Source organism: Diplotaxodon limnothrissa, linkage group LG7, assembly GCF_057381915.1.
Source record: "Diplotaxodon limnothrissa isolate DT_005_m linkage group LG7, D_limnothrissa_male_GT1.1, whole genome shotgun sequence".
Lineage (NCBI taxonomy): Eukaryota > Metazoa > Chordata > Actinopteri > Cichliformes > Cichlidae > Diplotaxodon > Diplotaxodon limnothrissa.
In genome coordinates, this window is record NC_140602.1 from 65,595,435 (window position 1) to 65,702,762 (window position 107,328).

The 107,328-nt window shown below is 40.8% G+C and overlaps 5 protein-coding genes and 1 pseudogene across 7 annotated transcripts; 1 reads left to right on the forward strand and 5 right to left on the reverse strand.

Annotated features, from left to right (window-relative positions):
* Positions 1 to 8,151: 8,151 nt before the first annotated feature.
* On the reverse strand, positions 8,152 to 19,645 carry poglut3 (protein O-glucosyltransferase 3). The gene is made up of 6 exons (XM_085358714.1): positions 19,371 to 19,645; positions 18,929 to 19,126; positions 17,694 to 17,977; positions 17,398 to 17,602; positions 8,864 to 9,060; positions 8,152 to 8,683 (listed from the first exon to the last, which is right to left on the reverse strand). Exons 1-6 carry the CDS (start codon positions 19,606 to 19,608, stop codon positions 8,243 to 8,245), a joined length of 1,563 nt encoding a protein of 520 aa, XP_085214840.1. The 5' UTR covers positions 19,609 to 19,645; the 3' UTR covers positions 8,152 to 8,242.
* A 4,831-nt stretch (positions 19,646 to 24,476) lies between these two features.
* cyb5r2 (cytochrome b5 reductase 2) lies at positions 24,477 to 31,500 on the reverse strand. Of its 2 annotated transcripts, XM_085358716.1 has the most exons (9): positions 31,393 to 31,500; positions 31,107 to 31,253; positions 30,439 to 30,511; positions 29,956 to 30,062; positions 28,867 to 28,996; positions 28,661 to 28,744; positions 28,205 to 28,290; positions 27,999 to 28,098; positions 24,477 to 24,814 (listed from the first exon to the last, which is right to left on the reverse strand). In XM_085358716.1, the coding sequence occupies exons 1-9, from the start codon at positions 31,405 to 31,407 to the stop codon at positions 24,642 to 24,644; spliced, it is 915 nt and encodes a 304-aa protein (XP_085214842.1). In that variant the 5' UTR covers positions 31,408 to 31,500; the 3' UTR covers positions 24,477 to 24,641. The 2 variants fall into 2 exon arrangements, with proteins under 2 accessions (XP_085214842.1, XP_085214841.1); XM_085358715.1 differs by lacking the exon at positions 31,393 to 31,500 and having other exon boundaries at positions 31,107 to 31,289.
* A 1,753-nt stretch (positions 31,501 to 33,253) lies between these two features.
* On the reverse strand, positions 33,254 to 46,773 carry ovch2 (ovochymase 2). The gene is made up of 16 exons (XM_085358717.1): positions 46,674 to 46,773; positions 46,459 to 46,556; positions 45,483 to 45,580; positions 45,209 to 45,381; positions 44,148 to 44,243; positions 43,885 to 44,063; positions 43,522 to 43,723; positions 42,013 to 42,045; positions 41,832 to 41,922; positions 41,207 to 41,340; positions 39,595 to 39,738; positions 39,106 to 39,230; positions 38,922 to 39,015; positions 38,712 to 38,843; positions 37,329 to 37,388; positions 33,254 to 33,396 (listed from the first exon to the last, which is right to left on the reverse strand). Exons 1-16 carry the CDS (start codon positions 46,771 to 46,773, stop codon positions 33,254 to 33,256), a joined length of 1,902 nt encoding a protein of 633 aa, XP_085214843.1.
* A 6,412-nt stretch (positions 46,774 to 53,185) lies between these two features.
* Positions 53,186 to 80,620, reverse strand: far1 (fatty acyl CoA reductase 1). Of its 2 annotated transcripts, none has more exons than XM_085360138.1 (13): positions 80,530 to 80,620; positions 69,110 to 69,211; positions 67,836 to 67,952; positions 67,014 to 67,189; positions 65,134 to 65,313; positions 63,281 to 63,458; positions 62,895 to 62,939; positions 62,470 to 62,597; positions 62,312 to 62,379; positions 59,626 to 59,797; positions 57,219 to 57,348; positions 55,876 to 56,003; positions 53,186 to 55,118 (listed from the first exon to the last, which is right to left on the reverse strand). In XM_085360138.1, the coding sequence occupies exons 2-13, from the start codon at positions 69,179 to 69,181 to the stop codon at positions 54,959 to 54,961; spliced, it is 1,554 nt and encodes a 517-aa protein (XP_085216264.1). In that variant the 5' UTR covers positions 69,182 to 69,211; positions 80,530 to 80,620; the 3' UTR covers positions 53,186 to 54,958. The 2 variants fall into 2 exon arrangements, with proteins under 2 accessions (XP_085216264.1, XP_085216263.1); XM_085360137.1 differs by lacking the exon at positions 59,626 to 59,797 and adding an exon at positions 60,311 to 60,482.
* Positions 80,621 to 86,754: 6,134 nt separating this feature from the next.
* On the reverse strand, positions 86,755 to 88,584 carry LOC146629569 (E3 ubiquitin-protein ligase CBL pseudogene; annotated as a pseudogene).
* A 5,546-nt stretch (positions 88,585 to 94,130) lies between these two features.
* dkk3b (dickkopf WNT signaling pathway inhibitor 3b) lies at positions 94,131 to 101,262 on the forward strand. Its single transcript, XM_085358718.1, has 7 exons — positions 94,131 to 94,330; positions 94,932 to 95,057; positions 95,214 to 95,294; positions 98,610 to 98,702; positions 100,381 to 100,525; positions 100,813 to 100,963; positions 101,060 to 101,262. The coding sequence occupies exons 1-7, from the start codon at positions 94,136 to 94,138 to the stop codon at positions 101,079 to 101,081; spliced, it is 813 nt and encodes a 270-aa protein (XP_085214844.1). The 5' UTR covers positions 94,131 to 94,135; the 3' UTR covers positions 101,082 to 101,262.
* The last annotated feature ends 6,066 nt before the right edge of the window (positions 101,263 to 107,328 follow it).

Here is a 107,328-nt window from a genome sequence, read left to right on the forward strand (position 1 = left end):
TCCCTGTCCTGTTTAACCAGAAACGCTCTCGTCTTTTAACATTAAACTCATAACTTTCCTTTTTGATCAGTCTTACAGCTACAGCTGGATCAGCTGACCCTGTCCCATCCTTTAGTTATGCTGTTATAGGCCACAACTGCTCATTAACTTCCCATCATGCACTGAGCACTTCTGTCTTTTACTCTCAGTGTGTTAATATATCACTACTGCGTGTCAGTAACGTTGGTCCTTTTCCTCCCATCATGTGTGATCCTCCACTTCTTTTAAGTGTCTCCCAGCGCAATTCTTACCATATTTTGGTTCCTGCAACTGGTCTGTCGGGTTATTGTCTCCCCAGAAACACTTTCCTTGTGCTTTTGGAAATCTATTTTTTCCTATTTCTGTTTTGTTTTTCCTATTTCCGCTGTGTTTTGTGTGCTTTTGCAGGGTTTTTCTTATTGCTGGTGTTTTCTTAAGTTGCAGTCCGTTCGGCCTCTCAGGGCCACCGCAGTACAGTCCCCCCCAATTTTTTTAAATTTAACCCAACAACATAGTTGGTTAAATTATACAAAAAAAAAATCATATGTGCCCATAAAAGAGGTCAAAATCACAGAACTCTACTCAAAGTTAACAACAACCAATACTGATACCTCAAACAAACTGACCTCACTAAAGAAGACAAAGGGGGAAACTTAAATAGTGGCTGATCAGCCCACAAAAATCACAAAAAGGGGTAAAACACACAAAAACCTAACTGAGACCAAAACCAGTTATTTATTATCCTGTAAATTAAACCTTATATTTAAGGAAAGACCAATGTGGATGCAGTGTTGTGTGTAAGCCTCTACACTGATATTACCACTGTGTGGCTGTAACTGCAGCCATCACACCGCCTGACCACGTTAAGGTGGTAATCTCTCAGGGGGAAAACAGAAAAACAAAACAACAAAAAATAAAATAAAATAATGCTCATCAGATTCTAACAATTCAAAACATGACATTTACCTTAACTGGATGACCTATATAATAAATATTATCGAACCCAACAATAGTACTTCACACTATTGCCAATATTAACAAAACCAAAAAGGGTAAGCCAAGTTATTTAAAAAAAGACAATTCACAAAGTCTTGAAAAATAGAAATAAAGAATAAAAATCTTCAATCCACTCTATAACAGCAGTCTCCTGCTTCCCTGCAGATCAACACGTTCTCACTCCTAACTCGTCATATGTGCGACGCCCATACAGCATGTATCACTTCTCAGTTATTTATTGCACTTCTTGCTCGTCAGTGAGGCACTTTTAGTGCTTTATCTATGTTTGTGTGGGGACTTGTTATAAATCAGTCTTCAACCTTTAATCTCTCTCTGAAAATGACTGGGATTAAATGCAGTATAATAAACTTTCCTGAACGTGTGTCTTGTCATGATCTCCAGTGCTGCCATTTCATAGGATCTCCTGTCCAGGGCTTCTCAGACGTTGGTTGTTTTTATAACTCCTCTCACCTTCTGCTCTTGTGTCTGCTGTGATAAGCCTTTTATACTCCATCCATCCATCCATCCATTCGCTTCCGCTTCTCCTTTTCAGGGTCGCGGGGGGCGCTGGAGCCTATCCCAGCTGTCATAGGGCGAGAGGCAGGGTACACCCTGGACAGGTCGCCAGTCTGTCGCAGGGCCAACACACAGGGACAGACAACCATTCGCACTCACATTCATACCTAGTGACAATTTGGATTATCCAATTAACCTATCCCCACAAGCTGCATGTCTTTGGACGGTGGGAGGAAGCCGGAGTACCCGGAGAGAACCCACGCAAACACGGGGAGAACATGCAAACTCCACACAGAAAGACCCTGGCCTGATGGTGGAATTGAACTCAGGACCTTCTTGCTGTGCGGCGCCTTTTATACTCACCTATTTTATTTCCATTTCTGTTTCTCACTATTTTTCTTAACAAGATTAAACCAGAATCAAGGTATGACTCAAGTATGTGAGGAAATTCTACACTAATTGGTACCCGCGGTCTTTCTTATGTTACATACCACACCCCAAAGAAAGGGCACACATAATGCAGACACATTTTCAGTGACCCAAATAACATTCAAACACGCTCCGTATCATAACCTCCTTTTTGTTTGTGTTTATTTTAAGCAGTTGATTTAACATAAGGATTAAAATAGAAAGAACAATCCTTGAAATAACACATGTGTGTGAAATACATAATACAAAACATAAAATAAATAAATATGTCAAATCCCCTTAGATCCAGCCTCACAATCACTTGTTCTATGATGACTAAAGGAAGTTTATTTACGTCACAGACCCAGTGACGCCCATTCAGTTTCATTATCCAGGAAGTAACAGCTGATGCTCACTTCTGTTTAAGACACAGTCCAATCTTAGGTTCCTCATCCTGAGTGGAACAATGGGTCTATGTGAGTACAGCTGCCTTTTTCACATCATCTTGTTACGGCCCTAGCAGGGCCTCCTCCTGAAGGTGCCTGTGTGGGCGTGTCCCACCACCTCTTCTGCCTGAGGTGCCACCTTTCCCTGTTACACAGCTGACTCACATCAGTAATTAAAAGTATTTAAGCCCAGGGAAAGGTGAGCTCTGGGCCAGAGTGCCAGTAGTGTGGTTACAGCTTGTGAGCTGAGTGGTTGTTGTGTTTGCAGCTAGTGAGCTGTGTTTTTGGTGGTTTTCAGCTAGTGAGCTGCTCTTTCTTTTTGGCTTACGTTTTACTTTATTGACCAACGCCTGAGTTTTGTTTGTTTTCTTAAATGGTAATAGCGGCTTGTCCGTCTCTTTTAGTTAGTATAAATTGAAACTTTAATAAAACTCTTTAATTTAACCCCTTTGCCTCCTTGACTCCTTTTTCTGACCCGGTCCCTTTTGTTACTTCCCCCTCCCCGCCTAGACCCCTCAGGGGAACGTAACAATCTCTACATTATATGAGTTGATGATTCTAGCATTACAGAAAATGTCTTAATATTTCCAGACTGAGCTGTGGTGAGATCTTTAGTTTTCTTTCTTGTGTTTCAGTGACAGCCTTAGCCATCACAAACCTATTTGCTTATTTATTTATTTTTATCTCTAAAACTCATAGGTAAATACATATCAATACATGTATTCATCGTGAAGCATCCTGATGATCAATAACCAAGTGTTTCTTCCTGAAACAATTACATGTAACCAGTGTTGGGGAGTAACGGAATACATGTACCGCCGTTACGTATTTAAAATACAAAATATGAGTAACTGTATTCCGTTACAGTTACCGTTTAAAAAGGTGGTATTCAGAATACAGTTACTTTGTTGAAATAAATGGATTACACTGCGGTACTTTGTAGCCACAGCTGCCCTGAGGCAGACTGACAGAAGCGAGGCTGCCATATCACGCCATCAGGCCTCCACTAGTAGGCAGTAGGTGAAGTGTCTTGCCCAAGGACACAACGACCAAGACTGTCCGAGCCGCGGCTTGAACCGGCAACCTTCCAATTACAAGACAAACTGTCAACTCTTGAGCCACGATCTAATGGACGGATGCAAGGTTATCGATGGTTACATCCTCGTGCAATAAAGAGGTTGAATGTTGTATCACACAATGCCTGATCAATTTGTTTCACTAACTCATCTAAATAAGGAATTTTGTAGCAGAAACAGTAATTATAGCAGTTTGTTGTGGAACAGTAATGTCCATATCAACAACTTTTTTCTTGTGGCTCTAATACTCCATCGTAACATAAAGCCTCCCCGTCTTCTCTGTAGCTCAGTTACTTGATCTAAATCCTTGATCAGCTGTGTGCTGAGCTATGGCCCAGTTAGATGTTAATGTGTGTTCTTATGTTGTGTTATAGTGACAGCTGTGTGTACTGCTGCAGGAGCAAGTAAGCAGTTTATTTATCTTTAACTAATTTGAATCAAAGCCCGATCCATGTCTGATACATGTCTTGTCTTCCTGCAGTAGGTGCTGTAGTCACTGCTCCTGCTCTTCTGGGAGCTGCAGGTTTCAATTCAGCTGGAATAGCTGCAGGCTCCTGCGCTGCAGGCATGATGTCGTCTGCTGCAGCTTCTAATGGAGGAGAAGTGACAGCCGGAGGTGTGGTGGCTGTTTTGCAGTCAGCAGGTAAATAAATAATTAGACGTTTTATTAGGATTTTAACTTACAACAACATGCAAAAAGAAGAAGTTCATGGCTTTGGGCCTTGGATTCCAGGCCGGAGTTGTGTCCTCAGCCTGTAGTCTGACTTGGAGGAAGAAAACTAAATCTTGTGGACCCCATTGCAGTGTGAGTGTGGTGGTTTCTTACTGGTCAATAGTAGACCTTACAATGTTCTTGTACGGGAGTCATTGTGAACCATACGTAACATTTGACGTTTGTTGACAGGATTTTTGACCAGCATACAAAACCACCTGCCTTAGACTGATCAATATGGCTGATGAACCATCTGAAACCGTTAATATGGTGTCACCATTTTTTATTGGTGGACCCTGTGTACCAGAATTTTGTGGCTTAACACGAATTATGAAGACCGGGAGAGCCAGATTAGTGCAATGCTCCATGCTCAAAAGTGGTCTATAGAGCAGCAGTGTGATTTTGTGCTGAGTGCATTAGGAGAGCAAGTGGAGCGGGATACGCCAGATAAGATCTTTCTTCAATTTAAAGAACTGTACGGGGACAAAACAGCTGTGGGTACCTTGCGTGCCATGTTTTATGACTGCAGACAAAGGCCAGAAGAGCCTATTAGAAAGTTCACTTTACATTTAAGGGAGATCTGTAATTTATTACTTTGGTTTGATTTTTCAGTTTTTCTTTACAGGAAAAGATGGATAAGCTTGGTGTTAGTCCTTTCCATCAAGTTTCCTTTGTTAAAGCTGTTTTCTGCTTACAGTATGTGAATATCAAATAAAGTCTTATGAATCAAATTATGTCAGTCCTTCATCACATGTATCACTTGTTTTTTTGGAGTGTTTTTTTTTCTTTGTTTTTTAATTTTGTTATCCCACATGAAAAATTCCAAAACTGCAGATTTTAGACACTTTAGACCTAAAATGTATATTCATTAGGGGAAAAAAACATTCATTTGTGATAGTAAACGTAAAACAACCTGAAAGACTTCATGTGACAGTCAGAACATTGAGCTTATCAAATTTGCGGACCCCCATCACGGTTATGACTGTTCTTCCCATCCCATGCAAGGCCACCTGGGTTGGCTGGAAGACTGTTTACTTAGCCTGTCGGGGCGAAGGACACTGTCTCAGCTGAACTCTGGATACACACACACACACACACACACACACACACACAGATATGTGTAATACACTATCAATACACTACCAACATTCAAACAATATGTGGACTGTCCCACCAGGGGAGAGAAAATTTTAGACTTACTGTATGCTAACGTCAAGGATGCATACAGCTCCTCCTCCCTCCCCCCACTTGGTAGGTCAGATCATAACTTGATTCACCTCACCCCCCGCTATGTGCCAATTGTGAGGAGGGAACCTGTGACCACCAGGACTGTCAGGAGGTGGTCAGAGGAGGCAATAGCGGAACTACAGGGCTGTTTCGAGGTGACCGACTGGGAAACACTCTGTGAGCCTCACGCCGAGGACATCAATGGGCTTACTGAGTGTATCACAGGCTACATAACTTTCTGCACCGACTCCATTGTTCCAGCTCAGACTGTTCATTGTTACCCAAATAACAAGCCGTGGGTGACTAAGGACATCAAAGCCCTCCTCAACAACAAGAAGAGGGCTTTCAGAGGGGGCAACAAAGAGGAGGTGAGGAAGGTCCAGGTGTTACTAAAGGACAAGATCAGAGAGGCTAAGGACAATTACAGGAGGAAGCTGAAGTGGAAACTCCAGCAGAACAGCATGAGAGAGGTGTGGAGGGGCATGAAGACCATCACTGGATTCAGGCCAACCAACAGCAGGGGAGCTGAGGGAGGTGAGAATAGAGCCAATGAGTTGAATCTGTTTTTCAATAGATTCGACACCACAGTGTCTGCTCCCACCCCCACAACCTCACCTGTAGTCAGCCTGGAATCCAGAACCACACCACTGTGCCAGCCTCTCTCTTCACATGTTGCCTCCTGTGAGATTCCTGACACCCCTCCCCCACCCATCACCTTCACTCAATACCAGGTTGAGATGCAAATGAGGAAACTTCACTCAGGCAAGTCTGCTGGACCAGACGGAGTGAGTCCCCTCGTCCTCAAGACCTGTGCCCCCCAGCTGTGTGGAGTCTTTCATAAACTGTTTATGCTGAGTCTGAGTCTGCAGAGGGTCCCGGTGATGTGGAAGACATCATGCCTCGTCCCTGTACCAAAGACGCCTCGTCCCAGTGGCCCCCAGGATTACTGACCTCCCACATCACGAAGACCCTGGAAAGGCCCATCCTGGACCAGCTGCGACCCATAGTAAGACCACATCTGGATCCCCTTCAGTTCGCTTATCAGCCTCGTCTCGGAACTGAGGACGCCATCATCTACCTGCTCAATCGTGTCTACACCCATCTGGACCAGCCGGCGAGCACTGTGAGGGTCATGTTTTTGACTTTTCCAGTGCTTTCAACACCATCAGGCCGACCCTCCTGGGTGATAAGTTAGCAGCGATGCAGGTGGATGCTTCTCTGGTGTCCTGGATTGTTGATTACCTGACAGGAAGACCACAATTTGTACGTCTCCCACAGTGTGTGTCTGACAAGGTGATCAGCAACACAGGGGCACCACAGGCACTACAGATAGAAACACCCCAAAAGAGGGTCTGCATTCTATAAATATATCAGACTCTTATATATGATATATAAAAAGAATTATATCATAAACATATAAGAAATTGAAACCTAATCCATTTGTAACAATATAAAAGGTATTCGAGCTGAACAGAAATACTCAGACCAGCCCTTCTGACACCAACAACTACGCCGCTCTTCCCCATTCTGATGCTCGGTTTGAACTTCAACAGGTCGTCTTCACCATGTCTACATGCCTTACAGCAATCAGCTGCTGCCATGTGATTGGCTGATTAGATATTTGTCTTAGCAAGCAGTTAACAGGTGTACCCAACAAAGTGGCCAATGGGTAACTGTATGTTTGCCGTTTGGAACAACCTGCCTGAGGAACTCCACTTAGCGCTTCCTGAAAATCTGTTTCACTTCTTTGGTGGTGCTTTCTGCATGTGGTTCTACTTTTTCCCCCTCATGTTACCTCTTTTCTCTTAATTCTATTATTTAATTCATTATTGTTTGGAGTTCTATCTTTTCATTTCATTTTAACTTTTACCTTTTTAATACTGTTTTTGGAAAGCATTTTCTAACGCTGATTTTGATACGTACATGCAAATAAACTCCTATTAGGTATTACAACAACTTCAGAGTCATGTTTTCAATCCTGGTGTTAGAGCTTAGTACAGCTTGACCAGTGGTTAAGCTACAGAAAGGGGCGGACACAGTAGATGTACTTACCCACTCAAAATGTCATCAAAGGAGACCACTAACATGTTCCACACATCCATTTATTCTCTTCCCCTCATCCAGTTATGGGTTGCAGTGCAGCTGGAGCCCATTCCAGTGGTCACAGGGTGAGAGGCAGCCAACCAGTCACAACTACAGCCAATTAAGAATCACCAATTATCATAACATGCAGGTCTTTGGACTATGGGAACAAGCTGGAGCACCCAGAGAGAATCACAGGGCCTTAGCTGGCCGGTAGATTCAAACCCAGACCTCCTCACTGTGTGGCGATGGTGTTAACCACCGCACCACCACGCTGCCCACTCAATTACTAATGTAGCTTAGTGATTCAACAGAGTAATAACTACTCGAAACTGCAGTGAAAGCTGTATGCACAACAATATAAAAAAATCTGCACTTGTTAAATATTTTAAGACAAAGTTTTTAGTTTAGATAAAGCACACAAGTATCCAATTTAAAGGTACATTTACACTCATCCAAGTTCCTCCATTACTAAACAGGTATAAAAAAAAAAAAACTCCCACAACAACAACATAAAACACATTTTAAAACATTAATGCTCACATGATCACAGATTGTTTTTGAGCTCGATCTCAAAATTTCTGACAGCTATGGTTTTATCATAAAATCCCTCTACTGTCCAAAATTAAAGTGGAATGCTGAACATTCATATGCCCTTAGGCATCAGGAACATTACGTTATCAACTTCACTCTTTAGATATCAGGAATGTTTTCACACAGAAAAAGAGACTCGAGTGCTTAAAGACTAAAGCCGGAGCCCGTCATAGTTCATCCTTCACGTCCGTTTCTTCTTTGTAGCTTTTACGCTCACATTTGCAGGCAGCAGTGTGGTCATCCAGCTGAGGCACCAGCTCCATGTCTGCGTGTTGTGTCGGCTGTCCCGTCTGTCGCTCTGAATACATGTGCAGCACTTTGTAGTAGTAACAGTACAGCCTGCTGGGCTGCAGCAGCTCTCTGGCTGCTGCCTGGCCCGCTCTGGCGAGCTCTTGTGCTTCAGCGTCGTTCTCTTTAGCCCATCTGATCTTCTCCAGAAGGTCCGACAGGTTTCTCTTCACAGGAATGTAATGTGTTCCTGCCTTCAGGTGGCTGTAGAAATGTTCATAGTACTGAGAGTCTTGTTTCAGAACCAGACTGTTCCCGAGCATCAGGTAAGGAAACCGGTACGCTGCCACTGTTCCATCAATGTTCACCTGATATTTGTACTGCAAGATGAAGACAAGGTGGCACGAGTTGCATACACACGTTATGGATGTATTAAATCTATTCATAAAGACGAGGCATCAAGGAGCTAAACTAAATCATTGTAGTGAAGTGAGTAACGTATGGATGTATATATTTATAATTATATTTATTAAAGAGAAGACTATTTTACGCTTCCTTACCTTAAAGAAGTCAAAGAATCCAACAAGTGATGCTTTGCCAACGTGTTTCTCCTGGTCTCTAAAGAAGAACCACGCAGTGATGCCGGCATCAAGGAGCTCTGGGTTTTTTTTGGACAGTGATACAAGCTGAAGACGCTCCTCTCGACTGTCCCGACCCCGGAAAAACGCCCGCTCAGTTTTATTCACCCACGGAGGCCCTGATGGAAGTATATATTACTGAGTGGGAAGAATTGTCTACATTTACATACAAATTCACAGATCATAACCATATTTCTCCTAAAGGTGTTGACTGCTTCTCATCTATCTATCTATCTATCTATCTATCTATCTATCTGACCTGCTTTCCACAGATTCCCTTAACCACACTTCCAATTTCTCATGCCACCACACCTCCTTCATTTTGCCTTTCTCTGTCCTCCCTCCGAGTCTGTTCCCGGACCTGCTAATTCAAAGACCAAGCGGCACCTCATATGTGCGATCAGTCGGGTTTAACCAAACTCCCTTAGCCTGTCGACACATCCCAAGTTCAAAGAAGACAAAAGGAAGAGTGGCTGTGGGAAGAGTCAACCCCCTCCCTTTCAACTCCCATAAATCTTTTAATCATCACACTGACAGGAAGTGTTTTTTCCCCTTCCATCTCCCTTGATATGCCAGTATTTTCTGTACTCCTTCTCTTTCTTCTTTTGTCTCCAACATCTCCCGTGCTCTCTCTCCTCGCCTCTCCTCTAAGCCATCTTACCAAATAGCCAATCCTTCTTTTTCTCTCCCTCTCCATTTGACAGCACTCTCCCTCCATCCCACCCACCCCCTCGTTGTCTGCCTACCGTGGAGGCTTTAATGAGTACACTGGCAAGGTCTGTAAATTATTCAATAACTGGGAGAAGAATCTCTGATTCCTCCCCTCCCCCCTTGTTATTCTAAAAATAGATTTCCTTATGTTGGGACTGACTCTGAGCTATTAGAAATTAAGACGCTCATTGTTGTCTCCTGGTGGGGTGGAGATTTGACACCGTATTTTGAAATAATAGTTAAGCTGTGATTTCATTACTTTAGATTTATCATTGGCTATGAAACTGTGAAATCAGGTTAAAAACAATTTGAATGAAAACAACGGAATTTGAATGAAAACAACGGAATTTGAATGAAAACAACGGAATTTGAATGAAAACAACGGAATTTGAATGAAAACAACGGAATTTGAATGAAAACAACGGAATTTGAATGAAAACAACGGAATTTGAATGAAAACAACGGAATTTGAATGAAAACAACGGAATTTGAATGAAAACAACGGAATTTGAATGAAAACAACGGAATTTGAATGAAAACAACGGAATTTGAATGAAAACAACGGAATTTGAATGAAAACAACGGAATTTGAATGAAAACAACGGAATTTGAATGAAAACAACGGAATTTGAATGAAAACAACGGAATTTGAATGAAAACAACGGAATTTGAATGAAAACAACGGAATTTGAATGAAAACAACGGAATTTGAATGAAAACAACGGAATTTGAATGAAAACAACGGAATTTGAATGAAAACAACGGAATTTGAATGAAAACAACGGAATTTGAATGAAAACAACGGAATTTGAATGAAAACAACGGAATTTGAATGAAAACAACGGAATTTGAATGAAAACAACGGAATTTGAATGAAAACAACGGAATTTGAATGAAAACAACGGAATTTGAATGAAAACAACGGAATTTGAATGAAAACAACGGAATTTGAATGAAAACAACGGAATTTGAATGAAAACAACGGAATTTGAATGAAAACAACGGAATTTGAATGAAAACAACGGAATTTGAATGAAAACAACGGAATTTGAATGAAAACAACGGAATTTGAATGAAAACAACGGAATTTGAATGAAAACAACGGAATTTGAATGAAAACAACGGAATTTGAATGAAAACAACGGAATTTGAATGAAAACAACGGAATTTGAATGAAAACAACGGAATTTGAATGAAAACAACGGAATTTGAATGAAAACAACGGAATTTGAATGAAAACAACGGAATTTGAATGAAAACAACGGAATTTGAATGAAAACAACGGAATTTGAATGAAAACAACGGAATTTGAATGAAAACAACGGAATTTGAATGAAAACAACGGAATTTGAATGAAAACAACGGAATTTGAATGAAAACAACGGAATTTGAATGAAAACAACGGAATTTGAATGAAAACAACGGAATTTGAATGAAAACAACGGAATTTGAATGAAAACAACGGAATTTGAATGAAAACAACGGAATTTGAATGAAAACAACGGAATTTGAATGAAAACAACGGAATTTGAATGAAAACAACGGAATTTGAATGAAAACAACGGAATTTGAATGAAAACAACGGAATTTGAATGAAAACAACGGAATTTGAATGAAAACAACGGAATTTGAATGAAAACAACGGAATTTGAATGAAAACAACGGAATTTGAATGAAAACAACGGAATTTGAATGAAAACAACGGAATTTGAATGAAAACAACGGAATTTGAATGAAAACAACGGAATTTGAATGAAAACAACGGAATTTGAATGAAAACAACGGAATTTGAATGAAAACAACGGAATTTGAATGAAAACAACGGAATTTGAATGAAAACAACGGAATTTGAATGAAAACAACGGAATTTGAATGAAAACAACGGAATTTGAATGAAAACAACGGAATTTGAATGAAAACAACGGAATTTGAATGAAAACAACGGAATTTGAATGAAAACAACGGAATTTGAATGAAAACAACGGAATTTGAATGAAAACAACGGAATTTGAATGAAAACAACGGAATTTGAATGAAAACAACGGAATTTGAATGAAAACAACGGAATTTGAATGAAAACAACGGAATTTGAATGAAAACAACGGAATTTGAATGAAAACAACGGAATTTGAATGAAAACAACGGAATTTGAATGAAAACAACGGAATTTGAATGAAAACAACGGAATTTGAATGAAAACAACGGAATTTGAATGAAAACAACGGAATTTGAATGAAAACAACGGAATTTGAATGAAAACAACGGAATTTGAATGAAAACAACGGAATTTGAATGAAAACAACGGAATTTGAATGAAAACAACGGAATTTGAATGAAAACAACGGAATTTGAATGAAAACAACGGAATTTGAATGAAAACAACGGAATTTGAATGAAAACAACGGAATTTGAATGAAAACAACGGAATTTGAATGAAAACAACGGAATTTGAATGAAAACAACGGAATTTGAATGAAAACAACGGAATTTGAATGAAAACAACGGAATTTGAATGAAAACAACGGAATTTGAATGAAAACAACGGAATTTGAATGAAAACAACGGAATTTGAATGAAAACAACGGAATTTGAATGAAAACAACGGAATTTGAATGAAAACAACGGAATTTGAATGAAAACAACGGAATTTGAATGAAAACAACGGAATTTGAATGAAAACAACGGAATTTGAATGAAAACAACGGAATTTGAATGAAAACAACGGAATTTGAATGAAAACAACGGAATTTGAATGAAAACAACGGAATTTGAATGAAAACAACGGAATTTGAATGAAAACAACGGAATTTGAATGAAAACAACGGAATTTGAATGAAAACAACGGAATTTGAATGAAAACAACGGAATTTGAATGAAAACAACGGAATTTGAATGAAAACAACGGAATTTGAATGAAAACAACGGAATTTGAATGAAAACAACGGAATTTGAATGAAAACAACGGAATTTGAATGAAAACAACGGAATTTGAATGAAAACAACGGAATTTGAATGAAAACAACGGAATTTGAGATAGATAGATAGATAGATAGATAGATAGATAGATAGATAGATAGATAGATAGATAGATAGATAGATAGATAGATAGATAGATAGATAGATAGATAGATAGATAGATAGATAGATAGATAGATAGATAGATAGATAGATAGATAGATACTGTATCCAGTAAGGGTCCTAAGGCTAGACCCCCTATGCTAGGCAAGCCTACCGCAGACATGAGCGAGACAGATAAATATGAAGGCATGCCGGCTCGGACGTCGCCCGGATCAACAAGGTCCGCGTCAGGTGTTGAGGAACCAGGGCACCCTGACGAGAAGTGGGCTACTGGAACAAGAAGGCATGGGTGGGCAAGACACAAAAACAGGGCGTTGTTGGAATGCTACTACGCAAGTAACCCCGGCGGAAGGGGCTACATGAATAGGATGCGGGACCTATGGATTCTTCCATATCCAACATCCACAATGACGGCGAAACAACTAGTAGCTCAGTGTTCCAACATTCGAAAGAAGAGACTGCTCTCACAGCTACAGATTGACGAGGTACAACACAAATGCTATGGCAAGGAGGAGTCAGGACGCCAGGTCAGGGGGGAGATATCATCACCCCCACCCGAGATTGGGTACATAGCCCCAAGTGCTATAGGAGAAGGATCGTTGAGTGCGAGAGGAACTGACCTGAAAAATAGGATCATGGCCAAGCTTGAAACCTGTATCCCCCATAGTCGGTTACCAAGATTACGTGAAGTACCCTCAGAAGGTCTGCTAGATGATGTTAATGCAGCACTATGGGCAATACCTACAACCACGATTACCGACACTAACAAGCTGATCTACAATATGGCAGCAGTGATCAGTGAGATGCTTGGCTACAAGTTGAACAGCGACAAGGGGCAGTACCCTCCATGGAGAAGGAGGCTAGAGGGCAAGATCAAAGTAGCACGGAGGGAGGTTAGCCAACTAACGGAGTTGCAGAAAGGTGCGACAAAGAAGGTGCATAAGAAATACAGCAAGCTGTCCATACCTGAGGCCTTGGAAACTGCCAAGCAAAGACTCACAGCCTTGGCCAGCCGCTTGAGGAGGTACACCAGAGAGATAGAAGGCAGGAGAATAAACCAGCTGTTCTCCACAGAACCAGCAAAGGTGTACTCTCAGTGGCAAGGGAACAATAAGAGAACAGCACCACCAAGGCTGGAGACGGAGCAATACTGGAAGAGCATATGGGAGAAGGACGCAACCCATAACGGCAATGCTCAGTGGCTAGTGGATCTGAGGGCTGACCACAGCGACCTCCCTGAACAGGGTCCAGTAACCATCACAGTGGCAGATATCCAAGAAAGGGTCTCCAGTATGAAGAGTTGGACAGCACCAGGGCCCGACATGGTTCACGCCTACTGGCTAAAGAAGCTGACTGCACTCCACGAGCGTCTGGCAGCACAAATGAAGCAGCTGCTAGTTAACGAGAGACACCCGGAATGGCTAACCGAAGGTCGGACGGTCCTGATCCCCAAGGACCCCAAGAAGGGACCGGTCCCCTCCAACTACCGACCAATAACCTGCCTCAGTACTACATGGAAGCTCCTGTCAGGCATCATATCGGCTAAGATGAACAGGCACATGGGTCAATACATGAGCGGGACACAGAAAGGAATTGGCAAGAATACCAGAGGCGCAAAACACCAGCTACTGGTAGACAGAACAGTCAGCCGAGACTGCAAGACCAGACTGACCAACCTGTGCACTGCCTGGATTGATTTACAAGAAGGCCTATGACTCAATGCCCCACAGCTGGATACTGGAATGCTTAGAATTGTACAAGATCAATGGGACCCTAAGAGCCTTCATCAGGAACTCAATGGGGATGTGGCGTACAACACTAGAGGCCAACTCCAAGCCCATAGCACAAGTCACCATCAAGTGCGGGATCTACCAAGGAGATGCTCTGTCCCCACTGCTGTTCTGCATAGGCCTGAACCCCCTCAGTGAGATCATTAACAAGACTGGCTACGGATACCGACTACGGAACGGAGCAGTTGTCAGCCACCTCCTGTACATGGATGACATGAAGCTGTATGCCAAGAGTGAACGAGACATCGATTCACTGATCCACACTACCAGGCTATACAGCAATGACATTGGAATGTCATTCGGACTGGAGAAGTGTAGTCGGATGGTAACAAAGAGAGGGAAGGTATGAATGGTAAGAACAAGATCCGGGCCATCAACACGTACGCCCTGCCCGTGATCAGGTACCCTGCTGGGGTAATAGGCTGGCCAAAGGAGGAGATAGAAGCCACTGACATAAAGACAAGAAAGCTCCTTACCATGCATGGAGGGTTTCACCCCAAGTCCAGCACCCTGAGGCTGTACGCTAAGCGGAAGGAAGGGGGCCGGGGACTGGTGAGTGTCAGCACCACAGTCCAGGATGAGACAACGAACATCCAAGAATACATTGGGAAGATGGCCCCAACTGACCGAGTGCTCAATGAATACCTCAGGCAGCAGAAACCCAAGAAAGAGGAGGGAGACGAGGAACCATCATGGAAGAACAGGCCCCTGCACGGTATGTACCACCGGCAGATAGAGGAGGTGGCTGTTATCCAGAAATCCTACCAGTGGCTGGACAAAGCTGGACTGAAAGACAGCACAGAGGCACTAATCATGGCAGCACAAGAACAAGCTCTGAGCACAAGATCCATAGAGGCTGGGGTCTATCACACCAGGCAAGACCCCAGGTGCAGGCTGTGTAAAGATGCCCCAGAGACAATCCAGCACATAACAGCAGGGTGCAAGATGCTAGCAGGCAAGGCATACATGGAACGCCATAACCAAGTGGCCGGCATAGTGTACAGGAACATCTGTGCCGAGTATAACCTGGAAGTCCCGAGGTCAAAATGGGAGATGCCCCCAAGGGTGGTGGAGAATGACCGAGCTAAGATCCTGTGGGACTTCCAGATACAGACGGACAAAATGGTGGTGGCTAACCAACCGGACATAGTGGTGGTAGACAAACAGAAGAAGACGGCCGTAGTGATCGATGTAGCGGTTCCGAATGACAGCAATATCAGGAAGAAGGAACACGAGAAGCTGGAGAAATACCAAGGGCTCAGAGAAGAGCTCGAGAGGATGTGGAGGGTGAAGGTAACGGTGGTCCCCGTGGTAATCGGAGCACTAGGTGCGGTGACTCCCAAGCTAGGAGAGTGGCTCCAGCAGATCCTGGGAATAACATCGGAGATCTCTGTCCAGAAGAGCGCAGTCCTGGGAACAGCTAAGATACTGCGCAGGACCCTCAAGCTCCCAGGCCTCTGGTAGAGGACCCGAGCTTGAAGGATAAACTGCCTGCAGGGGCGTGCTGGGTGTTTTTATATATATATATATATATATATATATATATATATATATATATATATATATATATATATATATATATATATACTCAGATTTCCTGAAAGTTACATCTGAGTCAATATATGTATGAAATCCATTAAAAAAACCACTTCCTTGTCATTTCTATCTTTAAAATGTTAACAAACAACAGCAGAATGTGTAATTTAGAAAAAACAGTGACTTTAGATGAAAACTGCTTCTGACTCCAAAAATCTAACATGTCGGCCGACATTGGGAATGTTGTGCGCAGAAAGAAGTGCCATCTTATATCTATCATTCATCACATGGACAAACGTATTGGCTCACACCTCTTAATCTTTGAATTCATCTGTTTTCAGTCCCACTGCAACAGGCTTATGATATTTTTACAAACAAGTGTTGCAAACTCAAAAACTCCACAGTCCCAAACCGCCTCTGGAATCAACATCAAAACAGAAAGTGTGCTCTGGGAGGTTGATGACATGGCTCAGCAGCTCCTGTAGGTGTAATGTGTAGGTTTTGTTCATATAGTGTATAGAGCAGGGGTAGGCAACTCCAGGCCTCAAGTGCCAAGTGTCCTGCAGGTTTTAGACGTGTCCTTGATCCAATACTGCAGATTCAAATTGCTAAAAGACCTCCTCAACATGTCTTGAAGTTCTCCAAAGTCCTGGTAATGACTTTTGATTCAGCTGTGTTGACTCAGGGTGATATCTAAAACCTGAAGGACACCTGCACTCGAGGTCTGCAGTTGCCTTCCCCTGGTATAGAGTCTATGGACTGTGGTGCCCTCTGGTGGACAGTTACAAAAACAAACCAAAGGAGAAACTGCCTTCATAACGTGACATCACCCTCACAGATGGATTCTTTGGTTGGGATCTTTTGGATCTTCGTTAAACTAGCTGCAGCTAAACATACAGCTTCTACAACAAGTTCAACCTCTATACTGCCTGAAGAAGAACAGCCCACTAAGTTGGATTATGTAGTTCAGGAAACCTTGCACACTGTAGATTTTTTAAAAAAGGTAGTGCTTTATGGCTCTTGAGAACATTTTGGGAAAATACAGCAGAGGCAGCACTTTCTTTCTTTTTTATTTTATTTTTGCTGAACGCTGGCAAGTTCAAAGCAATAAAAGGTCTTAAACTGCTGCACAGTATTAAAAGCAATAAATCAATAAAAAGTACACCTCTGTGTAGAAGTACATCCCAACATAATTTACTCCTGCCAGTTGCAGTTTAAGTGCAATTTCCTTCAAACTCAGATACTCAATAAGAAGTTTTAACAACTTGTAGCACAGACAGAAATATACGAATGATGATAACATAAACTGAGGGCTGTTTTGCTCAGGAGTATCAAAGTTACCTGTATTCCCTTGGACAGATAGGAGGTCATTAGTGACCCCTCTCAGTGTCTCCAGGGTGGAGTGTGTGACCTCATAGGTAGGGAGGACGATATCCCGTGTGTCTGTGGAGCCACACCACGATAAGATCGGAACAGCAGCCGACGTCTTTGTCTCTAGCGGCCAGTCACCCACATTGATGTAAAACTCCACATCAGGCACCCTCACCTGCAACAGAACATCGCTGTGTGACTGTAAAGACTTTATATATATATATATGCAACAGCACAGCATGGAAAAAACAGCAGAACAACTCTACCTTCCTCGTCAATGATAGCAAAATTTCATCAGAGAACATCTTGAAGTCGGTGTATTTTCCCAGCGTGCGCCGGTACACGTGGTTGTTGATGATGGCGTAGTGAATGAGCCCTCCTCTGTTGGAGAATCTGTGAGGCACTTCCTGCCTGAGATGCTGCAGGTCGATGGTGGGAAAAGACTTAAAGTCAGCTAGAATCTGTCGGTCATCGGCAGGACACTGCATGACGCTCTGCCAGACGGAGGCATCGGGCTCAGGACAGTCACAGTATTCATGATGCACTGGACCTGAGCATGGGAATGAGCCATCAGGGTTAGATACACGTATAAATGCAATGTGGAAGATGAGGAGTCACTGTCAACTTACTGAAAAAAACAAACCCCAAAATATCTGGAACAGTCGATGAAGTCAGTCAATGTTGATAAATCCCAAAAAACACAAGTTACTGGATGTAAAGCTGTGTTAAATCTAGCGTATGTATGTGCACTCACCCCCAAATGTGACTACAAAGCAGCACAAAGACAACACTTCTTTATGCCAATGCTATAGTTAGTGTTCTTCTGCTCTATACATATGAGCTGGCTGTAATGAGGAGGTGGAGCAGGTTATCTAAGGTTGGTGGTGAAACATCTGGTTACTTGAGTCTGCATGTCAAAGTATAATTGGGCAACATACCAAACCCAAAGCTGCTCTCCAGCGTGTTCATCGCAGTGTGAGTGTTAAATAAAAAGCACTTACGTGTAGAGAAAAGTAATTGCATGAACCAGTCTATGTAACATTTACTGCATTCTTTTTAAAATAATTTTAATAGCTCTGACAGTCACTCTGCTCTTAAGTCTTTACTCCTTCCTGTGCTTCAGTAAACATCAGTCTTCCAGTAGTACAACATGAAGTGGACAGTGTGACTCGTGATGGAAGAGTTTAAGTATAAATGCTGCAGTTCTAGGATGAGTATTTTGAGGTCCCTTTCATATCTATCTTCATCATTCATTGTGTGGGTTACCCATGGAGTGGTGAGACTTTAGTTTGTGGCCACTCTTGGCTCTGTTATCAATCCTGACTTTATTTTTTGTGCAAAACACTGGCATCATAATTAAGAGCAATGCACTCTGGAGATAAACTTTGCATGTAAAAGCAATTCGTCATTTTTATCCCGATTTCTCACCATTAAATTGATTTTTCACCTTCGTATAAAGGGTCTGAGGACAGAAGGTGATGCAACAGGTTTTCTGACTAACCTTGGATGGTGTAGGGTGAGCTAGCCACAGCAGCATCTCTGTAAGAGACCTGGATCTTCAGACCCTTGTGAGCAGTGCTGTAGAGCCGATACCTCAACAGGAAGGAGCCGTCTCCTCTGTCCAGAGGTGGAGGGACGTGGATACGGAGGTACTCATTCTTATCCAGTGAGCCGATCTTCACTTTAAACGTGTCTTTTCCTGAGCACCACATTCAAAAAGCATTTCAATGAACAGTTTGAGTGCTAACGCAAGTAACAGTTATGCATATTCGGCCGCTCGTGCACGTTTTCGTTAACATTAGCCCCCCAAAAACTTTAAACGTAGCTTGCTAGCCACCGGGTTGTAATAACAAAAGAATGCTGCAAAAACAGTTTAAGGTTAGCTTAAAAATACTGCAACAGGACTTTAGTGAGCTAATAATGTCGCGTTGGTGGTCATTTACCTGGAGACAGAGTCAGGTTTTCTCCTTTTGAATTCACTGCCTGAATAAAGAAGTAGCGGACTGGTAACACGGTGTCCGGGTTTAGCCCCGGACCCCATATCAGACACCTCTCTGGACTGATTCCTTCAGAGTCACAAACCGGGAAGCTTGTACTTTGAAATACTAGTAAAATTACAAATCGGCTAATTAAACCACTCGGAAACGGCTCGACTACATCTACGTTCCGGTAACACGCCATACTCCAGCAGCTGGCACCAAGTAAACGTGTACAGTCACTAAATTTTAAGTGCAAAGTTTTGATAGAAACTCCTACTCCGACATGTTGGTGAAGACAACACGCCCACTGGTGATTGCCAGTGACGCCTTCACGGGAAGTTGGAAATTTTGGGGGTATACATATTGTGAACGCCCCCTACAGACATAAATACTCCACATTACTGATAAAAAAAAAAAGATCTTAACACTAATTAACCACTCCTTTGTTGTTGTTCTTGTTTTTTAACCAACTTTGCAAAATACTGCAGATAACAGCACCAGGATTAGTTATTGTCAGGGGTAAAGGAAGTCTTCAGATTTACTACATCAGAAACTTATATTATTGCATCTCATTTACAGGTAAAAGTTCAAGTTCTACTTGAGCAAAAGTACACAAGTACCGTCAGGCCAATATATGTGGCTGACCTGTGCTGCGTTCATTTCACAAATCCCTTTACTGTTGTAGCTGGTGGGGTACTGTTATTTATTTATTTATTTATTTATTTGTATTGTTATTGTGTAGCAGCGCAGCTCTGTTTGCATAATATAAACAGTGAAGGTGAAAGCTGAACGCTAACCTTTTTCCACTCCATATGTTTTTTTTGTTTTTTGTTTTTAATTTTACCAGTATGTCTCAAATTTTATTCCAATGGGAAAGTGCAACCATCCATTGTATCAGGAACAGAAATGGAGAAGAATACAGTACAAGTAGTGTAAGCAGAGCACTTGTCTTATTTTACATCAGGTGTGGTTGCTTCAGTGTGCTTTAAGCTTTGTTCTTTGTTTTAAATGTTAACTTTGTGAGGCAGGATGTTGAATCCATCAATCATGGAAGGAATGAAAAACAGGATGGACAAAAAGTGAAATAAAGGACTCCCATTTTGTGGTTAAGTTAGTTTCCAACTTTTGCTTCATGCCTTCATCTAAAACTTAATTTAGTTTATCTGGCTCCTCTTAAAGAGGATGTGTCAGGGAACTGTTTCCAATAACATTAACCTTTGGTACAGGAAAAACACATCCCCTTTTCACTGTACTAGTGTCAATAAATTCAAGCCAAGTAGAGTAACATATTTTTGCTTATTAAGAAGCTTGTAGTGCTAATTTCAAGATTGTACAATTCAAACTTTTAGTACAAAGCAGCGTCTTTAAAATAATACACACAATATTTAAATAAGTACAACCACCGTGATAAATATTAAATATTGTAGTGGTTAAAATGTAAGATGACACGCTTCTGCACAGGCCAGGTATCTATGTGTGTGATTGCATTAGCTGTTTTAGTGCTTCTCAGAATAAAAGGGTGTTTTCAGTCTTTTCAAAATTTGCCAGCTGTGCACAAGCGTGTCTGGGAAAACATGTAAAAACACTCAAGTGGTAATAAAAAGGTGCAAGTACAAAGGTTTGCATATTTAAAAAAAGAGCCGAGTCTGAGGCCTCAGGAGAAGAGCAGTTTCTGGAGCCCTGAGGATGTTATCAAAGCTAGAAGTTCAGAGTGGACAGCCACATCTACGCTGAAAATCACTTTCCTCTATTCCTCTAAGCTTTCAACAACTTACTCTGGTTTTTGTGCTACTACTACACCTGACATTCATTGCTCCTACAAATGTACTCTAAAACTCGAAAGAGACATTCAAAAACACATCTAAAGCTGCCACTTCTATCCATTCTAGCTCTGCACATCTCCTCAGGCCAAATGTAGAATGTGGAGAAGCTGGCAACCAGAGAGAGGCGAGCGCAGCTCCTCTGGCAGTACTGTGTAATGTACTATAGGTGTAGCGGACTGGAGAGAATTGTATGAGTGGTTGTGTGTGAGGGTGGGTGGGGTTTGCAACATCATGCATTGGCCAGTTCCTCAGCTTCATCTCTGTTTTCATTGATCTCAGCCAGCGTCCTGACGAAGCGGGTCCACTCATCCGCTTTGGGAACACAGATTTGCTCGCCAACATCATAGACCTGAACCTGTCCCTCTGAGTCCCCAGTGGCAATCTCCTTTCCAGTGTGAGACCATCTGACACGGTTCAGTGCCGGAGCCCCATCCACATACACACTAGCAGTTGGAACTTCGGTATCATTGTTGAGGTTCCACAAGTCCAGACGTCCAGCTAAGTCCACACAAGCAAACAGGGCAGGGTGTTTTGGAGACCACATCGCATCGTAGACGTAGTCACAACTGTCCTCAAAAGAGTATAGTGGACAGGTACTCTTAGTGCTCCAGAGTTTGACGGTTCAGTCAAACGAGGACGAGATGAAGAGGTGAGAGAAATCAACAGGTCCTCCAGCACTGTGGCAGCTCAGTCCAGTAACCGGACCATGGTGGCCTTCAAACACTTCAGTGATGCCTGCCTTTCCACTCCATAAGTTAATGTGAGGGTTCCTGATGGTTAGGGACAAATGCAAATGCACTGCAGGGTGCTGTAAACGGCCCAAACCTCAGTCAGGAGAACAACTGAGAGAATCCATCCACAATACCAGGTTAGTCATTAATATACTGCTGCATGTAGTTACATTGTAAAACTGAACTTTAAAATGAATAGTGTTAATTATAAACAAGAGAGACCGACAGTGATCACTGACTTTTTAGGGGTTTGTTGAGATTAAATAGAACAAGATACAAAGCATTAAAACATGTTAAAGTAACAACAGCCTTATTAAACGCAGCTGCCAAATATTCTGAGGAGTACAACTCGGAATAGAAAATAAAGACTTCTCTTTCAATCTCTATGAAATCTTTGCATTCAGTCCCATTTATCAGCAGGCTTGTAATTAAATTTCTCAGCTGTCTACATTTCTCCAGCTTACTAAAATACGATGAATTTTTAGTAAATCCATTTGGCTCTTCATCTTATGAAAGCACCCTGGGCTTTCTCAAGGTAAAGATCATTTAATTTAGTCTGGTACTCCATCAATTTATTTTTCTGTTGGTTTTTTTTCCTGTTTTTTTGTTTGGTTTTTCTTTACTACAGCACTGAGTTATTTCTCGAAGTAAATTACTTTCATATTTTCAGTATCTCTGATTATATGTCTAATTTTATCACAATATTCATTCCTATTTAAAAGGCTGGCATTGAATTCCCAATATTAATATCCCCTGCTACTAAGTTTCTTCCTTGTTGGTTTTGGCTTTGGAGATTTTAGATTGTGAGGTACACCAAAAAATGGCATCGCTCACCAACCAATAATCAATTCCTGACCTGCTTTCTCCATTAGGTTTAAACCACGAATATTTCTTAAGTCCAGGATTCATACATCTCCAAATGTCTGTGAAATTATTATCACAAGCAAAGTTCTCAATAATGTTATTCTGCTGCCTCCTTCCTAAGCGAGGCGCCCATCTGTCCATCCATTCATCTGGTGTCACGTTCCCATCGCCTCCAACGACAATATAATCTGTGGGGTACATAACTTTAACTCTGAAATCACATTTGTTAAATTTTCCAATAGACTTTTATTTTGACCCTGATTATTTATGTCCATAAAGCCTTGTGACAATAAGGAATAAACCTTCGCATTTCAACACTACAGTTAACCAGTGGCCCTCTCTGTCAGCTTTGTAAGTTATAATTTACCCTGGGAATTTATTAAAACAAATCGCCACACCTCCAGATGGATTAGATCCATGGCTGAAAAGAATCTGGTCTCCCCACCGATTAGTCCAAAATGTAACATCAGCATCTACAGAGTGAGTGTCTTGTAGAAATAAAGAGTGACATTTTTGCCCCTTGCAAAATAAAAGAGTGCATTTTTTCTTAACAAGGTCCTTCAAACCCTGAATGTTTAATGAACTAAATATAATTTGTGAGTGAACCATAACAAGTAAAGAAAAAATGAAATGGAAAAAAATAAAGAGGTATGAGTTTAACCCATAACTCTTGTCACCCACTCAGTGACTAGTAACCTCTCATTTTCAGCTGAGCTCTGTTGTCCCATTAATAATAATCCACCGTATAACAGTCTGAGCCTTTCATTTAGCGTCGCCAATCCTCCGTCCTTCAATGTATCCACGAGGACCTCGGAAAAAGGTCAGTCTTGCTTGCTTGTTCAATTTGAGGCCACATCTGCTTCCTGTCTTCCAAATCCTCCCGCGGCAGTACCTCAGCAAAGTGAACAGACAGCCGAACCGACTCCTTCAGATCGTAGTTGTCTTTGGTCAGCTGCTCATATCTTCTCTCCAACTCTTTAACCTTCTGTCTACATTCTTTCACCTCCTCCAAGTTGAACTGAACAGCTTTCGATAGGATGGCTAGCCTTTTTAAAAAGTATAAAAAATATACAAACCAAAGATATAGTTGTAAAGAGCAGAAATATTCTAAAATTTGAAAAAACATACGAAGGCAAGAAGAATAATAAAGAGAAAGAATAAAGAGAAACAGGAAAGTGTGGATGCCTACAACATTCACTCAATAAACAAAATAACAGGGTTATGAATCATGCATCGTGTGGCAACAAAATAGAAAATGTAAATAATTGTCAGGTCTGTCATTAAACAATTTCAGTTATGAATCAGTTCATTCAACAGTTTTTGCATATTTGATTGGATATGTGAAAAATGCATGGATGGATGGTTTCCTGTTCAATCTATTGGAAGAAAATAATCAGATTTTAAAAAACTTATATGGTAAATACATTTGCAATAAATTTTTTAAAAAGTGATGTGAATAAACTGTGAATACATTTTAATTTTCACATTTCTAACAAAAGCAGACGTTTGTATATTGCTTCAGCTGCATGTTATGTTCTGCACCTTTTCTGTTCACCTTTGCTCACTGATTAGCACTTGAGGAATTAAGTGGTAATGTGAAGAATAACAAAACACTAATGCAGCATGATGTATACACAAAATCAACACTTGTTTTTCGTCTTTATTTTGCATCTTTTACACGTGGTAGTGTCACTGATATCAAAACTCACACATAACCTGAATGAAATACAGAAAATTACAAACAGGTCATTTAAATGACAGTCGTTTGTGATTTTGAATGGAAGGAACATCTGCAGCGACTGCTAAACGACGAGATACTAGTATGTAAAGATGTTTTCCGTTCTGTGTCCAAGCTTTTCCAGATTTGGCAGACAGGCATTCTGGATCATAGGCGCAGGGCCGCAGAGGACGATGAGGACATCGTTGGATGCAGCGGGGAGGTGGTCCTTGATCATGTCATAGGTCACAAATCCTGAGCTGTAGCTCCAGTCTGGAGAATAAGATCAAGAACCACAAAGCTGAATTTTCACCAGTATGTGCACAATTCGGGTCGTGTTTTTAGCACATGCTTACTGAAATGTGAAAGCGTTTCAGTCGTGCATGATGTCATAGGGTTTATTGTACCAAACAGCCACAAGAAAAAACAGTACAGCCGATCTATATATGGCTTATTCAACATAGAAGCGTGTCTTTTATTCTGCTTTTTACTCCTTCTCTAAACGCTGAATATTAAACACTTCTTCTTTCTCTCATTTTGAATCTGTCTCTGTCCTCAAGGCCTCAGAGGAAGGAAGGGAGGCCTTTTGGTGAAAGGCAGGCAGAACTAAAAGACAACCTCCATTAACAGATAAAACAGGAGACATTCAAAGAAAGATGACACTGTCTGCTGCGGTTTTTGGTGAGACGAAGATTTTAGTGTCAATGAAGCCATTTGCTGAAGATGCTTGTTCAACAACAGTCATCTCTCCATCAAAGGCCAGCAAATAATGGCACTGCTAATGAAGAGCTCTTTAAATAAATAATGATCAAGGGCTGATGTGTCCCCTTTCTGAGGGGAGCTAATGAAGACGTGACACGACAAAATAAAAGGTCTCCACAACAGAGATTATGTAACAATAATATGCTTGTTAATTCAAGCTGGCTTTAAGGATTATACGAGAGAAAACGGGAATGTTTTGCTAAGCTACTGTAACACCTCGTGGGAAGTATCTCCCTCCTCAGCCCGCAGGGATTTTCCTTCAGCTGAGGCGTCTTTGTTTGGTGTCAGCAGTGAAACCAAACGCCTGAGTATCAAGATTTATCCTGCTGCATGTAGCCTGGAGAGTCTCTAATACTCACATACAGGCCTGCCGTATATCCTGTGTGGTAAAATGATCAAATTAGTCACAGAAAATGTTTCTCAGCATCAACTTGAATGTAGTTACAAAGTTATAAAGCCACTGTAGGACTTAATTTGTATGTATGTTTGGATGCTGTCTGGCCAATATGTTTGGAAAGGTTACAAGTATCAGTTTGAAGTCACTATTGGTCATTTTTAACAATAAAGGTTTTCCTTAATGGATAATCTGAGTAAGGCTGTGGTCACAGCAATTTTATCATCTCTAAGCATTTTAAGCTTCATCTGGGGCTCCAAAAGGTTAGGGTTAAGGTCAGGGTCAGCTTGTTCATGCGACCTGCATCTCAGTCTGTTCTCTAAAACCTAAAAGAGGAATTATGGATTGGATCAACTGGTCCCTAAATGCAATTGACACCCCTTTCTCAACGAGAAGTTTGGGCTTGGGTGAGCCTGAGTGCTCCGGATCCAACGCCACCTCCAACGCTTACCTCCCCTCTGATGTGGACATCGGGTCAGTTGGAGGCGCAGTCGAAAGATTGCAGCGGTCCCAGATCAGATGTACACACTGGAACTCTTTCCCATGTTGCTTGTCTGTGTTTATTGTGCTATGGTGTGTTGATATCTTTGCATTCCTGTATTATCCTTTTGTGTTACACATTTCAATGTTTTTTCCTCACTACCTGGCCTGACCTGTCTCCCCAATGTGATGTTTGTGTATTGTATGTACGGTCGGCAAGGTCTGTCATCTCGGTTGTGGGCAAAAGACCTGCGACTGACATCTCATCATCATCTTCTTCATTTGCTATTTCCTGATATCAGGCGTATTTTTAAAGCCAAGAAAATATTACTCATATCTGGTTTACTTCACAAGAAAAAGGGAAAAATACTAGTAATGATTTATCTTCATTCCCTGTTGGTTTTCTAAGACAACAAAGACATCTTCAGAGTAACATAAATAGAAATGAAATGAAAGACTAGGTGAAGATAAGAAGGTCCATATTCACATATATTCATAAAACAAATGGTGAAACTCATTATGGATTTACAAACATCTTCCTTTTCTTTTTGCAGAACTTCTTCTGTACAACTCGTGCACTCACACATCACAGGTGAGTCACACAGGTGCACTGCTACATGGCAGTCACGAGTGAGGGAGTAAAAAACAACACTGGCTGGGAATTTGCAACACAAAGGAAGTGTTGTCTCTGCAGACGGAGCAGCATGAGAATTTTGTCAGAGTTGTGCTTCTAGGCACCTGATGAACTGAAGCTGCCAACTTGACCCCATTCATATGCAGACTGATATCGACTTGACTCCATCTTGTGGCAACATTTATGGCAGGTTTTAGAGCCAGTGTTGGTAAGCGTGGGGAAAAACAATCCATACAGAATAATATTGGAATATTCTGTGTGGTGATTATGATATTTGCAATATATTACTTGAACTGTCTCAACTGAAAAACATTCAGTATTTGAACACACCCAGCTTTTCCCTTCTACCTGAGAGCTCATGGTTAATGGTTCAGTCACACAAGGAAAAATAGGACAGCAGCCTCTTTGCAACTGAAAAATATCATCGGCTGCCTGCATTTGTCGTACTGAATTATTTCACATTCTGTGAGCGATTGCAACTTGTGGTGACTAAATAGTTCCCCTTAAGGATGTTGCACATCCACAGCTGCTTTTGATTGCACAAGTTGCCTGATAGGAAGAAACATTTCTGCAAACAGTCGCCGTCTGACTTTGACTGCAATCATTTTCTCAGAGATTGTTGAAGGTTTGCAAATAGTTGATGTCTAGTTATAAATGCAGACAAATTACCAATAAGTTGTCATCAGTCTGAGTCTTTGTCAGTGAGCACAGATCAACAGGATTTGAATCTGGTTGTATTCTGGTTAATTTACTATAGCACGGTTAAAATTGAACTTCTATGAAATTGAACTTTCTGTCTATGCAGACTCCAACAGATATGTGATTTTTGCTGATTTATCACAGTTAGTTGCTGTATTATCAGAAACTCCGATTCAGGCTGATATTAGTCTGGCAACATTTATAGTCTGGCAGGTTTTAGCGACAGTGCTGGTATGCTTGATAATTGCATTTTGCAGCAAAAATAAATGATAAAAGAAATAACTGTAGTGATATAGCTTTATCTTATTGAATATACTGTTTTATATATGCATTAAGTGTATTGTAATCGTGGAAGCATTTGTCTCAATGCTGCTTTTTTCCACATTCAGACTATGAATTAGTGCTTAAACTGAGCCTCCCACTCTATTCTGGAGTGAACATTACACAGAGTGAATTTTAGATCCATAGATGAAGACATTTCCTCTTACTCTGTGGAGGTTTGTCCAGTGTGAACCACAGCTGAAGTCTCTCAGGATGGTTCTTCTTCACCTCCTCCAGCTCCTCCCTCAGTAAGATGTCTTTCTCAGTCTAAGATAAAGTAAAACCCAGTAAAGCGGTTTGACCACAACACTTTCCCTTTATATGCAGTTATAGAATTCAACTGAGACAACGCAATATCCCGCACACAGCTGACCTGGTTGGCGAATATGAGAGAGCACTTGGTGTTGTCAGTGGAGTCTGATGAGATACTGCGAATTAACTGCAGCATAGGAGTGATACCTGGGAGGGTGAAAGACACTGGAGTTAGTCTCAGAGGTGAAATACAGACTTTTCTCATTTTTCCAGTGAACTGAATGTGTCAGCAGTGCAAAGCAAATATCAAAACTTTCTAAAAGTTAAAGCATGTCACAGATTTGAGGACCACATGAGCAGAACAGCTCTTTTCAAACGCTCTGTATTACATCCCAGTCGTCTAAAACACACTAAAATAATAACATGATGCAGTAAAGCACTTGAAAAGTGTGATTACACGCAGGCCTTAGAATCACTTTAAGGTAAATAACACTTCTGCAGATTTTTGTCCTCTGTGATGTTCCTCTGAATGAAGTGCGTGTATAGTTAAAGTTATTAGAGTGATCTGAAAATGGACCTGTTCCGCCAGCGATCATTCCCACGTGCTTAAACTTCCGAACCTTTGGCTCCGACTTCTTATCTGGTCTGATGGCAAACTGACCTGAGTGGATGACACAAAGTCTCAACCAAAGCAGATCACACAGCGCCTCCTGCTGGTGTCAGCAGGTTAATGTAGAAACTTCTTTTTTTTGGTTCTTTTCATAAAAAACACCATCACCACACCATTGCCCTTATACACCAGGAGTCCATTGGGCCCTCTGAAGTCAATAGTGTCTCCAATGGTCATGCCGTCCAGGTACTGCGACATCTTCCCTCCATCAGGGAAAGACGGGTGGGTGTTCTTGTAGTAGACCTGGAGGAGTTTACAGAAGGACATCACATTTTTATTTTCACCTTCTTATGCAGTCTCATTTTCCACAACAGTGCAATAAAAATGACTTCCAGGCTCTCAAATGATCCACTCAGCCGGTAATAATCAAATGTCAAACTTTAGACATATTGTCTAATATTACTATTGATATGGCCTTTTTCTCTTACTGGAAAAGCTTCCCTATAATCCAGAAAACAGAAAAAGAGTATGTAAAACCAATATTCAAAATTTTATTTATGCTTTTGGAGAAAGCATCACGATCACAGTTATGTGACAAATGATAAAACCTGTGCGGTACAAAGCATCTCACAACATTGTGCTTCAGTTTTCTGTATGAATGATATTCTAGTGTTAGCTGTTAGCTTAGCACTCAGTAATTTTATATACATATAAAATTACTCCAGAACATCGACGTAACTTTGTGCTAGACATTGGGGAGGGTCAAGATCTCTGTCTAAATAAATAAATCTGGGTAAATTCCCAGATGATTAAACATGCAACTGTTTTGTTGGTAATAACTGAAATGAGTAAAGAAAATCAACAGCCTATTTATGCAAGATAATTCACAATTTTATTGGGGGGGGGGGGGGGGGGGGTATATATTGGTTGGGTCTGATTATTGGAGGGGTCATAACCCCCCTAACCCCCCTGGAACTTACGCTCCTGCTCCAACAGGCTCAGTTTTTTTAAGGTATTATTGCTTCAGACTTGGTTGCCTATTAAAAACAAACTCATGGCCTTTCATCAGTTTCTAGGGCTTTGTACAAATGGCTTATAGTGTAATAAAAGTGATAAAAGTGTTTATTAAGCAATGACTGACTGTCCAACTGATAATCTCACTGACGATAGTAGCTCAGGATGCAATACAGACACTCAGATCTTTACCAAATTTCTTAATAATTGCTCTACAGATCAAATGTGAACATGTTAAGGTTAACCACCTTAACCACGAGGTCAACATATCCTTGGTGCTCATCACTGGAGACTGGAGTGTAGGCTCTAACCGCCAGAACGCCGTTCACCTTTGCTGACAAGTACACGTGCTGGCCTGCACAGTGGACAGAGACGGGGAAGAGAAGTGGCAGGTTTGGTGTAGTGTTGGGTTAAAGTGAAACAGGACGGTGGGGAAAATGTTGATACAGGAAATGAGGGCAGTTCTACGGCTGCAGCAAGGAATCGTGAGCATCACTGTCAAGTGCTAATACTTATCTATTCTAATCAAAGTCCAATAATTTTTTATTTTTGATGTTTAACCGGTGTAATCGGCAAGTGAGCTTGCCTTCTTGTTTTTTTGTCTGGTTATACCGCAGCATAAGTATGAGGAAGTGCTAAAAGTGCTGAGTGCTCAGATAAGAAAATCTGCATGCTTGCTTTTTCTACTAGGATTTTATCAGAAGAGAGAAAGAAAAGAGCTGGTACAGTACCTACTGGCAGCCCAAGGATGTGACTTGCAGATGGAAGGCCAAACCGAAATTTCTTTGTGTCATGACTGATTTCCTGCACAAGGACACAGCCACAGTACCATAAAAAGAGAAAATACATATAATATTATCCTTCTGGGCTGGCTAAATAAATCTCCCATGGCTTCTGTTTGAAGCTTTATGTTTATGCAATACATTAACAGATATTTGTCCTATTATGTAACTGCATCTTAAGGGTATTTAAAACATAAAGACCGTTCCAGGCCTGCAAACCGGTGCACTGCACAAAAACAGAGCTGTTACAGCTAACTCAGTGAGAGCAGCAAATCTATCACTGCACCCCCAATAATACTTTCTTATGATGGGAATTTTTGATGAAAGAATGAGTCCTACATTGCCCACAATGCAACTCAACAGACCTTAATGTTTAAAATGTGGTGTGTGAAAGGATTTACACGGGCTCTTGGTACACTAAATCTGAACTGTTCTTTTTTAGGGTCTTTGAGTGAATTTCAAAGATTACTGAACAGAAATCTTGTGACTACAAATATGCAAATCTTGGTTTTTTTTGCAGTCATTTAAAAATGTACGTGCTTATTTATCATAAACATAGATGCAGGTCTAAACACACACTGGATTTTGTTAAGCCTGTAAGTTTGTATGCAGCCCACCTCTTTGCGTATAAGTGGGAGAGGATATTTCACTGTGGGATCTTGGAGAGTGACGGGCAGCTTCTTCGTCTTCTCACCTGAAGAACCTAGCAGGAAGTAGAAAACTGTTCCTACCAACACAAAGACAGCCACCAATCCAGGGATCACCTGCAGGACAAAGATCAAAGTGTGAACATGCTGCATTCAGCCGTTTGTAGCACGCATAGCGACTTGCACAACAGTTAAGATAGAGAAACAGTTTACATTCAATAACTGAAAGGAGAAATAAAGCTCATTTTTTTCTCACCAAGGTCTCGTCCATGTTTAACGTGACAAATTAGTCAGTCAGAGCCTCCCTCTCCTCCCACAGACCAGAGTCCACACAGTTAAGGCAGTGACAGCCTTGCCGCATTCACTCTACACACAAATCTCAAAAGGGGCTTGGCTTCCCACTGAGGTGAAAGGTGACACGGGGCCCGAAGCACCAATAGGAAGACAGATTTCATCATGACGCTATATAGTACAGAGGTGGTATTCAGACAGTGAGGAGCAGAGCCTTGAAATCACACCACTGACAGAGGGGAGGAGAGACAGGCATATCAGATTATATAACAAAGACCTTCACTGCTCTGTACAGGGGCACAAAATACTTTACTCACTTCAGAGAAAAACATGCTTTTCAGAAAATAATGAACTCGTGTATGAATATTTCCACAAAAAGGCATCTAATTCATTAATTTATTCAAGTTAAACACAACAGTGATAAAAGTTTTAGCTGGCATTAAATATGTCCTTGAGTTAACTAGTAATCTTTAACTGTGAGCCCAGTCTTAATGAATCACTGTGAAGCAAGTTCTTTCTTTCTTTTTCGGTACAAAGTAACCGAAATACAAAAAGGCAAGAAAAACAAAAATCAGCCTTTCCACCATATCTCATGATCAAACTTAGTTTGGTTAAAAAAATCTGAGAAATTAGAGAACAATGTTCAAAAACTTGTTTTTTTATACTAATGAAAGAAAAAGTGGGGCAAATATGAATCCTTACATTGTTTTTAATGCATTTGTGTTTGAAGAACAGTAAAAAGTAAAAGCGCTCAATGCAGCAAAAGTCACTGTGAATCTATTGCAATAACACACTCTATCATTATAATCACTGAATGCATTAAAACAATAGTATTTTAATGTTGTACTATGTTGCATGGATTAATGTATCTTATTCTATCATTTAAGAATTTTTACAAATGCAAAGTACACAAGAGCATATTATGGCAATGCATGCGTAAGCTGCAAGTTCATTGAATTTGTGCTTAAGTATAGCTCAGTCAGGACTATATTTATTGACAATCACAAAAATTATATTTGGGAAAACAAAGCAGACATTTATGATATTGGGCTGGGTGGAGGTGGGTTGCAAAGTGGTTTGCTCAAATACTGCATCCTGTATGAGATTAGCTGGTTGGGAGTGTAGACTTTACCAGCTGACCCGTCACCTCATGTGGTGTTGCACTGAGCTGGTGTCCAGTTGATCTCCTGGGATTGAAGCTGAGTTTGGCTTTGTGGTCTTTTGTTATATGCCACTATATTCCTTTTATTAGATACTATATTTTATTCTTTACAAAAATCATGTTTTTGGCAGTTGGAATTGCTAAAAATCAATGTAACATCCAACTGCGTGTCTTTGGGAGTATCCTAAAAAAGATGAGCCAATTTTATTTGTACCCAGTAACAGTTGCAGCATTTTAATCATTTTGTTTAGTCACAGTCACCAACACTGATAAAAACATAGCACGGGGTAGAATAATGCACTCTGTGTCTCTGTGTCAAGTCAAATGATTTAAAAGCAACAAATGTTGACCAAATCGTTGCAAAAAATTATGAGGCAGATTTTTAATACAGTCTTTAATACTTGAACATAACTTCAGGGTAAGAAAATAGCAAGATGACAAAATGGTGCGAGGAATATCCTGAGGTTTCTGTAACAAAAATGACTAAACTAAACTACCAGTGTGGTTCTTGAACTATCAGTATGTTGAAAACTGGAGAGCAAACATTCTAGGAAACAGCAACAAGTAACAGACAAGCGATTGAAAACTCCCGTTTTTGCATTCCCAAGCAGCAGCAGCAGACTTAAAGACAGCAGAATTTAACAGGTAGCCTCCTTCCTGCAGGTTACTGTGCCAGCTCTGATGATTCCCTACTGTAATCTTCATCTACACTCCGGTCCACATTTAAGGTAACATCCTCTGAGGCGTCATGGTCCACATCGGCCCGGTGAGGCAGGGCTCTGGTTCTGTACTGCTGCACAACTAGTTCTGCAACACAGATGTTAAATTAAAAAAGATTTATGTGAACCAGTCGTAATCTCATTATGTAATTGTGGGATAATGTGAAAGCAAAATACTACATGAATATAACTAAGCCTGGAATGTCAAACCATTTTACTCCAATTTTGGACTCGAGTTTCCATCACTGTCAAGAAGTTAAACTACACATTCAGTTTCTGAGACACAGAAACACAATTTTGACATTATGTCTCAGTTTTTCTATAGATAATGAAACAGTGCAGTAATAAATGAAAGAAATCTGTCAGCATGACTCTGGGCCTAATTTGTAAGAAGAAAATGTGTAAAATTACACAAATCTATTGTTTAATTACTCTGGTGTATTGTGAATGGCCATGACGAGATCGTTATCAATAGGAAACGCTGTTAAACTTGTAAAATTGTTGTGAAAATACAGTTAAAAGTCCTAACTCACATTTTCCAAAGCCACCCTTCGGGCTGGATTGGAGTCTTTGATTCAGGAGCCTCATGTTTGACACCCCTCGTCTAAACAATAGATCCTGCATTAATAAATCTGTGCATTATATTTTGAAATGGAACTGATATAACTCTTGTTGTATCAGTTGTGTTCATGTCTTAAAAAAAGTTTTGGCTAACACCTGATAATAATCACTAATAAAAGCTTGACTCACTGCAGCTTATTTTACAGTATATACCAAGGAGGATAATAACCTTCACAGTTATCAAGAAACGCCAGCAAAACGGGTTTGTTTGAGATGATCTGCACGTTTCCTGAAAACTGCGCCTGTGTGCACAGAAAATAAAAAAGTACTAGAGATGTTTTTTTTTGTTTTGTTTTTTTACATTTGCAAATATTAAAGCAATTTAAATGGCAAATGCCGAATCAGAAATGGTATTTAGCAACAGCAACTTTTTTTAAAACTGCTTTACCTTCAGTACCCATAAAATATCACTAGAGGGCGCTCCGTACCCACACATTTGCACAGCCGCCTCAGTCAGGCGGTCTGAACCAAGACTTGTGTCTAGAAAAAAAGTTTGATTCGCTGATCACGTGAATCCTTTTCATGCTTCCTGTTGAGGACGATGGTTGATGATGGGTTAACTAAAAATATTTTAGGTACTCTCAATACTCAGCATGTGAAAATATATATATAAAACACAAAGCAGCACAAAGAGAAGCATGAAAACCAAAAGATGCATCTCAAATGCTTAACATTTTAAAGTCAAACGCTATCACTGCAGGTTATCACTGCAGGTTACTCATCACCCTCTTTTAATATCAAATCAGTTAAATATTGTGAAATGAATCTAAAAATAATCTTTGGGGGAAACAGGGAGGCTATGAGGCCATAACAGTGGTGTGCTGTTGCATCATGTGATGTTTATCTCTGCCCAGCGCCTGTTGTGTTTACAAGCACCCAGACAGCCTGGTAAAAGAGAAAGCCCTGAACCGGTCTAATTTTCTTAATGTAATTAATGGATTTGTGATTGAAAGACAAATAGCTATGACCTTTTTTTTGGTAAAATATACACCCGCCCCTCATTTTGTTAGGTCAGCTGCACATCAACACAAATATCTAATCAGCCAATCACTAAATGCATTTAGGCATATAGACGTGATCAAGACGACCTGCTGAAGCACAAACTGAGCATCAGAATGGGGAAGAGAGGTGATTCAAGTGAGTCTGAATGTGGCACAGCTGGTGATTCCAGACTGGCTGGTCTGAGTATTTCACAAACTGCTGACCTACTGGGATTTTCTGACATAATCATCTGTAGGGTTTACACAGGATAGTCTGAAAAATACAGGAACAAAGTAAAAATCCAGCGAGTGGGAGTTCTCTCAGCTAAAATGATGTATTGATGATAGCTCAAATAACCACTTGTTACAACCAAGGCATGCAGAAGAGCACTTCTGAACACAAACTTTGAAGCAGATGGGCTGCAGCAGCAGAAGACCACCTGGTACCTCTCCTGTACCTAACTAAGAAAAGGAAACTGAGGCTATAATTAACACAAGCTCACCAAATCTAGACAATACAAGATTGTAATAAAAGAAAAACTTTCACTGGTCTGATGAGTATCGATTTCTGCTGCAACGTTTGGCTGTTTGCATCAGAATTTGGCATAAAAATGTGGAAACATTGATCCACCTGCAAACTGTATCAACAGTTCACGTTGGTGGTGGTGTAATAGTGCGAGGGACCCTTGGTACCAACTGAGTGTCGTTCAAACTCCACAGCCTACCCGAGCATTGCTGCTGACCGTGTCCATCCCTTTATGACCAAAGTGTGACCATCTTCTGATGAGGACGTCCAACAATAACATGTCAGAAGCTTAAATGAGCTCAAACTGGTTTCTTGAACATGACAAATCAAACTAGCATCAAACTGGCCTCAACAGCCGCCAGATCTCCATCCAATAGTAGTCGGGCTTCAGTCCTGACATCATTAAATAAACAACATGCTTTGAGAAGTGATGGTAAATCACAGAAAATATAAATTTCATAAAATTTTAGAGGCTAAAACCTGAAAATGTGACTGACCAGTTTTTACTTCTTGCTTCATGTGCATCGTTGAAAACCGTCAAACATTCAAACACACCTGCCACCTACATTCATCCTGAGTCATTTCATTTAATCAAAGTCTTTGAAACGGGGTGGAGCTTCTACTTTCTCAGAACTGGGAAGATGAGGTTCAGTTGGGAAAAAGCAACAGCAAAGCAACACCATGGTCTCACAGGTACTGGGTGTGGTTGGCGGTTAACCCGGCAGACATGCAAAGACAACTAACAGGTTTAGACAGAGAGCTGATGAAAAACAGAACAGATCAGAAAAAAATTACAAAATGTTTTCAATTAAAATAAAAGGTCATAACAGATCTGAATCCCAATTCAAAGGATTAAAAAAAACACTGAGAAGTGAGACAGTGAGAGAGGTGAAGGTGGAACCACACACACACACGCACACACACGCACACACACACGCACGCACACACGCATGCACACACAGACACAGGTGGAACTACCTGTTTCTCAGGTGCTGTTGTCATGAGGGGCAGCCTGCCAAGGGACTCTGTCTCTCTGCAGTGCACAGTAGAGTCATTAAACATGGTAAGCTCGACTAAATGACTAGCATATACTGTATGTGATGAATGCACGTGTCTCTTCTCAGAGGACGCATTACATCAAGACTAGTGGATTTGATTCTGAAAACTGATATGTTGCACCCACATACTAGTAGTAATGCCAAAGGTCTAATGCTCTTTAACAGCAGCTCACAGGAAACCCTCAGAGCTCTACAGGGTATGAACTCAGTCAGAAACTGAAAGCCATTTCTGTATCATTTTTGGAACAGCTTGCACTCAGATATTTAGTTTTTACAGAGTATTTCTCGGAAAATACCATGACAAAAACAAAGGAGGGAATTCATGAAACAATATCATCTGTTACAAAGATTTAAAAAATAGTTCAGTTATCTCGGCCCTACAAGAAGACTGTTTGAAAAAAAGTAATACTGTGTTTGACAAATTCATGAAACAGATAACATATAAAGCTGAACAGTCTTTTGGAAATGTGTTCATCAGCCTGCTTTATACAAACTGTTGTTTCTCACATTGTAAGCGGTGACGCCAGTGTTAAATGTCTTACTGCCATTCTAAATGCCAATGACACAGCTTTGCTGGGCCCATAACACCACCGGTGGATAAGCTCAACACTTGGAGTTGGCAAATACCATTCATTCATTAATTCATTCACTCATTTATTCACTCATTCCACTCCTGACCAGCGAGCAGCTCCACTGCAGCAGCTCAATATTTAATGCCTTGCTCAGGAACTCCTGAGCAGCACGGACAGACCGGCCACTGTCACTGTTCCTTATTTCTTATTTAACAAAGAAAAAACACATTAAAGACAAAAAAAAAAAAGAGCAAAGCACCAACCAAAAGTTGTCAAAACATCTGGCAGATCCTCAACATCTGTCCTCTTTTGGTTCTGAAGGTCTGCAGAAAAATGCAACAAGATTTGTATCATACTTTCATGGGTAGTTATTACCTTTATAGGTTTTACTTTTTAACTTTATGTCCTGAGTCTGATGACTCTGTGTTTTGTGTTTGTTTATATTAACTTTTGTTCTCGTTTATTCTGGTTATGTCTTTTGTTAAGATTTGCTGTTTGGTAGGTTTCGGTTCTGTACTCCCTCTGTTCCTGTTCTGAGTCTGTCTCTGCATATGTGTTGAGTTTCCTGTTTTACTTTGAAGGTCTGTGTTCCTCCTTCTCGTCTGTGTAATGAGTGTCAGCCCTGTCTCCCAGCTGTTTCCTCTCAGTCCTGTTCACTTCTTGTATTTAGTGTCTGCGTCTCTCCCTGCTCGTTGTCGCGTCATTCCCCACTGTGCGTTTTGTCTGCCCGCCTGTTTGCTTGTTTAGTTTAGTTACTTTGCCAGTTTTCTGTTTTGCCTGCTGTCGAGCAGTAAAGCTGAGTAGTTTTAAGTTCACTTTTGCCTCCACAAGTTTGCTCTTGGGTCCACAATTCCTGCCTTCACACAGTCATGAAACTTCATTCCAGTTACATTTGGAACACCATAGTTAGAAAATAATGTCTCCAATTTGTAATTTTGATATTTGTATTTGGGGACATGGCTCTACTCTTGGCCTGAGACGTCAGAGAGCAGGGCAACAGGACTCGAGCACCGAACAGACGAGAAATATAACAACTGATAAAGTTTCATGTGTAATGAAAGGGTGGGAGATGGCACTGAGCTCATCAGCTGACCTGCCAGACTTGGATTTAATGAAAGGTAATTTTTAAGTGCAGCCATCATCAACTCAAGTGTGCAGGCATAAAAGAATATAAGGGAACGTGTGATATATATTGTTTTAAAAGTAAAGGTTTGTTTATTCTTGTTGGCCAGCATTTTTCAGAGGCTCATGCTCACTAGGATACGGTAGATGAAGATAATTACACAACATTTAAAGTATTAAATTAAACAAAGCTCCACAAATTTTGTAAAGACAACAGATTATTGGGCTGGCTTACAATCATTGGTATTACTATTTACTAATAGACTCATATTACTGAATGAAGGAAAAAATCATATTCACAGACAATAACTGTAACATGTTAGTCTGCACATGTAAGTGGAGTGGCCTCCAGTGGGACAGAGTTCATAACATCTTTTACTTTTACAGGGAAATAAGATGGGGCACTGATATGGTCTGCGGGCCGGCTACATGTAACCCATCACTAATCCACTAAACCCATATCGCTAGACCTTTGGTATGTTAGTAGTTACTCAGTGGTGGGAAACACACGTGCAGTGGGGTACCTGTAATGCTGATGAATGTCAGTGTAGCCCTGAAACCCCTACGAGCGATGCTGCTGTCCGACGTAAACCGAAGCACCATGGTGCTGTGGTAGGAAAGGACAGGAGGAGGGATACTGCCGCCACACAGCAAGGCTAAACAAAGAAATGCAACAAGATACTGAGTGATACAGGTATAAAAAGATGAATTCTGATTTGATGTATCCATCCTACCAATCTCCTCTGTTCCTTCAACATCTCCCAGGACAGTGAGGGAATCATACAAGCATCTCTCCGACTCCTCCAGGTCAAAATCAGTAAACTCCAGCTGAAAATATAGAAATCAACCAGCTTCTAATCACACATGTCCTAATAATACCTTAAGAAGAATACCAGGTAGGTAAGTTGTGCAGCTCACCTTAACCACATGACCCAGAGGAGCATGGATTACCCAGTGGAGGACACAGTCATTACTGTAGGCTTGTGGGTGATTTGGACTGTGTATAGAAGCCTTATCGTCAACCAGAACAAGTGTTCCACATCCTGAGTGCGCACACATACACACACACACACACACACACACACACACGCACGCTTACATTAGACAGTTCAGTTTAAAACATTTAAAAACACTCATCTGCACACAAATGCACAAATGTGCTGTTTCTAAACCTAGAGCGTGTGTGTATTTTTTAGAGTCCTCAGTTAGCCTGTTGGTGTCTCAAGCAGCATCCACCTGCATAATTTGCTGTTTGTTACAAAAACCACAACCCACAGACACAGCAGAAGCTAAAATTGTGTATGAGCTGAGTACGCAGTGCGTGCATCACTCTGCCAGCTGTATAGTGTATAATCTGGATTGCACAATGCGCTCGTGTATGTTTGCAGTGTATGTTGTATTTCCCACCAGGATGAGAGTGTCCTTTGACCGCATGGTGCCTAATTACAAAGCCACTTCCTGCTCTGCTAACATCAGAGGAAAAGAGAAGTGTGGCATTGTGGGAATTATTTAGAAGAACTGGGCCGGGCAGCACACTTCCACAGAATATCCCTGAAACACAGAGGCACATGAAGACGTTTAGATATTTACACACACTTTTCTTGATATGTATTCCATGAACAAGATTCTCTCGTTGTCAGTGTGTGCATTCGGGGTGTCATTCAGTGTTTTGCAAAGACTAAACCTGTGCTTACCAGCAACATTTAGCTGCATGGTCATCAAAAAAAATCCTACAGAAAATCCTAATCCTACATTCATCAATTCATGTGAAAGAAAGAATTAGATACACCGTCAAAGCTGTGGGAAGCTTCATGTTTTCAGCCAAGCTGTTTAGGATAAGATATATTATGTAGGCCAACCACATCCTGACCCCGGCACAGTTTAACTCACAGCCAAGACACAGAAAAACTGCTACCTCTTACAGCCATTTGTAAATTATTTGAACTGGCAATAGGAACATACCCTGTATATAAAAGATGGGCATAGCCTCCACAATACCAATCACTGGGTTGGTGGGCTCTGTTTGAAGCCTCATAGTGGTTTAGCAACCATATTCACTTCTTTTTAAGCCACAAGTGACCACATTTGAAGCGGAGAGGGTGGAGTCAGCTCCTACTGGCAATGGGTGCAACATCCACATCTGCTACTTAGTATTTGTAACAGGCTAACTTACCAGAACAGACGCACAATTTTCTTAGGTCTGTGCCAAATAGCAGGTCATGTTATTTGGAAGATAATTTAAAAAAAAAAAAAAATCCAATAAGTGACTTAGTGAAACTGAAGCCCAGCAGAGAGCCATGAGCTACAGCTGCATGTGTCATCACATGTCACTCAGTGTGGCTGCGCTTCTAATTTTAAGCCTCACCTGCATCCAAATGGATGAGGTGTAAAAACAGAGTTGTTACAAAAGGGGAGACCACATTATTTTGTTCACCAACATGTTTTCTAAAGGTATTTTAACATCGCGGTTTGAGGTTGCCATTGTGGGCACTTCTGCATGAAGCCCAGACATATCAGAAATATTACTTCTCATTTCAAAGACGTGATATATAAGAATGTATTTTTTAGAAATGTTTCACATGTCCTTTAACACAGCCATCCCCAGAGGTCCAGGCTGGCTCTGATGCATCTTTAGTACAGTATAAGCTGGTGTATTTGGATTCCTTTCCCTTACAGTATCTGAATTCTTTCACCCATAAAGATGACATTTCACAACTCCTCCAATCGGGCTCCAAGTGGGAAAGAGTTAGGAGAGTCATTACTTCATGACCCCCATGGTTGCTCGTATTAAATGAATGAAGGTGAACTGAACAGAAGCTCAATAACTGGCTTTTTCTTTTTCAGTTGCACATATATTGATATTTTTCATTACATTACTACAATAGACTACATATAATGATAGTATTGTGAGACTCTGCGATTCCCACAACATACAAACTAGTTGTTATTGTTGAGGTTAGCCAGGAAATGATTGTGAGTCAGTGCACTGTAAGCTGAAATGAAGGTGTTTGAAACTCACCAACAGGCCGATGGCTTCCTACTGAAACAGTGAGTCGATCATACCGACAGTACGAGTCGTTCTCCAAGTCAAAAAGATCGAACTCCAGCAGAATACTATAACCTGGAGGAACGCTGATGCTCCACAAACACAACCTGTGGGAAGGCATGAACAGTTTAACCAGGGCACTGTATTTCCCTTCTTTACATCCATATAATCCTGAGCTAAAAGTCAAATGTTAGTTTTTTAGAGTTTCTCATCCTCACAGAATTATAGGAAATATTGATTGCCAGTTATCTTATTAAGCATGGCGTTAGCTCAGGCAGCTTCTGGCACATCGGCTGATCTCAGTGACTGCTCATATCAGCACATCTGATTCATTTGCTTTAGGCTGCACATCTGTAAGCCACCTCATAACCCACCTCCACCCCAGCTTGTCCATTCAGTCTGCATCGAAATCAATTGATATCGCATCTGTTGCATGGACTGGTTGTTGCTCTCTCTGCCATCTTTTAAATTTATGCACGTAAATGGCCTCAAATATAAATCACTACAGATGGATTTACAGTGTTCTCTTGACTACACTGATTCTGACTGAGCAGGCAGTTAGCACCGCCGCTTAGTTCTTCTCTGAAGTGTCACTCACTGGTTGTTGTCATAGCGATCGCCATGGAGCCTGGGATTTTTGATTACCCCGTTAATGTCAGACACAGGCCCATCTCTCACACTGCAGAGTCCTGAGACACACGCAAACATCAAAGAAGCATGAGCACATTATGAAATATAGATGAACAAGAGTTGGTGTAATGAGTGGAAAGACAACTCACTTGATGAAACCGTTGTCTGCTGCTGGTGCTCAGCTGAAAGAAGTAGAAAGATGAAAGAGAGAACATAAATATAGATGGAAGAACTTCATCTGTCATCAGAATATTTGTTTCTGGAGGAACTGTGGACAAAAATCCACAGAGTTAAACCGCAGATTAACGTAATCTAAAATGTTCTAATTAGTTCATTTATTTATTCAATACAAAATGTTTTTTCTCCTAATTTTCAGAATGACACTGCTGAGTTTAAACAATTCAAAAATGCCTACAGACGTGGTTTTTGTAACCTTTTCTTCTCATAAAAATAATAATAAAAATCTGTTCTAACCATGATGACAGCATCAGATTAAGTCCAGCATGCTTTGATAAAGCTCAGCCTCAAAAGTTGTCTTTGTTGGGATCCACAAAGTGGCCCCATATGGAGAAGCAACAGCTTTAAATTTTATCACGTTAAATATTAATAACAGCAGCAGCTGCTAAATGAACTGCAGACAACAATCTGCTGCTCATGTTTGTGCATCACACACTGTGTGAAAGCTAACGTCATCATACAGGGATGACACATACAAGATGCTATGCGTCTACTGTACAAAAGTCCTGAGGAAACCCTCATTTCTTCATATTCTGCTTGGAAAATAGGAATAATATGTTATTGTTTTCATAGATCCAACTACAGAAAGGCAAGAAATGAGACATTTTTGTGACAAACAGTAGTAACAAAGTATCACATACATCTTAACTTTTGTTTATTGTTTATTTGAGTTATCTGTTGTGTTTAGACAGTGTTAAGTGGTTTTCTTCAGAGGAAAGAAGCACTGCTCTGATAAGGGTCCGATACGAGGGCCGGAATGAAAATGAGTGACAAAGAAGTCACTGTATAAAAGGAAGACTTGGAAAGGTCTTCAGAGAGCCGGGACAGCTATTAAGACTGCTCTTTAAAAACAGTTACAAGTAAGTCGGGCTCCTTGGAAGCAAAGTATAAAGAAAGGAAAGGTGACTCAATGCTTTTTCACAGTACTGTACTCACAACACTTAGAAAGCTGGGCGATTAGTTAAAGGAATGTCACAAAGGCAAGTGTGTTTGTATATTACGTCATGAAGGTCTGTTTTTTAAGAACATATTTGAATCGATTGCTGATGAGGAAACAAAGAATCTTTACCTTCATCTCCTGATATTTCAACAAACAGACATTGTTTACATTCCTGTCTGTTACATCACATTTTGATGGTCAAGCAGCACTTTAAAGGTTAGGAAAACAGGTTTCTCACCACCTTGATATGTGGGTGGAGGCATATTTACTGCAATATGTTTCTACAAGCTTTAGCTACTTTTTAAGTTTGTCCCTGACTAAACTACAAAGTGACATTCAGATGTTATCAGATGGATCTCAGGGTGTAATAGCCACTTTGTAGCAGCACTGTACTACCTCCATATATGGTTATCATGTGACACACCATGTCTATCACACTCTTTAGAAGCAAATATGCTGTATATGCTGTATCAAAACCTACCCTCTCTCAATTTACGCTTGATCCAAGGCAGCAGCAGCCTGACGTCAGTGAAAATCCCCGGAGAACCTCGTTTGGAAGGGGGGCGGCTGCTGTTGTTTCCCCAGCTCCTACCACATCCTTTACCCCAGGAAGTCACGCCCAGCGCCACCCAGCGATGACCTTCTGACCCTGCTGGACACACCAAAGGACCTCCTGAGTCTCCCTGGACAGAGGATGAAGTCGTGGGTCAAGGGATGAGTCAATTATTTAAAGCTCAGTGGGATAGAATGACTGATTTACGGCACTGAATTGTGCTGTAAATGGAGCATCTGTGAGGATGGAGAAAAAATCTGAAGTTATAGATAATGAAAAGATTTTTAATACCTGACAGGCATCCCTCCTTCCTGTCTCTGGGCCGGCACACAGAACTGTCATGCTCGGCTGAGGCCGGACGAGTCTCTGGTTCATCATAGAACCTTTAAGAGTTTGGAGGACATATTTACATTTGGCTCGGTCAACCAAATCCAAATGCACCTCTCTCAGAACCATAGGAAGATGACCCCCTAAGAAACAGTTACATAGATTGGAATAGATTAAAAAGCTCCAGTCTAATTTAACAATATTTAAAAGTCAGAAAAACGACATACGTTCCTTTATCCTCCCCCATCCAGCCGTCATGCAAGCGGTCTGAGGAAGGATATTGTCATTAGGTAAAGGCAGACATATCGGCTGGACACGAGCTCCTGTTGAAAAAGTCACATCAGGTCAAATTAAAAACCATGGTGGCCCGAAAGTACAAAACACAACAGAAACACAACATTCCTTGTTTCTGTTTTCACATCATTGCATCATGCTTGAATGTTATTCTCAGCAGTGTCCTTGTGTGACTTTTGTCATTGTTGAACCTGACAAAGAATCTGTAAGTTGTACTTGCTTGCATGTGAGCTATGTGTGTCCTGTGACGAGCTATGATGCTTCAAGCAAGCATGCAGACTGCATACACATCACTGTGCTCTGAGGATCTGAAGGAACATCTTAGAGCCATTACATGTTAAAACTGCACTGACCTTCAGTCTGCTGCTCCCTTCTTTGCAAAGGGTCACCGCAGCAAATCTGCATATCTGATTGGTCGGACGATCTTCCTCACAACTCTTGAGGAATTTGTCTCAAACAACGAGTAGTCACATGTTAAGTGAATGTGTTAACCATGCACCATGTAGCCACACCATCCCAGCATTTCAAACTTAAAAATTCAGTGCTGTCAGAAAACTTCTAATGTAACAGAGACCTCCCACCTAGATTCAGATACCTGGTTCTTGTGAAATAATCCAGAAGAAATTGGTTTGTTTTTTTTTTAAATTTGATAGAAAGAGTTGATACAAAAGATATAATTCTATTTTTATAGTTGATTTGCTCCATTTGTAGCCACATAGCTTTCTGTAATAACATTTTCTCCTTTACCATATTGATGTCTTGAAACCAGATGTGACAGATGAGGTGTGGATCTGAGAAAACATGCTGATCGACTCAATTGCAAATCATCGGCAAATGAGCGGAACTGGACTGGAATTCACACAGTAGACTTGATTTTTTTACTCAATATGACCCAAAATGCAGGTTTAAGGCACTTGTTTGAGTCTCTGAGTCGAACACAGTGATCAGTATGACACGTTATTTGATTTTGAACCAATGCGAACAGAAAACTTGCCCATCTGGATGCGTTGGTTCAGCTCTATGAGAGCTATGTCATAGTTCATCGGCAGAGCAGGGTTGTACTTTTCATGGACTGAGACAGACTTGACCAGAAAGACTTGCTCCTCCTCATCGTGTACTCTCTGGTCAAACTCTCCAACAAGGACTCTCACACCACTGAGAAACTCTCTAGAGAGAACATTCAAAGCTTATCATTTATTCCCGTTAGATAAAATGTTAATTCAATTCTGCTCAATTATAAGTCGTGTCAGCGACATAACGCTTTATACTTTGACAAAGATGTGAAGCAGTGTGCAGCAGTCATTATCCAGCAGTCACTCAAGATGGATCCTCCACAGAAATGAGAGCCCCTGTTCTGGAGGGAAACCTGAGGACAGACGATCCATAAGAAGATTAAGCAGAGCCAACAGCATGAGTCAGTTTGTCACTAAAAGAAAAGGCTGGTTTACCCTTTTCTTTGTGTTTGCTATGCCAGCCTTAAAAATGACACTTTTTTCATGCAGACCCATGAATGCAAGATTCATGTAAAATGCAGCAGATGTGTGAAGTTTAAATGTTTAAAATGATGAGCAAAGTTGCAGTCTCTCATATTGCAGGACTGCGGTGCTGAATAAGGTTGTTTTTTTTTTTTTAAATAGCAACCCTTTAAAGCCTGAAACATTAAATAATAACCAGAGAAATATATATATTTTTGAAAGTGAAGCATTTATTGAACCTTTTGATAATTAAAAAAAAGAAACAAGTTTCAATTCGTATTTTGTTTGCTACATACTTTATATTTTTGTGTGTGTAATTTATTTACATTTTTCTAGGGGAAAAACACACGGATGATTTAGAAGTTTTAAAAAAAAACTTTCAAAAGTTTGTATGTGTCAAATATGATATACTAGGCATTAAAGGGGTTAAACCGAGCAATTGAGCAACGAAGCAATTTATCCACAAAATTCCACGGAGCTGTCCTTTTTGGTTCATAGTGTAAAAGGTTACTCCCATCTCTTTGTCATTGAGTGATCCTCAGGAAATACCAGCATGAGCAACCATGTCATGTTTGTGGAGGACAGAATACGTGGTGAGCCTGCATGGCCGCTGATAACCATCAGGGGTGAACAAGAAAGGAAAGTTCAACAATAACTTTAACCACTGATATGCATCTTTAAAGATAAGCAAAATAGCAGTCAGATCAGACAGCTAAGCTAAAGAAAAGAAAGAAAGAGAGAAACCTGAAAGAAGAACTAAATAACTGACCAACCACGGGTGTGATCCGTACATGGCTTCAGTTCCTCCTACCACCCTCAGAGAGGAAACCAACGGGTTCCACACTTGAGAAATTCCACATTTCGAACCTAACAGAAAGCATCAATACTTTTGAGACCACTGACAACATTTTCCCTCAGCTCTGTGTCATTTTAAGACATGAAAGGTTGTGTGTTCCTTTTTTCAGCACCCATCCTATTACTCACCTGTTTGAGCAGCATGGATGTCAGTGTTTACCCAAAAATACAGAGAGAGCAGAGCGGCGGTGGTCCTCATCATAACCCAAGCATGGAGAAAAGGTCTCATACTGGGCAGACAAAAAGGTTTATAAGGACTAGTGTGATGTGAGGGTATACTCACAAACAAACCAGTAAAGGCTGGCCGTGATGGTGATTGGTGAGTTCAAATGTCGCAGTAAAAATTAGTTGGAGAAAAGTGGTGAAAGTGTTTATCATCTCAAGGTCAGCTGTGGTGAGGTGTGCAGAGTGTTATTGGTGCCTCAAAAACAGGGCAGCAGCTGTAAAGCCTTCAAGGGGGAGAAACAGTCATAAAACACGCACAAAAGGACAGAGAGCACACTTACTGCCGCACAGCCTGTGTGAAAAGAAGTGCTGACGTAAAAGCAGCCAGAAAGGGAGGAAAACGGGGAAAGCAGAGAAATAAAACGACAAAATCTTCCAAGTGTCAAAGCTGCAGCATCTGTGAAGGAGTCCTCTGAATCATCTGACATTCAGAAAAATATTTACATTTTTAAAATTTCACACAAATCTCATTTTCAGAGATGTTTGCTTTATTGGATATTAGATTAACACCACTTACTGTATTGCTTGGTCAAGAAATGTGTTGTAAAAGCTTAAAAATAACAAGTCCTGATCGCATTTGTCACTTTGTGATAACAAAAACGACAACAGGCAGCTGAAAAGTTATTTTACTTACCAGAAAGCAGCACTGTGAGAACGTTTCTCTTTTTCTTAACCTGTGCTACAAAAAAAATACCTCAACATGAGAGTTTCCTCTCCCAGTTACATTTGCAAATGACTGAGAAGTGCGGAGGAGTATTCTGCTCTGAGAGGTGGAAATTAGATACACACCGAGTGTGGCATATCAGCAAAGTAGCAGTATCAGTAGAGTATTCCCAAAAGGAAAGTGTACTGTAGATATTTTAAGAAATACATTGTTCCAACTAAAACCAGTGGGTTACAAGTAAAAACAGATTTTCATCAAAAGCTGCTCATATTGTTTCATTAACAGCCAGGAAGACATGAGTGTGCAGGTATGAGCATAATAATCTATTAGGTTAATATATTTATATATCCTCTCTTCTGGCTCTGCTTTGGGCTCCACCAAGTCCAGCTTCATGCTAACTTTGTAACCAGATTTGCTGACCATATAAAGCACAGACTGCATAAAAGATCCACTTAATTCTCAGATCCTAAAGTGAAGCGTAAGTGCATTAAAGCTGCATCTCTTTGAACTCCACCAGAGGTTGATGTCTGTGGTTGCAAAAAGAATTGTGGTTTCTACAGAGTGAGTTTATTGATGTAGTAAATTACTTATACTGAATAAAACATTAAATCCATTTTGCAAGTTTTGATCATTCTAAAGGCCGTTACACATCGTATGTGTGATGAAAAAATGACATAACATGTTGAATCTTCCATATCTGACCTCGTTGTGTAATGTGTACACACACCAAATGCACTGTAAAAATAAAATTATGTCAACATCAAGCAACATCCTGTTTTGTTGTGTCTGAGGTTACTATTTCCATCTCGCTGTGTAATCTCTACCGCTGTGCGATTTGAGGTACGAGCTCGCTTGTTGCCAAATTCAGTGATCCGATTAGTTAGATCTGTTGTATCTGAAAAATCAGAAGAATCGAGCTTGGTTCTGAGTATACTTTTGGTGTGAGCGGCTGCATTATGAATAATCCGAAAAACATTTTTAATGCACGAAAGATTCACATGGATTTTACGTGTCCTGAAGGCCTTGAGAGTCAAAAAAGGTGGATTGTGCAGGATATCACCATCAGAATCGACCCTCACTCATCACACCAAGATGGCGACACTCATCTCAGGGTTTTTAAACAGGAGTTCACAAACCAGTGGGTAGCGACGTCCATCTTTTGTACGGTCCATGGCCTAAATCATAAAAAGTAGCATTGCAGGCCACGGAACCACGACGACGAGCTGAAAGACGTTAAAAAGCTCCACAGATTTGAGGTGAACTGCAGATTACAAATTTCTCATATTATTACATGACAACTCAATAAATTACTTGACAACGACGACAGGCACAACCATAGCCACAAGTATCCCTGCTATCAACTTTCCACATTCTCATTTCCCGGCTTTACTCAGCAATCCCACGGAGGGTTTTCCAAGTAACTCACATGAAAACACTTCCAAAAGCTTTCATAAAGTACTTATAGATTGAATCGCCATTTTGTTAACAAGTACACAAATGAGCAGCTATTGACCACGAGTGTTTAAAAGCCTGCACATCAGCATTCCCTGAATTAAAAAATGGAATAGACGTTTAGTGTGTATTTATGTGAGTGTTTTCTGCCTCGGGGCTCCCACTCTAAGCCTTATAAGCCCCCTGCTTCCTGTTTATGCAGCCCAGTGGCCCAGACCCCACAGGGTGTACATGGCTGGATGTGACTCAGTGCTTGGCATAGTTGCTTGGCCACAGTTGCCGGGGCTGCTGTTGCCAGGTGTTGCAGAGAGACGCGTAAAATACCGTGCTGTCGGTAACAATTGGCATAAACAATAAATGGAAGCGTGAAACGAGGTCAGCCTTCAACGGATCATTGTCTTCATTTCTCTTGTTTGTGTAAAGCTGGACAAGAGGAGCGATGAAAGGTTCCCTCCTCACACATAAATCCAGATCAATGTCTGAGCAATATGTAGTAGCTGTACACAATAGCATCCGATTGGTAGGAAGCAATTCAGTCTTTATAAATTCTTTATGTAAAAGAGGAAGCATTAACATGCACCAAACTATGTTGCATGTTTACATCTGCTTTTTCCCCCGAACTCACTGTGTACGTTTATCCCAGCCTTGTTAGTGGGATTCTGGATCCAGTTTCTAAGAGCATTTACTAAGTTAAAACATATAACTTTGTTCTCTTTATATCAGAATACTATATTAACTAAGTACCTGCAAATAACCAAAACTAATGTGAGCAAATGTGCAGTGTTAAAAATTCCAATCAAATTAGAAACCATGCTGGTTCTTCCACATAATGGTATGCATGTAATATTTGTTTTATTACTCTCCCAGTCAGATACTTGAAATTAAGGGTAAGACTCCCTAATTAAGGCCATGTTTGACACCCTCTACTTGAACTCACCTCCACAAATTCAAGAACCAAACCCCTCGACCACTTTGAGCTTTTGTAACCGAATTATCTGGCAAAAACATAGGAGCTGCGATGCTGTACAACCCATCCAAGAAGTTTTTTGCTACACTTTTGGTGAGAAAACTTCTAGTATTTTATAATTCTCTTGCTTAGCAGTATTTAGCTTGCAAATCAAACTTTGCAGAATTAGCTGATAACTCCATCCTCTTGCTCAGAGATCACTATTGGCTCCAAAACACCAACATTGAGGTTGGTAAAGCTGATATAACGATGGCAACATCCATCTTTAAAATACAGTTTATGGTCACAGTAGCTTGCTAATGTCATGAATGACATTTCAATCTTTGATTGAAGTGCAGACTTTCAGTTTTAATTCAAGTGATTTAACAAAGTACACCATTAAATGTTTAGGAATTACAGCCATTTTTATACACAATGGCCCATTTTCAGAGGCTCAAACACTAATTTGACAACTATATGACAAACAGCACCTTTTCCTTTTTTATTCAAGGACAGACGAAACAGAAAAGATCTGGGATTGATCCAAGTGAATTTGGGAGCCGTTTACGGGAACTCAATATAAGGTCCAAAGAGAAGTTGATGCAAGCGAAGGAAGCCATTGTGTCATTGTCCCAAAACTTATGGATTTAGGCCAGTCCACAGATTTACAGTGCTCCAATTTTATCAATACAAAGAGTGTGACGGAACTGTGTGAACATCTGAGATCATAAATCGGAGTCAGAAAATTAGACAACTACTTATCCAAATAACTGCACTTACTCAGATCTCCAGCAATACGCCACCAGGTCTGAAATAGCGTTGATGAAAGGACATTAGTGAAGCATACACACCAACTGTGGCGCAACAAACTGCATGTTGATAAAACCTTGTAAGATGGAATCTCTCATGACTGCAGTCTTGTTGGAATGCAGACTCCAGCATCCACAACCTCTCTTCTGGAGGTGCTTTTTACTTACATTAATCATGTTACCCACTCCTGTCCGGGCTCACACAGTGTGACTGAGCTTTCAGAACTGTGGCAAGACTGCACACTTTTAAGTCTAAAACCAAAGTAAAGGTTAACACAGTGCAGCGTCAATGATTGGCTTCTGAGCTTTATTAGAAATGCAGCCCTTCCAGTCGTGGTTTCTAGAAAATGAAAACGGCCATCAAAAATGATGACAGGCCAATCCTCTCATCCCTGAAGTATAATCCTGATCATATTGAATCTTAATGGAGCCGTCTAATAGCTTCCACTTTAATCTGGCTTCCAGATACAGCGCGTGAGGTGGAGTGCTGATCTGTAATGCACTACAGGAAACAGGAAAACAGGTCAGCTGGACAGATTGAGACTAATGCTTCAGTCATGTGATTTACAGCTGTGTGCCAGAATGACTCAACTACAAAAGAAAAACATAACTTCTGAACTAGGAGAAGATTAAACATTGTTTATTCCTTCTTTTTGGTTTACAAACAAAAGGCACCCATTGATATATTTTGAGGAGTGTCACATTAAAATGAATGACAAGAATCCCTTTCCCAACTTCTGAGAGTAGAGTGGGGCCGATATTCATCACTGCACTCAAAGTAGGAGCGATTAAACAGGCCTCCCCTCAAGAACCTCACATTTTAAAAATCAAACACTGAAACTAAATCATTTTAAATGCATTCACAACCACTGATGAAAGCTTTATTCTGCACCTTAAACGTGCCCTGCGATCAACTGATCATTTAAAAAGGCCAAATAAAACTACCGCTCCTCCTTTGATGCAGGGGATAAATACTCAGGACATCGAGTCTTTTTAAAACCCCTGAAAACACATTTTAATCTTTTTGTCCCTTCCCTCTATGAAAAGTAGGGTTCTGCTTGATTGCATTTTTTTTTCTGCCAGGTTACGAGAGCTAAAGTTGTTTCACGTAAGAGATTTTGATCTCGAGTCTGTTGGAAATAGATTGCTAGGAAAATGAAACCACAGTAGAAATGGCAATAATTGCAGTTCCTTGAATGGCCACTTGAGGCCGGCTCAACGCAATATCCAAACTTGGCATCTTATGAAGAAAATACTTTTTAAAACTGCAATCATGTTTAAAGATATGCACTTAAGTGGCCGTTCTTTTGTGTTCAGTTTTCTGCCAAGTTTTTAAGCTAGCCAAACATTAGCATAACATTTGACCTTTGGCACTTTACCAAGTTATCTAGCCATTAGTAGCAGTAGCATCACTTTTCCCGCTCAACCTTTTATCCAAATATGGTCACATCCTGTTTCAAAGAAGTCAGTGGATGTTGGCACTGTGGGTACATCTTTTATCTACAGTCTATGGATACCTCTCAAGTCCCAAAATGTAATTTAGCTTAAAGGAAACTGGCATCACCTACTCTATCAAAACGTACAAACGTCTGTTATGCATTGTGTTACATTATTTCTTTGCCAAATTTCTGCTGCAATCAGGTTTGGCCCTGCAGAAACTACTCTGGTGGCTGGATTTCGTTTTGGACAGAGGCACACCAAACATTTTTCCCTAAGCTGCTTGTATGACATTAAATTCCTCTAACATGTACCAAAAAATAAAAAAAATAAAAAATAAAATTCTTGCAAGCAAGCTTATATCACAAAAATGTAAATGTCCCAAAGAAAAACTGGTTGTTGCAAAATAATGCTATAACGCAATGCAATTCCTAAACTGTTCAAAGCTGTGATTTCAGAGGTTTACAATCATTTCAATGCTTGTGTGCAATGCCCCGTTTTAACAATCCACTGGTAGGATTCAGTAGTTCCTGACATCAGAAGTGAGAAAACCCTGAATTAGACATGGCGGCGCTTTATTTCCCCTCCCTCCCCCCACCACACTACACAAGAACAGTCATAATCACACCAGAGACTTCACACCCTCGCAAGGAAACAGAGTTAAGCAAGAATTCGTCACATGGTCCCTCAGCTTTTCCCATATTAAAATCACAGGCAATTACAGAATTTTTCAGAGCTCAGTCAGGGAGAATCTGGCTGAGCAATGAAGTCAGGCTGTTGAATGTTTACTACATTCCGTGATGGAAAAAGTTAAAATGTGCATGTATATACAAAGTGATATGACGAGCAACTTGTAACAGCCAAATTCAGTATTTAATCTACTGCATTTACATTTTTTTAACAGGTTAAATTCTTTTTTTTTTTTCTTTTTTTTTTTTAAATATACAGCAGCTGAAGTTGGTTCAGTTAGCTCTTTATAAGTAAACTAGTCACAATGTTATCAGCATAAAAATACATCTGTTGTGTTATATGTCGTCTACCTAAATAGAGTTATACAGAAAATAACTAGAAAACAGATTTGATTGCTTTCTTTTCACATTATCTTGACAAAAGTTCAGGCACAATTCAGGTTTGAGTCTTGGACTTTCATACGATCTATGCAAAATGACTCATGCTGTGAGATTTGGGAGAAGGGGAGAAAAAATAAATAAATCACACTCCTCAGTGACTCTGGCACGACAAACATGTAGGCGCTTGAAATCTCTATGGCCTAAGATGCAAGCAAACAGCACGCAGTCACACCCTGCTTCATTAAAGCTCGGGGAAAAGACAAACATAACATAGTGCGCAGATTAGCTCAGTTCCAACAATTTAAGACTTAACATGGCAACGAATGGTCCAAGAGGTTATAAACAGCAGCAATAGAATACAGTATGTCCCGCGAAGTTACTCTAACACATGCACACACAAGCACTTGCAAAGAAAAACGACTTAAACCCTTCACAATGTTGGCGAGCTACAATTAGTGCTACCTGAAAAGTAGTGTACTAAAAGAACAGTGTGGAACTCAAGATTTGTACCGGTACAAGAGCGTTTAATTTCAAAGCATTCGAGAAGAAAGAAATAACCATCTCACCCCCACCGTTTCACAGAGGTATGAGCATGTTAGCCAAGATGCATTTTGGCAAAAGTGTAGCTTAATAACTTTCAGACGTGATTTAAAACAAAAAAGGAAACTGAAGAAGAAGCTGGATATCTGCTGATGCAAGAACCGTTGGTTTGTAGGCACTGGGTAAAGCCACTACAGTACAATCTACATTGTGCTTTGCTGTAATTAGGGAGTCTGCCACCGTAGTCCACTGGAGGAACATGCAGAGGTGCATCATTGCTGACAGTTTCTTTCTCACAAGCAGCGAGAGGGGCTAAAGGCCATTCTTTTTGTGGGACATAAAAATCAGCATAAGCAAGCCCCTCCCGTGTTTATACTTCAGTTTCCACAAGCCATCGCTGCAAATGTCACGTGTTAGCTAAAATGGCTTCGCTCTTGGTGTTAGGTCATGACAGAGTTAAACAGTGATCCCTAGGTCAGCCGGTCCCTGAATAAGCCTCTTAAAATGTCAAATCAACCAACTGTTTAAGCATCTAGCCAACGCTGCTGTCAGGTGAAAAAAAAACAAAAAAAACAAAACAAAAACACAAAACAAAACAACCCTGATTCTTACAGACTGCTTTTAAAAAAAAAAACGTTCCATAGCATAAAAATGACACAAACCACAGACAATCCGGAAGAAAAACAGCAAAACCAGTTATCTTTTCAGATGACAGATATACAACTTACACTTGCAACTTAAAACATCTGACGCGACTGAAGCCTGGACTGATTCAAAACCAGCTGGGGATTTTTGCAGCAGCATCATCCAATGCATAGCTTCGTTTTGCAGGAAGACAGCCAGGCGAGCACAAAGATGCGAGATGAGCAGGTTTAGAGAAGGTTGTTCTTGAGCAAAGCTGGCGCCGAGGAGGAGGACCGGACATGCTGGGAATAAACAGAACGAGGCTTGTTCCAACTAGTCCAAGTGCTATGAATCGGAGCTGTATGGTGCAATAAATCCATGCACTGAGTTTCTATGAAATGCCAGAGATCCAGATAGCCAACAGACCCCTGTGAACTCCAGGCTTGTCAGGTAGTTCCATCTGTATTTGAGTTGTTAAATGGTTTGGTGGTGTCAATGAAAAAGAGACCAGAGACTGATGTTTTTATTGTTTTTTTTTTTCTTTTCCAAGCACTTTGAACACAAGCACCTTTCACCATCCACAGCCAGTCTTTTCTTAATTTCTTTTGTCGCTCCGCCTCGCAACCCGCCACCACGTCCCTCGGTCACTATCTCATGGTCGAAGAAGCTTGGAAGTAGGACAGGAATTTGAAGCAGAGGCTCACCACAAAGTACCAGATGTTTCTGGCCATCTGGGATCGGGCAATGAATATGCGCCAAATAAACACCACCAGGATGGTGTTGAAGGTGTAACGAATGTTCCTCAGCCTGGAAATAAAACAGATTGTGAGACATGCGATACACCACCTTAGACTGTTTCATATTGATAATGTGTCATTTCCAATGAATGCTCTCTAATAATAACCTAATTAATAAGACTCACAGGCGTTAAGACATGCTTGTAAACTGTGTATAAGCGACCAACCAAACAGTAATACCATATACATCACACTGTCCTGCAATGGTCGAGTGCAGCATGTACCAAAGTCCTGTACACTGTACACGAACTAGGACACTGGTGCATATACCCTGTGTACTCTTGTATCAGTATAATAAGAGTGAGTTGGATGTGCCAAAGTAATACTAGACAAATATTGTGTAGCCAAGTTATAACTAGTTGGCCATCTACCCCAGTGTGGGTCTTGCATAAACACCCCCTCCCCAAAGAGGAAAAAACAAAAAAAACAAAAAACAAACCACCCTGCATTTTTACTTTAATCAGCCAATACAGTATTTGGATTTGTGAGCAACAATTCTGCATCTTTTGTGCAAATATTTAAAAATTAAATATTAAAAAAAATATTTAAAATATTTAAAAAAAAATTTTTAAATATTGTCAATAAAAAGTTTTCAAACCCATTAACGAAAAGTTGCATACAGCACATTTAACTGGCAATGCAGAAAAGCATCTTTTGTGTGGTGAACTTTAGAGAGCCTGCCAGAGCCCATCACTTTGAATGCTACTACTTCCTGTGTCTCTGTGTTGGAGGAAAGGATGACAGATTTAATTTCATAGACTTCTTACTTGTTGAGGTGTTTGCGTGCAGCAGGCAGCCCCGACAGCTCTTCGTTGAGGACATATTTTTTGGTGCCCATACAGTAATTTTCCATGTACTCTGCCCAGTGCAGCTGACGCACGTCAAAGTTAAATATCTGCAGCAAGAGAAACAAGAAACACCCTCAGTATGCCTCAGCAGCAACATTTGTTTATGAGAGATGTACTCATGACAAACCTTTATCGATTCTGAATTAACAAACATTTAAATCAACTCTCAACAGGGGACGCTTTCATGGTAAGAAGGCTGCATTGTGGATCTGACAGTGTTCCAGCTTACTGTGGCAGTTCCCCCCCGTGGTGCCTTCTAGGAAATAATACAAGCGAGGCACTGTGTGGTCAACTGTTGGGGGACGTGGGAACAGAGTCTCTGCTTCAGTAAGGAAATTCAAGCCCTTGAATCCTCCGTCTAAGGAGCCTGTATCCTCGTTAGGCGAGACAAATGCACTAAAAAAATAAATAAATAAAAAATAAATTCTGTGAAATTAAAAGTTTAACTTTGCTAATATAATGTAAAGCAGAGGTGTCAAACATAAGGCCCGGGGGCCAGAATCAAACCACTGGACAGCTTGGAACAAGCCCAGTATTTTTAAGTTAACTGTATTTTCATAACCGTTACAGCTTCTCCTACATAAAAACATCTCGGATGGCCATTCATGCTACACCTAAATAACGGAGTAACCCATCCACTATAGAAATTTCTGTTCTTTGCAACAGAACTGCCGTAGAAAAAGTAGTGAATTCATTTAATAATTTTCATAATTAGTCTGGGCAGTGAGCTACCAGAACTTGTGAACTTGCACATTTATTTATTACTTTAAGCTCAAAGAGGCATCCCAGGAGATTTCCTTCTTTGCTACAGCAACATTAGAAAAACTGTTGAATTTGCCCTTCTTTCTTAAATTACTAAGACATCAGGGATTAAATGTGTAGCTAAAGTTCTGAGATGAAAGTATGCTGTATGTGGCCAGTGTAACATGAATTTGACGCCCCGGATTGAAAGCATCTGATTATTTTCTCGAAAAGACTCCACAAGACGTCAGTGTCGTAATGTTGAGTCCAGATTCCTCCAGACAGTTGCAACGCAGAACAATGATCCCGTTCACAACAAACTGACATCAGCAGTGAATGAATCACGCTCTGCCTTACCAGCCGACTACTAGACATTATCACTCTGGCACTCCACTCTGCCACAGCGTGTAAACGACTGCAGCGTGGGCGGGGCAGGCACGGGTAACTGAGGCACGGAGTGTGAATGAAGCAGTGTGCGGAGCGATGATTAAACATTGTTTATTCATAGCGACCCTCCCTACCTTTTTATCCTCAGGGCTCATCTGGGCCAACAGCATGGCCATGTTGTCAGTGTTCCACACCCAGGAGTGACTGGTGAAATACTCCAGTACCATCATGGCTTTGTGGAGGCGAGTGATCGTCTTCATCATCCTATGGCAAACGGCATGTAGCGGAGGGGCAGTGTAAGGAAAAGACAGCAGTGTTGTGGATAAATAGTGTTTGCAGAGTAGGACCAGAAGGAAGATGAGGAAGAGGACAGGACAGATAAAAAGTGGTGGGATAAAGAGGCAGGATGAGAAGGAAAGGAGAAGAGTATGCCAAAGTGTTTGGGAGCAGGGGCAGAGGTTAGACAGTCTAGAGAAATATTAGGCTATAAAAGACAGGTACCAGAGAGAGCAATGTATATATGTATGTATATAAATTAACCGTTTGCAGTCAAATTTGTTATTCCTGTATATCTCAGATCGATTTGACCTCTCCGATTACGCTATGGGCATGACTTCACTGATTTGCACATTTGATTAAGCTGATCTTGATTTAAAAAAGTGATCATTTGAGCTGTACAGTGCTATGAGATTGCATACGGTAGCCATCAGCCACAGCGTTAACGCAAATGACAGAAGAAGTGAACACTCAGTGTTACAAACCACATTCTCAAACTAGTGCCAGAAACCAAAGGTACATCTCAGCTGATGTTTGCCCATGACCAGATTGGTTAGAAAACTCAAATGAAGCAATCTGAAACTATTAGGTAGGTGGAGTTAATGCTGTGGCTGATTTATTGATCTAAACTTTGAGTTTTTATTGTTCCCATCCTGTCAAAATCTTAAAAAGTGCCAAGAAAAAGTTTTAAGCTTTGTGGAAAACAGATTTGTCAGCTACTCCACATCATTTTCTTTTGCCAGCACTTTTTAAAACTTTCTTACTCCTGGAGAGAACAAAGGAAGCATGTTGTAGTTTTTCCAGACAATTTAAATTCAATCGTGTAATTAATTTTATTAAACCCCAGATTAGGACATTTGGAGGTCATACTTTTTTCACAGTTTTTGGTAAGGTTATAGCTTGCCTGAAAGATAGGAGTATTTTCCAAGCTTTTTCATAGCACTGCAAGTCAAGGTGGCAATTTCTCCCCTGCGGCAAAGTGAGTCACACAAATCAGCAAACAAATCAACTGGATTTAATCTGTTTATAGGCCAGGAGGACAGACAGTTCACTCAAATGAACCCATGACCCAGTCTAGGTCAATATTTTACCCAAAATAATTAAAAGCTCAACACAAAAATGAACTAAATCAGCTTAAGTTCCTCAGAAAATAAACTTACAGTGGAGGTGATATTGTCCTCCTGGTAACACAGATGAATCCAGTTAGGATACTTAATTTTTGTGTTAGTTCAGATGGAGATAATCAAATTTTTAGTAGGAATGATTCAAGGTGATGTTGTGATCAGTGTGCAAAGAAGCAGCCAATATTGTTAGCAGGATAAAAGGGATCCGAGTCTTCAAATGCCACCTTTTTTGTCATCCAGTAAATTGTAAATGTTAACCACTTTTGGATCAAATTACTTCAGACATTTCAATTTGTCATGAACAGAAATGGCAGGCTGCAACGCGAGGCCTGTAATGCTGTCCTTTTAAACTGCTACACTAATGAAGGCAGATTGATATGACTCAGATTCCTTCTGTGAACACAAATGATTCAAAGATGTGACAAACATGCATGGTTGATCAGCATACAGAAGCAGGGATAATCATTTCTTGTAGCTGGTGACAAAGCCAGTTAGGTTCAATACAAATTACCCATTCAGCCATCCATGAGTATTTCAGACAGTTAAGCACAGCAAGTTTTGTCCAATTCATTTTTCATTTATTTTTATTATTTATTTATTTATTTAGAATCAGAAACAGCACTGCTGATTTTAAAACTATAAAGGTGTCACTTTTGCCGTCTGAAATATTTGTGGCTTTAGAATTTAGACTAAGAATGAATTACCAATCAGTTTGCATGCAGTAGTGTTGTTTTCAGTGAGACACAAGATGTCCAACTGAGCACAACTTTCTCGATTGGTCAAGAAGTCTCGTGGTGCCTCAGCATTTTCCATGATTGGGTGAAGACCGGCGGATAATGGATGTCATGTTCACAGCATGGCTTGTTCACGAAAGAAAGAAAAAAAAAAAAAAAAAAAAAAAAAAAAAGGCACGTGGCATCTTCTTTGAATTGAAAACACATGCTCGGATACTGCCTACATTAACAGCTGACGTCAAGAAAAGACACTGCAAACATTGTTCCTTCTGCCCTTGTTTCCATCTTCCCAGGAAAAAAAAAAAAAAAAAAGACACATTCAGGGAGGAGTGGAGTGTGGGGAAATTGGGAGAGGCAGGGGGCAGACTGGCAGACAGGAGAGGGTTGAGGGGCAGTTGCAACCTTACCGGGGCTTCCGGCCCATCAGCGTGAGATAGCCATCATAGAGCAGGGCTGGCAGCGTGTGGCTGACAGTGGTCCAGTACTGATTAGTAAAGGGGTTGGAGCGTAGATTGACATTGGGCCTTCTGAAAGCCTGCTCTAAGGGATTGGTCTTGAAGGACATGTTTATACAGTACTCTGTAGGAGAGAGAATCACATATGACGGAACAGGAAGGACACAGAGGACGAGAAGAAAAGGAATGCACGTTCATTTTCTCCTCCTTTTGATACAAGGAAAGACGCAGGCCCACTGTAATCGTCTAATTAGCAGCACAACAGAACACTGGATCTAGTCTTTGGAAACAAAACAAGACAGTTTGAGTCCACTTCAGTCCATTTATGAGCTGGACTGAAGTGAACTTGGTGCCGAGGTTTTGGAAATCTAACTGAAAATACAAACATTAGAAAGACGCAAAGAGTGCAGAATCCAGCATGTTCAGGAGAACAGCTGGGTTATACATTCTTCACCTGCAAAACTGCACACAAGCATCTTTAACACAGCAGCACTGCAGCTATGACGTTAGGCTACTTCGATAAAGGAAGGGTGACAGTGTAAGCCGGCGGAAATGCGAGTGTGTGTGTGTTTGGGGTAGGGGGTTCTGTTAGAACAGCAGCGGCACGGCACATCCGAAACGGCAATGACGAGGTTACCTGGGTTCTCGTCCAATCAGCCTGAGGTACAGATCATAGAGGAAGGCCGGAGCTTTGTGGCTCACGGCGATCCAGTACTGATTGATTAGGTGATTGGATGTGAGATTAACATTGGGCCGACGGAAGGCCTGCTCAAGGGGGTTCCTCTTGAATGTGGATATTACATGGTACTCTAAGAAACAGAAGGTTGTTCAACACAAGTCATCAATGAGCAGCTTTAAGATTGCCGTTACATTGTTTTGCCTTTATGACTGGCTAGAAGGTTGAGCCATGTGGGAAAACTATACTATATGTTCTGCAGATATACAAAGCCACAAGGTTTGTACCGGAACTAGAAAAAGTTAGATTTCCTAGTTTTCAACTGCCTTAGCTGTTAGGAAACTAGCTAGACAAAAGGGTGCTAATACAATAACAAATAATGTAAGGTGAATAACATCAGGCATCTAAAAATGGCAGCATTACAGGGGATGAGGTGTGTCATAACAGCAACTGATGCAACCAAATGTGCACCTCCACCACCTGTGTGGCGATCAGCCTGCAACTGCTGCGATTGGCCTGTTCAGTCCTGTTGACTCCTCCTCTACATTTGAGCTACTCGTTACCGCTGTTGAATGGCTCAGTGTGAGAATAATCACACTTCACCTCAATATGAGAACTCAGCAACCTGTCCAAACTATCAAAATGGATGTGAATGCATGCTCCATGTGGAGAAAAAATTTGTAATTTCTTTAATTAGTCCTCAGGAACTGTTCTCCAGGGTTCTTTAAGGGCATTTAAAGCTCTTCTTTGAATTTTGGGTGCCCTTTGTTCCATTCTCTGTCGAGATGATCCTACACTTTTCCATCCAGGTTTACTGTGTGTTCAGGATCATCGTCATGCTGAAAAATGAAACTGTTGCCAAGCAGATGGTACTGCATAGTGGATCAGTCTACAGAGGCACGTTTGTGTTCACAGTTCCAATTTTGACAAGATATCCAACAACACTGGGTGAAATGTAGCCACAAACCATGAGAGAGCCTCCACCCTGCTCTATAGATGGGTGTAGACACTCACTGTGAACCTTTGACCAGCTCTGTACATACTAATGATTTGAACAATAATTTCACATTTGGATGAATCGCTCCATCAGACCTGTTGCCGCTGGTTTTTGCTCTAGTTTTTGTGCAGTGTCCCTGTCTCACTTCTTTTATTAGTGAAAAAAGCAGCTAACAAAAAAAACTTTAAAGGACCTTTAGAAAGCCTGGAGAACTGTTACTCACGGCCACCAATAATAATACTAAAGAAATCTGGCAACTTGGAAGCAAACTAATTAAATGAGGGGTGGCTCAAGACTTTTGCACAGCACTGTATGCAGCAGGAGTTGTCAAGATCTGCAAACTGAGAAATTGTGTAATATCATTTAAACCCTGAAGCGAGCCTCTACATGATCTGGATAAAGTCATTTCGTTCTCAGTTCCTATTTGAAACTGTGTCATGCTGTTATCTGTCACCTTTTTAATGCACAGTGCAACTTTAAACAAAGGGGAGTGACTCAAGCTCGTTCTGTCACGGTCGCTGCCACCCTAATTTTATATATGCAAGCCCTGCACCTGGCTCAGTAATTTAACTGCCAGCACACCAGAATTCAAGTTTTAGGACATAGCGGTTTTACATTTAAAAGCTTAAAACACTGCACTTAGAGCAGGAGCTACAGTTTAAACCATGAAATTTAAATGCAAAGCATTAAGAGAATTCAGCACAAATACAGGACATGATGAGATTATGAACAGTTTTCCAAAATGTGCAACTTCTATACTGGGGAAAGATGCGCTTGGGATACTTTACTGCCCTAAATCAATATCCATAAGGGACAGGTAAACAAAAGCTTCTGCTTTGGGTGTGGCAGGTCGGGAATCAAGTTACAGTGAGGGTATATCATTAGACGCCACGTTAAAGCGCATAAGCTTCCACTGTCAGGGGCTTCCCCCTCATAGGCTGCGTTTAGGCAAGAAATTGTCTTACCGACTTCTCCCCAGCGAAACGGGTTAATCCCACCAGTTGTACAATTGTACACGGGTATGCTTTTAGGCCTGCCGTAAAAAGGGAAAGATGTCAGAGGAACTAAGATGAATTAAAAAACAAATATTGACTAAAGTTGTGTTAATGTGTGGGTCTCTCACCTGTTAAGCACCTGTGATCCTGAGTACCAGCCTGCAGCCAGCGTAGTGTTGATGACCACATCTACAGGAACCAGGTCAGCCACAGCATTATTAGATGCTCTCATTGTTCGGAGGATCCCTTTACCAGCCTAAGAGGGGGTGGCGTAGAGGAAGTATTAATGCAACCGATTTGTGGAAAACGCACCACAATCACAAATCACACCACAGACTTTATAACAATTAATAAACCACAACTAGCTCTTCAAAGCAAACATACGGCACAGTTGTTTATGTAACCAATCATCATGAATAACAGTAAATTACCACCAGAATCTTAAATACTTCAATACCACTCAAAGCTCTCTGATTGTGCTGTAAATACGAGCAATCATAAAACAGTTTAGGCTTCTAGACCCCACCTACAGTTATTTTTCCTGTGTACTTACTGCAATGAAAATCCCACTGGGTCCATTGAAGTTATCAATCCAGCCCTGAAAGATAGAATATTAATGTTGAAACAATGCGCTTACTCACCAAAGCTGAATGACAAAGTTTAACAAAAGCAATGAAAATATTAAAGCTGAAATATAACTTTCAGGCAGATGTTCAACTGACTTAATAAAAAAAATAAATAAATCACACTGCTGCTTAAACTTTAGGAGAATTCCCACAATTGTGCTTGGCAAAAAGGAGAGGTGAAGAAGACCAAATTTGGGGGGGAACAAATCCAAATAATATATAAAAGACACGATTATGCATTGTTCTTTACCAATTTAAGGTTCTACAGTAATAATGAAAACGCAGCGTAACACCAGCATCTGGAATTACTCACTGGGAAGGGCTCTTTCCAGCTGGCTCCAACTATGGAGGGTCTGACAATGCCTACGTTGAGGTCTCCAGCCTCCTGCTGCACCATATATTCGGCCAGAGATTTGGTGAAGGTGTAAGTGTTGGGATGTTCTCCAATTAGCTTGGGAGTCAGTGTAGATACCAGATCGTCATCCATCCAGCTGGACCGAGAGAGACCGAGAGAGATTAGCCCTGTATTTGCTTCATTTAATTTTATGACCTGCAGGGCTTTCCAGTCTGAAGTAAACAGAAATATTGCTCATTCTCCAGTACTAATCACTGTGTGGGTGACTGCCCCAACAATATTTAAACCCAGAGAATATCCAAAAAGCAATGGCACATTCCCCTCAACACTTTGCAATACGTAGGTATTGTAGGTTGTCACATCTGTCACTAGCACTACTGCTGCTGTTCAGAAAAACTCTCTTCAAGTGTTAGGAAGCCACACCTCCAGGGGAGCCTTACTCTCACAAAAAAATCAAACCAGCTGTAATTACAGGACAAAAGTATAACAGCCAAAACAATATTCATGTCCTTCTTTTCACTTTATTTTCCTTTAGACTTAGAATTCACCAACTGCTTAAACCCGTTTGTGTAAAATGTCATCGTCTCTCCCACGCTGCACCACGCTCTCATTACACACAACATTTCACTAACAAACACACCAGGGGAAAGGGCAAACAAGTAGTAATGAGCTACATTAAGCTCAAATTAAAGCCAAACCAACAGCGTTCACTCATCAAAGATTACTCTAAAACTACAATGAACAAAGAAGGGATTTTGGGACGGCCGTCAACACCAAAAACATCCAAAATCTCTACAATGTGGAATTCAGAAAGTTGTAGGCATCTCAAAATGGCAACTTCCATATTTTTGCTTTTTTTAATAAAAAAAAATAATAAATAAATGGACATGTATACATATCCATTTTTTATATACAGTCTATAGATAATGCGTGTAAAGAGAATAACTGCTGTTTGATGCACAAGTTCATTAAATGGACCAAAATACCTCATTTCATTACCAGTGCCCACAGTTTTATTAATTTATTCAGTCTGCAGAAAGTCTGCTAAGCAATACGATTTGCTCTTTTGGACTGTTCTCAAGCGTGAGAGAAAAAGAAAAGGAAAAAAGTCTCCAACAGACCAGGTGGGAAAAGAGTTTAACCCTCTCTTCCATGCAAACCACATGTGATTACACTCCTAAAAATGTGCTCAGAACAAAGAAATGCAAACACGAACAACACAGTTGTCATGATTACATAACTGGAACAAGGTAAAAAGAGAAACCTGAAGAGCGAATTACGTGTGCCAACAATGCCCATCTGCTCCACCTTCCATATAAAATCCAGAGTTGGGCAAAAGGAAAAATTATATTCCAGCTCATTAGGTCGTTTCACTCATCACTATTCAACCGCTACACAACAACCTCGAGCAACTCTGCCCATCCAGAAGATCAGTGTGTACTGTACACAACAAACGCTGCATGCTGTCTCTTTGCACACGCACTCAAACGTTCACTGAACAGCTCTGTACATAAAATCCCCCAGAATCATAGCACTAATCTCTACTCCACAGACTTTACTAATCTATCTTGAGCCATTTACTGTAAAGCCAGAGTTAAGCTGAAGTGCTACGCTTTATTTCACTGGCATTAATCTTGAAATGCACTTCCTACTTGCTTTTAAATCCATCAAAGTCTGGAAAAAACAAAAAAAACAAAAAACTATTAAACTTAATGCTGCCATTTAGCAATGACTGCTACGTCCTCATATCTGCACACGTGAAGCAGACGTTTGGTGTCAGTGCTGTTTGATCACATTCCAGATCAGCTTACTCCAGAGTATCGATGAGTTTTCGGTAGTCTACGGAGGGAGAGTAGACAACTTCCTCGATGAGCTCTCGGTTACAGTTGGCATAGGCTGTGGAGATGTGAATAAAAACCTCCAGGTGCTTCATCCTGTGAGCCAGGGCCAGCATCATCTGAGTGGCCAGGACATTCAGCTGCACTGCATCCCTGAGTGAAAGAGGGTAAAAGACAGGATAGTACATGTCAGGAAAGCAAGACGTGATTGCAGCTCCACCTAAAAATGCTTACTTCCGTTTTGATTACATAAGGTTCACATATCTGTCGTCGCAAAACACAGAAGTATCATTTAAGCTTCCACAAACAAAAGTTCCTTATCAAATGTTTACCTGACTCCTAGTCTGACTCAAAATCTACACTACACTGATGTGCACAATTTCCTGCTTGCACACTGCCCGAAAACTTTGAACAAGAACACAAATGTCCACAATACTAATTATAAACAACATCCAATTCCACCCATTTAGCACAAATAATTTCCTCCAAGCATAATGTACCATCTCCAAAAGGCTGCAAGAGTTAAATCTCAAAGCAGCTCCAGGCGTGCCCTTTGCATGCCGGGTCAGGTGTCATCAGTCTGTGTGGTTCAAAACAACAGTGGGCAGTCCGTCAACATTGCTGTTTTTTTCTCGTGCCGCACCAAGCAAACACTGACTCCATCACCATTCATTTGAATAAATAACAGCTATTTTTAAAAAAGGCAGTAGATCGCACACACTAAGGTGCTGCCCTTTACCAGGCTCACAGAATTTAATAAGAAGAAACTAAGCTTTTAGGAGAAGCTAAAAGCAGCAAGTTTTAGGCAAAGAACGAAGGAAGGTGCAAGGTCAGAATATAAATGAGCAAAGCTACAATCAGGAGCCCCAAACATAAGACCATACAGCTTAAAACTAATATAGAAATTTAACCCTTTAAGACCTACCATAGAACCAAGTCCGCCAGAGCTTATATTATATTTTTACATGCTGTAGTGCCATTTTTGGGAGCATTTCAAGTTGCTATACATCAATACAACCATTATAGCCCAAATTTTAATAATATGGATGCATTAAGTGCATAGCAATTACATAAATTGCAAAAAAGTGCAATAAACTACAAAAAAAATTGAAAATCGTTTGTTTTTTTTAACATATATTTCTAGTTAGAGAAATTTAAGAGGTTTATCCCTCAAAATTGTAACTACAAAAAAAGTTAAAAATAGTTTCCCACCACAGGAAATTTATTTTGAGTGTCTTCACAGTTTTATTTTTGAAATACACAAATTTTTATATACTGCAGGAAAAACGAAAATAAATATTATAATGCAAATATGCAAAAAAGCAGCATATGCATCAAAATAAACTATTTCCAGCAGTGCAATATGAGTCCTAAGCATCCCAGAAATGACACAGAAAGTCATAAAGTCAAACATAACTTTTAAAAACACCAGTACAGGCTCATGAGGCCCTGATGGTAAAAAACTACATTTCCGCGAAAATTACGTCACTTCCGGTTTCAGGCAGGTAATAGCGGACATGCGAAAGTTCGCTCTGACGTCTATTCCAACGTAGGAAGTGTTATGAACAGCTGATCGGATCGGCAAAGCGTGTTTCTGGAATATTATGTTTTTGTTCCTGCAAGCGCTTTTTATGCAGTTTTTGCAAAGCTTTATGTGGAAGGAAACCGTGACCGAGGACAAGCTGATGGCACAAGATGTAAGTACAACTTCTCCGGTTTCATATGCAAAAAAAAATTATTGCGCTAGCTTACGTGGTTGCAGTGCTACCGGGATTTAAAAATAGTTATGCAAAACAGAGCGTGCCCGCTCCGACCAGTTTTAAAGGGTTAAAAAGAGGAAAAAAATAACTCACTTGAGTGGCTCACTAAAGCGGACAGTGGCAGCACAGTGGAAGACGATGTCAATGTTTTCAGCAAGGATGCTCTGGTCCGCTTTACTCAGATTCAGCTCCGGTTGTGTGAGGTCAGAGTTCACTGCAATGATCTTCTCTGCAAAGTCCGGCTGATCTTGTTGCAATTTTTCAAACAGCTAAAATAGTGAAAAAAGTAAAGTCAGTACGACATGGAAATTACAGAAGACCATAACCAAATACAGATGACTGTCATGCTGTAGAAGACCCCTTTTTTTTGACCTAGTCACAATTTAGGATGAAGAGTCGTCACTTCTCAGACCAGCCTGTTTTTCCTTGTTTTTAAACATTGCATTTGGCATCAAACTGGAAAACTGTTCCCAAAGAATGTGGTAGTATCACGGTGTGGGGGGTTTCTGCACAATCTTTATCAGAAGCTGCTTCACCAACATGTTGCTGCTTGTCACTCTGCAAAATTGGCTGAAACTAAAATAATGACACTGCGATCCCAGAGCCTGATCTGAACCCCACTGAGACTCTGAAGATGACCGAGGACAAATTTTGGCACACGCAAGCCACTACAGTCTCCAAACTGTGGAAGTGATGAAGTAAGAGGGGAGAAAAAGACCAAACTAGAGCAAAATGAGAAACTGCTGGACTTTGCAAAAGTGCAAAGGCAGTCCATCCAGAGGGTGTTTGTTGTCAATGTGGCAAAAATATGCAGTATAACATTTCTGTGCGCCATTTTTGTTCCATCTGCCAGCTACAGAAGAGCCTCAAAACCATTCATCACATCACACCATCCTCTCTTTGCCCATTACTCACCTTGCTGTTGACGATTTCGGAGATGCGGGCTTTAGGGCTTTGACCAGCTTTCGATCTGACCAGCACATAGACTGATCTGACTTCTGGACAGGACCTCAGCAGCTTCTCCAGCAGCACCTTCAATAACAAGCAAGCAAAATGACTCAGTTTGGACTGAGATTGTTACAACTGGTCAGTCCTGCTAAATCTTCACAAAAGACAAACTGATACAGAACAAAAAAGTTTTTTTAGCTTCTCTCTTGTTTCAAAGAGGTTGCATATTTTATTAGGCAAAGATTTTGCACAAGAGTCCTCCTTATACAACTCCCACTTATGTGCGCTTGGTACTGGCACAAGGAGTACACTAACTTGTGAACACAGTGAGGCTGACTTCGTGTCCCATCCCCATCTCAAACTGGGGTCTGTCACATGCAAGTTGAATGTGTTAACCACTACATGGTGGTTGACTAAGAGGCCTTCTGACTCTCCTCTAACAGCTTAAGTAAAGTGGAAGTAAGAAATTCAGGACATGACTCTTATCATCACCATGACTGCTATACAGTCACAAACCAAAAGCAGCTTAGAAATTGAATCCAATAAGCCCTAACAAACCAAAAAACTCAAACACTGTATATCATTCCAAACATATATATACACACTACTAATGTGCAACATTTTTATTAACCATATAAAAACACAGTGATAATAAAAAGATCACATTCGAAAACGCTGAAAGATGTTTGAAGTTGGAACTTGAGATTTGCAATGCATTATGGGTTGAGTAATCATTTTCCTCTTGCCAAAAATTAGTTCTGTACACATTCTTGCACTTTTGCCTTCTTCCGGTTCCCTTTATTTTGAGGACCCAAATCAAATATTTTTGACTCACAGCTGCTCGGCTTGGTTTGACGCTTAAATCTTTTATATAAAAGTTGCGATGCGTCACTGGAGGAAATTAATGAGAAACTCACTTCTGGAACCAGAGCCTTTTAAAATGAGTGGTCACTGCTGAGCTCTATATTGCAAAATAGTAGCTGACAATAGAATTCGATGTGTTTGCATCATCACAAAACTGCAACACTGCAGTTCACTGGATGGCTGCAGTTGTGCAGAGACGTTCCAGCTGATGGAGAGTCATCGTGTGTGCCACTTCACTTTAACATACAACTCAAGTCAAGTGTGTGTAACATGCTTCAGACTGGAAACTCTCCAGATAGCCACTTTAAAGATTACCAAAGTTCATATTGCTGGGCTCAGTCCTGCTGGCTGCTAGATGATGAAAACCACAACTGTACCTTGCCCATGAAGCCGGTCGCTCCGGAGATCAGCACGTTTTTTCCTGCATAGTATTCTGGGATGTTCACCATGATGTCTGCAGTCTCTCAATACCACACGACCTGCATAGACATGATAAGAAAAAGATGAGTAAAATAAAATAAAGCTGTGTTACAAGGACAGTGAAGTCCTACACAGACTCACATTTGAGGAACTTCAAGGTTGCCAAACCTGTTTTGTGCAAAATTTTAAATCAGCCTGTAACATCCGCTTCATTCTGAAAACACACCACACCAGGAAATGCTGCAAACATGAAAGTGATTCTGCACTTTAAAATCTAACTTCATTTTAAAGTCTCCAACATAGCAATGTGTAAAGTTTTTAAACATGCCTGTGCTTTTCTAAACTGGTTTGAAGTAGGTTTAGCTGGAGAACGGCAGCTGTAACTGAACCAGTCTGTATCCACAGCTTGACTGGGAGGGTTTCCCAGTTATTTTAGTATGTTTTGATTATTTAATGCTAAAAATAAGAACATGGTGGCTTCATCAATTATACAACTCTTTAAAGTAGAGACCAATTAAATGGTTTTCTTACTATAAATCAAAAGGAAGTAGTTGGACCTGGACAATTTTATATATTAGGAAAACAAAAGTCCAAAGCGCACAACTTTGCTGTCCTTGAAAGACCTCCAAATATGCAAATATAACTTTAACAAGCTGAATAATTTCCATGAAGTATAGGAACAGTATTGTTTATTTTTAGAATAGTGCTGTAATACCACTAACAAGGATTTCCCCAAGAACATAATGGTTCACAGTGAGTTTCTGACAAAATAATGAATTGATAACTGCATGTTATTTTATGTATTTACTCATTTTTTAAATGCACCAAATTATTAAATGATAATCCAAATATGAAACAAGTGTTCTGTGGCCTGGCTTATAAAACACAAACGCACACAAAATCAAATCAGCTGTCGATTGCAGCTCTAAACCCAAGTCTGCAAACACTGCAGTAGACAAAGCACTTTGATGTGTGTCAACTTTATCAGTCGCATTATTGGCTTTTATGAAGAATGACACCGTCCAGCTGATAACTGGCCACTAGGATAGATATTTCACATAATCATTAACGCAGGTGGTTTTCTCCCGTCGGCTGACTGGAGCCGATTATTGTACGGCACCGTTACAGAAATCCAAATCCTTCTCCAGTTTTACTATTAGGGTGTTGTACTGCTAGAACTTTATACCGTGCAGCGTGTCTGAAAGTGGCTTTCAGAACAAACTGCATTATTGTGAATATAATTCATATGATTTTATTTATTATGAAGCATTTTTAGTTGTGTGCATCGGTCTGCCTGTGTGATAACACACAGTAGCTGGCTTTAAATGAGATCAGAAGGTCAACACCGCAAGCTTCCCTAATTTCCACTGGGAAAATGATATATTTAGAGTGATGATAGGTCCATTCAACCAATAAACACACAAAATATAAGAAACTAATGTTTGGAAAGCTATTACAATTTTCTATTAGACTTATGTATACTCTAAGCCATTCATCCATCCTTACAGGAACAACAACCATGCAAATCGTTATCATGGTCTGCTCGTACTGACTTTATCTTTTATCCTTTCCTCTGAGCAGTTTCCGCCAGATCCAGAGTTATTTCTTTGCATTAAATGGCTTTCTAAAATTACAAAAATACACATAGCTGCAAATATAAACTGCAGGTTTCAGATTATCTCAGGTTGTTTAACCACTGTAGATTAAAGTGTATAAAGTTTTAAAAAAAGGGGGTAAACTAAGATTCCATGTTAGCTATCCAGCTCTTTTGTTCACATTGACAGTGCTAAAGGGCGATTCCGTGGTCATTCATGTTTGCATTTTGGCGCTATCGCCACTAGGGATGGCTATCGTTTAGGTTTTATCCGATACCAGTACCAAACTGGTACTTTTGAAACGGTGCTGGTGCTTAAACGGTGCTCGAACCGGTGCTTAAAGAATGGAGAACACAAAATTGGTCCAAAAACCATGTCCAGCTGTTTTTAGTAAAAAGATAACGATGTTAGACTTTTCTGCAGCTATGGGGCATATATGGTATCACTCTTGGCTGGAAGCAGTGCTTAATCAATGGAAAAAACAAACTTTGTCCAAAAACCTCTCATGTTTAGCTGTTTTCCACTTTTTCTTTGGTCATTTTAGCCTTTTTGGCCAGGATGAAGGGAGTATCTGCCATCAAACAAGAAGACAGCCGCATGTAACTACGACGGTGTTTGCTAGTTCACCTTACATGCATTAATTTAATAACGTGGTTAGCCTACTCAACGTAAATTACACACGAACAACATTAAGCTACTCGCCCAGAGAAGAACGGCTGCTGCCATCATCATCCGTCATCATTTCTGCTACACTGGCAGGGCTAGGGGCCAGGACTCTACTCTTCGGGTTCTTGGGGGATGTTGCTAACTCCGGGTCCGATAACAGGCACCACACCCGCAGTAGATGTGCTCGGTGTGAGGTCTCGCAGCAAGCTATCAAATACGGCGCATTTCTCGGCTTTTAACAAAATGCTATACGTCGCCATATGTTTAATCAGATTCGAGGTGTTACCTCCTTTGCACAGTATCACAGTATCACCTTAAAGCACTTGTTGCTGCTGAGTTTGCATATTTTGCTGTGAAGTACAGCCAGACTTTTGACTGCTTCGGGCATTTTTAATCTGTAGCTCTGCTCTAAAAGAACATACGTACCTGGGCCCGCCTACTACGCTCGCAAAGGTAAAATGATTGGCTGGAATCCAAATTGTATGACATCTAAGGGAAAAATTTTTTTAAAAAGCACCGAAATGTGCGCTGCTTTTCGGTCTGGTTACTACCGTTTACCCATCCCTAATCTACTGGTACCCATCCCTAATCGCCACACACGTAGTTACAGTTAAACTGGTTATTCAGGTTTGCACTGTCAGACTAGGACGGGGGTGGGCAACATCCTCCTCTATCTCGGTGTTGCCCGAGGAGAAATTGTAGCTCTACACTCTCCTATCTTAGTTTCCTTTCAGTTGTTATATAAAAGGTTTAAATTATACTCCAAGCATCTGGTAAACATTACAGATCGCTTTACAGGAGTCTCATTTCTAAACCAGATGGCTGGTTGCTTGAGAAAACAGCACATCACGACATGCAGCATAAACTGATTTATTACTTGAAAACTAGACACCAAGTCAAGGGCTACATTGACACCTTATTTTCATTGTCAGCTGGTGGAAAAATCCTAGTGGGCACAACGCTCACTGAATGCAAAGAGCCACTGCCACCAGCCTGAAGACTTAAACTGTCAGTGAATTCTGCTGCGATGCAGAGTAATAGCTCATACACAGCAGATGATTAAAAATATCAAACAAACATTAACTCTGGACACTGATTGCATAACTTTTGCTAACACGGTACTGCAGCTGCTGGGCTCTGGAGCTCATATGGACTGATGTGAGGAACAACTCCCCAGGTCCCACTGCTGTAGACGCTCTGTGGATCCCTGGCCAGTGCTGCAGATGCACAGTTTGCTGCATCACATCTTGTGCCAAGTGCCAAGCTCCAGCTGTACATCTGTCTGATCCCTGCTGCAACTAGGACCAAGTTTCACTGTGTGAGCGCAAAACAGCACTCACACCAGAAAGAGATTATAAAAGATCTTTATTATAAATATCTATATTATAAAAACAGATATTTTAGTCTGATATAGCTTGTGGGTTATAATGGGCCTGAGACTGACCTTATTAAAAACATCACACAATGCCCATAATGTGACTGGCCTCCAAACTCAACTGAAAGGGGAGAGAAAGACTAGCTTAGACTAAACGCTGACAGGAAGCATGGTTCAAAAACTAGTTCTGTCAGGACCAATTTGGTCAAAAGTATTGTTACTGCATCTGCAATCATTTCTATAGCATGGTATTGCTCTGACCCCAAGTGATAAGTGGAAAGCTGAAAGGGGCATTCACACCATGTAACGTCCATGAAATTCAGCAGCTTGAAGCAATAACAGGGAAAATACGTTTTAATAACAGTAAAATACAAAAAAAACCAAACTAGGATTTAAACATGCAAGAATAAGAAATTTATTCCTTACTAATACGTTATTAGTAAGGAAAACTGTACAGAATATTAAAAATGCCACATTGAAAGGCCCACTAATGGGAGTAAATGACAACACTATTTGACATGAACCGAGCTTGATTATCTATTGTAGTGACCAACTGTCAGGGTAAGGCAAGCGGGAGCACATTAAGTCAGAAATAGCATGAAATGGAGAAGCTGGGGAAATTTGCCAACGGGATACACAAAAGGGTCTCAGTTGAGCCATCAGCTGATGTTACAATCAGCCTATCAGGACTGCGTGAACTCCATGAACTTTCAGAACCAAGGTTAAATTAAATTTTCGGTTTCAATATGGAAAATTGAAGCCGCTTGTCTCTTATCTTCTATTCAGCAAACCCAAACATCAGGTGTAGTTTATTAAACCTTTAGTCTGCACTCTAGACTATTATTCTCCCACCGTCTCAAACTCTACGTAAGATTTTATTGATAAGGTTATCCGATCATTCCCACGATGAATCTTACGATACGGAAAACACAAGCAGAAGAGGCACCGTCGCTTTGTGTGCATTTCTGTCATTTATCTACTTTTAGGATCCGTCTTCTTTCTGAGCTGATCCACAAGGTTCCAAATATGCAAGTGGGCTGTGCTCTTGCTGAGCAGTTTAACAATTTGCACAAACTTCAGTTTACACATTAATATTAAGAAAAAAAAATTAGCTTAAACATGTTTCAAGGAAGAAAACCAAAACAAAAAACACCCACAAAAGCTGTCAATGCATGAGGTCATTTGGGGAGGAAGTTGGGCTCGAGAGGCTGGAGCGTGTGCACGATGTCCGTGACACACCTAAACCCACTGGCAGTAAAAGTGGATGACACAAATGTGAAGCTATTTGACCGGCCAGCTACTGTTGTCATCTTTCACTTGTTGCTGACAGTAGTTGGCTTACCCCACAAAGCTAAGTCTGCCTTTTGAAGAAAACGAGCACCAGAATGTCAAGTTATTTAAAATGGTCACAGAACAGCCAACTGCTGGCTTCCTACGCCAGATTTCTTTTTTCTGTTTTGGAGAGGGTCAAAGTATCAAGTATCTGCATCAAGTTAAGAACACACATATCTGTGAGAGGATTATTTTGGATCAAAAGAGCAGAGGTAATGGGGACAACATAACTGCAGGTGTCCAGCAGAACAAACTCTTCAAACTCACACTGCAGAGCAACTTCGAAAACAGCAGTGTCACAGCTAAACTAAGGAGGACGTACATATGCTTAAACTGGATTATCATATGAATTAAAGTGTGTGGAAAATGTATTACATAACACTAAGATGGGTCAAACCAGTGGCCAGAAAAACAAAGTACCAGCTAAAGAACAGGAGCCAACAGGATCAGTATTCAATCATGCAAAGGTTATACAGGCCACAGAGTTTAGAAAGTCAGGAGGTGTGTCAGCCTACTCATCCTGGCATTTAAACCGCAAACATGCAAGACAATTATTCACATCACGCTGCTGTGTTATGGTGCTTTAATAACCAAGACTAGAACAACAAGCCAGCTGTATTAAACCCCCAGGTGCCTTCTGCAAGCATTTATTAATTCTGCTGTAGCTGTAGATTTGCCCCTTGTTTGTGTCTGTGTGCGAATAACCATCCTTCTAGTTTTTCTTGCTTTGTGTTTAGGGCCCTTGAAGGATCTGCAACATAAAAACTAAAGAGTGTTTAAGTGCCTGAGTAAAACCAAGTGATTTTACAAACCAGTAAATGTGGGCTATTCCACATTTAACTGTAAATGGTCAATGCAAAGCACCTCCTGAAAGATGAACACAAATGACCATGCTGATCATTGAATCGATCACTCATGTAGTGCAATCTGCAGCTAGTTACTGCACTCACTGATTCACTACATGCCTAAATTATCATTTGAATTTAGCAGTATATCCAGCAGCCAGTTTTTGTATACATTTTGCATGGTAGCCGACAGTTTGTAGGAGGGGGGGGGGGATTAAAAAATTTTTATGTCGAATTCTGACCTTCAAAGCACCTTCAAACTCTAAAGTCAACCAGCACAGACTAACCACTCAAAGCAGCAGTTGGCAAAGAAGTCGATTGTTGAGTGTGGTGGAGTGTAGCTTCACTTCCTCGTGAAACATAACCTGACAGCCGGTAAAACAGGTCATTGTTGTGTGGAGTTCTCTCACCAATGCTGGTGACGCCAACACTTTGAAGAGTTTCATATTACAAAGTCAGGTGACTGTTGTTTTGGTGCTATACAAATAAAACTACATAGAACATGTTCTATATGCCACATAAATATAAAACAATGATTCTTGTAAGTGGCTTAAGTCCTTGCTGCTACTAATAGGTCCTGTCTGCTTGGGGGCATGCCTGCCACCGTCCACTGCAAGTAAAGGGCAAACCACACGGGCCTAGGCACTGCTCAGTGACCACCTGCCAGTGGTTGTCTCATATTCTGTTTTGCTTTGCACTTTTGTAAGTGTTTTCAGAAGAGTCAGAATCAACAATCACAAGGTTTATGGTGCTCTTTGTGAGCGATTCCACCTAGCATTAGACACCAACCTCCAGCAACCACTCCCCAAGTGGTTGAGGAGTAATTGAGGTGTAATTTTACAGTCACTTTTTGGCATCCAACCTGTTGGTTTCTCAAAAATAAAGACGCAAATCCCCATCCACTATACTAAAACTGTCATTTTTTTTTTTTAATTTTATTTCTTTTTTAGTTCACCCAGCTCTATTGAAAAAACATTATCAAAGTGGCAGTATAGAATGATAGACCAAAATATAGACAAATACCAGCATGTGCCCACTTATAAATGGTATTTATAAGGATAAAAACCCCACCAGAGCCTACCTGGAAGCACTGCATGCCTCTTTTGGCCAATATATCCAGGGTTGGAGGAGGACAAACTTTTTTGGCTAATAGCAAGAATTGCTGTGAAGCTGCTTCACAGGCAGGAATCTAGTAATGCTCATGTTTCCTTGTGGTGCCTGGTCTATGATTATAGAGATGAGATAATTGAGAAAAACAAACAAGATGTGATTGTGAAGAAAAACGGGAGTGCAGGGGAGAGAGGGGAGGCATGTCTCTTAGCCTGACCAAAAAACAAACAAACAAAAAAGGATCATGCATGCATTAACCCCTTTAAAGCTGCAGAGAAAGTGTGCACATCACAGGAAAAAAAAAAAAAAAAAAAGACCCTGGAACAAAAGACTGTAAAAGCTTTCTCTCCCCGAACATATCTAGCATCCCACATACAGCTGCCCTTGAAAACTCATCAGCCTACACTGAAATACTCCCTCAAATCGTGTGTCTTCATGTGAATGAACAGAAAGCTCTGTCCCTGGATGTAGCCTTGCAGGGCCTGCTAAGGCGTTTGATCAAATGTTTGTGAAAGAGCTACTGAAGCCTACAGGCAGGCAGGCAGACAGCAAGTTGATCCCTGATGCTTCACTCTAAATAATTGATCAAATGCATTATAATGCCCCAACTGGGCACCTGTGGCTGAGGTTTAATTGTTTACAGACAGAGGAAGTCTAAGCTTTTGACAAATGCTCTCAGAGGAACAATCCACACCTGACTGATGTGAAACCCCACCTAATACCAAACAAGTGGGAGAGCGATAGATCTTTGAATTAAATGATAAAGCGTTACAGACACTAAAATGTATATATTCACAACACTAATCTAACCAAACTCAAAGATATTAGAGATGATAATAATAAAAATGTCATGATATGAAATGGTAATTCACTTTATTCATGCTTGAATCCTTAAAGATCCTTGCTTTAAATTTAATGAGAAAATCCTTTAGCGTTGCGATGGGTAGCCAACAAACGCTATAGTTTAATACATGTTTCACACGTTTGATCATGCTTTTATTGAAAGTGTGTTGACTGTATTATCTTTGGGTTTGTAACAGCCTCTGAGGCACAGAAAAAGGCAATTAAAAAGATGGTAACAATAGCTGGTAGGTTGTTGGGAATTGGATTACCAAGCTTAAAAAGCATTTATAAAGCAGCAAGGCAAATAATATTGTGATTGATGGGAGGCTTAATCCTCAGGCCATCAAATTTCTTAACAAATGAAACACGTAATTTGTCCAATTGGTTCTGGTTAAAATTATCCATGCGATGCAATGATAGTCAAAGTATTTGTATATTGTGTGCTTTCTGTCTTATGTTGATGTGATGCAATCAAATATCCAGACGAGGACAGATCTACCTACATTACACTGGGCTTAAGTTATTGAGTTTTGCTTTAGGATGCTGTAATGCAAGTCTGTGGCAACTACAAAACTTAACTGGTACAAAGAGAAGACAACACTTCACTCCCGTTTAAGCTCAGCTGCACTGGTAAAGTTAAAAATTGTGTTTTCAACGCTCTCTGTGCATCAGACTATATAGCACTTATATTACAAGTCTGTTAACTTTGTATTATGACTAAAGGTCACTGAGGTAATCACCCAAAGAGTCCTTTGTGTGTCTTTTCTCTCTTATTCTCCATTTGTGGAATTTTTCATATATTTGTTCTCCTTTTGTAATGTTAACATTTTCTTTGTAATTTATTCATTTAATTCTGATTAGAGATTCTCTTTTTCCATTTCAGTTGCACTTGATTTCCCTGTAACTGTTCTATTTACCACATTTTATGTAGATTTTGCGGTTCAATTTTGTTTCACACGCTTAAACGTTAATACATTTGTTTCAAACGGAAAGTACTTTCAGTTAGCTCTCATTTTTGAATGTGCTAAATAAAATTTAGAGTAATACATTTAAATTAATTCAATTGAATTCATTTATATAACACCAAATAACAGCAAGAGTTGCCTCAAGGCACTTTATATTGTAAGGTAGTTCCAACAATAATACAGAGAAAACCCCAACCATCACAGGATCACCTATGAGCACGCACTTGGCAACAGGGGGAAGGAAGAATTCCCCTTTAACAGGAAAAAACCTCCAGCAGAACCAGGCTCAGGGGGTGGGGTGGGGCATCTATTGTGACTGGTTAGTGGTGAGGGGAGGAAGACAGAACAAAAGTCACACTGTAGAAGAGAGCCAGAGAATAATAACTAATGATTAAATGCAGTGTGGTGTATAAACACTGTGAGCAAAAAGATGCAAATTAAAGAAAAGAAAGTGCATCATGGGAAGCCCCCAGAGGCCTAAGCCTTCTGCAACTTATCTAAGGGACGGTCATCTGATCCAGCCCTATGATCTTTATCAAAAAAGGAAAGTTAAAAAGCTAATCTTAAAAACAGAGGGTTTCTGAATGGCCTGAAAGCTGATGCTCCCTCTTCTTGAAAGTAGTAATGAGTGAAGACTTAAGATTTAAGTAGGATACTTCCCCACACTAAAGACAGAATCATAAACTGATGCAAAAAGTAACAAAACAAACACACATCTCATGTGCAAAACATCCTCGGTGAGGACCCCCCCCCCATTCCCCGGAGTCTCCAGGCTTAAGCGAAACCTGGACACATGCAATTCATAGCCTGGTGTTTGCAGAAGACAACTGAAATAAAAACAATATCTCAGGCCAGTGTGACGACAACTTTAATCCTGTGCGTACATTTTTTAAAGCCCTTTACAACATCTTGAAAGCACCAGTTTAACGTCCAGTCTTCCGATTAGTTAACTGGTTTATGTGTTTGCATTTCTGACTGCATGTTTTTACACTTGAAGATGGACAACTGGGGTTAACATCGTTTTATTACATGGACAACATTTCTGGTGCTCCTTGGCAGTGCATTTTTCCTTAGCTAGCCAACAAATGAGCAACCACAAACAAACAAACAAACAAACAAACAAAAAAAAAAAGAAAAAAAAAAAAAAAAGAAAGAGGATAGCTGGCTTCCCCTTTTGAAAAAGAGAAGTAAAACAAAGGCAAGTAAAGATTTAGCAGAAGTTTGTTTGCTAACAAACATACTTGATTTTATGATGTTGCACAAGTTATCTTGCAAGAGGGTGAGACTGCAGAGATGCTGAATGAAGCTTAACTGATAGAAACCCATTTTGTTTTTTCCATCTGACTTTTTGATTGTGTAGTAGCATCAATATCTCCAACTGACACCATCCTGGTCCCGTTTTTAAATGAAGATTCTACTAAATGTGCTTAATTGCAACTTTCAGTGATTTATACTGAACACAGATGTTGCGATAAAGAGGTTTGCCTTGCCATTTTGTTGCTGCTAGGCAGGTTTTTTAAGAATGTGTTCATAGAGGTAGTGCAACTACCGGGGGGGGGGGAATCATGAATCACTTGCTCGCTCTCTGGGGAGGCCAACAAGCATGCGTTGACTTAAAGTCCTGCAGGTGCAAATGCCAACAACGTGCTTATTCCAGTCAAAATCAACTTCCTGCCTGTAATTGTTGACAAAGCACAGCCATCTATGTACTAGCATTGCAGGTTAACTTAGTTTCAAACTAAGTATGCCAACCAAGTGGGAACAGAGCCAAATCCTAGAGCACTTAATAAACATTTTACACATGTGTGTGTTAATCATTGAGAGACAAACCTCTTCTGAAAGTTTATATTTGTAGGAGACCTCAGAAATATCTCTGAGGGGAAAAAATTCAATAAACCCTCTGATGATTGCAACAATTCCATTTTCTTTCAGTCAGCATGTCACCATAATCATCGTGATGAAGTAATTCTTTGAGATTTTACCTAAGCCAGTGTGTGTAATTAGAAAAAGCGTGAAAGAGGAGGGGGAATAAAAAAAGGCAGACTCCATTAGGTAGAGTGAGCAGTGGAGCCCGTGATTCTCATTACACACAGCTGCCTCAAATCATTATCACGGTCACCACTCACTCTCCATTTGCACAGTAGGCGACGATTAAACCGACCACGCAGACTAATGTTTGGCTGTGACTGCCTTTAATGTGATTAGTAGCAGAATCTGCGAGGAAATTAGAAGGTGTGCGCCTCAGCTAGAGCCTCGCCACAAATTAAGAGTCTCCTGTGCTGCTGAAGTAGTTCCCCCTTCCTCGTTTAAGTAGTAAAAACGAGGAAGAGTGGCCACCCCACAAGAAATGCTGCACGAGTTTCGCGGTGGCTGGCTGCCACGTTTGTGCGCGATGTGCGAGAAATGCCAGCAGAGTCGCAGCTGGTCCTCATATCTGCGTAATTTGTTGGAGTTGCGCTACAGAAGCCTCGAGCCACCCCTCCCTTCTCTGTGTCGCATCTCTGCCTACACGTTGACAGCCTGTCGCACGGGCACTTGAAGCTCTGAAACCCCGCTTACAGTTACAGGAGCACGAGCATACACGGACAGAGACGCACACAGGGGCGCGCGCGTGTCTCCACAAGGCGATTTGAAGCGTGTACGTACCAGAAATGTCGGCGCTTTTCCTCCCGGCGTGAAAACTTAGGAGAGAGTGTTGAAGTGAGGCGGGAAGCGAAAAGTAGCGAGTACCGCTACGAAAGACTGAGTGGAGCCCCAGCAGGAAGCCAGCGGAATAAATGAACCCCGTGACGTCAGGGACAGCGGTCTCGCGCACAGATAGGAAGAAGATGAGGTCTCACTCCTACCTGTTTCAACTACTCGGCCTACGGAGACACGAAAAGACTTTCGACTGAGACTTTTCTCCTAATTATGACTTACTATCGTTTAATTATGAGACAGAGGTCATTATTACCTGAGGCAAAACCTGCAAGGCTTTCTAAGCCTTAAATCATCAATTTATTAGGACATCACGTTCACAGTAACACTTTCGTAGAAACTAGAAGTATCCTCGTGGTACGTTAGATGAAGAAAAATGGCAGTAGCTAGGACTAAATAAGTTTTCTGTGCAAAACCTTTTGTTGTTTCAGCACCGTTGGTGTGAAACCACTTCATCAAATTTGCATCTTTAACATAGCAAAAGTGGGCGGAGTAAGCATCAAACAGTTCACCCTGAAAAGCATGGGCTGAGGAAAAGGAGACACAATCAGGTCATAACATTTTTGTAACTAGCGCATTTCTCAGGCGTGGGCAGTTAATTTCCCCAAGGGGCCTCGTGAGAAACTGGGACTGTTGTGGAGGGCTGCATCAAAACACAGAGCCCAGTTCAGCTCATATTAATGTTATCCTCCTTACTGTATGAGCTCATTGCTGAGGCCCTCCACAGCAGTCCTATTTCTCATCTGGCCCCTTGGGAAAATTAGTTCCTTGATAGAAACTGAAATATGATGTACTGCTGCAACAAAAACGGCAAAAGTGTGCAATCATATTTCTATTTTTGGAAATGGGTTTAATTGGTCCCATTCACTGAACCAGTGATGAGGTGGATAGGATGGTTTTAAAAGGATTAGATAATAAAAAAAAAAAAAAAGTGGCATGTAGATGGGTGGTTCCCAGACTGCAAACACTATACTAGCTACATGTAGTTACATGTCTCCACTCTGGGTCACATGGCACACCTAACAAAGGCAGGTACTTTGAAATTCCTCACCCTGCCCAGTGAGGAAGGAAGCAGGGCCATTAAAAAGCCATGGAAGTTGTTCTAAAAGTGAGGAAAAGTAACATTATGCTGTCGTAGGCTGTCGATTTCATCGAGCCTCTTATTCCTAATGTAAATGCAAAACTCACACCAGTGTATAAGTACACTGCTCAGAAAATTAAAAGAATGCTCTGAAAACACATCAGATCGCAACTGGATAAAGAAAAAAAAATTATTCTGCATATCTATACTGATATGTACTGGGTAATGTGATATGAATGAAAGGATACCACATCGTTTGATGGAAAAGAAAATGATCAGCCTATAAAGGGCTGAAATCAAAGAGAAAAAATGATGTGGCAGGCTAATCCATTTTGCCAAAATTTTATAGTAGCAGCTAAAAATGGTACTCAATAGATTGTATGTCCCCCAGGTGTTTGTATGCATGTGTGACAATGTCAGGGCATGCTTCTAATGAGACGATAGATGATGTCCTGGGGATCCTCTCCCAGATCTGGACCAGCATCACTGAACTCTTGGACAGTCTGAGGTGCGACCTGGTGGGGTTGGATACTACGAAACATATTGTTCCAGAGTGTTCTGTTGGATTTAGGACAGGCGTCTGAGGGCCACTCAGTGGTAGTAATTCCTTCATCCTCCAGGACTTGTGTGTATACTCTGGACTGGACGGTGGTCTGTCTGATGTGCAGTGCAGGAGTCTGTACTGTCTCCATTCCTGTTCACCCTGTAAACCTCAGACTTTCAGTACAACGCCTGGTCATGCCAACTAACGAGATAATATGACAAAGTGTTGGAGTGCTTGGAAGTATTAGTGATGAGCATAAGAAAGAATACAGAGCATTAGTAGGTAATTTGTGGAGTGGCCTGAAAGGAATCATCTGGTTATGTGTGTGAATAAGAACAGAAACGATGACTGACTTCAACAGGAAGAGGACAGCTCTATGACCCGTGTCTATCCTGACACAGGATGCTGATGTAATGTTTGAGTACAAGCACTGGGGCCTCCACATTAACAACTGACTGAACTGCAACACCAACACAGATACTGTGTATTTCCTATGAAGCTGAGAGTCTTGTGTGTGTGCAGTAAAATTGAGATTTTCCATTAGTCATGTATGCAGAGTGCAGTGTGCTGGAGCTGGTGACACTGTGGACTCTCATCTCTCTCCCTCTTTTCTCCTCTTAAAGCAGACAGTGTTCTGAAACTTTTAAAGCTCTGCAGAAAGACTTGAGAACTGTTGCGCAGCACCACTTAAAAAAATTACTCCTTGGAAGCACAATATGAAAAAAAGAGGGATGTCTTGAGACATTTGGACACTAACCTCTGTCATATGTGGTCATTGTTAAATAATACACCAATCATCAGATAGCTTTATATTTCTAAATATAAAAATTTGGTGAATCTGATCAAACAGATTTTAAGTAAAAGAGAAATGCAAACAAGTTTTGCAACTTTTCCCTAAACAAAATGTACAAAAATGGGCTGATATCAGACAGAGTAGCCATCTGAATACACTTTGACTTTTATACTTCGACCAAGGAAACAAGAAAGGAGGACGAAACAGTAAAATATGCCACTGTGTTACCTGATTTTTGTGTTTTTCTTTTACATAAATAAATGTGCACTGTAAATGATTGCAGAGAAGGCACAAATCAGTGCACAAGGAAAACAAATATCATCAGAATTCAGGAAATGAAGTGTTTGAAGGTCAAAGTTTCCTGGGGAACATCCAAAAGCTACGCTCATTCTTCCCTATTCTGCCTGCACGCTGCAGAGAAAACAGGTTAGCTTAGTTGTATCTACTGAAACCCAGAGCTAAACTAGCACTCTTACGCTGAAATCATACAAAATGGCCCCATGTTAAGTTAACAAGGACATAATAGTAGATCATCAGAAGCAAGAGACTGTGCTTTTGTTTAGCTGGGTGGACAAACTAGTTTAACAGAGACTTGTTTCATTCTGGATGAATACTGAAAGAGTAGTGTTCCAGCTCCAATATTACTCATAGACTACATTATTAAAGATATACCTTGTATACTTATAGTACAAAAATTAGAAGCTAAATGTACAGAATCACAGGCAGCAGGCTCCAGATGCAAGAGCAGGGCATGAGCAGTCCTAACGAAAGAGAAGGATCTGAAATTTTTTTCCATACTTTACACAATATAAGCCAAGAGTTTACAGAAAGGCTTACATCTGCAATATCCATATTCATGAAAGAATCAAAATCTAAGTAGAACATATGGGAGTCTGGTGTGTATGTGTGGAGAGGTTTGGAGATATCACATTTATTTGTGGAAAAACACGGGCTCTTAATGTGGAAATCAAAGAAAGAAAAAAAATCAGCATCAGTCCACGGTATGATCATGTGGGGATCAGCCTCTTAGCATTTTCCCAGTGTGGGTGGTTTGGTGGGTGCATGTGTGTGAAAGAGTGTTATGTGCTGCCAAACACAAAGCAGGCAACATTTCGCCCTCTAGTGTTCACGGCTGTGTTTGGACTTGATTCCAACGTGCAAATAACTGAGTGCTGCTCAATGAAAAGTACATAGATAGATGAGAAAAGGTCACAAAGTATTAAGGTACTTGTGATTTTTTGGGATTTTTTAAACTTAAATATTTGGATTCTCTTTGTATTACATAGTGTTATAGTGTAAACATATACAAAACATATAGCATAAATGCATGCATGTGCAATAAAACTAGCAGACCTAAAACCCCTGATTATTTTAACAAACATATAACCATTTACTTGTTTGATATCACTAAACAATATGTATACTTCACGCTTATTTACATATCTGAACGTGTATATCAAACACACAGTTGTTGTATTCACATTTCGGCATGGTGATGCTGCTAATCCATTTTTATGCCACTGTCATTGCACAAAACAGGTGTTTCTCTGTTCTTTTGTGTTACACTGGTATCTCTCTTTTGAATACAATTACACAGTGCTTTATATTTGAATTTGCAACCCATGTAGATGAGCTAAAGTTAGAGGGCGGGACAACAATTGGATCAAAGCAGGTTTATCTTTAGTATCATATGTAGCAGTTTTTACTCTTTCTCTGTTATGACAAAAATCTGTAATCATAGAGCCAGTTTCATGTATGAGGGGACAGGGTTCAAGATGTGCTTGAAAATCATGTTCAGATCTTTTTAAATTACTGACTTCATACACTTAATTACTTTTGGATCAAATGGTGATTCCCCCTTGGAACTGTAGCTAATAAATCTTGAACAACAGTTACTTTTACTGGAAGTTAAAAACTAGGATGAAGCGATGACTTCAGAATTGAGCTATACGTGGCGCCGACTCTTAGCTCAATTACTTTAGATTCATAGAGATATTATCTTATCGTTAACTGTATTACTGTGCCAACACAGTATATTGCTGCCAAACAGACCTATCAGATCTGCTGAGGTACGTGTCCCTGTAGCATGAAGCTACATTTCTGAGAAAGTGTATGCTAGGCTGAGGCTTCCATGGGTGGGCAATTCATTCTCCAAAGGGGCCACATGAGACACTAGGACTGTTGTGGAGGGCTGCACCAATACGCTGAACTTAGTTCTGCTCATTATTGCTTAGGCTATGCTGTAGTGTATAGAGTTAAGATGAAGCTTTCTATTTCTACGCAGTGTTACTGAGCCATGACTTCATGTTGTAGCTATGAACTGTCACCAGGGGACAGTATCAGACAATATTTCCAGCCACCTGTTTCTGTTTTTATTGGCTCTAGCTTAGCTCTTGCCCCAGAGAAAACAGAAGTCGTAGCATATGTAATACTCTGATAAATATCAGTGGTATTTATTTTGTTTTCATGAGAATAAGTTAAAGAGAAAATAATTGTTCATGGTGAGGTTAAGAGTGGTATAAATATGTGATATAAATGTTTGTATTAAAATGCATAAATCGTGTGTGAAAAAATCAGTTATGTTAAAAAAACATAATTTCATGGAATGTGAATGTCTGTTAAAAGAGAGGAGGTGTAACTTGTCTTATATGCTACGTCACGAGAGGTCATGACTTGCAGATGACTTCCGGGGGAAAGAGACTCGGGAGGAAGAGAGGAGAAAAAGGAGGATTACTAAAATGGCATAGACGAAGCACGGACTTCGGGACTGCTTATGTCACCAAAGTTGTTCGGCAACAACATATCACCCGTCTGCGGACTTCCCGGTAATCATTCGGAGCGTTTGAGCCGGGCTTCCCGTATCTTTTGTGCTTGGCTAAGCACGAGGCACGTTTGGCTACGTTGGCTAGCTGGAGCTAGGCTAACGCCACGGTCCTGGCTAACGGAGATTCCGCCGGAGCGAAGAGACGGAGTTTGAGAGTTGTCTCGGGAGAGAGTCGCTAACCGTGGATGATTTGCTGCTATCTAAGGAACCGGAGATTCGTTGCTCGCTGCCGCGAGTGGAGACGGTTGCTACCACAACGAGCGAGTTATTCATCGGAGGAGGTGGAGACATCACGGATACTCGGAGGTATTGTTGTTATTATTAAGAGCTCCAACTAAAGCGCGCCAACAACAAAAATAAACTAAGAGTGCACTCTGGGGAAAGAATAACATTGGACAGGTTAAGGGAAAAAATACTAAAATCTATCCCCCGGGGGTTTATTGTATGTTTTGTATATGTGTTTTTTTCATGAAGAAAAAAAGGGTTGGATGTGAATTTTCTGCAATTGTTTAATACATTTTCTAACCCTGAGATCCTGTGTTGGGTTTATTGCATGGTGTCTTATCATTTGAGTATTCACATGTATTAGCCTTAATCGGTTAAGTGTATTTCCTTAGCCTCCGCTTGTCTGTGTAGACACGAGAATCATATGAACCTTAGACTGATATTTATTTTTCGAGATGTATCTTTTATCACAGAATGTTTAAGTAGAGTCAAGACTGCACCCGAGGGCATAAGGGGGGAGTCTTGTCACACGAGCCGGTGGTAAAAGTGTTACATTTTTGGGGGCTCGTCCGGGATCGCCGCCTGCTACAAACATACTGGGATCTACTGCAGAGTCTATGTTGAGATTGCTGAAGGCTGCAGAAGGGCCGCCGATATCTGACAGGGCTCTTCTGGCGGGGGCAGGAGGGACCACTGGTCTGGGAAAGTCATACTCGTAAACATCCTCCACACTGGCCTCCTCCTTTTTGTCCTGCGGAACAGCTGAATGCTGAGGATGGTAGCTCAGAGTTCTGCGTCGTCTCCGACGAGCCGGCCTGGGCCTGGATGTTACACATGGATTCGTAATCCTGGGGGTCCTCAGAGTCTCTGTCCCCCACCTCACTGCCGGAAGGTCTGAGCATGTTTGTTGATCTGCCGGTATTTCTAACAACCCAAGATCTATATTTTTCCCTTAAAGACAGCGCCATATAGCCCTGTTGTGGTGGGGCCTTCGTTGCAGGGCGTGGCACCATGTAGTTTGCTGCCCAGGCTGGCTGGTCCAGGGTGGAGGGCAGGGGTCTCCTTTCGAGTCTGGATTCCTGGCCGACCAGGGAGGGGCGCTCCGGTGGGGGAGGAGGGGGAGGCTCTCTCAGTGCTGGAGGCAGAGGTAGAGGCTTGTCCCTGTGAGTGGCTACCATTTTGACTGTGGCTCCCTGACTCAGTGCACTATGGGAGGTGGAGGACCTCTGCTGTAAGAGGTCCAGTCGCAGAGGCACCGGAGGCAGCTGAGACACTGGAGACGGAGGGCGCTCCACTTTGGTGCAGGCCAGCCTGATCATGACAAGTTGCTGGTCTTCCAGCCGATCATCCTTTTCCTCTTCCTTGCCTGCGGCTTCTGCTCTGCTCGACCCCTGGAAACCAGCAAAGGAAGCCCCAGTGGCCTTCGGGTGAAAGGGGTCCACTACAATAGGCTCTGTGCCTTTAATCTCACATCGGCTAAACGGGCAGCCCTGACCCTCCGATTCCTGAGTAACTTTGATGTGGTCCTGTGGAGACGGTTCACACAACCCTGTAAGGTCTGGGTTCCGTACACGGCCATCCGGGAAAAGATAGAATCCCTCTCTGTATCCATCAATGAGTGCTTGGAAGAGTGGTTTGTTATGCGGGATGGTCTGCAGGATGTTCCCATCATCTGTCACATAGCCAATTACCCACTGGCCCAGCCGAGTGCAGCTCAGCCTGAAGATATAGCTGATGAACCTGTGCAGTCGAGCCTTCATCTCATCATAGGTTAAGAAGGCTATATAACCAGGGTGTGTAACAGCCAGGCTGTTCCAGTTCCTTAGAAGAGATGACCATGGCTGAAAGAGCCTTGTAAAGATGTCAAACTCGAAGACGGAGATGTAGTCGTTACAGGTGAGGTCGATAGTGGATTTGAGCGCCATGGCCTCCAGACCTGAGCTAATAGGGTGAAACTCATGAAGAGCCTGCCGAAATGTCCTCCATGGCACTATGGTCTTGTCCCCGAATGACCTTCTCCAGAATTCAGCAGCATCAGCTTTGGTAATCCTGAAGTTGTCGCCCTGAAATAGGCCATTGGGGAAGATGGCTTTTAACTCCGCTAGCATGTGACTGAAGATCAGAGATAGCTTGGTAAGGTTTTGCCTGGGCTGGGAGTTCTCCTCGTACATCCTCTTCTTGGCCTCCTTAAAAAGACTCATGGTCTGCTTCGTCTTGTTCGTCAAGTTGTCGATGACCACGCGGAAATACTCGTTCTCGCCGAGGATCTCTATTTTGCCCTCATACCTGGACAGAATGGTGCGTAAATGCTGGTAGGTATTCGGCAAAAGATCCGGGATGTAGGGCAGATTGCTCTTCAACGCCACCTTGGGGTTCTCGCACAGATGCACCACCTTATCCATGAGTTTCCAGCATTTTTCCACCATTTTCTTGTCAACCACTGCGGGCTGGTGAGGCTGGAGAGCTTGCTGGTGAGGCTGAAAGGCGTCCTTCATCAAGCCGATGAGACCGGCGCCCCTTCTCGGATTTCCGGCCATTAATTCGGTTGGTGACAGGGGGTTAGCCCGGGGCTCTTCTGGGGGTGGGTGGCTGACAACCTGACAAAACTGACATTTATCCAGTGACAGCTTCAGTCCTTCGTCCTTTAGACGGTCAAGCACCTTCAGCAACCGGATCTCATGCTCCTCAAGCGTGGCTCCAAACACAATGAGATCGTCGAGATAGACCAACACCTCAAGCAAGTTCATGTCTCCAACAGTTTGTTCCATTACCCGCTGAAATGTAGCGGGAGCCCCTGTCACTCCCTGTGGCATTCTTTCAAATTGGAAGAATCCAGCCGGGCAAATGAAAGCTGTCTTTTCCTTGTCGGAGTCTGCCATGGGCACTTGATAGTATCCACTCCGAAGGTCAAGCACACTGAACCACTTGCTTCCACTGAGACATGCCAAAGCATCTTCAATTCTTGGCACCGTGTATTGGTCGGGAGTGGTGCGGCGGTTTAGGGTCCGAAAATCCACACACATCCTTATTTTCCCATTCTTCTTTCTCACGACCACAATGGGTGAGGCATAAGGACTGCGTGACTCTGTAATAACACCAGCAGTTTTTAGCTGCGCTAGATGCTGTCTCAATGCCTCTACGTCAGCAGGTGGCAACCGACGAGACCTCTCCCGAAATGGTTTGTCCTCTGTGGTTTTAATAGTGTGCTGGGTGCTCTTACTGCATCCGACATCAAACTCATGCAGAGAGAAAACTTCACTCGTTATGCTCAAGCTTTTCCAACAAAAGACCAGAGAGCCTCTACGGTTGCAAAGGTGTTGCTGGAGAAGTATTTCGTTCATTACGGACTGCCACGGAGGATGCACAGTGATCAGGGCAGAGATTTTGAAAGTCGTCTTGTTCATGAAGTGTTGAGTTCGCTTGGAGTTGAAAAGTCAAGAACGACGCCCTATCATCCTCAAGGAGACCCTCAACCCGAGAGATTTAATAGGACGTTGTTGGACATGTTGGGGACCCTGGAACCGAACAGAAAGAAAAAATGGAGTCAGCACGTCGTTCATTTGGTTCATGCTTATAATTGCACTCCAAATGAAGCTACAGGTTTCTCTCCTTATTTCCTTATGTTTGGGCATGAAGCTAGGTTACCTGTGGATTTGTGTTTCGAGACTTCTAGTGATGGCACACCACAGAAAACTTACCTCAAGTACGTTTCTGACCTGAGGAAGGAGTTGAAGGCTGCCTATGAACTAGCAGAGTCCGTCGCGGCCAAACAGAATGAGAACAATAAGCAGCGGTATGACAAAAGAATCAGGTTCGCACAGTTGTTACCTGGAGACAGTCTTGCTACGAAACCTCGGGTTACAGGGGAAGCATAAACTGGCCGATCGCTGGGCGTCAAAACCATATGTTGTGGAAAGCAAGATGCCGAACCTACCAGTGTTCCGGTTGAAACCTGAAGATGGTGATGGACCAATCAAGATCCTCCATCGAAATCACTTACTGCCTCTTGGGGAGAGGATATGTCTAGACTCTGCATCCCATACGGATCTCACCCCTACAAGGAGAGTCTTGCGATGGAGGAAACAGAAAGAATGCACAGACAAGCCTGGAAAGGAAAAGACACTATCGCAGAGAACGGCAGATAAAGACTCTGAAAGGGAAGGAGTCACACCCAGTGATAAAGATGAGAAAGAGTACACTGACTCCGAAGATGAGGATTTTGGCCTTTGGTGTGATCTGACTGTTGAACCTCTCAGGTGCAACATGGATAGTGATACTCTGGAACCATTCAGTCTGGATTTGGGTATTTCCTTAAGCGACGTAGCTGAACAACCAAAAACAGTTGGGCTGGGAGTAACACAGGAATGTGTAGAGGAACCTGAGACGGACAGTGTAAATGAATCTGAGTCTGTTGAGATCACCGAAGCCGAATCACCTGATACTTGCGAGAATCCTGAGGAGGCAGGGAAAGAGAAAACACTGAATGCAGACCTTATTTCGCAAGAAGAAGATACTGGATTTAACTCTGAGACTAATCCTGACTTTGACATTAAGATCAGACCTCAGAGGTTAAAGAGGGCTCCTTTGAGGTTAACTTATAATGAACCAGGTCATCCCAGTGTGGTAGCCGCCACTACAGTGAAATATGTCTCTTGTTTTTATAAGTGGATAGGTACATCCATCTTTGCTTAGTTGTGTGTTTTACTCACCTGTTGTGCCATAATGGTTTATGTTTTCAAGGTACAAAGTCATGAGGGCATGCTTTTCTTTGGTGGGGGGAGAGTGTAATACTCTGATAAATATCAGTGGTATTTATTTTGTTTTCATGAGAATAAGTTAAAGAGAAAATAATTGTTCATGGTGAGGTTAAGAGTGGTATAAATATGTGATATAAATGTTTGTATTAAAATGCATAAATCGTGTGTGAAAAAACCAGTTATGTTAAAAAAACATAATTTCATGGAATGTGAATGTCTGTTAAAAGAGAGGAGGTGTAACTTGTCTTATATGCTACGTCACGAGAGGTCATGACTTGCAGATGACTTCCGGGGGAAAGAGACTCGGGAGGAAGAGAGGAGAAAAAGGAGGATTACTAAAATGGCATAGACGAAGCACGGACTTCGGGACTGCTTATGTCACCAAAGTTGTTCGGCAACAACATATCACCCGTCTGCGGACTTCCCGGTAATCATTCGGAGCGTTTGAGCCGGGCTTCCCGTATCTTTTGTGCTTGGCTAAGCACGAGGCACGTTTGGCTACGTTGGCTAGCTGGAGCTAGGCTAACGCCACGGTCCTGGCTAACGGAGATTCCGCCGGAGCGAAGAGACGGAGTTTGAGAGTTGTCTCGGGAGAGAGTCGCTAACCGTGGATGATTTGCTGCTATCTAAGGAACCGGAGATTCGTTGCTCGCTGCCGCGAGTGGAGACGGTTGCTACCACAACGAGCGAGTTATTCATCGGAGGAGGTGGAGACATCACGGATACTCGGAGGTATTGTTGTTATTATTAAGAGCTCCAACTAAAGCGCGCCAACAACAAAAATAAACTAAGAGTGCACTCTGGGGAAAAAATAACATTGGACAGGTTAAGGGAAAAAATACTAAAATCTATCCCCCGGGGGTTTATTGTATGTTTTGTATATGTGTTTTTTTCATGAAGAAAAAAAGGGTTGGATGTGAATTTCCTGCAATTGTTTAATACATTTTCTAACCCTGAGATCCTGTGTTGGGTTTATTGCATGGTGTCTTATCATTTGAGTATTCACATGTATTAGCCTTAATCGGTTAAGTGTATTTCCTTAGCCTCCGCTTGTCTGTGTAGACACGAGAATCATATGAACCTTAGACTGATATTTATTTTTCGAGATGTATCTTTTATCACAGAATGTTTAAGTAGAGTCAAGACTGCACCCGAGGGCATAAGGGGGGAGTCTTGTCACACGAGCCGGTGGTAAAAGTGTTACACATACAAAGAACTTTATGAAAGAGTGAAGCTTGCAGTAAACTTTAAAATACTTGACTATATTTTTACATACAAAAAACTTACAGTGTTCACACGTGATGTATGCCGTACCCCTCTGGATACACAGTATGTCCATCCATTCTCTTCCACTTCTCCAATTCAGGGTAGTTGGGGGGCTGGAGCCTATACTGGCTGTCGGAGAGAAAGAGGCAGGATACACCCAGTCTGTCGCAGGGCTAACACATAGAAACAGACCACACAGCATATGTCTGTACTATATTCAAACTTGTTTCATATTTCTGCAAGTAAGATTGGAGTCACTGTAGCCGCAGCTGTTGTTATGCTACCTACCGGTAACCATGTGAAACTCACAAACAGTACTCCTTCCAACAGAACGTGTTTGGTCTTTATTGGTGAACGGCTGTGGAATCAAAGCACTTTGAAATCGGATGATGCTTTTTTAATACACCCTGTACAATCAGACAGTCACTTTATTGTACTGACATATGTGCACAATGTACTGAGGTTCACAGTTGTTTCAGGACGTGTAAAGTTGTGAAACCTCATGTGTAATGTGCAAAAGAATAATCTGACCAGGAAGTTGTTCTTTTAAATCTCATTTTGGGGGCAGAATCACCAAATATTTAACCTCCGGACAAAAAATAAAGCTCTCAGACACCTGGAGTTGATCCAAGATGGTTGCCAAGTTGTGAAACTTGCTTCTCTGGGGGAACCCCAAGCATCATTTTGAGTGGGTGCAATCAGCTCAGGTGGCTAAGGTAGGTAACCCAGAATACAGACTGATCTAAAAGCAGTAAGAACAAAGACTCCAGCAGGAGGAAACACAGTCAAAAATACAAGGCAAGACTGAAACAAATGTAACTAAAAGATGCCATAACCATCTGAATATGTGAAACATATAGGAGAACAGCGAGGGATATTTTAAGAAAAGGTAAGCGTTTCTTAAAATACAAAGTCCAACAGGTGAAATCTAAAACCCACAAACAAGAGACTTAGACATGCAGGAGTAACACAAGACTATATACACAAACAGGACTGATTAGACAACAGGACACGGGAGGAATCATCTGACAGCAGACGATAACAGTCAAGGAAACATAGGAAGAAAGAGACCGGAAGTAAAACTAACCTTCAACATAAAACAGGAAATAACCAAAACATAATAAAAGACATAAAAAGTTACAGACAAAAGAACACAAAGGGACTAAAACCAGACGGAGGGAGGCACTGGAGAGCCGACCTCTACTACTACTACTCTATTATATTATTATACTACTATAATAATGTAATATAATATTATACTACTATTATATTATTAATACTACTACTACTAATAATAATAATAATAATAATAATAATAATTATTATTATTATTATTATTATTATTATTATTATTATTATTATTATTAAGACATTAACCCAAAATTATAATACTAAAACTCATCATCAGGGTATTAAGATCAAACCAGAACCAACACTCAGAAATGAACGAAAAACCTCAAATTAAGCCTCATAAACTGAGGAGACTAAGTATCCAAGCTACACAGTATCAGTAATGAAACATCGAGTTGCTCTTCATCACATAAATATAACTAAAATCAAATCTTTTTTTCTGTAGGATTGTGCAAAAGAGTCCAAACTTTGTCTCGATTTTCAAAAGAACGGGCAGACCTTCACTAAAGCTGTCTGACATGATGTGTATTTCTTGCTGTCAGCTCCACTGAAGTGACCGGTGATTAAGCGCAGGCCTACGTGGGAACTTGCCTCTACAGATCACATCTGGCATTCGTCTGTCAGCCTTTACTTCTGTTTGTTTTACAGTCCGGTTCACATTTATGTCTTTATAAAGGCCACTCGCCTGTGTTTGACGTTTAAATCACGAAATGCAGCGTGAACTTTTTCCACCCCATTAAACCTGATCCTGCTAATACCCCCCCCCCCCCCCCCCCCACCTTCCTCCCCTCCTCCGCCTCCCCCTCACCACCGCTGCTGCTGCGCTCCTCATACTTTCCAAATAAAACGGATCCAGCTGTGTCCAGCTGTGTGCCCTGCGTGCGTCACACCCGTGTGCTGCTCGGTAGACAGACTAGGTGGAAGAGAAGGAAAGATGTCCGGAATCGCGCAGCTGTCGGTGTTCCGGGGTTTGTGCTTTCTGTGGGCAGCCGTCGGCACGGCGAGGAGCGGGACCTTGTTCCCGCGGGAGAGCCTGGAGCGGGGGCCGGTCAGCTTGACCGATATGTTCCGAGAGGTAGAGGAGTTGATGGAGGACACTCAGCACATACTGGAGGAGGCAGTGGACCAGGTTGGCGTCATATTTTATCCATTCATATAAAGCCAGTGCTGACTGGCAGAGAAATCCAATGTGTCCATATTAAAGTAAATACGCGACAGTTTTATTAGAAAGCAGGGGGATAAAAAAGTGTTTCAAATTATTTTAATGCTCAGTTACTTTTAGCAGACACATAGTTTCCGTGTCTGCTTTAAATCTGACCCACGCCGTGCTGAGTACCACCGTCACTCATCATGATAGTATTTGCTTAAAATAGAGATTTCCCGGCCAGACACTCAGTTCAATAAAAGAAAAGGCAATACGGAAGAGCTCCTGCAAGAACTTCATACAAACAGCTTTTTCTAGACAGCCTTCAGTACCTTGTGTTTGTTATTTTCCTTCCCAAGAATTGAATTTCAGCAGGTCCGATACATTTCCTGATGTCAGTGAGCGTCTGGTTTTAATCATTTCTGGGCTACTGGGAGGTTTCCCTGTTGCATCAAGCAGAGAATGCAAACTATCCATTTTTATAGCCCCCTTAAGGATCCATATTTTCCAAAATATGAACAACAGATGTACAGTATAACATATGCTGCTCTTTATTTAAGATTTACCCTAATTTTCCTTCCAACAGATCACTACAGAGAGTGCAAAATCCTCTTCAGGCTCACTGGAGCTGGGTCCTAACTACCACAATGAGACTACGATGGTGATAAAGAACGGAGACAAAGCAGTTAAGGTGCTAGACAGAACTGACAAGGTAGGGATTCACTCATTACCGTGTAACTTTCGCACACAAGCCATTCACTTCAGTCTACAGTGTCTGAGTGGGTTTAGGATTAATTGGTAAGAAAAGAAAAGTTGTTTTTCTTCCCCAGGTCTGATACAGTATTTCACCCCCTTACTGTTTTTATAGGACACTAACAACAACACTGGGGAGACTCATTTGTCCCATGTTCATATGGAGATCTCCAGCCAGTGGAACAACATGAATCATGTGAGTCTTTTACCTCTTGTCCTTGATCCAGACCTAAACCTAAACCAAGTTTTAAACAAGGTTTTGTCTTTTTCTTCTGTGTCCACATTTTCCCGATGCTGCCATGAAGCTGCTATTTTTATGTGAGTCAGTATTTTGTACTGAGATTAATAGTTTAACATTTTGGCTTGTATCAAGTTGGGATTCTGGAAATATTTTGGAGAAACACAAAATCCAACTCACTTAGTTTCAGACCTCTTTTCAAAGCGATGGAAAGTTTACAGGCTGCCTTTTGGAAACAGATAAAAGCTCAAGCCTCTTTTTTATTACATTCCAATGAGAATCTGTCAGTATTATTTTAAATATTTATCAGCTTTTAGAGTGCTTGATTTCAGATGCATTTTCCTTCAGTTTGGGAAATATTCCACATTTGTAAGACGAGACAGAGAGAAAGAGAGGTTTTTGAAACCATGGGACCATTGTATTAATACGTTTTTTCAAAAAAAAGAATGATCTCATCCAGCAAAGAAACCTACCATATACTTTTCATAGTTTTCACCAAGAGGAGGCCAGTTTGGATTGAGGTTGCTGCTGCTGCTTGCTGCCTGCTCTTTACTTTACGGTGGTGGTTTTGATCTTTTTCTTTCCTGGCAGCTGTACAGATGGTGGTTATGTTAATAGAGGAAAAAATGCCAAGGAAGCAAGGAAGATTGTAAGCCAAAAAACTGTACTTTTGTAAAGAAACTACTAAAACAAACAAGCAAACAAATTAAACAACTAATGCCATATGTATTTAACCTTATTTGTTAAGTCACAGTAGAGTCAGTTAATCGCATGGCACTGTTGCTGCTTCAGAAAAAAAAATTAGTCAGCGCATGGGGAGTTGAAGAAAAGCACATGTAAGCTAAAATGTGGAAACATTTGGTTAAAATGTGGATGCTTTTTGGATGAGTAGAGGCAGTCTGCGATTAATGTGATTTAAGTGAATAGAGGGTCTAGATAATTTCCTACAGCACTGCTGTCCATAACAATTGTCAGTCAAATGCCTTATTGTTGCTACAAAGCGTTGCAGACAACTGTGGCTACTACATTTCAGCTGTTGCGTTAAATGTCCCGTATTTTGCTCCTTTGTGGTTTCATAACTCTGGTCTGTGCTCTTTTTACCCTGATTCTGCATACCTCCATTTCTGCTGCTGAATTTTCTGATGGGTTACCTAGCCCAGCTAAGACACTGCGTTGGCATGAGTTCTCTACCTAACTCGTTAAGTAGCAGTGCAGCATTCTTAGAAAATGTCAGTTGCCAATAAAACTGCAAGGCATGCGCTCCCTCTTTGCTTGTGAGTGTGCTGAAAGAGCTACTAGGCAGAAACCGTGCCTTTGTGTCAACTTGTAAGATAGATAAGTAATGAGAAGACAAATTGTATTAAGCTGTGTGAGAGAATAACTGAGCTTCTGCCAGGAGCACTTCAGACAAACCTAGGATTGTTTCTCCATTTTCAGACATTTATATTTGGTGGCATTTCTGGGACCTCCCCGCCATTTGAAAATCATACGTAGAAAGCCTAAGAGGAGGGGGAACAGCAGCAAGATCCTCCTACTGTTATGATTTAACCGAAGCAGGACGGGACACAAGAAAAGCAGTTGACAAGGTTTATTCACCAATTCATAATGTGAAGTGGAATTTTCAGAGGCAAAGCCAGAGAGGAGAGACATTGTAGGAGAGTGGTGAAAACAAACAAGCAGACTAGAGAGCAAAACAATAAAATACTGTGTGGAATTCCTGGCACACAAGGAGGAAATCTGGAGCACAGCACAATTCTAAGGTGTTAACTTGAAAACACAAAAAAATTAACACTAAAGAGTATGAATTATATTATAAACAATCTGTAGAGTGTAGGCGGAAGAGCTGGCGCCATGGTGGATGGGACAAGTGCACAATCCAGGGAACCAGTGATAACAGTTGTGTAGCCATGGCTCTGGGAAACACACAAATGTACACAAATGCAGGGAGAGAAAGGTCAACACTGCAGGCAAGCAAGGATTGCCCACAGAACAAAGCAGACAACCGACAAATAGCGCAAACAGGTTGAACAATATGGGGTGGTGGTGGGTGACAAAGCAGCTTGCAGCAAAATAGCACGCTCCTATAAGACTTGCTAATAGGATGAGCAGAATAGAATCTGCTAAGCCGCCAGCTGATGAGAGCTGGCATCTGAAATCTGCTGAACTTGACTCCCCGACCTGCAAAAAATAACAGTTGATTTCCAAGCTTTGCAACTTTGTCATGTTACATTTCCTCAGAAAAATATAAAGAAGAAACCCCCAAAAAAGGATCATAGAGGAACTTTAAGTCATCCATTCCTCACAAATAAAACCAGGACTCTGTAATGTGTGATTAATATCTAACCTTTTAGCTTCATTTGACCTGTTTTCCTGTATTGATGAGGTAGAAACGCAGACAGTAATAACGCTTTCGGGCAAGAAAACTGAAATCTAAATTTACAGTGGGAAAGGAGGTCTGGTTTAAAGATGTTCTTTGTTTGCTTCCTGTGTTAAACTTTCACAGGCCACACTTTCAAAGATAAATCAGAGAAATCCACCCATGTGGCTGGGATGGTTTTTGGCATGCACTGTTTCCTCTCACCACTGGAAACAAGTCAAACTAAATCTCAAATATCTCATTAGCATAAAGACTTGTTGACTTCCTCTGCTGGAAAATCCACCCTTAAAAGCGCATTTTTCAGCATGCACAATATTTGTCGCTTTGTTGCATGGTGTACACGGTGTTCCTGCAACAAACTCACAGTTAGCATCATTTAACAACAAGTTTATAATATTTCCAGCTTGGTCTTAAAAGCCCAGATTGTTTCAGGCATTAAAAAAAATTGTGTTTTCTTTTAAGCACCGTTTCTTTCTGTGAGTCATCCTAGAAAGGGCACATATTTGAAGATAATTTCTTTACCTTCAACATGCTGGAGTGCAAATCAAGTGTAGAGGACAGAAGGAGGGGATACTCTAGAGACCCAGCCCTTCTGTTGCATTCGGATGCCACTGATGTTATCCTTAATGCAGTTTGCATGGAGATGGACCCAGCAGATACCGGGAAGTCATTATGTGGGGGTGCAGTGGAATAACGTACGACTGTTATTGTGATACAGGCAAATAGCACTCAGCTACACTGAATTCTGTTTGGCTGAGTGCTTCTTGATAATGATATCCATTGTGAGATGAGATTATTTTCAAGATGCATGTATTTCTTATCTAAAACTATATAAATACTTCTGTTAGGTTCTTCATCACTTCATATATTTGTAATTCATTTTTCTCATCCCACAGGAATGCATGGTGGACGAGGACTGTGGCAACCTGAAATACTGCCTGTATGAGATTGAGAACTCCAAATGCCTCCCCTGTATCCCAACAGACATGGTGGGGAGACAGTTAGTGTTGTCTTTTGTGGTTGCGATGAGCTACTATAATCAGTGTCTTTGCTTCAAGTACAGCATCACTAGTCACGATGAACCCACAGACGATTCACACTTCCCCTCTAATCGTTGTATTGCCTTTCAGCTTTCGAGGGAACAACCTTCCAGCTACAGTACAGTGTGACTGGCTGCATGTAAAAGTAATCACCATAACTTAACCTGGTGGTTTCTGGACTGTCAGTCCCATCGGTCTGAAAGCTCAGCTTTAGCCTCCATGTTGTTTTTGTTGAGCTACAAAGGAATTTGGGCAAAAAGAGTGGAGTACAAGTTTATCAGTTATGCTTGAAAGTTTGAGTAGTGGATGCATCCATAAATGGTTTGGATGATAAGTGCTAACAGACTAATAAAATACTGGAATTTCACTCACTGATAGGAGCTCTGCCGTTGAGAGGTTCAGTTCAGTCACTCAGATTAGCAGTGCTTGGCTAAAACCTGTCAGTCACAGAGACAACATGGCTAACTTTGTCTCAACATAATACATACAGGGGAAAAAATTAAAATTGAAAAATCACAAACAAACAGTCGTTATCTAGGAGAAACGTCCACAGAAGCTAATTCTGTTCTAAGCTGTAAACATCCTTTATAATGCTGATAAGTTGGACAGCATTGTTACTGTGTTACTGTGCCTCCCTTGTGTCCATTGTGCTATGTATTGATAATCCTTGACTCTACGTTTGTGTATTTCCTGTTTTACTTTGACAGTCTGTGTCCTGTGTCAGTGTATTCTGTTTTCCTTCCTCCCTGTCTGGTCTTGTCTGATTAGTCACAGCTGTGTTCCTCACCTGTTTGCCATTTCCTCCTTTCCCTCTGTGTGTATATATGTTTCCCGCTGTTCCTCATTGGATCATCTGCTTGTTCTTCATGTTCTTTTGTTTAGCTTCTCCCAGTTTAGGTTTTGTTAGTGTTTTCAGTTCCCCTTCCGTTAAATGCTTTACAGTGTTTTTTACAGCCACCAATGAAAGGCTCACTTTCAGTTTAAACCTCCACCTGTTTCTCTACTTGTCTGCACTTGTGTCTGCACCTCTCATCTCCACACAGTCTGCCCTTGCAAACCATGACAATATGGGGACTTATATATTTGAAGCCTCACGTGGCCAATAGAGGAACTGCAATTTCTGCAGTTTTTTTTATTAGAAATATACAGCATAGAAAATATTGGACATAGTTTTAATGTTATGTGCAGTAGACAAAAAGTAGCACTGAACTTGAGTTTAAAGATAATTTGTGTTGAATGTTTGTTTTGAATAAAACATTTTCTATTGTAAAGTGGCAGAAACAAGTATTTAGATCGTTTACATAATACAATCCATAATCTTGGTTAATTAATGGTACCAACGTTTCTGAAATAAATGATGTATACTACAATATGTGCAATATTTGCTCCTAAATAGCAGATTAGAAGCGGAATGTAGCATAACATAGAAATACCACCCCATGCCCCCTCTCCACACACCCCTGGACTTGAAAATGTTCAAAAGTAACATAAGTGACATAAAAATGCATCAAGCAAAAAAAAAAAAAAAGTGCCCTTTATGCCGTGATGTAATGCTATCTACATGAATCCAAAAGGATGCACTTGACATACTTTTTTTTAACATATCTGATTGCATGTCCTCACATAGCCCTGCATCAAGGATGAGGAGTGCTGCTCTGATCAGATGTGTGTTTGGGGCCAGTGCACAGTGAACGCCACCAGTGGAACAGAGGGAACCATCTGTCAGAGTCAGAGTGACTGCAGGCCACACCTCTGCTGTGCTTTCCAACCAGGTAAGTTTCATCTGGGTTGGAACACCAGAGAGACTACCTTAAAGTGCCTAATTGGATCTGTTTGCTATTTTCAAGCAATCTGTAATATGTTATTATCTCAACCTGTAACCAGTTCTAAATGCTTGGTGACAGAATTTAGGAATCAAACATAGTCCAAGACTAACAAAGTCAGAACGGGGATAGTCTAAGTGAGACATTGTGATTTGGACTGACCAGTCAATGACTTAGAAGATTCAATAAAGGCAATTTTAAACTTCATGTATTTTTTTCACTGCTGCTTCCATCAGAGCTTTTGTTTCCAGTATGTAACCCCAAACCGGGCAAGGGGGAGTCCTGTCTAAGCCACCCCAACCTGCTGATGGATATGCTAGCCTGGGACCAGGAGGGTCCCCGTGACCACTGCCCCTGTGCCGATGACCTTCAGTGCCAGCCTCATGGGTGAGACCAAACACAGCAGCACACGTTTACAGTGAAAAAAGAGCAAGTGTAATTTTTTTTTTTGCTTGAAATTCACATTTTTCTCTTTTCTTGCAGCCGTGGGTCTGTGTGTGGATAACAGTACTAGAGATTTACAGTGCAACTGAGTTAGATTAAATGACCTTAACGATCCAAAGACGGACGCCTCTGCTGATCAACAGCTGCTGAAAGTACAGGCTGTTGCTTCAGGACTGAACTTGCACTCACTGTATTATTTATGCCTTACTGCCAGTGTATATTATATATATATTAAAAACAACAACAACAACAATAAATGACTTGTTTTCAGCTTTGAGAACCAAGGAAAGCACGTTCTGTTATTTACTGGTGATCTTATTTTTGGTTTGTCAGCAGTGAACACTAGAGGGCGAACTTTTACACATTTAAAAACTTGGTGGGTATCTCTTTTTGTAATGACCTTTCATTGACATTACTGGAAACTATTAAATGTCAAGAAAATGTGTGAAGGAGAATTAATAAGGAGGAGAATCAGTGAATCAGACTGCATGTGCACTCGGCTCCTTAACCTTGTGATATCTGCTGGACTACAAAATGCACATCGTACTTCAGCCTGACTTTCTGACTCATATTATTTCATGCAGGTCACATAAAAAAAGAACCAGAGGTGAAAAATATCACTTACAAATTCAAAAAGTTGGATCCATCTATCCACTTATCCTTTTCAGGGTCCTGGGGGGCGCTGGAGCCTATCCCAGCTGTCTTAGGGCGAGAGGCAGGGTACACCCTGGTCAGGTCACCAGTCTGTCGCAGGCGACCAATCATACTCACATTCACTCCTGCATTCAATCCTATGGGCAATTTTATGTTTTCCAGTTAACCTGTCCCCACTAACTGCATGTCTTTGGACTGTGGGAGGAAGCCGGGGGAGAGCCACGCAAACAAATAAAACAGATCCTGGTTTGTTTGTTTTTTCGTTTGTTTTTGTGTTTTTTGCTGGGAAGGGGATCCAGTATAACTCCTTTCTGTGACTGAAGAAAAATTTCTTCCACTCATCTCTTATCGAGTTCAGGCTGGAGGCTGTCTCATATTACCCAAAGTAAAAAATTAAAAATGATGACTATCCTAAATGCTGGCAAAACAAACAAATGTGCATAAAAATGCAAATTAAACTATAGTTAACTTTAAACAGTTATATAGCTCATAATCTGGATATAAATCTATGTTCTTCATGCAACACAATACCTGGATATGAAGCAGATGTTATTACAGCCGCATAATCAACAGGCTGTTGATCAGGTTATGACATAAAATATTAAATGTAATTTTAATCAACATTTACATGATTTGTCAGTCCTTTTGATAGTTTGTTTTCATTAAAGGGCTGATGGTGTGTTGCTATAAATTATGGATTTAGAAAATTCCAACTGTTGCAATGAATTTGTATGAACAAGATATAATAGTGTAATAAATTGTCAATGTGACAAGATATAATACAGCAGAGGGGGCAAAAGCGCAGACATTTGTCACGTACGTAGCAGAAAAGATGTGTTAAAAATACTCTGGCAAAACTGGGAGTACTAATTCAACTTCTTCAAGGGAAAAAGTGTATTTTAAATTAATAAAACATTCAACTTAAACATCTGTTATATAAAACTCGACCAAAGAAAATAAAGGGAATTTAAAAAGATATATCTATATTTTCTGTTGCCTACATTGTAGAGCGGTGACTCTGCATGCACACCTAAAAACATAGGTTGTAACGGTGCAACATGGGCAAAACACTTACAAAGAAAGATGTCACGCTTTCCATTTATGAGTGTCTGAGCACTTCATCTGTAAGTAGAGCAATATCACCACCTGCTGGTGCTCACAGTCAGACACACACTTTTCCTCTGACCTCATTACAGAAACACTAGAACAGCGATCCCCAACCTTTTTTCCGCCACGGACCTGTTTATGTCCGACAGTTTTTTCACTGACCGGCGTTTAAGGTGTCGCGGATAAATATAACAAAATAAAACCGGTACCAAAACCAAAGAATGTTTATTCATATCACACGGGAAAATCATAAATTTCACACCCGAGCTTAAGTTATCGCAGGCCGGAGTTCTGGGAATCCATCCTACCTGGAAAAACATTCTACCCAATGTTTCTGCGCAGACGCGGCGCATGCGCACAACACCAACGCCAAATAACAGCGGTACCAAACGACTCACGGATCGTTTTTTGTTTTTTTTAATCTTCGTCCTGTATTTAATAAATTCAAAATGAAGTAAAATCGCTAAATAAGGCAATATTTTAATTAGGAAAAAAGTGCATTTATGTCAGTCATCCGGAAATATAGTCTTTTAATTCACCCGTTTCCTTACATTATATTGTTAAACTGTTTTAAAATCCAATGACTTGAATCCCAAAAGACTTACTGGTGAAAACTTCTTTGATTGCCCATGCCAAATCATAATATTACAAAAAGGGAAAAATAACACTGTTTGTTATTTAAGGATCACCAAGATTACAAACGTGCTAAAAAATAAAGCTAAGCAGTGCTACATGATCAAAAATACAACTACAAATCTAATCGTGAAGAAGAGAAGCGTTGATTAATAAAAAAAAAATTTTAAAAAGTCATTTTGACTCAAACCTGAGCCCACCTCTGTTTGCAGCTATTTATCTTTAGCTCATGTTGATTTTAGTCTAAACTCTAGCTCATATGTACAACAGTTACATTTACATCTGCAACACAAGAATTTCACTTCTACTTGAGCATTGCTTTTTTAAATCCAGAAGAATATTGAAATCATCCTCCAGAATTTTTAAATATAGTTAGTAGTGTCAGACCAGTTTTGATGTTTTGGTCTCCCTGTTTTTCGTTGATTTTTTTTTTTCCATCAGGATTTGGCAGTCACTGAACCAAGCAGAGGAGATAGCACAAACTGCATGGCAGCAGAAGCAGTAGCTGCATAGCTGGCCCCTGGTTTGTTCCCTGTTTTGGCTGTTAAAAAAAGAAAATGAAGATATCCAGTAATATCTGAAAATAGCCTTGTTTATTCCTTTAAAAAAAAAAAAACAAGTTAGAATGTGTCACAGCTTTTCACCTTAAATTGATTTCATACCACTGTCAGTACTATATATCACTTTAATTTCCCCTTTAAGTTTATATCCTGTTTCTAATGTTTGTAGTGTGGAAGCCTCTGTCATCTGCTGTTGATGAACTGTATGAAGGTGTTTGACGGATCGGATGGCATAAACAGGCATTTGAGATCATGTCTGAGGGGTCTCCGGGAGTGGAAGAATTCATGAAAGTTAATGTTTCTCATTCCATTCAAACTGTTTTTGGTAGAAAATATAAACATAGTTTTGCAACAGTAATTTATTACTAACATGCATTATTGTCTAAATTGGTGCATGTGTCTGCTGTCACTAATACCCCAGAGCATACAGTTCATTCTATACAGGAAAAATAAGTAGACAATAAATAAATCATCCATGCCATCAACACACAGCAGTGTAAGAGTGTAATTACTGACTCCTTCTTCACAGTCAAGACAACCCGTTGTTAGACTGGCTGTCTCCATCAGTCTATATGTCTGTGTCTCTGTAGTTTACCTCTGCAGGCTGTTTCTCCAGCCTTTCTGATTCTCACTTTTCCAAGTATTTTTGATGTATTTATTAATTATGCTATGATTCTTTTAGTGCAGTTCTGTTATGAAGTCAAAAGGTAATGTTTTAAAACTGAGGTGACGAGCAAGAGGCAGATCTGACTGAGAAACTCAATTACAAGTATACTGCACACTCAAAGGTTACCAGCATGGGAATTATACAGTAAAGCCCTCTTCATTTAAAAAATGAACATCTTAAATTTAAATTTAACTTAACACTAGTGATTGAGCTTATGACGTCATCAGGAAAGTGTTTCAGCTTCTATACAGCTTTCTTTTTGTAACTCCACAAGTCGCCCTCTGCTGGCCATAAAAAAGAAAGCAAGTATAATAGACTGCATTCTTTCTCGGAGCCTCGGTGTCCTTTTGGTGTATCACCTCCTCCCTCCTGGCACACAGCTTCTTCTTCTTCTTCTTCTTCTTCTTCTTCTTGGTTGGCAACCAATGTTAAGGCGCATTACCGCCCCCTGGCTCACAGCTCAGTGCACATTTAGATGAGAAAATATATATTTGACACATTTAAGGAAAATACTAATGAAATAAAATAAAAATGTTCCCTTTAGATTTTTTTTGCTCTATAAAATAGTTGTTTTCTTTTACAATCATTCATCTTAGCAGTAGGATTTACATTAAAAGAGAAACAAATTAAGTTTGAGTGAAAATATACATTTTTGCACTCTCTGGTCAACTGACTCATTGACTCAAATGACTCAAGGAAATCCGATTCACTTTGGTGAGTGACTCATTAAAACGCGATTCAGTAAAAAGAATCGAATTTACCATCACTAGCACATAAATAAGTTACATAATATTCAGTACTTACTTTTAAAAGTTTACTCTTTGGCCTCTCCGATTCAGCCGTTTTTTTCGGCAAAATTATCCACACCCACCGCAGCGCTATGAAGTCTGGGATATGTTGGGCCATGAAGTCTACACCGCCACATCCTTAAAATTCAGGGAAATGAAGGATACATTTGAGGGCTGCATTTCGAGCAGCCTTCGTCGCGTCGCAGTGACGTAATCGGCCTTAAAATGCGGCCTTTAAGGCTGCAGACCCTGAATTGGGATACAACCTGTGTTTCCTGCACCCTCTGTACTACTTGAACGTCATCTTCAAGAATGTCTCAATTCCAGAAAATAGTTACTCCATATTAAATTAACTACTTCTGAAAGGTGGGTTGTATAGTGTATATAGTATATTATATAAATGGGTCCAGCTCTATTTTTTTTTTTTTACCTTCATAACTTTTGAAGTACAGGAGACACCCACCTGAAAAAAGCCACAATCTTCTTTTGCACAATTAGTTTCATTATCATAGTTTCAAGTGTTACGAAATCAGTTTTACCCCGGTTCTTTTTATTCCTCAGGCATCCAGAGACGGCACCGGAACTCAGTAATTATTTCACAAAACCTTTATTCATCTTTATTCATCTTCATTTAAGCATGCATCTTCTAGAAGGGAAGACGTGCAAGGCCGGTGTCCCTCTGCAAATCTTCCACCTCTTTGTTAGTTACAGCCAGCTTTATAGAAGTGACCCCATCATAAAACCCCCATGATGTGCTGCAAACTCTGTGTGTCTGTGTGTATGCACGAGCACGTGAGTGCCTGTGTGTGCGCGTACCCGTGTGTATGTGTGTGCACGTGAGTGAGTGTGCATGTGGGTGTGGGTGCGTAACAGTTAAAGCACTGTGTGTGTGTGTGTGTGTGTGTGTGTGTGTGTGTGTGTGTGTGTGTGTGTGTGTGTGTGTGTGTGTGTGTGTGTGTGACTTCCTGCCGGTCAAAAGTAATCTCCTCACCCAAGCTACACCAGGTTCCTTTAGACAACAAACAAAACAAGTTAACATATTACAAACACTGAGACCCCCACTCTGCCTCCACTGGGCCATTGGCCTCTTGTTGTTTTACATTTACAGATAAGCATGTGGAGAGTCTCCTGCAAACCTACTTCTAAGTTATAACAATTATGCATTTTTATTAAAGGTACAAGCATCAGCATCAGCAACCCCCAACTGTAGCTTCCTGTCTCCTTTTATGACACCAGACCCCCAGTGTCCATAAATTCCTTTCTCTCTAAACAATTTCACACACTCTCAGGCCTACAGCTAAGCCAAACTAAAACACAGACCAATCCTTCCTTATTCCTGTGATCTAAACAAATTTAACACATCATATTATAATAATTATTTTCTTGTACTCACACAAGTAACAATACTGCACCAACTTAATGTCTGTGATTTAGAGTAAGAGGAACAATCAGTGGTATACTGAGTCCCATGTCATTCCCCAATTCGTTACTGGACCAAATGCACTTTAGGAATTGAAATGTCCTTCAAAATGTGTAATGAAATGTGTTTTCGGATTACGGTGAGAAGAACGGAGGAGAGAGGAGGCAGAAATGAGAGAAATAGGAAAATCCCTTAGGTTAAGTAATTCCCTTTGTTCTGTTCCCCTCTTTTGGTGTCTCTTGCTCACCTTTTTACATCTGCATTTTGGTGTGGTGTCTGGACTCCAGGATCTACAAACTTTGTTTCAATAAAATTTATTTCAGGCTGTTAAGAAAGACCAAACATAACAAAACAGAATCAAATAATTGAAATGAAGCTTCGTGATAAACAAACAAGAAAAATTGAGTCATAAATTTACATTTGTGGTTGTGGAACTTGAGAAGGACTTGATATGTCACATCAAGTTAAGCCACCGTCTT

Bases quoted from the DNA above. Each gene is read 5' to 3' on its own strand.
- cyb5r2 (XM_085358715.1), bottom strand. From the start codon at position 31,289: ATGCAGCATGTTCACACTTTGATCTTTGTCCTGCAGGTGATCCCTGGA. The intron at 30,063-30,438 runs GTACTGTACCAG...TCCACTGTGCAG, and splicing joins CATCCTTGGGCTGCCAGTAG to GCCAGCACGTGTACTTGTCA. The intron at 28,997-29,955 runs GTGGTTAACCTT...AAACTCCTCCAG, and splicing joins ATGTTGACCTCGTGGTTAAG to GTCTACTACAAGAACACCCA.
- far1 (XM_085360138.1), bottom strand. From the start codon at position 69,181: ATGGTGAACATCCCAGAATACTATGCAGGAAAAAACGTGCTGATCTCC. The intron at 65,314-67,013 runs GTGAGTTATTTT...TCTTTCACTCAG, and splicing joins CGCTTTAGTGAGCCACTCAA to GGATGCAGTGCAGCTGAATG. The intron at 59,798-62,311 runs GTAAGACAATTT...TCTCTCCTACAG, and splicing joins GTTTCGCTGGGGAGAAGTCG to AGTACTGTATAAACATGTCC.
- dkk3b (XM_085358718.1), top strand. From the start codon at position 94,136: ATGTCCGGAATCGCGCAGCTGTCGGTGTTCCGGGGTTTGTGCTTTCTG. The intron at 100,526-100,812 runs GTAAGTTTCATC...TGCTTCCATCAG, and splicing joins CTGCTGTGCTTTCCAACCAG to AGCTTTTGTTTCCAGTATGT. The intron at 100,964-101,059 runs GTGAGACCAAAC...CTTTTCTTGCAG, and splicing joins CTTCAGTGCCAGCCTCATGG to CCGTGGGTCTGTGTGTGGAT.
- ovch2 (XM_085358717.1), bottom strand. From the start codon at position 46,773: ATGAGACCTTTTCTCCATGCTTGGGTTATGATGAGGACCACCGCCGCT. The intron at 45,382-45,482 runs GTATAAAGCGTT...TGTTCTCTCTAG, and splicing joins TGCTTCACATCTTTGTCAAA to AGAGTTTCTCAGTGGTGTGA. The intron at 37,389-38,711 runs GTACCCCACTGC...ATTTTTCTGCAG, and splicing joins GACATTCATCAGCATTACAG to ACCTTCAGAACCAAAAGAGG.
- poglut3 (XM_085358714.1), bottom strand. From the start codon at position 19,608: ATGGCGTGTTACCGGAACGTAGATGTAGTCGAGCCGTTTCCGAGTGGT. The intron at 19,127-19,370 runs GTAAATGACCAC...TGTGGTGCTCAG, and splicing joins AAACCTGACTCTGTCTCCAG to GAAAAGACACGTTTAAAGTG. The intron at 8,684-8,863 runs GTAAGGAAGCGT...TTCATCTTGCAG, and splicing joins GATTCTTTGACTTCTTTAAG to TACAAATATCAGGTGAACAT.